Source organism: Lycorma delicatula, chromosome 1 (assembly GCF_047948215.1).
Source record: "Lycorma delicatula isolate Av1 chromosome 1, ASM4794821v1, whole genome shotgun sequence".
NCBI classification, from domain to species: domain Eukaryota; kingdom Metazoa; phylum Arthropoda; class Insecta; order Hemiptera; family Fulgoridae; genus Lycorma; species Lycorma delicatula.
The window spans coordinates 230,408,683-230,530,578 of NC_134455.1; the positions used below are offsets into that span (position 1 = coordinate 230,408,683).

At 31.4% G+C, this 121,896-nt stretch overlaps 1 protein-coding gene across 7 annotated transcripts; it reads right to left on the reverse strand.

Annotated features, from left to right (window-relative positions):
* Positions 1-11,962: 11,962 nt before the first annotated feature.
* ClpX (Caseinolytic protease chaperone subunit) lies at positions 11,963-97,311 on the reverse strand. 7 transcript variants are annotated; one of them, XM_075374035.1, is made up of 15 exons: positions 97,180-97,311; positions 93,726-93,821; positions 84,340-84,444; positions 70,479-70,583; positions 63,482-63,775; positions 56,257-56,402; positions 51,484-51,661; positions 42,795-43,007; positions 33,802-33,966; positions 27,945-28,045; positions 21,679-21,834; positions 19,932-20,102; positions 17,241-17,462; positions 13,165-13,333; positions 11,963-12,484 (listed from the first exon to the last, which is right to left on the reverse strand). In XM_075374035.1, the coding sequence occupies exons 2-14, from the start codon at positions 93,799-93,801 to the stop codon at positions 13,172-13,174; spliced, it is 2,094 nt and encodes a 697-aa protein (XP_075230150.1). In that variant the 5' UTR covers positions 93,802-93,821; positions 97,180-97,311; the 3' UTR covers positions 11,963-12,484; positions 13,165-13,171. The 7 variants fall into 7 exon arrangements, with proteins under 7 accessions (XP_075230150.1, XP_075230159.1, XP_075230177.1 ...); XM_075374044.1 differs by lacking the exon at positions 97,180-97,311 and adding an exon at positions 96,676-96,801; XM_075374062.1 differs by lacking the exon at positions 84,340-84,444.
* Between the last annotated feature and the right edge of the window lie 24,585 nt (positions 97,312-121,896).

Sequence of the window (121,896 nt, forward strand, 5' to 3'; positions counted from 1 at the left end):
AAGTCAGATTAGAAACGAATTCTAAATGAATAGCTTTAGTAGCGAGACATATGAAAAGTGCTCTATAAGATTTACTTAAGCTCTTAAACCTCTGTCTGCTATGACAAATCATAATCGGACCGCCGTCGTCTACTGCGCATTTAGAGAATGGTCAGTAAGGAATAACTCTGAAAGATGGTAACTAACCAAGCTGTTGTACCTGGCTTTTGCATTATATCGAAAGTGTATCATATATTTACGAATGATAAAAGAAATAATTCTCTTACAATTTATAATCCAATATTTCTGACGTAAGGAATGATGTGTTAATTAAACACCTGAATACAAAAGAAGCAAATGCTGAACATTAATAATCAGTTTTGCAATATTTGCATTTGGATGTAAAATAAGAGGATGTTTAACATGGTAATGTAATACAGAGTGTTGTAATCTGCCTCCTATACAAAGTAAGCGTAAATTATCCAGAAATGGATCAAGTGATATAAGTTTGCTATGATTAGAAATAGTTCGATTGTGTTTAAGATTATTTAATTCGAAATGATCAAATTTCGGTTAGGGAGAATATTGTCCGACAACTTCAGAGGAGTAATGAATTAAAAAATAAATTTTTTTTGCAATTTATTAAAGATTGAGTTTATATGCCTCAGTGTATATGTTATTCTTGTGCGAGTCTATTTTTCTGTTAACTTTAATGTAGATAAAATTAAACAGAAATTCCAAAATAATTTAATAAAACTGAACAGAAATTAAACTAGAAAATCCAAAAATAATATTCTAAATTATAATTTTCAATTAATATTACATAATCAGATGTTTCAACAAATCTATTACATATACACACATGCCTGTTAAATTACACATTTATAAATTTTTACAACCTACGGCTAAATGTTTTTGAGTTATGCAAGATACGTACAGACGTCAAGCCGAGACTAGTCAAAATGGATTCAGGAATGGTCAAAATGGATATTACCGATGAAATCTGAAAAACCGAAATTTTTCGCGATCACAATACTTTCTTTACTTCGTACAAGGAAGTACAAAGAATGAAGAGATAGCATGAGGGCAGTTTTGCACCCAATTAAACAATAATGTAAATGAGTGTCGATATTACCTTTATTATTTTATAAAATAGAATAACGATAGGTTTCGTTTTATCTTATAACCATAAAGTAGTTTTTCATATTTGTAATTGTGTTCTTCGGTCTACAGTTTTAATATCTATAATAAGTGGATGGAAATCGTGTCACATTTTAATATTAATCGCAGTCTCTGAGTTAAGAATTATTAATGTGGACTATGAACTCATGATCGAAGCTCGGTGTCGATACGTCTGTGTGGTGGGTCGGTGTAGTGTCATTATTAGCTTACGTTGTTTCAAAAGTTTCCACCGCTTATCGATTCAGATTTTACCATGGAGAAATCAATAATATGACCTTTTTTTCCTTCGGGACCACCGTCAGGTATTGCTTCAGAGGATGAAATAAATGAAAATTTTTGTAGCGTGTGAAAATGCCATGCCTGACCGGGATTCGAACTCGGGACCTCCGGATGAAAGGCCGAGCCCAATAATATGATTTATCTTACAATAAATAGTTCATCTTGTGTTTTCTAACAGAATTGGGCCTGTGCGTGGGCTAGTTAATTCAAACGATTTAATAATTTTAGTTGTTAAATAAATTCAGTATCAAATCAGTGATAAAAACAGAACATAAAACTACGAATATACATAAAATCTAATTTAAATAAAAAATTAATTAAATATAATCACACTATTCAACATGTATGTAGATGATTTTTTTTAATATAGAAATTTAATAGGAGTAAATGCATTTTTCTGTTTGTGTTATTGCAAGGTACAATTTTTAAAAAAATGTACGATTAATTTACATGACCTAAAATTTAGTTCAAAGTTTCAAAGAGCCGAATTTAAACACTGACATTGAAAAAATTCAAACATAAATTATGAAACGTTTTTATACGTATCTAACAAAATAGAAATAATGAAATGACTTAAAACTAAGTAATGCATCTATATAAACAAGCGAGCGTAAAAGAAATAAAGAACATTTCTTGAAGAAATTTTTTAATGAAAATTATCAAGTTAAAAAAAAGACTTAAAAAAGTTATTAAAAATGCGAGTGAAACCGAAAATATGAGTTGATGAAAAATTATCTCTAGATAATATATATTTTTTATCTGTTAAAAAAAGGCTACCTGTCAAAGATATTTTATGAAAAAACGTAAGAAAGAATGTATAATTTACAGCAGTTCATCTTTTTTATTTCTTTTGTTAAAGAGGAAGTTATGTCATTATGGCTTAGTATTTTTATTTTTTCCAATTATATTTTTTATATCCTTGATGACCGTTTAAAAAACGAACATTATTAAGATTACAGTCGTATGTGATTCATTCGTATATTTTTGTTTGAGCTTCCTATACACTCATGTTTCTATAGACATATATAGAAAATTTTAACGAAAAATAAGAAAGGTCAAAGGGAAGTATTGTAACGAGTTGTGTAAGGTAGTTAAGGTTTATTTGGAATCGATTTAATGTAATAGTTATGAATCTGTCTCGGCTGAGACTAGTGCTATATTATATTGTGCTATATTAACTTCCTACATGAATTACTTTTCATCCTTCCATATATTATATATATATATATATATATTACTCGCTGTTAATCGAAATCAAATAGATATTCTCTTTTTTAAAACGTAATAATAAATATTTTGATCAGTGAATTATTAATTTTTTTTTTATCTACTTTATCATTATATTCGTTTAACAACACATGAGTCTGTGTTTAATGCGCTTGAATTTTTAATGAATAAAAAGATTAAAGAAAAATAATGCATTTTTCAAAATGTTATAAATATTGTACGGAGTTGTTTGAATGTACGCAACTGTTATGTAAAAATGTTCCGGTATATGTATTGATTTTTTCCTAATTTTGTGTTTATAACTTACGATTAAATACGTCGTATTAAATACCCGTTTGTAAATAAATGCTATTTGTCGGTAAAGAATATTTGTTTAATGTCACTAATATTAAATTTTAGCTAAAAACTCTGAGAACTACTAAAAGAATCTTTTATATTATTTTAATATTTCGATCAAGTTTTGCAGCAACTGATAAAAACATTTTTTTAAGCGGAGTCTTTTTTTCTTTTGGATGATAATCCTTCGTTAAGGTCGAGTTTATCTCGGTCATAAATAAGTATTCTCAATTTTTTTTTAACTGTAGTCAGTACGAGTATGTAATGTAGTAGTGTTGTATCCAAAGGGGCAATATAGTCGAACGATACCAAAACTATATTTATCTGAATATTTTAAATATTTATGTAATTTAAATTACGATGTAAAGATGTACCTATAATTTTTAGTAAGAGATTACAAGAAATTCGTTGACGTAATTTATTTTTTCTATTATAATTATAATAAGCTTATAGTAATTCCTTCGTATTCGCAGAAGTTAAGTTCCAACGGAATGGAAGGTATCGCAGACAGCGATGGTCCCTAAGCCGGGTAAGTCGTGCACGATTTGTCTTCGGACAAACCCGTAAGCCTGTTACCTATTATGTCTAAGGTATTCGAGAGGCTATTCCTTCGGAGATTGTGACCTACAATTATATGGCAGAAACAACTTATTCCTGACCATCAGTTTGGCTTCCGCGGTGGCTACTCTACCGTTGAACAGAAATGATTATTCGTGTTGTCACCAAATGCTTGGAAGAGAAAAAGTATTGTTTGACTGCCTCTTTACATGCCCTGCAACTATTCGATAAGGCCTGACTGCACGGTATGCTTCATAAACTAAAAACGAGCCTACCTCAACCGTTCTATTTAGAATTGGGTAGCTATTTGGACGGAAGTTTTCTCCAAATTAAATATAAAAAGGAGTTGTCTGAATTCATTGACACTAACTCGACTGTTCCTCAGGGCTCATTGTAAAAATGAAATAAATAAACAAATAAGAAAAAACTAAAAAGTTGAACTACATCAATTGCACTTGTTAAGATTTTGCATTTTTGAAATCAGTGTAAAGTTAAAAATAAAAGATTACTGTCTTCTTTATTCTTAATTTGATAGTGACTTCAAAAAGCTTAATTTGAAAAACAATTGGGAAAAATCTTCATTTTTTGTTTTAACATAAATTTTTTAAGTTATTTTATTTTTAATTTCTTGTTAAATTTTGGTAGGTTAACAAAAACCACTGATAGGATAATAAAAAAATATTCCAGATATTTTAGTTTTTATAAAAGTAAAAAAGGGATGTAGAGAGATTTCCACCAAAGATGAGCTAAGAATTCCTGTAAAATAGAATATAGATTTTTTTACTCTTAAGTTTCCAACAAATTCTTTTAAATTTACACATGAAATTACCTGAATATTACATCAGACTATATTTGTTTATTTTGTAACAATCCATTCAGTAATTAGCAGTGGTAAAACAAAAAATGTTAAATAATCATCTCTGTAGACAGATGAATATAATTTTTGTTTACAATTTCAAGTTACAGGAGGATAATTTCTTTCTCTGCCAAAAAAAAAATGATGGAAATCTGAAATCAGTTTACTTAAAAAAAGAGGGCTTAAATAAACAAAAAAAAGAAAGTATATTTATAGGTTAAAAGAGAACCTCCCCTTCTGTTATTAGTCAGTCTTCTTTTAATTTCGCTGAAAATATTTCCTTACATTAAATGGAAGAAACTTAGACAGGACCACTAGAGTAACTTTACAAATCTAAAAACATCAAATAAGTTCATTTGATGAAGATTAGGACTAAAAAAATAAACATTTAGACAAATTGAAATCTGTTAATTACATTTTGAAACTAACTGATTGTCCCTTTTTCCAATAATATTACTGTTTTTATTCAATTAGTATAGACTGCGATCAGTATAGATTGACTTTTTAAATTAAAGATATTTGTTATCACCATTAGATTATAATATTGTAATTATAAAAGGCCTTAAATCATTCCAATATTAAAAGTATTACTCCAGATCGTTAAAACAGCCTTAGCTCACACTCAGAAGTCATTACTTTCTCACATTATTTTTTCCAAAATGCAAGTTTCTCTCATTTTTGTATAACATAAACCAAACTGGTTTTGTATGCTAATGGCTCATTACTTTTGCAGGTTTATCCATAATTTAAATAGAAATAATAATTTGAATTAACAGATTTAAAATATCTAACAATATTAAACCTATGTTTAAATTTTGATTCTTTGAAGTTGACACAAATTTAAGTATGTTGTAAGCAAGTGTTTGTTTTGAATTTGGACTGAAAATTTAAACGTGGATAGAACAGTATTTTTTTTTAAAGGTATGCAGTTGTTAATCACCGTGATCTACGGCTGATTTCACTTTTGTAGTAGAGAAGTACTTCTTATATTGTAAATCTACTCTCCACAGCTCAAACAGCCCCCTTTATTAAAACATTTGTTTTCTTACATTCTTAATTATTTATTAGTTCAAGGAAAAATCCATATGTAAACACAAAAAAATTTAACAATTTCATCTTTGAAACTATTTAAAAATGGATTTTTTCTTTCACAAATTATTAACACTGCAGGTTTTAAATGCTTTTTGACAGTTGAATAGTCTGATTTGATTGGAGAGGCCTTTCTAAATTGCGTTTGTTAGCGAACATGCTATTTTTAGGATGAGATCGCTAATTTCAGAACACTTGGAGATTCATAATCTCAAAATCTTTTCTTTCTCTTTTGCAGAATTAAAGGTTCAACAAAAATTAACTCAGTAGTTAATTTAAACTTAGTGGTTTAAGTAAGTTTTCATAACACAACAGAACATTTGCTACTCTTTATTAAGGCCTTTTTTCCGTCATTTCATTTTAACCAACCCTATTCTCTCCATCAATATATCCTCTTGGCTTTCACTCAACTTACAGCGTAACTTTATCTTCCAGTTGATCAACTGTGAATTACACACTGAAGGACATAACAATGCCCATATGCTTTAAATTCACATTCAATTTAGTTGTTTCCTCTAAATGACTTTCGTATAACCAGTCGACTGTGGTTCATTCATGTAATTCTACATTATCCCCAGAAATTTACCTCCTTTGCGCTTAAAACCTTCAATTCAGATCTTCCTCAACATTCCACTCTGCTGGGCCATAATGCATGCTCAAAATCAGATGACTGCAATGGTAAAGTAAGTTAAGAACTTGTAAAGCACAATTTTGCAATGTCAAAATTTTCATGTAGATTTTGTCATGCTCGTAATGGTAAGACCCAATTTCTCTAATTAATATACTATATACCCACGACCCTTCCCCTTTAATATAAAGATTTAATTATTTTAAAAAGAACTATATTACATGAATGTTATTGACTTACATTTATCACTTCACTACCATCTTATCCATTTGTTCTAACCTTCATCAAAAATTAAAATAGTAATCTTGCGCATTTTATATTAAGTTTGAAGTTATGTAAAAAAATAAATGAATACTTACAGGATTTCTTGAGGAGTTATGGCATATGAAGGTTGTCTGAAAAGTTTTGAGCCTAACATAAAAAGACATATTTTTCTGTCAAATTTAGTTTTATTTTTCAACAAAGTTTCCTTTCAAGTAGATACACTATTTCCAGAGATGCTCTAACCTCTTTAGCCCTTCCAAATAAATCTTTAATCTTTTCCATTTTCCCTAAAACACTTACAATGATTTATTGAAACGATTATCAAACAACCATTGAGCATCTAAAATGGTTGAAATTTTAGTGAGTACCTTTCAATGCATGTGCAAATGCATTCCCTAACTTTTGTTGATGAGTGCTGCCATCTTCATGTTGAGGCTCAAAACTTTTCAGACAACCCTCATATTAAACGATATTAAACGAAGGAAGAGGCAGATAAAAATTAATTTGTCAATGAAATTGTATGATGTGAATGATCTGGGTGAAAAATGTCACTTCATTAACTTTTCTAACATAATAAGACATTTAAAAGTAAATAAACATCCTAATACATGTTTGTGGAATCACCCTTTAAATCTTCATATGGATGCCCATGCAAGATCAAAACCATTTAATAACTTATTTTTCCTATCCGTCTACAAAGTAATAATAACATAAAGCAGTTAATTTGAATACAATATCATCTTCACTCCATTCAACTGTCATGTCCCAACTGAGCAATGATTTTGGATACATCACATCTAACATTTGATCAGGTTGTTTTATGTAGTTTATTATTGGCTACTATCCTCCTGTTAATAACATTCTAATTTAATATAATAGTAAGTTACCACAACTGTTCATATATGCCTCAATTACAAATCACCCAGCCAGCAATTTCTGCAGCCTTACATATTTTCCATAAAGCTTGTAGTAATTATGATTTTTAAACATTCACTAATTCTTATTAAATTTGAACAAATCCCATTAAAAAGAATGTATTTTTGTTATTAAAGTCTTGACTGTTGAAGCTTTATTATTCTCATTCACATGCTTACTCTCAATGTGTAAAAAACTATTCTCCAGAAGTAGTGCAATCCTGTCAACTGACTGATATTCTAATCTCAGCACAGTTACTGAAAGTGAAAGTAAAGTGTAAATGACTGTGACACTTCTTTTAGTCTTTAAAAAAATAACGGTCGAGGGTTAATTCGTCTATAAGGTTTTTTTAATTTGTCTCTTTCTCTCTCAATATGTGTGCACATGCATTTCTAAAAATGATTCTTAATTAGAATAAACTAATTTACATCATATATATATATATAATATACCATAATAACATTTTAGCACAATTCAGAGGAATTTTTAGGTAGATTTGTTGATGGTTGATGAGACTTGGGTTCATCACTATATGTCCAAGACAAAACAAGTCAAAACAATTTGTTGAAAAAGGTCAACCTACATCAAAAAAAGTGAAAAAGTTACTGTTTTTTTTGGATATACATGGAATAATTTTCATTGATTATCTTAAACAGGTGACAATAATGTTGAATATTATGTGACATATTGCAGCATCTTAACGATGAAATTAAGGAAAAACAACCACATTTGGTAAAAAAAGTGTTTTTCCATGAAGACAATGGAGATTTCATGGCTCACACTTCAGTCACTGCAATGGCAAAAATCAATGAATTACAGTTCAAATTGCTCCAGTATCCTCCATATTCACTTGATCTGACTTCCAATTACTATCACTTGTTTCCTAACTTAAAAAAAATGGCTTGGAGGCATGAGATTTTAGACAAATAATGAAGTTATTTCAAGAGGGGACAGCAGAAGGCACCTCTAGTCCTGTAATTAGACTGCAGGTTTTGGCTTCCTTCCAGGTCAAATTACTGTTGCTTCTCGGCAGTATCAACCTCATCGATCCTGAGTCTCTCAAGCATTGTAGCTGATACCTTCAACAAGACTCAACTGAGTAGTCAGGCAGGCTATCATAGGAAACAGGCCTATTGGTGGACTGCTGAGATCCATAGACTAAGATGATCTTGCATGAATGCAAGTCTTCAACTTGTCTTCAACTTAAGGACTAATAGATACCAAACTTCAAGGACTCCATACCTTACCAAAGAGCTGCTTGCTCTTTGGCAAGAGCAAGCTCAAAAGAACTAGGCAATATCTAAATACAAGACCTCTAGGACCAAACAGCAGAAGTGGAGAGAGCTCTGTGATGCCTTCAACGAGGATATCTGGAGAAAAGACTACAAAATTGTTACCAAAAAATTTGGTAGGCGTCTTCCCTAAGTGACAAGGCTACTCTATAGAGTTGCGCCGAGGCTCTCTATCCTAGAAGTGGCGAGATGAACTGTGAGTAAATAGCTGCCACTGACATCCCACTTGTTACCACAGAAGAGCACTTGGTAGGCAGTTGTACTATTAAGCTTGGTAAAGCCCTGGCTTAGATAGCATACCCTGGGAGACGATCAAGCTTATTGTAAAATTTGCTACATGGTGAGTGGTTGATGTTTCAACTATGCCATCACCCAGGAATGGTTCTCAGACTCCTGGAAGTCCACCTGGCTTTTTCTCTACAAGAAGGAGGGGGGGCAAGGCAGCTAACCAGCATCCTTTAGGCCAATCTGCTTGCTCAATTACCTGAGTAAGCTTTATGAGAGGATGCTGATTACCAGGCTCAACCAAGAGCTGGAGGCAACTGGCATGATCTGAAAACTGGCTTCTTAGTGATCTCCAATTTAATTTGGCTTCCATAAGAGCAGGTCAATTGTAGATGACATATCTAAAGTCATGACCAATGTCTGAAAGGCCACATTGTGGGCTCAAGGCATACGTGTTTGATTTCAGTAGTGATCCTGTTTTAAATCAAAAATGCATTCGTGTTTGATGAATTCATTTTTTACATTTTCATCATGAAGAATTGTTGGTCAAACCTGAAAAATGGCTGGCGCGATTGATCGGATAATGGCCAACATCAGGGTCCTTACACATTGAAGTAGAAGGTCTTGTCTCAGGTGGTGCTCTCGAAAGTGTTGTATGGAGTCCCAATCTAGTCCATCGCACTGCAGAAGAGAGCCCCATGCAATTCTTAGCTGGGTGCACACGGCTGTCTCCCTTTGGATATATTGTTGGTACATGACCATCTCAGGTGATGCCACTAGCATACTGGCTAGGACCAATTAATGAGGAGACCCTGAATCTCCTCATTCAGAAGATGGTACAGGAGAATGGATAACGCAGATGTGGAAGCATTGCTTGTCAGGTGACAAGAGAGATGGGATCAGCTTACAAAAGGCAGATGGACCTACAGACTGATCCTAGACCTCGAGATATCTGTGCAGAAAATACGGGGAACTAGGGTACGAGTTGACTCAGTTTCTTACCAGTCATGGATGTTAACAGACTTACCAAGTTGGTGGAAATTGTCCAGGGGTGAATAACTACATCTTAGTCTCCTTTGGGGCAGATCCCCCAACCCCAAGAGATCAAAGTTAAAAAAAATGCAGGATCCTGACAAGTTTGAGGCATGGAAGGAGACAAGACACACATGGGGTTCTGAGATAAAACCATAAGGTGTGCCCAGCATCCTACGTTGTAGAGGAGGAAGGGTTTTAGTGGGTAGGTTCACAAGGGAGAACCCCACATTACTATGTATGAGGCCATATACATATACGAGGTGTGATCAAAAAATACGGTGAATGAATTTTTATAGTGGCAACTGCCAACACTACATCCATATGCTGTAATTTGTCCAATTGCGTGATCAACTGAGACAGGCAGGGACAAGTTGTAACACGTTCAAGCTTGCCAGTCAGCTGCCAGAGACGCTAGAGTGAGGTTGTGGTTGTGCTTATCGTGTCTGTCGTGCAACATGGATTTTGAACAACACATTAACATTAAGTTTTGTTTTAAGTTGCAAAAGAGTACCAAAGAAGCTCACAAAATGTTAGAATTGGTGTACGGCGATAATGTGGTAACTATCGGAAGACCTTAACATCTCGTACGGATCCGTTCAAAGCATTTTAACTAATGAATTGCAAATGAGATGAGTGAGTGGAAAATTTGTTCCCAGACTTTTGAGTAATGAACAGAAGGAAACTTGTGTCAATTTGCATGGAGTTGAAGGGTCGTCTTCATGCAGATGACCCCGGATGAAGGCCGGACTTCATGGCCAAAATTGTAACTGGAGATGAAAGTTGGGTCTATGGCTATCACCCTGAGATCAAAATGCAGAGTTCCCAATGGAAAACCAGTTCATCTCCTCGCCCTAAAAAGGCACGTCAGTCAAAATCCAATATCAAGGTCATGCTCGTTGTTTTTTCGATAGTGAGGGCATAGTGCGATCAGAGTTCGTTCCAAGGGGAACAACTGTAAACTCTGAATTTTATAAGGGTGTACTGCAACGTTTGCAAAACGACGTACGAAGAAAGCGACCAGAAAAATGGGCCAATGGCTTCCTTCTTCACCACGACAACGAGCTGTGTCACACCTCGCTTCTCATTCACGAGTTTTTGGCCGAAAAAAGTGTTCATGTCTGTCCACATCTGCCATACTCACCGGATTTAGCACCATGCGACTTTTGGCTCTTCCCAAAAATTAAACTGTGCTTAAAGGAAAACGTTTTGACACCATTGCTGACATTGAGAGGGCTACGACCGAGCAGCTGAAAGCCCTTCCGAAAGATGCCTTCCAGAAATGCCTCCAGTCATAGAGTCAACGTTGGGATAAGTGCATTGCTAGCCAAGGACAGCACTTTGAAGGAGATTAAATCGAATTCTATGTAACCTTATTACTTTTTTTAATAAAAAATTATTCACCGTATTTTTTGATCACAGCTCGTGTATATATATATATCCTGAATATGAGCCAAATCGGACCATAAATACAATTTTTTGTAATATATATATTTTTTGTAATATACCCAAGCACCACATAGCAGTTCCACTTTTGCAAAAATATTTCTTTTCAAATAAAAAATATTTTCTGAATATGAGCCAATCAAACCATAAGTACAATTTTTAAAATATCTTAACTCCAGCACCTCAAAACTAATTCTTGGGTCAAAACTAATTCAGAAACCTTCGCAGGCGTGTGCACAATTCATATAAGTTTCATCCCAATAGGATGAATGGAATAGCAATGCATTCAGGACAAACAAACAATCATTTATATATATATATAAGATATAAAAAAAGAAAATTTTGTAACATTAAAAATCTATACTTTTAAAATCAAGCAAAAAAAATTATGTTTATATAACCCAGGAGGCTTTGTAAACATTATTTATTAATTTTTAGATGATATGTTTGAGTAAATACTGTTTCATAACAGACTGCAGCCACTTATAGATTGGTATTACAGTATTGTAGTTAGCATTTTCCATTTTTATCTTAAATAACAATATCAAACAACCATAGTCAAGTTAGATGAAATTTTTTACAATTCCAGTGTCTTAGCTACACTAAAAAAATTGTTCAGCTGTAAAAAAGATCATACGAACTGAAAAAAACTAATTGCAATAATTGTAAAATTTATTCATAACCAAGAAGTTAAACTACTAAAAAAGTAGTAAATTAAAAATAGATAATTAAGAAAAAAATAATGTATAATATATATTAATTATAATACCATTCCAGTAATTCCTTAATAATGAAATACAACTTTAATATACAAAGTTTTACAAATATACTGTTCTAGTTTTCTTTTTAAAACATTTATTAAATTAAACCTTTAATAAACTTCAGTTCATATCATTGTAGTCACGTTTTATCTATTTTTTAAATTACAATGAATAAATTCACTAGGATTTCATTCTAATAAAGATATAACACTTGGTAAGTAATTAATTAACCTATATCACAAATCTTGTTTATTATTTTTAAGTCACAATTAACTTATAAATCTGTCATATCATTTTATTATTAGAATTTTCAGTAGCTGTTACAGATGCTTTCAAAGTCAGATCTTTCTTTTTTCCGTTAACCAATAATTTAAAACAATTAATGGCAGCTGGCAATGATTATCCTCTTATGGCTCTGAAAACAAAATACAAAAAAATATCAAACATTGTTTAAAATAAATGTAAGCTATTAGATATAATGGATAATTACAGGGATAAGAATAAGAAATAATTACAGGAAAGGAAAAATCATAATTTTAAAACTTTATAATCACAATTCTTAGCAGAATTTTGAAGCCATTGTATACTGAATAATGTTATGTTTGTTGTTGTTTATTAGTTATGATAATTCTGTAATAGTATTTTTTATTTAGTTAATTTTAAATGTGTAGCAATCAACCATTAATATCATCACATTGCAAGAGGTTCTAACATTGTGGTATCAGAAATGTATTAGTCTACATTCCAAGAAAGCGGTAGAAATAACAAAATGTAAATTTTATGATTTAAAAAAAAAAATGAATAATGAATAAGGATAGCTACTACCAGGTTGTCCAGTTATGCTGATTGATAAAGATAGAAATCGCCAGAAATCTATTAGACCATTTGTATTTGTCCAATAAGGATGAGACTTAGTGAAAAATATTATTAATAGGTGAGATTATTAATAATAATCTATCTTACGTAAGATCAAAATAAAAATTTTCCTTTATTTTAAAATGTTGCAACTGAGGAGCATTTTCAATAAGTATTTCAGCCTAAGGAATCGAAGGATCAATATAAAAATAAACAAGAATACAGACTGATCTTTTTCACCTTTTCATCATTTTGCTTCAGCTCTCATTTCCAAAGGTTCACCCTCTTCTACTGGCTTACCATGAATATAAACTGGATTCTTTTTACCAGCAACTACTTCATCAGTAATATGTACACTAACAATATCAGAGCCTGGTATTTCAAACATAGGCTCCAGAAGTAAACTCTCCTGTAAAGTGAATTCACAACAAATATAAATATGTAAAACAAAAAAATGTAAAAACAGACTTTTTTAACACAGTGAGATTACAGTTTTAAAAATAACTTAAGAGTGAATTTTAACTTGAACAAGAACTACAATGTATATAAATAAAGAAATTTAAATATTATTTCAGTAAATTCTCATAACATCAATATAAGTAAAAAATACAGAAATTAAAACAAACAGTCTCACTCAACTTAAGTACAGAAATTCTGTAATTTCAAACTCCTTGTGTAGATACACTTGTACAACTGAACCCACACTTATATGTAATATATATATATCTTTGATGAACAGACTTTAAATCATGAATAATCATCCACCTATATGTTATTACAAGAGATCTATGAAAACTTTTAAGTTCATCTTACTGGCACTATTGTAGTAAAAAAAAGCCTACTTCAAGTAAAAAATATCACAAACAGACTGAAGTAAAATTAGTTGTTTCAGTAAGACAAAATGGCATTAAATGCTTGGTTTGAAGGAAGGCGGAATATGACTCCTATTATTTCAAACTTTCATGATAACATTAAGAGGTAGTTTAACAGAAAAAGGTAGTAGCAGATATAATATAGAAGCTAGCTGAAGTATGAGATTATATTATATTAGTTATTTGAGGGAGAAATTGATATTAATCACAAATAAGTTTCTTTGCACTTGCTAAAAAATTTATAAAATAGCAGATGAAAACATCTTTTTAGCTCAAGCAAACATTTAGAGTGACTAAATATTTTCTGTTTAAACAGAAACAACATAGCAAAGCTATTAATACAAATTAAGTGAGACAACTTGTAGGTAACATTCACAACATGTCAAACCATAAATGAAGATGGACATCCACCATATCACACGAAACATATCAGAATGGAGAATAACATTTTTTAGCAAACAGAAAATCCTCAACAGAGAAAAGAAACTGTCCACTTCTGTAAACTTATGATAAAACATCATTATTGTGCTTCAAAAGTTTCACAAATTTTCTTTAAGACATGTTGCTCTAATATCAACTTCCCAAACTCTTTTGAAAGAATAAAACAGTCATCAGTTTGAACAAAATAAAATACTTCAGAAAGAAAAATATTAATTAGATTAAACCTAAAAATACTGTATAAATTATAAGTTGATGAAAAGAAAGCCAAAAAAATATTTAAGAGGTTAAGGTTAATTTTACTCTTGACTTTAGAATACTCTGTAGCATTCAGAAACATAAAGGTTAATATTCATGACAAGTACTGGGCCTAGAATACATAATAAAAGCCTGAAAAACCTTTGTTCAGTAATCATTTAAAGTAATTTTATTTTTTCATATATGAATAAATAAACAAAGAAATGAAATATATTTCATAAATTTCTTGAACATGGTTCCACTGATATATTTTAATAAAATAATTAAAAATAATTACTAATTACTTAACGACTAAATATATTTAGTCCATAACACTATATCACACTGAGACATACTAGCCATTATAACATATGTATTATGTGAATGTATTCCCACATGGGTACACTAATTATGCCATAAGCTTATTCTTGTCTTCACTTTTCACTTAAACTCAGAAAACATTACTGTATAAAAATTATTCCAAACTTCTCTTACTTCCTTCTTAGTGTAACCTGAACTGCATTGGAGTTACACAACTTTTAGTCTTAGGTTTGGAGGTAAATCTTCTAAGAGTTCTGGACCACAACCACAAAAGCCTACAATTTATAGTTATACAAAAAGTATGTAAATGTTTCCTCAAAACAGACATTTTTTATAATGTAAATTGCACGAACAATATGGTTTAAAAGACCACAAAAAAATTAATTAAAAATGAAATTCATTTCATGATTCTATTATTCATTCATTTTTTTTGTATTATTTGTTTTTTATTAATTTGTATTATTAAGTACATATTGTTTTATCAATTTGAAGTATGAGGTATGCACTTTTAAAGCCAGGCTTTAAAATTCTTTTTTGCACACAGTGTAACATATATTTCCTTTTGTATGAAGTCTGCTTAGAAAATAACCAAACATTTTTAATTACACATCAACGGTGATATTTAGTGATGTGCAGTTGGCAGGATTGTGTTTCGCACAACCTCTTTCTGTAACCACATGTTCTTGGATTGTTGATATCTTCTTTAGTTTTCAGGTTACCGTTTTTGAGTGCAATGTTAATATTGATTTTTATAATTGAAGTTTTCAGGAGCAACGATACAATGTAAAATTTTGTGTGAAACTAGGGAAAACTTTCACAGAAAGTTTCAACTTTTAAAGCAAGATTATGGAGATGATGCTTGGTTGTACATAATATTATGAATGGTTTTCAGATTTAAAAGTGGTTGTCAGTCCATTGAAGATGACCCTCGACCAGGAAGTCCTTTGACTTCAACTGATGACATCCATGTTCAGAAAATCAACTAGCTGGTGTGAGCAAATCACTGATCGACTGTCAGAGAACTTGCAGAAGAGGTTAATGTTCACAAAAACATGTGAGTCGAATAGTGTCCATGATCATGCCCACTATTCTAAGAATTAGAATAGAATCTGTAATCCATAGAATAACAAAAAGTTAAATAAAATTAATTTATTCACTTATTCAAATGATTATTTAATGTTTCTTTGTTTACTTTTGCATATTTAGTTATATTTTTATATTCTTTACATTGTTGTGGAGTATTTTATAATAAATGAGTTGAGATGAACATGTTTGTGTCAAGTTATAAATGAGAGTGAACAATACAATAATATTAATAAATGTATATATTAACATCAGCTGTTAGGCTAACTAGATATACAGCTGTCAAAAAGAAGAAATGAGACGGTACAAACATATATCATAAGAAATATATAGTAAATAACATATGGTACTGAACAGCTAGCACCTGAATTGGATCATGGCATGACATTTTAACTAAAAAATTGAACGTCCATCAAGTAGCAGCAAAGTTTGTTCCTCATTTGATAACCAAACAGCAGAAAGAGATCCAGTGGATATTTGTCAGCAACTTCTTGAACAAGCCAATCAGATGAAACATTCATGCAAAGGATCAAAACGGAAGCTGAGTTTACGACTACAACATCAAGACAAAAGTTCAATTTTAACAATGGACTGGCAAAGGAACTTCTTGCTCCAAGAAAACATGTCAGCCTCAATCCAATGTCAAGTGATGCTCTCTAGTTTTTATTTGATTTTAATGGAATTGTGAATTTTAAATTCTTTCCTCAATGTGAAACAATGAACCATGTGTTCTAAAATGGTTACATGAAAAAAATCTGCAAAAAGAAACTAAAGTTATGGCGAGACAACTCATGGTTCCTTCACCATGACAATCCGCCTGCACATGCAGCTTAGTCAATTCATCAGTTTTGTGCCAAAAATCAGATGGCTGTCCTCCCTCAGTCTTCCTACTCACCAGACCTGGCTCCTTGCAAATTTTTCTTATTTCCAAAATTAAAATCTGTGATGAAAGGATGCTGTTTCGAGACTATTGATGACATTAAAGCAAATTCCTCATGAACCTTAAAGGCCATTTCAAATGAAGCTACTCAGGGCACTGCTTCACTTAGTGGAAACACTTTTGGAACAGTCAACAACACTGATTAATGACTAAAGTGTGTGAATAGGAGAGGGATGTACTTTGAAGGGGACAAGGCCAATAATGTATCAAATTAATAATGATTAAAAAAATAATGTTCGGTTATTTTCTGAACAGACCTCATATATTATAGCAACAAATTACTGCTAGTGTGTTAGAATTACACAGATGTATATGCACGCATACAAACAAACTACAAAAATGGAAGAAAAAATCTGCAATTAGAAGCATCATGATAAAAACAGTAAATTAATTTAAGATGACTCAAAAGGTAAAAAAATACTAACCATAATAGCTCTTAAACCACGTGCACCAGTCTTACGTTCCATTGCAAGACCAGCAATTGCTTTCAATGCATCAGGTGTAAATGTTAATTCAACTTTATCCATTCTAAATAATATCTGATACTGTAGTACCATAGCATTTTTTGGTTCAGTCAAAATTCGCACCAGAAGGTCTTTATTTAAAGAGTGGAATGGCACCAATACTGGAAATCTACCAACAAACTCCTGAAAAATTTTTAATACCACAAAGAATGATTGTTCAGTATGTAAACAAAAAGGGTCAGAATTATTAAAAAATGAAACAAATGTCTTTAAAAAAAATAAAATTAATTTCTAAAACAAAATTACAAAAACATTTAACCGATTTTAGATTTAAATTTATTGTAATTGCAACCAAATTAAAAACAAACTAACAACTCTTTACTAAATATAACTTGATGATGTTAACTTAAAAAAAAAAAAAAAAAACAGAAATTTAAAGATAAATTAACTATTATTTTTACAAAAACCTTTAAGTAATTTTTTTATATAGAAGAGGACTAGAATAAAATTTGAAAAATCAATTATTTACAAAAAAATTGTTGATTTCAAAATAATAACCACAGGAATGTATAGTGTTACGGTGAAAATAACAGCTTGCTTGCATGAGACAGACACTGTGCAGAAAATTACTTTATATTATTAATCTTTTCTCATAATGTTAGGCTCAATCATAAAGCGAGTATTCTGCAATACAGCATGTATGTTCATAAATAGCAAAATTTTTTTTTGTAATTAAAATCTATTATCATTTTGTTAAATTTCAGACAATAATTTCTTTAAAAATATTTAGTGTACTTATAATTATTTCTTACTGTACACAGTTCAAAAATTAATAATTTATATTTGTATTAATAAATTATTAAACTCTCTCCATCAAGTGAGTTATAAAATGAATGATCACTTTATATGAATAAAGATTATAAACATATTTCATGAGTTATACACTTGTAATGAATATTAGTATTGTTGATGACGATTATAATAATAAACATCATCACTAAATAATAGGCCTATACTCTACAAATTATAATAATTTATTAACAGCTTAGTCATTTTGTACATATTCATAAAATAGCCAAGTAATATTTTTTTGTTTTTGATTCTTGATTAACATTCAATACTAATGTTTACTTTTCATTTTTAATAAACTGATTTAATTCAATTCTTGACATGTTCCAGTACGAATGGTGTAGTTGTTTCCTTCTGTAATAAGTGGCATGCTAGTTAATGTTTTGTGTCTATTAATGAATTGTGTGTTTTTGGGGTTTTTTATTAGTGAAATTTTTTCGCTCATTGGTTGTGCCATTTACAATGCTCCATACCACAATTCACTTCTAGAAAAGAACAATATTCAGTTTAATAAAGAAATGTTAAAAACAATTGAAATGTTAAAAATTGCAAGACAATTAAATCATATACAAATTTTAAAATAAAATTTCATTTTGATGAACTACTAAAAAAATACAGGTATCAAGTTCTGTGAATTTCACCTTACCATACAGATTTAAATCTGACAGAGATAGTATGATCAGCTCTTAAAAGATGTGGTGATAGTAATAACATAACATTTTTAATGTCAATTATTAAAAAATTAGCTGACGAAAAATGAGTGAAATGAATATGGATGACTGGAAACCATATTAAAAACTAAAAAAAAAGGCTGAAACACAGTATAAGATGAAACTGCTAATCAATGAAATGACACATAAATTTATCATACATCTAGACAGTAGTAGTGAAAGTCCATCTTCTCTGTCCGACGAAGATAGAGAATATGGTGAACTTCCACAGGAAGTAGACATATAATGCAAATTTCAGATATACATCTAATTTAGATGCAATATACATTCAATTTTTTAGTTAAAAATACACCAAAAATTAATTTTTTTGTTTTTGCAGTTCTTATTTATTGAATTATAAGAACACTAATAATAATGAATTATAACTAATAAAACATGAAAACTGTAATAAATTAAATGTGCAAAAATAAATATACAATTATCTCTACCTTCTCCAACACAAGCTTTTATTTTCAATGTTAAATAACTACTGGATAAGAGCTAAAACTCTCTTTAATGCAGAAATATATATATTTTTTTTAACTTTGCTTATTTTTTTTTAGCTTTGTACTAAAATAATTTTGAATATCAAAATGACTTTATACAATTGGGCAACAATAATCCACTATATTATATAATATGACAACAGAAAATATTTTCAAGTTGCCTCCATACCACATTACTTTTTATCTAAATGATCTTGAATGATGTTATAAAAAAGAAAGTAGTGAGAGATCACCTCAGAAAATGTCTACATGGACAATCTTGTTTTTCTTTTCACGGTGCAATAAATTTAATTCTAAAATATTAACACTAAAATACAAAATTTTCCCCTCAACAACATACATCTTTAATAAAAAAATATATTTTCAACTTCATCAATCATGCCACTTACGATTAAGTTTTATTTTTTATTCGAATTCATTTATTATTTTTACATAATTTTAGTTTTCTACATTTTTTATAATCATATTTTACCAAAACAAAAGAGACCATCTAAATCAAATAGAAACTAACTCCAAGGACAGATTTTGATTAAACAAAAACAGAGGTAGACACACATTAACTAATAACATAAACTTAATATACATACTGGAATCATTCCAAAGTCTATGAGATCTCTTGCTTCAACCTGTCTCAAGAAGGCATCCTTCTCTTTATTATCTTCTTCGGCAGAAACTGCAGCACTCTGATTTGCCATATCAGCTAGTGAAGCAGCCCTTCGACCTGCTGATTCAGTCATAGGAGCTCCAAATCCTAGATACTACAAACATACAAGATGGTATGTTGAAGAAATAAACTGAACAAATCAACCAAATATTATCATAGATGTTTTTTTGTATTATATATAAAGATCAAAATAATTTCATTAATTAATTAACTTTTCTTTAAGTGCCATTAACTACTGAGCTTATCAACAATTATTTGTGTGTGTATATATATATATATATATATACGGGCTAGAATTATACATTAATGTAGATCCATGCCTGCAATCAAACCCAAGAATTTTGATGCAGCTTAATTAAATTTTTTAATTTTAGATAATAAAAAAAATAACTAGTTTTACAAAATTAAAGTCTTTAAAAAAATTACAGTAAAATAACAAAAATATGACTATCATTAAAATCTTACATATTGTTGGTGTGAACAAATCTAAAAATATCAAAAGTAAAATTTGTTTCTTTTGAGTTATTTGTAATTACATAAATAGCAGTATTATTCACACATGGAGTATAACGCTCACAAGGTACTTGTGTTATGATTATACGGAGAATTGTCGATCTAATTAATTCTAGACTTATACTGCCAATTTATATGTACCAAGACTTCACTATTCACAATATTTGGGCTGCAGAGTTTGTATTAACACTTCTAAAGCAGACAATTTAAAGAGATTACGTCAGATCTTCTACAACCCAGTTCACTGTTTTGATATTACTTTGCTCCTGCTGTTCATATTTGGTCATTCAACCACCCAAAAATTACAAAATGATTGCATGTATTCAAACATGTTTTTTTAAAAAAAAGATGACATAATTCTATAGTTAATTTTAATTTTTGAAGCTTTATTCATACATAAATATTTTGTTAAGATTTAAAATCTATTTAAGCATTTTTATTTTTATTAAGCATTATTTCATTTTTGAAATAAGCACACTTCTTGCCGAAGTCGATTCAGAAGAAGTCTCTCATAGATCTCCAACCTAACCTGTTTTTTTTTAACCTTCAGGAGCACTGTTAGGTATTACTTCAGAAGATGAGATGAATGAGAAGTAGTGTGTGAAAATGACATGCCTGACCGGGACCTTCGGATGAAAGGCTGAGATGCTACCACTCATGCCACAGAGGCCAGCCTCTAACCTGACCTGTTTTTGATTTTCGGTCAACCTCAGAACCCATCAAGCATTATTTTTTATAAAGCCAAGATGATCAGTGTTAATGGATTGAGCACTTCCATAGCTGATACCCACTTCTGATGTGATTTCTTCAACAGTGAACAAGTGATCATCTTCGATCGCTATCGAATGGTACAGATGTTGTCAGCTATGAGACTTGACCTTCGGTCTCAATCATGATTTTCATTTTCAACACTTTCTTGCCTGCCCTTAAATTGTCTGCCATAGAATAGCAAAATTACCATTTAAATTTCATTCATGCTCATAGCCATTCAAAACAAGAATAAGATACTATTGATTTCTGTTAGATCATTTAATATACATACAATTAATGAGGATAATTTATTTAAAAGAAGCAAAGCAATGTTCCAAATGGTAAACATAATTAAAAAAGACAATTCATAAAAACAGATAACATCATTGAACAGATGAACTACTCACCTTTTCATTTTTCCGTCTACTAATTAGTCTGTCTAAACCATTATAAGCTCCTGATGCGACAAACAGGATATTTGTTGTATCCACCTGGACAGTTTCACCTCTTAATTTTCTGGGTGAATTCCTTTCAGGAACATTTACTATTGTCCCTTCTAACATCTAAAAATGAAAAATGGTTATATTTTATTTCTTTTATACAGCACAATTTACCCAACCACAATTGTTCAATGTGAATAGATCAGAATATTTGGAAATAACTAACAGCATGTACAATAAAATGTTACAAGTTAACCATTAAAAAAAGTTAAGTACAATCAATAAAAATATCCAGCCACTAAATATCCAATTCACTAAAGGTTTAAGTTTTTTTTTTTAGAAGGGGGAAAGTTAATAGCAAAAATTACAACGTGAATACTAATAAATCTAATACTTATAATAAAGATAAAACTTTTAAAATAATCTTTTTTTTCCATAAAACTTTATGAATTATAAAAAATCAAAAGAAAAAATACATAAATATTTTTTGACCAGCTACATTTACTACACTAAAAGATCAATCAAGTAGATTTGATAGTATTAAATACTATCAAGTAATTACATTAAAAGGATTTTCAACAGATTTTCATTGAAGGTGAAATGACAACTATCAAAATGAAAGTGTATAATACAATTCCGAGTCATAACAAGTAAAAGAAAAATGATGTATACTAAATAAACAAAAGAAAATCAAACATACATTTATATTGTTTACTTACATTGTTTTAAACCTTAAACACTGATAAACATAATTTTTATTTCCTAACATGCGATACATGATTTTAATCTGTTTTTTGATGCTGTAAACAAATATGAACTCAGAATCTTTCTATCACCCACCATTTTTGAAAAATGTTCAAATTTTAATTAAAGGATTTTTTTCATTTTTCAGCTTATAGTTAGCATTTTAAGCTCCTATTATTATTTTGTTAGCTCATTTTTTATTGTTTAACATAATTTATAAGCTATTAATAAACAATACTAGACAAAGAATTAAATCATATCATAGTCACATAATATGACATCATATCTAATACTGAAGAGTGAGACTTCATGGATAAGATTAATCATGTTTGTGCAGGTCAAAACATGTAGCTGAAAACACAGCTTTGTTGTTTGTATTAAGAACTGGATTTAGGAATGAATTAATTTTGTTCAGTCTTATTGCTGTCTTAAGTTTGTTTACAGTGCAGTGTCATAATGCCTTGAAATTGTATAAATGATGTGGATGCCTTTTGTTATGTATCTGGTGAGTTTACCGTAATACTAAATAGAAAAAAAATTACGCCTTTAATTAAAAAAGCATATATATAATTTGTACTTTCAGTGTAAAATTGGTGATCAGGTTAAGACATGGACTCCTCATACAGTACGCACTACTTGTTCTGTATATTTTACAGGATGGCTGAAAGGTACACGGATAGCTTTGCCATTTGGTATACCTATGGTGTGACATGAATCAAAAGATCATGTAAACGATTGTTACTTTTGTTTAACAAGTGTGTCTGGAATTTCTAAAAAATCTAAACATACTGTAAAATATCCTTCACTGCAATCTGCAATCAGGTCTATACCTCACAGTGAAATTATTCCAGTTCCTGAGCCACCTGTGAATGTATGTTTTAAAAGCAGCGACGAAGAATCAGGCTGTACCGAAGAAGACAACAATGATTTTGATTTTGAATTATCTTTCCAATAAGCCACATCTTATATCACAAGGTGAATTAAATGACGGTTAGAGATTTAAATTTATCAAAAAATCAAGCTGAACTGTTAGGATCAAGACTACAAGGTTGGAATTTACTTCAAAAAATACAAAAATTTCTGGCTTTTGAAGCCTACAAAAAGAGAACTTTCACAATACTTTATTGATGAAAATAATTTGCTTTATTGCACAAATATTGATGAGCTTATGTTGCACTTAGGACAAGTTCATATATCTGAGGACTGGCGCCTTTTTATAGATTTGTCCAAGTATATTTTAAAAGTGGTTCTACTACACAATGATAACAAATATTATTTGATAGCAATCGTTTATGGTATTAATTTAAGAGACATATGATATGATGAAAGACATTCTTGAAAAAATAAATTATAAAAAACATAGCTGGAACATATGTAGTGATCTGAAAGTTACAGCTATTCTATTAGGCATGCAGTTAGGCTGTACTAAGTACATGTGTTTTCTTTGAGAATGGGAGAGCTGAGGCTAGGGATAAACATTATGTTACCAAAGAGTGGAAGAAACAAGACTACTTAACTCCAAACTGGAAAAATATTATTCATGAGCCTTTAGTTAAACCCAAAAAAATATTTTTACCCGCTCTCCATATCCAGCTAGGAATAATGAAAATCTTGTAAAAATAATGAATAAGGTTAGTCCCGGAAAAATTGAAGAAGGAATATTTGTTGGTCCTCAAATAAGAGAATTGGTCAAAGATGATGAATTTAACTTGATGTTAAATAATGCAGAAAGTGCAGCTTTGGCTTCATTTAAAGACGTTTCCAAAAATTATCTCAGAACACAAAAATCTGAAAATTACCATGATATTGTCAATCAACTTCTTTCTTACTTCATACAGAGCTATGGGATGTAATGTGTCTCTGAAAATACTTTTCCTCCATTAACATCTGGATTTTTTCCTGGACAACCTCGAAGATGTAAGTGACAAACATGGTAAACATTTCCACCAGGACATTTCAGTATGGAAAGCCGCTATAAAGGGATATGGAATATTAATATGCTAGCCGATTACTGTTGAACATTAATTTGAGATGTGCCTGAGGCTATTTATAAAAGAAACGCATTAACAAAATCATTCTAATACAGGTATGGCCATGCAATATTATAAATTTTACAGATTTTAACTGTATTTTCCCATAATTTTTTTTGAAATGTAATTTATTTAAAACTAAGGGTGATAGAAATATTGTATTTACAGATTTGTAATGTACACAAAAAAGCAATTCAAGAAATTGTATCACACTTAGAGAAACATTAAAAGAAGTTTTTTTTTGTTTATGTGTAATTAAACATTTAAAATGTAGTAAACAAAATTTGTAATCAATGACCTTAAAAAATCTAAACGACTTATTTTCAAATAGATTTGAATGGAAAAAAATAACAGTTTTATTTAAAAGATAGTCTAATATTTAACATTCAGATTTAAATATTATGATTTGAATATTTAATATTTTAATGTACCTTTTCACATATATATCACTATAATACAGACTTCTGTTTCAAATCTAATCTGGAAATATTTAAAAATATGGTAAACAAAAATTGTAATCAATGACCATAAAAACCCCAAATGACTTATTTTCAAACAGATTTGAAAGGAAAAAAATATTCGTTTTATTTTAAAAAATAATTATTTAAATAGACTATTTAAAAAAAGTCAATATAACTCTGGAACCAATAAACCTAGAAGTAATAGAATTAAACTGTTCATCGTGTGAATAGAACATAAAATGCATGAAAAATTTCAAAACATTTGCTTAAATAGTTTAGAGGAAATGTGAACAAAGTTGGCACAAGAAAACTATGCCTGATTTCATTAGGCTCCACCCAATTATTATATGGATTACTATTCTAAATATTTTATTTAAAAAGAATTTCTTCTGAATTTTAATTTCTATATTTTGTCTTGAGGCAGTGTCACCCAATAATTTAACTAACTGTATATAGGAAGGAAATGTGATTCATTATTCAAGTTTCCTTGTGGTTTTGCTGAACTGTAACATCACCTGAAACTGGAGGAATTTCAACATTTAACATTTTAAGCAAGGATAAAAGGTGCAATACAAGTTTTTAAAGAACACAGTTTATCTATATATATTTAACTCCTTCTCAGTTGTCTCCCTATTATTGTCTACAATGTTTTCATGATGTGTCCATTATTATTCCATTTCAGTTCATAACACAGCATTCACTTTTTTATGATCTATGAACTCCTAATTATTATAAATAAGCAATTCTGTTACTTCTTTATCCTCAATCTTGGAACGCCAAGGAATTTCTCTTACGAACCCTACAATAGTAGAAATTTCTCAAACATTGACATCTTCATCCAACATTTCATCAAACAACAACTTTTTCCATAATTATTTTTAGAGATGCGGCAGATACTTTTTTCAAGACTGAGAACACCAACGAATAATTGTTCCATACTTATCAATCTAAGTTCTGGGCTTATTTTTAATAATTTATCTGAACTAAAGCACTTGAACTTATAATAATGTAATTTAAAATGGAAAAAATTTTCATCCCTTAGTTATTGCAATAGTTTGTCTACAATGGGCGGGAAGATTTCACAAGAATAAGAGCACTAGCTAAATTGTGTGATTATGTTGGTGCACTAACAATAAATTTTCTTTCTAGGCAATATTTTAGTAACTAAACCTTTCCAACACCAGGTTCAAACTTTTTTGTAGAACCATGTCTTAAGTACAAAGTATGAACCACAAGCTTGTTTGATTTGTACAATATAGTTCATTCTGAATTGCATTCATTGAAGTATTTTTTATTGTTCAAAGATTTTTGAATTGTGGAAATAAAAGTTTTACTGAAGCATTAGTTTATTCTAATGCTATTAATCTGTCCTTGTTTACTTTATGCAACAGATTTTTTTACTGTTTGCCATAAAATATATCATGAGTAGCACTTTAAACTTCAGTATGACATAGCCCTTTTCTTCAGAATTAAAAAGTTGCTCTCTCATGTAATGCTTTTTCATTTCTTTAAATCCAGTTTAAAAATTTAGTTGCATTTTCATCAGCTTCTCTTCACAAATAATTAGCTGATTCATACCTTGTTTTCCTTGAAATAAACCACCCACAACTTGGTATATAGTTTTTATACCATTACTTAAAATTTATGGAACCTACAGCAACACTACACAAAACCTAATAGTTATCAACCATTCTCACAGGCTCCAATTTTGTATAAATTGTTATAATAATAAGTTTAAAATTACATTACAGTGATGATACTATACAGAGGATCATTATATTCAAGAAAGAGAAAATATCACAAACATCAAACAGCAAAGGACATATTACAGTGAAATGAATATAAACACCTACTGGCACAAACTCAACCAGAGTTTAGATGTGAAATGATTTAAATGACCCCAACAAGTGCCAGAAACAGAAGAAAATCTATAGTATATTAAATTATTAGGCGATTTAATGGTGGGGACAGCCAAGTATAATTTGCCAATAAAAAATTACTCAAACCATTATTGGAAAAAGCAATGTAATCAGCCTGTTACATTCCATAGCCTGTCATATAATGAGAGAATAACCTTTGGTTACACTTTAGGTGCATAACTGCAATATGGTTCTTCTTAAATTTAATAACTTGCTCTTGTTATTTCCTATTTATAGTATATATATTTGGTAAATATTGCATCTACTATAATTTTTTTTCACTTTTTGTGAATTATACAGTTTAAAAATGTTTTCTTAATGATGAAAATTTTTATACTTTTTTCATCTCAGATAATCTTGGTTTTGGTTAAGCCGAATTAGGGGAAGTAGGAAACTGAGACAAAGCAGAGAAACAGTAGCCAATTCCCAACATCTACAGAAGCAGCATGATAGGATTTTCACTTTTGTTTTTATAGCTAAAAAAAAAATGCATATTATTCTGTAAGTCAACAACCATTGTAAAATTTCAGGGGAGCAACATGTTCTGTAGATATCAGCTCATTTGCCTGTTCCCACGCAGAAACTGCAAGCCAGACAAACATTCTGTTGCATTTGTAAATGTTCAGAGTTCACGGCATGTCACATAAGGTAAGTTTCACGAATATATGATAAATAAACCACACCAGATATTATTTTCAGGGTTTCGCCCATTCTTTTAACCAAGTTTTAAAGTCCCAGATCAGGTGAATTACGACATTTTGCATAAGGCCTTCACATGAAAGATGACTCATTAAGTTTTCAAATAGCACTGGATAGAAATATTGTCTAATATTTCAACAAGCCTGCTGCATTCTTCCTGAGAACATTTATTTCCAGAATAGGGAACAATTACAATGCCAAGTGATGATAATATATTAAATTTTTAAATTATACAAAGCTCAGGGTAATATCTGTATAAATTTCAAAGATATACAGATTTTAAGGTAGTTATCCATTTAGAATTTACATCTTTTTCCAGTCACTTTCAGCATTACACACACTAAATAATTAAAATAACTATATAGAAAAGATTAGAGTACCTTTAACATTCCCTGCTGCACACCTTCACCTCCCACATCTCTAAGTTGGTGAATACCAGGAACTGCACCAATTTTATCAACCTCATCCAAGAATACAATGCCTGAAAGTATAGATAAGATCCAGAAAATTAGATAATTCTATGTACTTTAAAGAAACAACCTGGAAAAGTGATTCTTAGATCATATCAAATGTTATTATCCTGAAGCAAGTCTCTTGACATAATGTGTCTATTTGTTCTCATCTATTTACTACATTTACAATCCTGATAGCATCCATTTTCTTTTACATAATGTATAATCTTTACTCTTTTCCAGTCTCTCTTTTTTGAACCTTTTACTGATCTTTCTTGAACATTTTATTTCTTCTCCTCTCCTATCTCCCAGCCAGTTAGCTTTTCTATTATGATTAAGATTCTATTATTGCTAACTTTCCTCATTACTCTATCTTAATTTCTCACTTTGTCTGTCCATTTAATCTCTTAACCATTTTCACATTTCAAATATCTCTAGCCTTCCTTTTCATTGGTATACAAGTTTCACATCCATATAGTAAGTAGGAACTCCAAACAGGACCCACATCACAAATTAGAGCTTTAACTCTAATTCCATCTTACTTATATAATATTTTTTCTTTCTGTTAAATGCATCCTTACCCATTATTCTTTATTTTTATTCTGTTTTTATTTTGCTGTCTTCTGTTAGATAGTAGATAAGGCCTGTTTTGCTTCAATTCTGAGATAAACAAAAATAAATTCCTCCTATGCACACATAACAGTAAACTGCACACAAAAACTGAGGAGGTTTTTTAATCCTTCTCTATTTAAATTCAATGTTTCTGAACGTAAAAGTTCATTATTAAAGCACAGTATTAAGCACTACTTAATAATGGCATTTTGTACATAAGTTTAACATTGTATATCTAAAACAGCTTGATATTAAAAATTTTTTTGGTCAATTCTATACTGATCAAAACAAATCAAAAGTTATTTTTTTTTTTGTCTTCAGTCATATGACTGGTTTGATGCAGCTCTCTAAGATTCCCTATCTAGTGCTAGTCGTTTCATTTCAGTATACCCTCTACATCCTACATCCCTAACAATTTGTTTTACATATTCCAAACGTGGCCTGCCTATGCAATTTTTTCCTTCTACCTGTCCTTCCAATATTAAAGCGACTATTCCAGGATGCTTTAGTATGTGGCCTATAAGTCTGTCTCCTCTTTTGACTATATATTTCCAAATGCTTCTTTCTTCATCTATTTGCCGCAATACCTCTTCGTTTGTCACTTTATCCACCCATCTGATTTTTAACATTCTCCTATAGCACCACATTTCAAAAGCTTCTAATCTTTTCTTCTCAGGTACTCCTATCGTCCAAATTTCACCTCCATGTAAAGCTACACTCCAAACATATACTTTTAAAAATCTTTTCCTGACATTTAAATTCATTTTTGATGTAAACAAATTATATTTCTTACTGAAGGCTCGTTTCGCTTGTGCTATTCGGCATTTTATATCGCTCCTGCTTCATCCATCTTTAGTAATTCTACTTCCCAAATAACAAAATTCTTCTACCTCCATAATCTTTTCTCCTCCTATTTTCACATTCAGTGGTCCATCTTTGTTATTTCTACTACATTTCATTACTTTTGTTTTGTTCTTGTTTATTTTCATGCGATAGTTCTTGTGTAGGACTTCATCTATGCCGTTCATTGTTTCTTCTAAATCCTTTTTACTCTCGGCTAGAATTACTATATCATTAGCAAATCGTAGCATCTTTATCTTTTCACCTGGTACTGTTACTCCGAATCTAAATTGTTCTTTAACATCATTAACTGCTAGTTCCATGTAAAGATTAAAAAGTAACGGGGATAGGGAACATACTTGTCAGACTCCCTTTCTTATTACGGTTTCTTTCTTATGTTCTTCAATTATTACTGTTAAATTATTATTACTGTTAAGTTATTATTCAAATTGTATATTAAAAATTGGCAAGTAATCATATGATCATAATATCGAAGCAGAAATTGTTATCCTACTGATGAGAAAAATTATAAAGTTGTTTTCAATGGGTGTTCATGAAATGAGTTAAAACTACCTTTATTAGTTATATCTTAAAAACTGTTTATAATTTATTTATTAACTACTTATCAACCACAATACTCTCAATGTGTGAAGTAAATTTGTTCATTTCATGTTCTATTAAGAATTTTTTATATTATTAATGGGAACTGTAATTTTTAATTGGAGCTGTATTTTAATGGCATAGATGCCCAGTAAGCATTCTGCTTGTAATTAATAATGATCGTTGAATAATGAAAAAAAATTTTCCCCAAACCACTTATGGTTACAATGTTTAGCTAAAAATTAAAACTTTATTATCATACTATTAAATAATAATTGATTTCTTCATTATTTTTAAATAAATCTTTCTAAAATACTAAAAATTAACTTTTTAAGTAGAAAAAAACTCAAAAATTATACTGTGATAAAATGATTGTCATGATAAATAATTAGTTAAATTATTGTAAAAAGACAAACTCCCTCTATGAATCATGAGAACTTGCCAATCGTGAGGGGGCTTGATTGCTCAATGCTGGACCAAAGGTGCAACCATATTGGAGAGGTACCTGTTGACAGCCAGACTAACGAATGATTCCTGAAAGAGGGCAGCAGCTATTTCAGCAGTTGTCAAGGGCGTACATTAATGGCCATATCAACATCACTTAATCTTCTGAGTACTACGCAGCTTAAAGCAATGGAAAACTGCAGTTACTTTTTTCCAAGAAAATGTAACTCTCTGTAGTAACAAAGATGGAGGCGCCTTTCTTAGTAAAATATTCTGGAGGTAAACTAGTCCCTCATTCGGATCTCCAGGTGGGGACTACTAAGGAAGGGGTCACCAGAAAATTAAAAAATAACATTCTACGAGTCGGAGTGTGGAATGTTAGAAGTCTAAAAAAGATTGGTAGGTTAGAAAATTGAAAGAGGAAAATGGATAGATGAAATGTAGATGTAGTAGGAATTAGTGAGGTTCGCTGGAAAACGACTTTTAGTTAGGTGATTTTAGAATAATTAACACAGCTTCAAATAAAGGGCAGGCAGGAATAGGTTTCGTAATGAACAAGAAGATAGGGAAGAGCGTAGAGTACTTCAAAATACATAGCGACAGAATCATTGTAATAAGGATAAAATCAAAATCTAAGCCGACAACAATTGTTAATGTTTATACGCCTTCAAGTGCCCATAATGATAATGCGGTAGAGTGTGTACAAAGAAATTGACAAAGCAATTAAAGACATAAAAGGGGATGAAAATTTAATAAAAGTTGGAGATCCCTGAATGCAAGCAATGGAAAAGGCAAGGAAGAAAATATTGTGGTGAATATGGGCTGGGCAAAAGGAATGAAAGAGGAGACCAACTTATAGAGTTTTGCATGAAGTATAATTTAGTAATTGCCAATACCCAGTTTAAAAATCATAACAGAAGAATATACACATGGAAAAAGTCAGATGATACTGCAAGGTATCAGATAGATTATATCATGGTTAAGCAAAGATTTAGAAATCAAATCATCGACTGCAAATCTTACCCTGGAGCAGACATTGATACAACCATAATTTAGTGATAATGAAATGTAAATTGGGGTTTAAAAACCTGAAGATAAGGTGTCATATGCATCGATGAAATTTAGAGAAGCTTGAGGAAGAGGAGGTAAAGAAGATTTTTGAGGAGTACATCACAAGAGGTCTGAGTAAAAAGGATAAGGTAGAAAATGTAGAAGAATGGGAGAATGTTAAAAAGGAAATTCTTAAATCAGCAGAACAAACTTAGGCAGAACAAAGAGAACTGGTAGAAAACCTTGGATATCAGAGGATATATTGCAGCTGATGGATGAACGTAGAAAATATAAGAATGCTAGTAATGAAGAAAGTAAAAGGAGCTATCGACAATTAAGAAATACTATAAACAGGAAGTGCAAACTAGTGAAAGAATAGTGGATTAAAGAAAGTGTTCAGAACTGGAAAGAGAAATTGATCATTGATTAAATAGACAGAGCATACAGTAAAGTTAAGGAAAATTTTGTGGTACATAAATTAAAATCTAATAATGTGTTAAACAAAGTGGTAGCCCGATTTATAATACAAAAGGAAAGGTTGATAGGTGGGTGGAACATAATGAAGAGTTATACGGAGGAAATGAATTAGAAAGAAGAAGAAGTCGAAGAGGATGAAAGGGGAGAAACAATACTGATATCTAAATTTAAGAGGGCATTAAAAGATTTGAATGGCAGAAAGGCTCCTGGAATAGACAATACCTGCAGAACTACTGTGCAGTGCAGGTGAGAAAGCGATAGATGGATTATACAAACTGGTATATAATATTTATGAAAAAGAGGAAGTTCCATCAGACTTCAAAAAGAGTGTTATAGTCATGATACCAAAGAAAGCAGGAGCAGATAAATGTGAACAATATAGAACAATTAGCTTAACTAGTCATGGACCAAAAATCTTATCTAGAATTCTGTACAGTAGAACTGAGAGGAGAGTGGAAGAAGTGTTAGAAGACCAATTTGGTTTCAGGAAAAGTATAGGGATAAGGGAAGCAATTTTAGCACTCAGATTAATAGTAGAAGGAAGATTAAAGAAAAACAAAAACCAACACAATTGGCATTTATAGACCTAGAAAAGGCATTCAATAACATAAACTGGAATAAAATGTTCAGCATTTTATAAAAAAAAATATAGTTCGAATAAGGAGATAGAAGAACAATTGTTAACATTAACAGGAACCAAACAGCAACAGTAATAATTGAAGAACATAAGAAAGAAGCTGTCATAAAAAAGAAAGTGTAACAAGGATGTTCCCTGTCCCCATTACTTTTTACTCTTTACATAGAACTAACAGTTAATGATGTTAAAGAACAATTTAGATCTTCGAGTAACAGCACAAATTTAAAGATAAAGATGCCACGATTTTCTGATGATATAGTAATTCTAGCTGAACGTAAAAAAGATTTAGAAGAAACAATGAACAGCGTGGATGAAGTCTTACGCAAGAACTGCTGCATGAAAATAAACAAGAACAAAACAGAAGTAATGAAATGCAGTAGAAATAATGTAGATGAACCACTGACTATAAAAATAGGAAGAAAAAAGATTACAGAGGGTAGAAGAATTTTATTTGAGAAGTAGAATTACTAAAGATGGACGAAGCAGGAGTGATATAAAATGCTGAATAGCACAAGTGAAACAAACCTTCATTCAGAAATATAATTTGTTTACATCAAAAATTAATTTAAATGTCAGGAAAACATTTTTAAAAGTATATGTTTGGAGTGTAGCTTTACATGGAGGTGAAATTTGGACGATAGGAGTACCTGAGAAGAAAAGATTAGAAGCTTTTGAAATGTGGTCCTATAGGAGAATGTTAAAAATCAGATGGGTGGATAAAGTGAGAAATGAAGAGATGTTGTGGCAAATTGATGAAGAAAGAAGCATTTGGAAAAATATAGTAAACAGAAGAGATAGACTTATAGGCCACATATTAAGGCATCCTGGAATAGTCGCTTTAATATTGGAGGGACAGGTAGAAGAGAAAATTGTGCAGGCAGGCAACGTTTGGAATATGTAAAACACATTGTCAGGGATATAGGATGTATGAGGTAACCAGATGAAAAAAAAAGACAAAAACATATAACTTTTTATGATTTACTGAAAGAGAATTAATTTGTTGACTAATTACTAATGAAAGAAAACAAGCTCTATGAGAAAACCATTTTTAAAATGTTAAATGAAAACAAGCAGCAAATTCATAAATAATGTTTCAACGTAAAAATATTTTCAATATTTTTTTACCTGTTTGGGCTCGATCCACACTGTAGTTAGCGTCTTGAAGTAATTTAGCAATGACACTTTCAATATCTTCACCAACATATCCAGCTTGTGTAAGAGTAGTGCAATCGCATATTGCAAAAGGTACTTCAAGACATTTGGCTATAGTTTGTGCCAGTAATGTTTTTCCTGCAAGAAAGAAACAATATTACGAACAATCATATATAAAATATACTTATTATATTTATTTATAAAGATAACTTTTAAAAAGCTAGTCATAATAAAAAAACAAACATTTCCTTTCTTTCTTGCTATGAACTGCTAATGAAAAATGGGCACAGAAACCATTAAGTGTCTGTTTTTTATCAGTTGTTATTAGGGGTGTAACACTGAAATTCTCCAAGAACTTGTAAAGGATTTAGCGTAGCCAAATTTAAAGAATTTAGCTTTTAGCTTAACTGAATGAGGAATAAATTAAATGATACATGAAAAATGCCCAGTCTATGGTAGGTTTAAATCAAAAACATATTTTTCAGCCGTATAAATTCATAGTATATATTTAGTATAGTATATTATTCAGCATATAAATTTAGGCACATTAGTCAGAAATTTAATGCATTCTCTTTCAAAAATTGGAGGAAAAAATGAAACCCTACATAACATTCAATATTATAATTATAAAATGTTTATCTAAGATAAATCAACCAAAAATCATTTTAAAAATAAGATAAAACCAATTATATCAGTGTAATTATGGTGGGGGCAATTGATTGTGATTTTCTCCTTTAAGGTATAACAAAACAAAATATTCTGATACTGGTATGTTCCCAGATTGTACTTGCAGCTACTGTACACTACAACTATAATACTGTATGGACACTGGAGGTCATTACTCCCAAGCCTGATATTATTGGTTTGTTAAGTGTTGTGTTGTGTCCACATGCTCAGTCACAATATTATAAGTTTGTATTAATTATTCACCAGAGAATTTGAAAAAAAATACAGTGTAAAATGCTTTAACCCAGCATAAAATTCTGTGTTTAACATTGTAAATCATAAGTGTGATATAATGAAATCTAAAGAGTTTTTTGTATAAATTTTAGTGATTAAAAGGCTGCCAGTTAATAATTATCATATTAATATTTTCTTAAACCAATACTTCTGTTTTATTAAAATAACTAAAATGATTTTTTGTTAAATCTGATACAGTTAGTTCTCATTTAAAGTGCATGAGTTATCTCTATCTCCTGAAAAGGTGCCATTGCCTGATATTTTTTAGTTTAAAACATGTGCCCTCGGGTTGATAATAATTCTGCAAGTTACAATTTAAAAAATCTGTCAAAAAATATGTACGTATGTGTATGTATGTGCTTTTGTGTGTCTACATACACACTCTTACATTCACAAATATGTAAACACACAGACAGATACTTTTATTATTAGATTTATCGATTTTAATGAATTCCTAATTTTTAAAGCATTTCTTTATCATCCTACCTAAATCCTAATACTACTCCTAATGCATACAGCAATATTGTTTTCTCCCTAAGGTGAAATATGGCTTCATTCATTTTTCTAAATTCTTAATAATCATGATGCATTTTTTTTTTGAGGAAAAAGCTTGAGAACTAAAAGCTAAGAGAAACAAATTACACTTGTGCATGGGTGTATAGGATCATATGGGTGCAATCAAATGACAGCAATAGTAATAACATTTATTATTAAGCACTTTCTTCTCATACACTATCCTAGCCAGTTCCTTTTCTTGCCTAAAATGATATTTAACATATTCCTCTCCTTTTCTACTTTTCTCAACACTTCCTTATTTGTTACTCTATCCTGCCAATAGACGTTTACTATTTTACACCACACCCACATCTCAGACACCTCAATTCATTGTTTATCTTCCATTCTTCAAGTCCATGTTTCTGTACCATAAAGCACAACACTAAATAAAACATCTTTTCAATCTCTTCAAATCATAAAAAATTAATTTCCCACATAGCAAACACTTTTCCTATTAAATGCCTCCTTAGCCAATGCTATTCTCTTTTTGATTTCTGTGGTACTGCTAAGATCATCTGTTATGAGGCTACCAAGTACTTAAATTCTACTTGCTCTAGTACCTCAGTCCCAATTCGTACATTAATATTTTCATCCTTTCTACCTCATACCATACACTTTGTTTTCTTTTTATTAATTTTCATCCCTAAATTTTCATTTGCCTCAATTAGGTCGCTAACCATTTAATTTAACTGTACACTCTCTACCCTCATTATATATATTATTGCACAGATCCAACAATAGAATTTCTCTATTCTCTCTAAGAGCTTTAAACAACTCAATCGGCAATTCATTACATCCTGCAGCTTTTCCATTAGCCATTGTTAACTGAAAAGTAAGTTATGCAATAATAATGTATAACATAAAACATGCAGCTTGATGTTTAAGGCACAGGCATTAATAATGCATGCATAACCATTTCATATTTGTGCTCTATGCCTATCATTGCTTAATGTCAATTAATCAAAACAGATGTCAATAATCAGCATCAGTAGGGAATTTTGATAGCATAATGCTTGCCATTTGTAACATTGGTTAATAAGTACATATAACATTGATAATCTATCCATGGCTGGAATAATTTTGTGGCTGATAATCTTACCGGTTAGAACGTCATAAGAGGAAAGCCCAATTGATTAAAACAGAATTACAAAGATCAGTAGAAGATGCAAAAAGAGAAGCTGAAAAAGAGTAAAGATATCTTTATATATATATATATATATATATATATAAAGATATCTTACCTATATATATATTTCTTCTGTGCGTGTGTATGTCACTGAACTTCTCCTAAACGGCTGGACTGATTTTGATGAAATTTTGTGTGTGTGATTAAGTTGATTCGAGAATGATTTAGATTCACAATTTGATTCGATAGAAAATGTTTTTTTAATTAATTTATTTATTTATGTGTTGTTGAGGTTAAGGTGGTTGCGATGGTTAAGGTTCACAATTAAATCCGGTAGGCAGCGCTGCGATCACGTTTTAGAATTTTTTTTTAATTTTTGGCATATCAGTCAGAACCGCTAGTTGGTGGTGCGATCGGATTCTAGGAATTTTTTTTATTTTGTTGCTCTTTTTCGCATATCGGTTACTTGCGCCGTAGCTTAATGTTGTTATTACATTAAAATTCGTATTTTTAACAGTCTACTGTGTTTAGAGAGTAGTTTGAATTAAATCCGAAGGTAGTGCTGTTCTGACAATTGGATTTATTTACATTCTGACTTTTATAAAGTGAAAGGTTAAATTTTATGAAGTTCCGTAATGTTTTGTAAGTTTCTTAATGTTGAGTATTAATTGTAATGATTTTGCAGCCACAACCCTTTTTGTTAAAAAATTATTTTCTACCGAATACTGTGAATTAAATCCGATAGGTAGTGCTGTTGTTTTGCCATTTGGATTTATTTACCTTCTGACTTTTATAAAGTTAAAGGTTAAATTTTGTGAAGTTCCTAATGTTAATTGTTTTTAAGGTTTTATGAAACTTTCAATTGTGTTTATTTAATTTGTATGTATACTCAAATCTAGCAATAGCGAAGCATTGCCGAGCTGCTAGAATTGCGCGCTTATTGAGAATATTATTTATTTAAATAACGTTTTAAAGTGTAATTAAAAAATATACATTGTGCAAATTTGTAAGATGCAGTATTGACTTGAGTATTTTACATGATTTTTCATGAATTTTAATGATGTATACACCTGCATTCAATAACACAATCAACTTAACCTACAAATTTAAATTGTCAGTTCTTATTTGATTCTATGCAACTTATGAAGTATTGAACGAAGTATAAGTATTATACATATGAAGTATTGAAGTATTGGCTCTTTGAAAATAAAAATGTCAGTTTGTAAAATAAATTATAACAATTATAAAATTAAAATATAATTTACGTATAATAATTATAGTTTAAAGTATATTTAAAAAATTGAAGTTATAATTTTTGTAGCTGATTAATTTCATAAAAAATTTTCTAAAATTGTTTTTAATTTACAATTATCTAAAATTTGGTAAAATAGATGATAAAAATTTCTACTAAAATTTTAACAACGTTGATTTTTTTATAGTGCTTTAATTTTTTATTAATTGATTAATTAAGCTATCACATGGTTATGAAACTTCAAAATTATTAAATTAAAAAAATGCAGGAGGTACTTTTTTAAAATGATCTTAAGTGAAAATTAGAAGTAATGTGGATGAAAATTTAGGCACTTACGTATTAACGCCACCGCAGCTACAGCTTTATTTAAAAACAAAGTAGTCAGTCAATCGGATTTCGGTGGAAAATGAACAGTCTCTTTATTAATTTTAATAAATGGTTATTTATATTTATTTATTTTATAAATATAATTTAACCAAACTTAACCTACGCTCGCTAACCTTGACTAATTAATACCGTAATTTTTTGAGTATTTATTTAATAAATTCAGTAATTATTGCAATTATTTATTATTTTAATAATCAAAACACTCCTGTTAATTAGTCAAGGTTAGTGAGCGAAGCGAGCGTAGTTTGGTTAAATTATATTTATAAAATAAATAAATATAAATAACCATTATTAAAATTAATAGAGACTGTTTTGAATCTATGTTAAACTCTATATCGGCCCATTTTCCACCGAAATCCGATTGACTACTTTGTTTTTAAATAAAGCTGTAGCTGCGGTGGCGTTATTACGTAAGTACCAAAATTTATTAATTACACTAATTATTAATTTTACGACGTTTCGATTTTCGTCAGATATCTCAATATTTAGTGAAAATAAATATTAACCATACTACACATAATTAATCAATAAACCCATTACAATAATACAACAATCACAAACTGATAATAGTCATATTAATGAAATTTCGTCCACATTCCTACTAATTTTAACTGAAATAAGTTACTTATATTTAAGTGTTGTGCATTTATTACAGAACAATGCCACGTCAGGACAACGTCTGTCGGGTCCGCTAGTATATATATGATCTAACAGAAAGTAGAAGCTTTCTGTTTACGCCATTCTGGCATAAAGTTTTTCCGTTATTTCTACGAATTCCCAGCTAGGGTAGGTCCCGTTGTTTTGTTACAAGGAATGTTTGAATTCCACTTGGTTTCGTATTGCTGGGTCTGTAAAGTCCACCTGTCTCTATTATTGTTATTGTATTCGAACCTCCCACCGTCATCCTTAGCGACCGCGCCTATTATTCTATCGAGTTATTTCTGACTACCCTTTTCAAACACCCGTTATTTTTTCACACACACACACACACACATTGTTAACACACACACACACACACTATCCTGTCCACTACCTGGTTCTGGTTACCCCCGCTTTTTTTCGCCATCTTTTCGGCAGAGTACCTCCAACATCTCACCACTGCAGTCGCCTCGGGCAATACTCTCCTGCAAACTCTGTGGTAACATCCACGCTCAAGCAGAATTTCAAACTCATCACTACACATTTGAAATTCCACGCCTCATTCTACCACTAAACCACATCACGCCGCTGTATTCCTGATTCACCGTGCGGACTACGCCCAGGACTACATAGGTATTCTTCCGTACTTGCTGTTACGAGGTCATCTCTGGCAAATATTTGTGTGCTACAGGCAAGTTCAGTTTTTCATTACTCATTACGTTAAACCTTTATGTTATCATTCAAATTTGTGGAACATTCAATTCATCCTACCTATGCCGTTCAAGTTTCAATTTCACTTTAGTACAGTCACGACAGGTCACTTACAGAAGGCTGTCATTGTTCAGCTGCAACCCATTTCATGTGCTCAATTAAGTTCAGTGTGATTATATTGTAATTAACTCTTTTGTACTGTAATATTATTGTGTATTTTTCTACGTCAAACCAGAATTACATTTTTACATTATTTAACGTTAAGTTTGTGGTTCATAAATCAGGATAGGCCAATGCCAATCAAGATTTACTTTAATTTATTTTTCTAAGTTTATGACATTTGTTCATTGCTAATTTTTCAATATCACAGCATTTGTCAGTAATGCAATAGTTTTCAGACATACTATGTTTATTAATGTCATATTTTTCTAAAGTTATAATTAAAACTAAGGTGTTTCATGTTATCCTTCAGACTTTGTCAAAAACGTATATTGTAAAAATCTGTATTTAGAAGCGTGTACTCATGTATTTTTTCAGTTAACTATCATTGTTCAGACGCTGATTTCAGCTGATGTATTAAGTAGTTTTTAAGGTTATAATAATTAAATTATATCAAGTTGTTCTCATTAAAGTCCAATTTCTTTTGGCAAATACTAGCTGTGTGTTTTTTTTATTTTTAACTTTACCCAACACTTTCATAATCTTAAAACTTTAGTTGGGAATAGAAGAAAATGGAGAACATGATGCATGGGACCTTCTCAGGAAAGAAAATATGAGAATGATATACCATACTAGTTACAAGTGAAATGAACTGAATCACATAACCAACAAAAATATCAACCTGTTTTCAAGAATATAATATTATCTACATCCCATAAAGTGAGGAGTGAAGCATTTCCTGTTATTGTCTTCACAGAGCCATATAGACTACTATATATCAGCATGCCAAGCTTACCAAATTGCAGATGATTTGGCCATACAAAGGCCTTGTCTCTGAATAGATAAGTTGTATAATGAACAGTCATGAAACTACTCAGGAGAATGCAACCATCACTGATGACCTTGTACAACAGGTGATTTAGAAGCATCACAATCTCAAGAAAGTTTGAAACAGACAGTGTAAAACAAATTAACACATCCCTTTTTACAATTAAAAAACTTGTTAAAATACATATCTTTACCTCTTCAAGAAAAAATTTAGGGAAATCATAATAAGGAAAAATTTTTAAACAAGAGAATTAATTGTAATATTAGTTTACTTCACTGGAATTAATTAACCAATAAAATACTACAACAGTGAAACTTCCCTTAACGGACACTTCCCAATAATGACTGCTTTTAATACCAGAAACTTTAAGATTCCCAACAGTTTTATAGTGGAATTAATAGATAAAATACTTCTCAATAATGGATGCAGCAAATGAGTTTACCAATAAAAACTATTTAATCAATTCTGAAAAAGAGACAGCAGGAATAAAAATCATAATTTCTCTTGTTTTATTTTATACTCAGTGAGACTAATCTGTTTACCTATTTGAATTTCTACACTTCCTGTTTAGACGCTGATGTTATGATTTCAATGACAATTTAGTGTTGAGTGGAAGGAAAAGTTAAATGAAATATGCGTGAGTCCAAAGAAACATTTTCAATTTCGATAAGACTGGGCTTTTTTCTGGGCTTTGTCCAATAAAACAATGTGTGTTTGCTAGAAAAAAAATGTAAAAGGGAGAAGAAATCAAAAGAAAAACTGACTGTTATATTGGCTGTGAATATGTTAGGTGAATTTGAAAAAAAGATTAATAGTTGGCAAAGCTGCAAATACAAGATGTTTTAAGCGCATAAACATAAATTCATTAGAAATTAAATGGTATTCAAATAAAAAAGTTTGGATGACTAGGGATATAATGATTGGATAAGTTTTGATCATAGAATGGGAAGGTAAAATGGGAAAAGTCATACTATTCTTGGACAACACAAAATCCCACCCTAACATAAGTTTAGAAAATTAAAATTTATATTTCCTCTCCCAAATACTAGTGCAGTATGTCAACCGCTTGATCAGGGGATCATTCAGAGTTTTAAAATTCAATACAGAAAGAAGGTGTTATAGCGTTTATTATCAACAATAATGAAGTTTTCGATGCTAATGAGCTTTCTAAAAGCATTAGTGTGTTGGATGCAGTTTTATGAATATGTATGGCAATAAAGCAGGTTACTACTATGACAATGAGAAATTGTTTTGTAAAAGCCAATATTATTAAACCTCCACAAACTAACTTCAATTCTGAAATGGAAAATCGTACTGAACCAAATGAAAGTTTGGTTAAAGAGAATGAATTACAAGATCTTATTAAACCACTTGCAAATTACAAACACCTGAATATTGATGAAGCGCTCAACGCAGAGGATGTATTGACTGACAACAATGACTCACTGCCTCAGATTTTACTACTTCCAAAACAAACAACAAAAACTTGACAATGATGAACCCAGATATACCATCCCAAGTAAGGAAGCAAGAGAAGAAATTAGAAAATTAAAAGAATATTTCTTACAAAAAGAATTACCAGAAGGGGTTATTTTAATATCAGAAGTGCAGTCGCTTATTGAAAAAAATATGTATCACTAATTAGTTCCAACTAAAATAGATAGCTATTTTAAACCACCTACATATAAATAAACTGTATACATCCATATTTGATTTTTTATTTTGATTTTTACATTATTTTTTGTACATCTGTTTTGATTAATATTCTTCTATACTGTAACTTCTTTGATTAATATTTTTGTACCTTACATTGTTTATTATTCCATTTTAGAGTAGTACAGTAATTTTATTTTCTTATTTTGTAGGTCAATCACAGTAGTACAATATTATTTTTTTTTTATTCAAGTAGTATAATTTTTTTTATTCACAGAGGACAGTGTTTTATTATCAGAAAAACAATAAAAAAAACCTGAAATTTTTACAGTTGTTTTAATTAGCAACTGATTTTTTTTTTTTTAATTTACATGAAATAAATAGACAATATTGTTGTTCTACTCAAAGTGTTTTTTTTTTTCTGTACATAACCGAACATAATACTGTATTTGCATTCCGTTATGTAAACGGATAGATTGTTGTTCCCGAACTGTGTCTGATTCAGGGAAGTTTAGCTATATTTATAGGCAAGCAACACTGTATTTTAATGCCCACCATTCCTGGAAAAATATATCTGAATAAATAAGCAATGCTTTGTAGATCAGTGAACAAAAAAAGAATACAAAAAAATGCATAATTTCTTATGGAGCTTAAACAAAGAAATTAATCAAAATAGACCTAACTGTATTACTTACCTGAACCTGTGGGTCCTAGTAATAGAATATTACTTTTCTCAAGATATAACTCATGTGTATTAGAATCTAAGATATCACTACCAGGTGTAGCTCTACCACTACCAGCTCCGGATTCAGTACCAGCACCTCCTCCAGGTGGTACCTGAAAACCTAAACCAAGACCACCTGAAGAGCCCCCTCCTTGATGACCAACACCACTTATGTGTAATAAATCTGAAACAAAGGAACACACGACAGGAACAATGCAAATTGCCATGAGTCTTTAAAACAATTACTTTCACAGTGAAACTATTTTAACAATCTTGACAATGCTAACATTTTCCAGTTTTCAAAAACTTAATCTACTGACTAATATATCACAAAAAAGAGAAAATAGTTATTAATTTGACATCATCCAATAGTTACTAGCTGAATAAATAGGTTATGTATTTTAATTTCTCTTTAATAAAGAAGAATCTTCAAAAACAGAGAAATTTATCAACCTATCCTTACCAAATTACAGCAGTGTTTTTAAGAAGGGAAAATATCTATTGTAAACTGGGAATTAAATCCTGACCAGTCAAATAGAAAATCCATTACCATTTTAATTAGTTCCTAGAAAATCTTATATAAATTTTTAAAACAAATTTTTTCGATTATACTTATTTTACGTATGTTGTAACATACGTAAAAAGTATGTATACTTCAAGAAAAAAATTGAAAGTGAACTATTAGGTGGTGTAGAAGCAAAATTTACTGACATTTTTCTGTTCACATTTCATAAATCGTTAACAGTTTGTCTCTTATTAAGGTTTCAAATAACCTATGTTTTGAAACAATCAGGAGTTCCCAAGGTTCCAAACTTGGCCCCCTTCTATTTGTTTTCTTTATAAGTAATAATTTAAGTGCCATTATAAATTTACATTTGTTGTTATGCACAGATGATCTGAAAATTTATAATCTTGTAAGGATCGAGAATTATTTAACCACCATTCAAGTTAACTTGAGAATAAATTGTCATTGGCATATTGAGCACCATGGTCAACAATTGGCACCATTAAGCAGTTATATCAGAGGCCGTTGGCACCATCTGGTGACATATGTGTAAGTCATATGGAACAGATTTTACCTGTGCTGGTCTTTCAGTTCAGTTGTTTTCCTTTATGTGGTGTGGTGGCTGAATACTTAATGTTATAAAATTGTTTGTGGTCCCTAAGTTTTTCCGATATTATTGTACTGGTTGATGGTGGAATCTTGGGTCCATCTTAGCCAAAGGGACAATGATTTAATATTAAAAAGCAATTATCTGCAGAAGAACTAAAACATATTTTGGAAAATGAGAGTAGTTGTAGTGAATTTACTGCCAAAAGTGGTTCTGAATATGAATATTTAGATGACAGCGATGTTGAGTTAGTGAAAGTGATTTGAGTGAAGACAAAAATCTTACTGACAATATGCTAACTGTACACATAGAAACTGAAACCAACAACCAACAACTATGATATTCAAATAACTGAAAATGACATTGATACAAACATACCTTACTAAATACTACTCGACGTACTACAAATACAAAAGTAGTGAGTACTGTCTTGTGGGTGACCAGTTCACCAGTATCGACGATATATTAAGAATAAAAAACATAAATACAGGATTAAACTCTATCTTCTTACTGAGCCCAAAAGAACTATTTTGAAAACCCTTGTATACAGTGGAGCTACGAATGAACTGCGCGGTAAAGGATTTGCGTCAAATTTTTTTGGTATTTAATGAAAAAAGAAATAAATTCTGAACACTCACTGTTTATGAATAGTTTCTATAACTGATACCATTTATCAAAGAAATTATTAGAATTAAAAAACTTACACTCTTAAGAGACAACTGAAAAGACATACCAATAGTAATAAAATCTAATATGAATGTAGGAGAATCTATTATGCAATCTTTAGAAAGGATAATTGTCGGAAAATGGCAAGATAAAAGAAATTTTTATACATAATTGAATTTGAAAACAAATATGTTGAAACCGCCAACAGAAAATGGCCGAAAAAACTAAAACCAAACGCTGTAGTTCAATAAAACAAGAATATGTCAGGCACAGACCTCAAGATCAGATGCTGGCATGTTATCCCAGTGCCAGAAAAATGATTAGGTGATAGGGATCCATATAATTGTGATGATGATGTTCAACACATAAATTATATGGAAAATCTGCATTTACAAAAATATCATATTTTAATTTCCAACTTTCAGTAGTTGGAAAGTATTGCTTTCAAAAGACAAATCATGAATGAAAAGAATCTCATCATGTACATCAATCTCATCAGTTATTTGAGAGCATCACTCCACGGGGAAAACGTGATGTAGCTGGAAAAAGACGTGCTCTTTGGAAAAAGTGTCGTCAGTGGGCTAAAGAAAAAATAGCAAGGACATAATATATTTTTGCAAGGATTGTCCAAACAATCCTAATTTATGTTTTGACTCATATTGAATGTAATTTTTTTACGTGAAATCTATCTACTTTATTTTTCTAGAATTTTTCCTTTGCTGTGTGCATAATTATTTTCCATATCTTATTTTATGATTGTAATGTAAGAAATATTTTCTTTATGTAATTTTAATATGAATTTGTTATGTCATGTATGCAATGTTTATCTAGTTTGAATAATTAATATTAATATAAATGATGATGTCATGGATAACTAATTGGATCCTATTTTTAAAAATGTATTAGATAGAAGTATTTTAAAAACATTAATAGTTTCCATAATACAGTAATTATAATGCACATAAACTAACACTGATTACTATGACAATCATTAAATCCAGTTGGCACCATATGGTGTGTGTGGGGCCCTACAGAACATGCATTCATTCAGGAGGCCAACGATATCAAGAAGTGTCATACACATATAAGGCTAATAAGTAATATTAATGTAAATGTATTAGTAAAACCCCCTGGGGATTTATCCAAATTATTATTAAAAGTCGGGTTTTCAGAAAAATTTTGTCACATCAAGTGACGCTTATGTATTAAATGCACTAAATATTATCTCATCACATATTCAAGAAAATGTTCAGTATAATTATACTAAAAATCATAAAATTTTTCCATGATTATAAAAAACCTATTATAGTTACAGCTGTGCGGTTTGTGGTAAAAGAAAGAATTAATTTTTTTTTAATATTGGTTTGTTGCAGGTAGAGGCAGATTAGAGGGCACTATGATCAATTTATAAAATATTGTCAATCCAGGAGAAAGCACAATATGTGTTGTGGTATCTCGAGTTGAAATCACCGATTACTGTGCAGCAAAATTTTAGAAGGGAATATGAACGACCAGCACCTGATAGCAAGAGTATCATTGGTGTTGTGCAAAGTTTAAGGAGGCGCATAATGCAATCGACCTTCCACAAACAGGGTAGCCATTTCCTGGTCAACAGTGCACAAAATTTTACATAAGAAACTTATGTTGCATGCATATAAAGTTCAGATACTGCAACATCTACAGATAGATGACAGCCCTCGTTGTGCTGCCTTTGCGACCGAGATTTTGCAACAGATTGATAACGACAATGAGTACCTGCAGCGTGTGTTTTCCAGATGAGGCTACTTTCCACACCTCAGGGAAAATAAATAGGAATAATGTGAGAATATGGGGCCCAGAAAATCCATACTTTACCAAGGAAAAAATTAGAGATTTCCCTAAAGTGAATGTGTGATGCAGTTTGTTGCACAACAAATTCATTGGTCCCTTCTTTTTCATTGAGTGATCAATATCAGCTAACATTAACCTGGATCTGCAGCAACACTTTGCTATACCTCAACTAAATGACTTGCAACCTACGGTGGTTTTCGGATAGCGCACCACCACAATGTGGTGTGCCATCCTGCTGGATTACTAGTTTGAGATTTTCTGAATGAATCATTTCGTGGCAGATGGATTGGGCGCAATGGTACCACCCCCTGACCATCACCATCATCAGACATAACTCCCTTAGACTTTTTCCTCTGGAGTTATGTTAAGAACAGAGTCTTTGCAACACCTGTACCTGATCTACATTGAGATGGGGAATAACTGAAGCTTTAGTGTTACCAAAGAAATGTAGACCTACACATGGCATGTAACTGATTATCGGTTGGACACTCTACAAGCAACAAAAGGTGCACATGATGAAGTTTATTGACACGGTAAAAAAAAACTCAATAATTCTTTCTTTCTTTTGCCACAAACTGCACAGCTGTAACTATAATATTTTTTTTTGAAATCAACTTTAGTAATCATGGAAAAATTTTATGGGCACCCTGTATTATGTATAGTGGATTATCTGAGTCTTGGATTTAGGGGTTGTAATTGATCCTACTCTTTCATTAAAACTCCATATAATTTATTTGCTTGATTGCTAGGGGTCTTGGTCTTGTCATTAGACGTTGCATGCAGTTTGAAAATACAGTTTGCAATAATAGTATTGCTTTTTTCACCGACTGTTTTTAGAGTTTCTAGAGTATACAGCAGGTATCTGGTATCCTTATTATTCATTTTATGTTTATTATTAACTGAAATGATAGAGAAAAGATTTTTCCACTATTTGTTTTATAAATTTTATACATTTCAAATACCATATGAGGATTTACTTTTTTGTTTTATACAAAAACTCTCTTAAACCAAGACAAATAGTCTTGATGTTGCCTTGCTTTATCTGAGGCACATTTTGCTTGGTGACATGAATGATGACAATATTTTAAAAAGTAACTACTTTAATACTGCAATAACTAACTCTATCACAATGTTTATTTTATGATAGAAATCAAAAAAATATGCAATGAATTCTCCTGTATCTTTTATGTTACATTTATGTAATGTAATTAGATTTCATTTCGATGATAACTTTTCCCAGTCAACATGAGATTTAAGGTATCAGTAGCTCTTTAGCTTAACAATTAATGTGCATATGTAGGAAGGATTGTTTCATTTTTTCCTTCTTGGGCCCCTCTCAGAAATGTTGTAATGTTGGGGAGATTTTATTTTTTTAATTAAAAATATTGAGTATTTTTTGTTCTTTATCTGTAAATTGCTTTATACTTTGTTTACACTTTTTAGAACAAACTATAATATAAGTGTGAAGTTAGTTTGCATTTGCAATAAGATTTAATTTTTATTTTTTTTATTTTCTAAGTCTGATGACAGTCATTACAAAATATAAATTATTGTATTTTATATTTTATAATCTTCACTGTCATTTGCAATAAATTGACTCAATTTTGGTCAGCTGTATATGACTAATGAATAAATAAATAAATTTGATAGAAAAATTAAAACACTAGCCAATCTTATTTGGAAATAAGTATCTTAATAATAAAATATGACTACTTAACTAATTAAATAATAATTCACAGATCAATCAACAAACAAACAAATGGTCTTTAAAAGTTCTACAATAAAATCAACTTTTCAGGGAATACAAATGTTAACACATTCTAAACACTTCAGAAAACCTATACACAAGTAACATTACCTTTATTATGGTTTATTTTTTTAGTTTTTAACATTTTCACAGGTGTTGTTTCAACTGAAAACCTACCTGTAATGCCAATGCACTTTTTTCACAATGGAATTTTATATTACATAATTACTTGGGTAATTTTTTGTCTGAAATGACCAGAAATATCATAAAAAATGATGTTATCATAGCATATTTAACAACTGAAAACTATGTTTAGTGGTTTGCTAGCTACATGCTGCTGTTAAATATGCTACAGCAACCTTTTAGTCAATTATTTATGTCTTTAATACACTTTTGTTGGTTAACATTTCAACTGATGATTTATTTAACAAGAAAATATAAGTTTTATTTTTGGAGGTCCTTCAATCCTGAAGGACCACTTGATCCACATCAGGACCATATCTCTTGAAATAGCAATACTTCTTTCTCCTTCAGCCATAACTATAAAAATTATATTTATTATATAATTTTTCTGTACAATTTTCTGATTAATGGACTGCATATCATGGAATATGGAAAAAATAGAGTATTGCATGTATTCTCCAGTAATATCTTTATATCCATATTTATTTATTTTATTATTTTAAGAAAAGATAAAAAGGATAACTTTTTATTGAAAACGAAGTAATGAATATTAAAACAGAATAAAATGAAATATTATGTAAATCTCTTTACCTGTAACAGGTAATTCATTTTTTTTTTAAATATTAGGTATGTTCGGTTAAGTAAAGTTACGTGTCAGAGCTCTGATGGAAATTTTTCATTTTGTAGTTGGCAATCCTGTATGAAAGGGAGGTCCAAGTGAAGAAAACAATACTGAGTGGGGCTTAATAGCTTGATTGGATATGTCAGAATCATGTCTTAACTTGAACTTTGCAATTCCTGATCCCGCCAAGTGTGAAGTGCAAGCCCTCATCTGATATCTCATTACTGCTAAAAATGTGAAGCCCATCAACACCCACTGTTTAATTGTTTCTGTTTATAGCGATGTGATGTCACTGATAAGTAATAAAGGGATTTAGGAAATTTAAAGATGGTAGAAAAAAGGAACAGATGTCGACTGTAACAGCCAATTTTTTAAATTACCCAAACGACTGATTTGTGAAGATCGCACCATTTGATTGTGGATAAACTTCATATAAAATACATCCACAAGTCAGTTGAACTGTACTGTATGAAACAGTAACCAAACATTTCAATTTTCACACTGTGCATGCAATGAGTACTGAAAATCTTAACAGAAGAACACAATGCATATAAAGTTCAATGTGCTTGGGAGTCTCTCAACTGCTAAGAGCTCAAGGATTAATTCCTCAACTCTACTGTGACTGAGGATGAACCCTAATTACACAATGAACATCAAAAAGTCATTTATGCAGTGGTGGAATACTGGTTCCCTGTTAGCAAAAAATTCAAACACACAGTCTGTGAAAAAATCATGGCAACATTTTTCTGGGATCAAAAAGGAATTTTATTTATAGATTTTTTGACTCCAGGTCAATCTATAAATGAAGACAGATAACGCTCAGCCCCATATTACACACCAAATGGTCGATCTCCTCAATGGTTTTGGTTGGGATATTCTGAACCGACCTACCCACAGTCCCAACTTGGCACCAGATGACTTTTTATCTTTCGCTCTTTTGAAAGACCATGTGGGCAGAAAATGCTTTTCAACAAAGAAGTGAAGAATGCCATATTTGAATGGTCAATGAAGATAGTGGCAGGGACATGTGACAGGAATACAAAAGGTGATATCCCAGCTAAGCAAATGCTTGGAACTGAATGGCAGATAAGTAGAAATATAGTAGTATACTTGCATAATATGTCACATAAATTTCATTAATATATGAATTTTTCAATTTTTGCGCAATGCTGCAACCTTACTTTCTGAACGTACTTAGTTTTTAATATTATACAGATAAAAAATACATTTTTTTTTCATAGCATGTAAAATATATTTTTTTCATAGTTTTTTTTTTTTTTTTACTACTTAAGATACATAAAATATTTAAACAATTATTTATATTTCTGTATTATTATAATACAGAAATTAAATTAAGAAATATATATGTAGCACACTTACATCTGTACACTTACGGCTTCAACAAGTGAACAAGAAAAAAATACAAACAAATATCATGTACATAAACCCACTTAATTGTCTGCATAATATTTCTATATCTTTATTTATTTTTTTAAGAGAACTGATAAAGGATCTTTTTATTGGAAAAGAAACCATTCATTTCAATATATTTTTACTCATATTCCCCACTTGGTTTACTTGTAAAATTTTTTATTATATATATATATATATACATATATAGTCAATTAATAATAACTTTTTTGCAATTCTGACTATTGTAAGGTGCTGATGAAATACTTTGCTCTAGAAAAAGGAAATTTGCAGGAAATGATTTGTGAATTGCTGTCCAACACATATACAAAAATGCCACTTTCTTTAACAGGACTGAATATAACTTTCCTCATTATAATGAAAAATTAATGGAAAAAATAATAACTAATAAGCATTATTGTGAAAAGAAAGGCAGTTCAAAGAAAAAAAGAGAACACAAAAAGCACTGTTTTTTCAACATTAATGTAACCACCATTCTTTTCTTCAATTGCCATTTCATGGCAATTAGTCCAAAATGACTAACCTGGACTATGCCATTATGAACAGTTATTTAAAAAAGAAAAATTGACAGTTTTTAATAACATAAGCTTCACATCTTAAAGAAATAATTAATTATTTTATTAGAAAAAGGAAAATAATACCACAACAAAAATCATTCTTATTTGAAAATTTTTCCTTTCTTTCTTTTTCCTGTTTAGCCTCCGGTTATTACCTTTCAGATAATACTTCAGAGGAAGAATGGGGATGATATGTATGAGTGTAAATGAAGTGTAGTCTTGTACAGTCTCAGTTCGATCATTCCTGAGATGTGTGGTTATTAATTGAAACCCAACCATCACAGAATACCGGTATCCACTTTCTAGTATTCAAATCCGTGTAAAAATAACTGACTTTACTAGGACTTGAACGCTGGAACTCTCAACTTCTAAATCAGCTGATTTGGGAAGACACGTTCACCAATAGACCAACCCAGTGGGTTTGATAATTCTTCCTGGATTAATTATACTTAACTCACTTTAATTATTTAGCACCTAATTTGGTGTTGCAAAGAATACTGAAAGGGCATTACCTCTAGGTGTAAAAGCAGAATACTGAGGACCTTGTTCCATTACAGCCACATCTTGTCTAACTGATGACTGTGGCGGTAAATTATTATAAATTCGTTTATAATGATTATAAACAGCAACAGACAAAACCTTCTTTGCATGTTCTTGACCTACTACATGTTTATTTAAATATTCATATATCTGAAACATATACACACTGTTTTTTAATGGTAATAAATATGTTAAAAATACTGAAATACTTTTAATTTATTAATTAGTGTGTTTCCTTATTATAATAAATTATAATTTAAATTCAAAATCTACAAGAAACAATAAGAAAGGAAATGAAACCTAAAGAATGTGATTTCATAGGATCTGTAAATCATGTATATAAAAAATATGATTGGATTATTCAAAGGATGTGCCAAAATGAACAAAATTATCCTATTTTATTTTGAGTAAACAATCATCTGATTATTCTTCACCTCTTTAGTTTTATACATATTTTTTGTTAATCTCAATTAAACAAATAATACATCCCACATACACGATGCAGTCCTACAGACTACTACATAATTCAGAACCATACCATTATTATATAATACTGTTAATAAAAAGTACTATTAAGTAAACTACTTCAGCTCTTTGTGTTTCAACTACTAAATCAATCATTTTCCTTTTTTAAAGATCAATTCCAGTTTTTTCTACGTTTAAGTTTAAGTTAAAATTAAGTTGTAAGTTAAGTTTTTACTTATAAGTTACTTTTATGTTAAGATTATCTAAATAAATACAATCAACACAGTAGATAAGTGACTTCCTTATTAAAATATAACTTTTAAAATAAGACAAAAATATAGCAACATATAGTAAAAATTACTTCTGTATCAATAAACCCACAACAATATTACTTTTGTACCCACACAATATTACTTTTTATATAAAATAATACAAATTTTAGCAGCGCAGTACTGTCATGGACTGTTCATATTATATCAATATTTTCTTTTATCACGTAAATTCAAGCTTATGTATAGAAATATGATGTGTATTATTTGAGGTAAATATGAAAAATGCCACAGAATCTTAGCTGGAGATCTGAACACAGAATCTTCTACATAAAAGAAAAAGAAACTTCCATTCTGCCATAGACAGAACATATCTAACATAGACTTAACTCATTTTTCTATACTATTTACTTATGCAATCAATTTTGCTATATGATAAACAATATCAATTTTAAAAACTATTGTTGCTCTTTTCTCAAAAAATGCTGTCATTTCTGTAAAACAGTTTGTAGCTTTTTGAATATAACATATTAAAAAGTGATTCAGCATCTTAATAATGAAACTATATTTTTATTCTAAACAATAAAAATTTTTACAATATCAGAGAGTATAATTTCTTTTTAACAATAACTAATGGACAGAAAGTTGATTTTAACAAGCCCTTAACACCTAAATCTATAGTTTAAGAAATGTGTTTTTTTACTACAACTTATTTACCCTGATAACTCCTTTTTTATACTAATTTGTAAAGGAATAAATTCTTTACAAGAATTATAGCTCCACTGCTTTATGTCAGTAAAATTTATGTTGGTTAGCTACAGTGATTTATGTCTATGTAATTTGTGATGTTTTTTTTTCACAAAATTTAAAATAAATCAACTTGACATTAATTTTTAAAGTATTTTCTCAAAAAAGGACACTTCTACCAACCTCCGAACCAACAACCGAAGGATAGTCAGTCTGCCTTTCATATAAACATTTTTTTGATAAAATCCAGGTCAGGCTTGACATTTTTCATATGCTACAAAATCCATCTAACATCAAAAAACTGAATTGGGCATCAGCCTGTTGTTTCTGGAGTAAACAAATAAACGTTTTTTTATTTTGAGATTTTTTTATCTAAATGGTCTAAAAACACAGAATATGCCTCACATGTCAGTCACAGGGTGTCTGGGCTAAAGGTATCCAAAAATAATGGCCTATAATTAAAAAAAGATAGACTCAATCGACAGGAAATATCTCCAAGATATGTTCTGAATACTCTTAAGGTCAGCGGAATATGCATGCGCAAGCAAACTGACTCATAATGCAGTAGTAATCAGTCAAGATGTGAACCCTACAACCGATGGTTCAGAGCGAAGTTTCAATCGGTTATATGTGTTCAACGGCATGTGCAAACTGAATTGAATATCAATCCACCAACATCCAAGTCTATTCATCAGTGGAATATGACTAAGAGAGACAGAAAGCTAGATTCAAAAATTGGAAATCATTCAAAAGTTTCAATTCATGATAATGATATTGTGGATCATATATGCCATGCATTCATAGCCAGTCCTGGAAAGTCAATTAAGCGGGCTAATTATGAACTAAAAATTCCTTATTCTACTGTTCACAACAATGTTCATAAGCAGCTCTGTTTGCAAGTGTACAGGTTAAAACTCCATCACGTTAAACCAAATGATCGTTGCCTACGATATCAGTTTGCTGCAGATGTAATAGAACACGTCAAAAATAGTCCTAATTATCTTGATATGTTATTTACTGATGAGGCAATTTTTCATACTTGCCGGAAAGTTAACTAGTTGAACTTGAAATACTAAAAGCCTTCATACAGTAATTAAAAATGAAAGGGACATACTGAAAATCAATGTCTGGTTACAACTGCACAAAAATGGCATTAATGGTCCATTTTTTTTTTCATGAAGCCCACTGTGATAGGAAACACGTACCTAGACATACTTAAGAATTTTGCTGTTTCTCAGATTCCTAAAGGAACATGATGGTGCTCCACCACACTTTCATCAAGATATTATCATAGACGTCCAACTACATGGCCACCTAGATCTCCAGATATCACTCCTTTGGTTTGTTTGGGGGATTTATTAAAAGTTGTTTGTACCAAAGAAATGTTTGAGATTTGCATGATTTAAAACAGAGAACTGTTGAAGCTGTTGTTCAAATAATGTTGCAGATGACCCTAAACACCCTGGTAAGAGTTAGATTACCATCTAAATGTCTGCTGAGCTCAAAAGGTGTACACACATTGAACTTCAGTTGTCTACATTCAAACTTTGTGAGTTGCTATGTTATTAAAAAAAAGATTAAATTAATTAACTGAATCTCTTAATATAAACTGTTTAGCCCTGGAGAGGGTGTTCGGACTAATAAAAATGATATCTACTCTTCTATCCTTGTGATACAAAAGAAACATAAAATTTTTGATATACCATTACTCAAAAAATTAACATTTCTGGACTATTGATTATTTGAACTTTTGTCCCTATTTATGGCAGAAACACTCTGAATCACTATTAAAAACAAAAAAAAATTAAAATCCCAAGGGTAATCAGATCAATTTTAAAATAATCAAATATACAGGGTGATTCGAAGAAACGGGAAATTTTGAAAGTTGTGTTGGTAGCCGTGGGCGATTGGTACCACTTGATAAGTGGCCTCTCTTACCTAACCTGCCATTTAGTTGTCATGGATCCTTGAAGTGGTGCACAACGTGCATTTGCTATCAAAGCGTTTTACAAAAACAATGACAGCGTGGAGGGAGCGCGTGGAGAATTTCGCCGTCATTTTAATCTGGGATGGCACAACCGTGTTCCATCAGCACATGCAATTAAAACATGGATATCTAATTTTGAGGAAACTGGTTCGGCAATGAAAAAGAAACCTCCAGGCTGTGAGGGAACCGTCCGTACACCACAGAATGTTCAAGCTCTACAAGATGCTGTCACACGAAGTCCACATCGGTAAATCCGTCATCTCTCAGCATCTTTAGAAGAATGTTAGTGAAGGACTTGCAATACCATCCATACAAGTTTCAGATCGTCCAGGAACTTAAACCGAACGATGCAGTTGTGTGAGCACAATTCTGTAATGTAATGCTTCAGAAGATAAATGATAACGAAGAGTTTGTTCACGAGCTGTGGATGTCAGACGAAGCGCATTTCCACCTCAGTGGATTTGTTAACAAGCAAAATTTCAGATACTGGGCACAAGAAAATCCTACGCAGCTACACCAGCGTCCGTTGCACAGCCGTGTGGTATGCTATGTCATCTTACGGTGTTATATGCCCTTATTTTTTTGAGGATGACAACGGTCTTGCGATTACAGCGACGTCGGCTCATTACGTAGCCATGCTTGAAACCTTTGTTGTGAAACAATAAAAGAGATTTCCACCAATTCTTAACACAGCCTGGTTTCAACAAGATGGAGCAACGTCACATACTGCATGAATATCGATGGCAGCTGTACGCCGATTGTTTGGACAACGTGTCATTTCACAAAATGGTGACTTAGATGGCCTCCCAGATCGCCTGATTTCTCAGCTTGCGATTACTTTTTGTGAGGTCATCTTAAAAGGAAAGTGTTCCACAGTAGACCTGCTACAACGGAAGAACTAAAGGCAAAGATCTGAGAAGCAATTGCAAAAATTCCAGTTGAGATGTTACGTCAAACCATGAACAATTTAACGAAGAGACTTTGTGAGTGTTTACGTAGAAGAAGAGGTCACCTGCAAGATGACATCTTTAAAAAATAAACTAAAATATATATTTCCTAAAATGGCAACATTTGTACAATTACATGAAATAAAATTCATTTTGTAAATAAAATTTTTCATTAACGTTATTTAATTTTTTAAATTTCCCGTTTTTTTTTCAACCTGTGCATTAAATAAAACGCATTCAAAGTATAACAATCTTATTTGTATTTACACAAATCTAATTGTCTTAACAATGTTTGAAAAGAGTTTCATAAGTAAAAAGATATAAACTTACTTTTTTAGGAGGAGGTGGTGGTTTGCGCAATACACCAGTTTTATAATCCTCTCTAGCATTATCTTTAAGACTACGTTTTGTGTCTAGCTCTGACAATACAACAAAGAAATGAAGACATTTCTCGCATTTTACAAATCGTGATGATGCTGTAAAAAAAATTATTCCTTTTACAAGAAGATTAATAAATAAATTATTATTAATAAATATACACATAAAATTGCACAAACATACACACATGAGTAGTGACTGATGTGAATTCACACAAGAATATAAAATGAGAACAAAATGTGGTACAAAGTGGCAGGTGCTGCCATCTTGTAGTCTTATTCGCTTACTACAAACATTCCAAAACTCATTGACCCACCACCTCTTACTTTCTGTCATTGCTTTTTTTTTTATGAAATTGAGTATGCTTGCTATGTCAACATGTCTAAAACAACATCCTGAGATTGAATTTTTAACTGAGGAAAACATGAAAGTGACATTCATCATTGTCTAAATGCCATTTATGATTATGAAACTGTTGATTGAAGTACTCTTAAGTATATGGGCAATAAAATTCTGTGCATTAGAAGCTACAGTATTGAGGATAATAATATTGGATTTCTTTCCATAATATTGGATTATAATTTAGGTATTTCAACAACTAATTCTAATTTACATACCCAGGAAATGTTCTTGTTAATTTGTATATTATTATTTAGCAAACAGCATTTATTTAACTTAAACAGAAATATACTTACCTTTGGTCAATAAATAAAAATAAAAAAAATTTTTTTTGAGCCCTCGCAAGAGAAAATAAAATAATCAAGGATAGTACAGGCAAGTATGACTGGGAATACAGAAGATGTCAAGAGGATGCATTATATGGTAGTACTGCAAAAGAGACTACAAGATAGGTGAGATGGAAGAGTATAAATAAGTAAGGAGAGAAAACTTAAAGGATTTTGTTTAACAGAAGTGATAGCAAGGATGCATTATATGGTAGTACTGCAAAAGAGACTACAAGATAGGTGAGATGGAAGAGTATAAATAAGTAAGGTGAGAAAACTTGAAGGATTTTGTTTAACAGAAGTGATAGCAAGGTAGGAAGAAGACATGGAAAAAATTTAAGTAGAACCAGCAGTAAATTGGTAGTTGGTTCTGCAAGGAAACTGCACAACATGATGATGAATTACTTAATGAAAGCAAAAAAGCATTTTCATGGAGTAGTATACATTTTAAAATTTCAATTCTTACTCAAGTGAAATCTAGCTAGGACGACCAGCCCCGGTTCAAGATGATTTTGGTCTTTTGTAGAGGTGGTCAGCTCAAAGAACATGACTGTTGGTATAGCCATAATAATTTTTTAAAGGTGTGACCATAATAATTCTCATTAAAGGTTTATAGAAATAAATATTTTTAATCAAAAATGTAACTGGAAATAGTTATCAAATTCCTTTCAGTAAAAATTGCATAAATTTAGTCAAACGACATATATATTACTGTAATTAGATGAAAAATTTGGTTGGTGACAATAATGAGAAAAACACATTAACAAAATTATGAAAGAGGTTCTCATAATAAATGTCATAAAGTGGAAATAGATGTCAAATAGAAAAGTAAATAATGTAAACAAGGATGTGATTAATTTTATATTTTAAACAAATGACGTGCACATTGAAAAATACTGTAAATACCAAATAAGCATTTAACACAAATTTTGTTTATTATCTCTAATAATGCTTACTACTTGAAGTATTCATTCAGTGAAGTCTGCCTACTTGACTTTTTTTGTTTAATCACTTCCTTTTCTAACACAATTTGAACTTGATAAAGAAAGTCCACAATTTTATTATTACCAAAATTATGACCTAATTGTTTTAATTTCTTGACACAATTTAAAGCATCATCTAAAGGATCAGCTGGAATTTCTTCAACTTCTTCCATCGTAGTCTCTTCAACGTCTTTTGAAGTGGAAGCATTAGCATAGCATGCTTATCCAAAATTTCTTTCTCCCAATCATTTTCATCATCAACCTCTTTGTCTTCAATAAAGTAAACATCAATGTCAATGCAATCTGCTGATCTAGTTCTAAAACTTCATTTTCAGTTTGAATTGTACTTTCTTCACTCGTAATTTCTTTCTCAGGTAACTGAAAATCAATCCAGCTTTCTTAAAATACTTTTATACCATGTTTTTGTCTAAACTAATCTATCTATGCTTCCTTTACATATTCCACTATATCCATCAAAGAAATTTTTTAATCAAGTCATCTACATTTTGAACTCAATCGATAACTGCTATGAGGGTAGTCATTTTTCAATGGCAGTAAAAAAGTTTAAACAACTGAATTATTCCAAGATCTAATGGCTATTATTTAATTTAGCAGGTAAAAACAATAAATAAACTTGACTTAATGACAATTTTGGTGACATGAGACATTGTCCAAAATTAGCAGCACTTTTCCGTATTTTTTTTATTTTTTCAATGAAATTTTCAATCCAACAAGTGAAAATTGAACACATCATCCAAGCCTTTCAATACTGTTCTACTTTCAGTTTGAACAAATTGACATTGTTGAAACACCTTTGTCACAGCAAATTGTTTACTATTTATTGAGATTCTTTTTCTCCTATAGAACTGACACACACATCGTTACTGTTATTTTTTGTTTTGCTTCTTAGTATCATATGGTTTAGTAGTTTTGAACATCAATGACAGTTGGTAAGACTCAATAAAAAAGTCCTGTTTCATAACATTGTAAATCTCCTTGAGAATGTAGTGTTTTATTAACGATAGCAACTGTTGTAACCCAATCTGCTACTATGTTTTCACTGACAGATCCACTTTCATCACACAAGTCTTATAAACAATATTGCTTTGGTAACAGAATTTTTCCAACCAACCACTCACTGCTTACAGTAAATTTCTTGATTTGAAGTTGATAACGTGTTGCTTTTTCAAGGTAAAATTTTACTTTGAAAAGGTTTACCGCTGATAGGTAATTTTCGTGCACAGGCACCTTCAAACCAAGCCAAGTTTCCTTTTTTGTATTTTTATTAGAATTTTTAAATCATTTTTATTTTAAACTTTTTTTTTCAAATTTTTTCAATTTTTATTTTACCAGAATTGTATTTTTCCTCAAATTTTCTTTGTGATAGAACTTTGTGTCACTTTTTCTTTGCGTCAAAACTGAAGTTCTGACTTCCAGAATTGAAAATCAAAACTGAAGTTTGCAGACATCTGATTCATCTCGGTTTGCTGCCAAATAGCTAACAACAGAGATAACAATGTTTTTGTTTGCCTATGCAATGTTAGAAGAGTGCATTTTCTAAAGCAGGCTACGATAAACAGCTTGGGCATACATGACTGTAAAAATAAATGAATAAGCAGTGTATTTTTGTACATGACTTAAAATCACATTTACAAATCTTATTTTCTTTTAATTAAATTTATTTTTGTAAATGATTGAAAAGTATTTGTATGAGAATTCATAATTTGTAACCAACATTTAGTATTATACAAAAAAGAATCAACGAATGAGTGGTTGCATTCAATGAATATTTGATGGTCTTGGTTGAATTGAATTAGGGAGTGGTCATCCAACATCATCAGTACTGCAATTTATTTACATTCTAAGAAATACTGGTCTTTGATAGAGGAGGTCGTCTTATATAGGTGGTCTCTTATGAGATTTCACTGAATTTACTTTCACTTCATGTCTTGTTTTAGTTTATAAGCACCAAGACAATTTATTCATTTAATTGTTATATGAGAGTTCTCTAAACCTTATAATTAATAAATTTCCCTCTCTAATTCACAAAACCTTGGGGTCAATCCATTTGAAGTGACCAAAGGGTAGTTGCTTGACCAATTCAAAAAAAAATTGAAACTTACCCACTTGTTTCCTACAAGTCTCAGGACCATAAAACTATTTTTTATGTTTTATTTAAGCAGTTTACCTGTAGCAGCCATTTTTGTTACAGTACACAAACCTATTTTTGTGATTGTAAGGGCTTAAGGAAAAAATCACAACTAAAAAACCTATTGGTACTGAAAGGATGAAACAAAAAGCAATTTATTCATATTTTCCCAGAGTAAAAAATTAGTCCAGTGGCTTATTTACCTATCTCTCTTCTTTTTATGAAAAATTACCAATAAAATTGAACATGAAAAACTGTGAAATTTCTCTTTTGGTAATTTTTTTCAAGAAGAGGGTAGGCATACACAGTTTGAATTATTCTTTTATATGAAGGTGTATGTTAGTAGTTTTACCATAAATAATATTGATGGTTATGTACCTACTCCTAAATTTTAATGAATTTTTAAAAACTAATTTAAAAAAAATAATTCAAATTTTGGCTTCAAATAACTCTGATAGGACTGGTAATAAAAATCTCAAATTTGCAATCAACTTATAGTGTTTTTGTAGATGTTTATGGCAAATAAAAACGTTTCTTGTGTTTTGAACTAATAAAAAAGTAATAACCTTTCAAAAATCATGAAAAACCTGTTAAAAGCAATACCATTTTGGCTCACTAAATAAGTGCTCAAAAGGGGTTTTTCTTGACTTTAAGTATTTTTATACTTATTACTATAGTTGAAATAGACTTGTTTGAACCCGTCAATTGCAGTGCTCATGTTATAATAAGCACTTGAAAGTCATTTCCAGTTGCCAGGAAAATTCATGTTGTAATATGCTTATTTATGATAGCTGCATCATTTAGCTTTGCAGTTACAGACTGGTCAGTCTGACATTGTCAATGACCTGTTCACATCTTTACAGAGTGTCTCAAATTTCATCCATTTTCTGGAAGCGTTTATTAAATAAATATGTTTTACTAAATAATAATACATTTGCAAATTTTAAAATCAGTTAAATTTTTACATTATTTTCAAGTAATTTCACATAAAACAATGGAAGAACAATATTCCATAGGAATTTATTTAAATGAAGAGTGTCATACATAAAACAGTGAATGGTATAGTGCCAAAAGAACTCCTTAAAATTTGTGAATTTAGTGATGAAAACCAACAACTTATTTTTTTACATGTTACTTCAGATGTTACTAGTGTTTGTAAATATTATGAAATAAGTTTTTATCAAAATTCAGTCACCTGTACAGACAGTTCTGTTGTGACCCTTTGAGAACTCATAAAAAACAGTTAAGAAACACTTAAGACAAATAAATAAAATTAGAGCAAGCTGTTAAAGAATACATTTTTCCAAATTTAAATTTAGTTCCTGGAAAGCCTCTTTGTGTTAACTATTTCAATAGTATTTTTTCTCAGCAGAACAAAGAACTATGCCTTCGCATAGTTCTTTGTTATAGAACAAAGAGCAATACATTGCCCCACATCAAGATATTGAACAATTGGATGCTGCTTGCAGCATTTTGGGTGTATCACCTCCATCAAAATTGAAAAAATGAAGCACGGATTCAAAGGCCATCAGCATTAAAATTTAAAGTAAATAAGGTATCTGAAAAATTAAAAATGAATCTTGAATTGTGTTTTGAAAAGTTTCTGAAAATGAAAATCCATCCAGCTCAACTTTTTTCACATGAATATGATGATGTTATTTTAAAACTAAAAGAAAAATGTGTTCTTGCTTCTAAAGAAGATAAGGTTAAAATTATGTTTACTTCCCCAATCATGGACCAGATCTAAAATAATATCATAGTTCAATGTGTCTGAGCATTTGGTTAGACTTACTAGAGAATTAGTTAATGAGCAAGGCATTCTACTGGAGTTAGGTAAAAGACATAAAACAGAAATTAATAACGACACAATAAAAAAGTAGTGTTATTTTATGAAGATGACAATAATAGCAGGATACGTCCTGGTAAAAAAAAAGGGATTGTGTTATGTTAGCATGCGTGTTGATAATGTTGAAGTACATAAGGAAAAGTGACACAATTTCAAGAGAATTATCAGAGATGTCACAGCTGTTGTGGTTAACCACACTACATAATAAACTTTCATTGCTACAAAAACAGGCTATTTCATTGAAGACTAATTAAAATTTTGCTACAATTTATTTTTAAAATGAAATGAAAAATATAAAAAAAATAAAAATAAAAATGAATTCTTGAAAAAAAAATGTATGCTACATGAGATGAGCTACATAAGCTACTAGATGTAAGCTCAAATCTCAGTTTGGGTAAGTTTTACAAGCATTTTTGAATCAAAATTTTATTATGTTACTGGTATTGGTTAAGTTATTAAATTATGACCTATTATTAATAGTTAAAAAAAAAACTATTTTAAAAATATTGAAAACGTCAATTTCAACAACATAGGAGCTAAGTATAAAAAATATAAAAAATGTAAAGTGCAAAAAAACAAGAACCCACTTGAATACTTATTTAGTGAGTCAAAATGGTTATAACTTTTTTATTATTGCAAAACACAAGAAACATTTTTATTTGCCATAAACATCTACAAAAACACTGTAAGTTGATTGCAAATTTGAGATTTTTATCACCAGCCTTATGAGAGTTATTTGAAGCCAAAATTAAATTAAAAAAAAAAAGAGTTTTCAAAAATTCATGAAAACTTAGAAGTAAGTATATCACCATTAATATTATTTATGGCAAAACTACTAACATATACCTACATATAAAAGAATAATTCATACTGTGTATGTCATCCCTGCCTCTTGAAAAAAATGACCAAAAGTGAAATTTCACAGCTTTTTACACGTTCAACTTTATTGGTAATTTTCTCATAGAAATAAGAGAGATAGGTAAATAAACCATTGAACCAATCTTTTACCTTGAGAAAATTAGAATAAATTGCTTTTTGTTTCATCCTTCCAGAACTAATAGGTTTTTAGTTTTCATTTTTTCCGTAAACCCTTACAAACACAAAGATAGGTTTGTGCACCATAACAAAAATGGCTGCTACAGGTTAAATAAAACTGCTTAAATAAAAAATTAAAAAAAATAGTTTTAAAATCCGAGAGATGTAGGAAACAAGTGAGTAAGTCTCACTTATTTTTTTTTTAATTGGTCAAGCAATCAGCTTATGTTTTTTTTTGGGACACTTAAATGGATTGACCCCTTGGTTTATGTAAATAAACCAAGGACCCCTTGGTTATGGTAAATCTTTTGTAAAAAAAAAGAATACCTTTTAAGATTATATTTTATTTTTTGTAATCTTTTGTCATTCATGATATTTTTAAAACAGTAAAATTTAATAATTTATCAAGAAATTATTTGGGAAAATGTAACTAACTTACTGACAAATGTTTCAACATGTGTACATGGTTCACCACATTTAGGACATATAAGACTGTTGCCATCTTTTCCTTTCCCATCACCTGACCCAGCAGATTTTTTACCACTGCTAGTTGTGTTAGAACTACTGCCAGAAGAAGGTGGTGGAGGTGGTGGTGTAGTGCCACCTTTGCCACCAGAAGGGGAATCTGATTCATTCACAATGATTCTCATTGATGAAAGCATTCCCGTAGTAGCAGTTAGTGCACGACAAGTCATCAATGATGTCTCCCGCAATAAAAAGAAACAAGATGTACCTAAAAAGATGAAAGCATAAAATTTAAAACCATTATTAAATTTAAAAAAAATGAAATAGGTTTAAACTAGGAAGAAAAATTATTGCTTGCAATATTTATATTTAAGAGCAATTTTCACAGTACATATTTAACATCCAATAATATACTGAGAACAATGAAAAATTAGTTATCTCATAAGGTATTCACATACTACTACAAAATGTGAACATTACTCTTTTAAGGTGTCTCATAAACAAGACACTACAGACACAAGTTTTCCATTCCTAATTCAACACTATACAATAGCATAAGATTATGTATGGTTTCTGTAACTATTAAATACGATGGTTTCTGCAACTATTAAATCTGTAACAGACTTATAAAACCATTTTCCTGTAATATCAGTCTTTGAAAACACAGCACATGAAATTTAATATAAAAAGGTGATCCTTAAAAGTAAATAATTTTACAAACTTTGTTCATACCAACAAATGTTTCAACATCAATGTTCAGTTTCAGTGGTTTTAAAAATATGTTAGTTTTTAATGTAAAACAATAGTTCAGACTCTGTCATCTTTACAATAAAAATGTTTTCTTAAAAACTTTTACGACATTTAATAATAAAGATTTTGTACATTCAACGGTATGCTATTGAGAAAATCATTCTTTTAAAATAATAAAGAAAATATTCTTAATTATTTTGTATGAAGAAATGTGCAGAGAACCTCCCAGTAGACTGATGTGTAATGTTTAATAAAAGTTAGTTTACATTCCAGTAAAACTATTGCACTCACCTGAAGGCTATCATCCAGCATCATCGAAGAAATTTTTTTGCATCACATAGTCAAACAGATGTGCTCATCAACAAACATTCTATTGAAATAACATACTGGCATAGATAGGTAGATGCTACCATGTCGTTATACCAAGGCAGCACAATACAATATAAACAATATATTAATTCATATAAATGAAATAAATCAAAAATGTATTTTTACAACACAAACGAATGTGAACAAATTAAACAAATAAATTTTCTTGAACTCACTATTACAAAAGCAACTGTCAAAAATTAAACTTTCAAATTAACCTGGAAACAAACAAAGATGAACACTCCACCAAACACAATCTCAAACCACCTAACCTCAAATAACCTATCTGTTTTAAAAATATGATCCTTAGACCATATTACATATGCAAATAAACTGAAAATATCATGAAACAACTTGATACCTAGCCCACACAAATACATATAACAGCTCTCATTACCACTTGTATACATAAATAAAATAAAATAAAAAAGCATACATGTTTGTCCTATGTGATGCAAAAAAATTTCTCCCAAGGATGCTGGAAATAGGAGAGTTCACATAATAGCCATCAGGTGAAATATAATAGTTTTTCTGGAATGTAAAGTAATGTTAATACAAAATTATTTACCGAACAATGATTTTATGTTTTACAAAAAAACTGTAATATTTTATGACGAATTAGCTCAAATTTTACACACAAAACCGATTCCTGAATTGAACTGCAAGAATAAATTCAATGATTGAAGACAAAGCAAAAATCAACTTACAAAGGTTTTTACAAAATAAAGAAGAAAAACAACATAATTTTAAATAAAATTTTTTTACATGATCTTTGAAAAGTAGTAAAACAACAAATTTTTATTGTTTACAAATTTATAAACAATAAAAAAACATGTTTAATAACAGCAACAACACATATGAGTTAATAAAACTGTTTTTTAGTGAATAAAATCACTTTACAAAATTGTTATTTAAAAAAAAATGAATAAAATGTTAAATAGTATCACTTACCCAAAAAAATAAATCGGTAACATTACAAACAGGATAGTGCATGCACATAATGCCAACTCAATAATGTAGCCATATTCCTTTTTTTTTTAACTTTTTACTTCTTTTAATAATTACTATTTTTAAAATATTTAACAAAATAAAAAGTATATAACTTTTTAGTTTAAAAATTTTCAAAAATGGTATCACGTGCTTTATTGATATACACATGGTAGTAATTACAAATTTATTAAAATAATGATTAGGCAATCATTTTTACATGATCTACATTATATCTAAAATACTAATGAATAACTAACCAGAATGCATTTTTTCCAGACATTATAAGAATTTTTTCACAATAAAATATTTTTAAAATGTGATTCAGATAGCAGTAAGTTTATAGTTAACAATGATAAAAAAAAGATAATATTGATTAAATTTTAAAGGTAACATTTCATAAACACTAATTTGAAACATGTATACTTTAGTTCTAAACAAAGAGATTTTAAAGGAACCCAAAAAGTCACAAAATAAACTAGAAAATATTAAAAATAAATAGTAATACAAATTTTCATAAAACTAAAATTGCTTCAGGAATATATATAATTCTCACTATAATTAAGGATAACCAACTGCAACACAAAATAAATTTCACTTTATAGTTCAACACATTTTAAGGATTTAAATAACTGGTCAATTTCAGCTATATCATTAACTAAGACACAGAGATTTTGTGTGCTTCTTGGAATTTTCATCATAATCCAAAACAAAGAATGTGATGACAAAACTATTACATAACATTTATCTAAGAAACAAATTGGTGATCATATTGGTCATAATCAGAGATTATAAGAAATCTATAAATAATCTGGTATGTTTAAAACAAAAATGATAAAAAATTCATTATAGCAACTGTCTCACAGCAAGTATTTCCACAGTGACAGTGTCACAGCTTATTGTCATCAACATCAGCCAACCACTCATTCTGCTAAGGCTTCAGCTATAAATACACTGGTTTCAAGAGGTAGATCATATATGTAATCTCTACTGATTTAGCAAGATGAAACCCCTTCTGAACACCCTGTTTAGAATCATTAGATGTATCAAAAATTTGTACACCTGTTGCAAAGATTGAATATTCACCGTGGAATATCAGGTAATTAGTATTTGTTCTCTTAAAGGAAGTTAGCTCAAATGAAAATGAACTTCAAATGTGCTCAAATGAAACCTAGCTAATAGTTTCCTAGGAAAAATATCTATCTAAGTCAGATGAGTGAACCTAGTAGAGTGGGAATGTTTGGTACAATGGTAAAAAACCCAATCCTTAGAACTAGATATCAGAGGATCAGAAGCTCTGTTTGTCACATTTATATGCAATGTATAGTCATATGTTTACTTATAAATAGTTTACATAGGCAATGTGAATTATTTTAAGTAAACAGAGCCCTAAAAAATCTCAAGTCTCATTTTCACAAAAGAAGGCTTGGAGGACATATTAAAAAGCAATACAGTTTTGTTTTATTCCACTACCTGTTTTGTTTTCTAACCAACAACAATAGCACTTTCTTACTAGACCAAATGCATAAGCAGCATAGACTGCATAAGCAACTATAAGGTTAAAAGTTAACCTTAAGAAAAGCAATACAATGAAAAATTAAAATCAGAGTAACAAAATAGTTTCTTAAAATCACCTAAAAAAACAGGGAAAATTTTATTCTTAGTGTTTAATAAACTTATGTGGTTGATCCATCATGAATACTTGTTTAAATATTAAGGATAATCTATACTACTGATACAAGAGTCATTCAAAAATAAACCAGAATTTTGCCACGCAGGCTGAAGATCAGTGAATTTGGTGGGGTGCTGGGGGTAGTTTGCTGGATGTGTGTGGAGGGGAGCAACTGACATGCCAAGTCTGTAGATCACATTCCTACATTAGTAGCAGAATGCCTGAGTAGGAAGTATTATCATCTGCTGTACAACTTATTATAAATAGAACTCTCACCAACAAAGGTGTCACCAACTCCAGGCACAGTTTGGAGATGCTACCCTGTCAAAAATTCTAGTGTTTGATTAGGCTAAAAAATTTTGAAATGGTCATGATACAGTGGAGAACAAAAATCATGAATGTCCAAGGACCAGCATCAATGATAACAACATTCAGGCCATTCAACACCTTATAGGAAAGTGACTGCCACATAACCGTCACTGAAATTGCATCAGAGGTGGGCATAAGGGTTGGGAGTGTGCACACAATATAGTCAGACACTTTTTTCCCCTGGGCACATAATGAAGTGTCGTTATCAGCATCCGGACATGATATTTATATACTGAGTATATATGTATCAAAAATTAACTTAAAACCTAAAACCCACTAACATAAGAACACAGAATAAATTCTATAAATGGCATAAATACCTAAAACACATACTACAGAAAACTCAAATATTTGAATATAAATGGATGGTTCTAAGAAACTGTAAAACATTTGATAACATTGTCTCATTCTTTCCTAAGATATTTCAGAAGTTAGTCTCTCTAGTTTAAACTTTTAACGCAATGTTCCATAACAGACACAATCCACAAGGATGCAGTGTAAGTTAGTTGGCAGTCACAGCAAAAACAAACAGGTTCATCAATTCCAGTCAAGATACCCATGAGTGAGCCTGGTATGCTCTCTTCAAGCTTTCTCATAGAGCCACAGAACAATGTCTGGAAAGACACCTATCAGCAGTGTCTGAAATCACTTTGAGGAAGGAGAGGGATTTTTGGACTGTATTCTGACCTGCAACGAAACATGGGTACATCACTACACCCCAGAAAGCAAAATAAGTATGGCATGGTGAATAAATGGGGAGGGGGATCAATTAAGGCCAAGAAATGCTTATCAGCTGGAAAAATTCTGGCAACTGTTTTTTGGACCCAAAAGGTGTACTGCTAATTGATTTCTTGCATAAACAAAGGATAGTATTACTGCCAGTTGTTGGATGACGTCGGACTGCTTATTGCACCAAACAATGCCAGTAACTAATTCCCAACATCATCCTTCTCCACAACAGAGGGCTGCACACAACAGCTCAGCCTTAATAAAATTCACTGGACACCTCTTCAACTATCACCACACAGTCCAGATTTGTCAACGTGTGATTTCCACATGTTTGGTTTCCTGAAAGAAGCTTTAGGAAAGTAAAGATTTAAAAATGGTACTGCAGTCAAGCACTGTGTCCACAATTGGTTGTTGGGGCAACCATCTTCTTTTTTTTTTTTGATGAGGGGGCAGGAAGCTATCTATCCGGTGGAGAAAATGTATTTCTGTTGAAGGAAATTATATAGGAAAATAAGAATTTATAAACAAATTCTGATTTATATTTGAATGATCCATAAGTGTAACACAGGCTAATAAATAACACCAACTGCTCTACTGGTTGTGAAAAAAGACTTTATTTATTTACCTCTGAACACGAAAAATGAAAATAACCAACCACTTCCTTAACAGAGACCCATTTTAATCTGAGCTTTTGGTCTGCCACTCTGTTTCAGTCATTTAAAATTTTCCTGGTTTTAAAAACTTCCGTCATGAAATTTTCATTAAAAATTTAGCTCAAGCAAAATAAATTTCTAACAATTTTGAAATAATCATTAATAGAAACAATTAACATTAATGCAATGTTCCATAACAGACACAATCCACAAGGATGCAGTGTACAGTTAGTTGGCAGTCACAGCAAAAACAAACAGGTGGATCAATCCAAGTCAAGATACCCATGAGTGAATCTGGTGTGCTCTCTTCATGCTTATGAACACTATATGCCCAATTCAATTATTAAAAGCCTTACTTATTTGAGAGTTTTGACAAACATTAACAATTATCAGAAAATATACAATGAATTTTTGGAAAATTACTCATTTAAATCTGCATTAAACATACCATTGTTATTCTTGCAACTGATGCTGCTAATCATGGATGAGAATAAAAAATCATTAATAAATCGACAAATATTGCATCTATCCTTATCTATGTAATGTCAACTGCCACATTTTTCCAACTGTTTAGTGCAATATTAATGAGGGTTAAAAGTCTGTAAATCTTTTAGTAATATTAAAGAGATTAAGTTTGAAAACTGTTCATAGAAACTGAGACCTTATGATTAATTCACCACACTAAGCTAATAACTTATGTGTGGGAATATGATAGGTAATTCTGTAGCACATGAAAAATTGCATGTCTAACAAGGATTCAAAACCCAAAATCTTACAAATGAAAAGCTTTTGGATATTAAAGATAAATTAAGATTAATTCCAATAAAATCCAAATAATTGGGTCTCTATTATGTGTATTTATTCCCAAAAGACAAAGGTAGTTTACATAATGTACTGTTCTATGAGAAGGTATATATCATTTGTTTGCTTTACAATACCAGCAACAGTTTAAAACAAACAATAGATAGTTTTAAAGCTATATTGGGAACATATTAAATGTTTAAATAACATTTGTATCAGCATAATTTCTTTTGTAGAATAAAGTTCTTACTTTATGATCTCAATAAAACTAATAAACTCAATTTCTTAAACTAGATACCACACATATTAGTCTTTCAAATGATACAAATAATGCACTAATAATTAGATGTTAAGGAACAAATAAAATAGACTACGGAATCAAATGTACATTGGACCAGTAATGCATAATTATTTTATGGCCGGCTAAAATGCTGATTAAGTATACAGCTTATTTTTGGGAGTAAAAATGTATAACACACACACACATATATATATATATATATTGTGTGTGTGTATATATATGTGTGTGTGTGTGTGTGTGTGTTTGTTTACTTTCTCAATAATAATATCCAAGAATTATAAAAGTTTTATGTAGAGATAACTTATAATTATCTAATTTAGGTTACCAGTGAAAATTTAACCTCGATAATCATTATTTCCTTCTTCATAATTTAATTTGAAAACTACGTCATCTTTCTGATCCCATTTTTTAGTATTAGGTATAAAACTCTTGAATTCTTTCAACCCTGTAAAGTCAATCAAAATATTACACATGGGCTTTTTAACAATGACTAATTCCAGCTACATAAAAATAATTTCTATCAGCCCACTTCTATGACATTACTTCCAAAAATGATTCCTCCTTTTCTTAAATCATCATAATTATGATACATTGAAAATAATAACATTCTGAGACATGTTTATATTTATGATTCAAAGTATAAAAATTCCACCCAAACAACAAATGACAGAGTTAAGCTGAATTACTTGTTACAATATTATACCTCTAGAAGACATCCGAGGATTATTTTGTATATGTTTTTTATTTATTTTCAGATATTAAAGTTACTTAATAATACAGTTATTTCAAGGAGTTAGAGCTGCCATAGATTGACATAATATACAGGTGGATTCAGGAGGAAAGGGAATTAATTTGTGAACTGATTCTACAGCTTGAAATAAGAAAAATAGTTACAGCCATATATATCTCAAAACACTGTTATCTAGATATAGTTAGCATAAACGTTTACCTGGATTTCAGTTCCTCCAGTGAAATGAGATCATAATGAAATTTTTAAGGCATTGGTGATTGATTTCTTATATTTTTAGCCAGAAAAATCAAATAAAAGAGGTCTCAGCACAGTATCTCCCATAGTACTCATTATATCCAATGCAACATTTGGTGATGAAAAATAATTTTTTTTTTTTTTAAGTACAATAATTTTATTACAAGGATGGTTGCAAAGTTCACAGCCGGATACAGAGATACCGCTAGTAGATAGAAATGGCGATTTGTAATTAATGTAATATATCCATTAGATGGCATACTAAAGAGTTTCCAACACGTCTTCTCAGTTATTTAATTGTGGTGGTTAAGAGGTAGCAGATGGGTGTTATTGTTTTGAGCAAAATGGACAAAATCGAACTTCGAACAGTAATAAAATATCTTGTTGTGAAAGTTTTGAACCTGACAGATATAAAAAAGGAATTATATTCAACATTAAATGAATCTTCTTCATCATTTTCGACAGTAAAAAAGTGGGTAGCTGCATTCAAATGTGGTTGAACCTCCATCTTTGATGATGAGCATTAAGGACATCCTGCAACCAACATGACTGATGAAAACATCGCAAAAATCCACAATGTGGTATTAAAAAATCAACTATTGAAGACAAGCGAGCTAGCAGAGACTGCAAAAATATCAGTAGACCATACTCACAATATCTTACATTAGCACTGATGAGAAAGCTATCAGTGCGATGAGTGCTGCATTGTTAACAGTTGACCAGAAACGCACCCATGAACATTTCTCAGCAGTGTTTGGACATGTTCAACCACAATTCAACTGAATTTTTGCGATATTTCATTACCGCTGATGATTTGATAATTTGGATTAATTGTTACAACCCTGAAATGAAGCAACAGTCCAAACAGTGGGTCAAAGCCAATGAAAGTGCTCCAAAGAAGGCAAAAGGTGTTTGATCAGCGGGAGTCATGGCCATTGTTTTTCGGGATGTTCGTAGTGTGGTGCTTCCACATGCACCATATTCACCAGATTTAGCTCTGAGTGATTATTTCCTGTTCCCAAATTGGAAGAAATGGCTTGGTATGTGAAGATTTGGCTCAAATGACGAAGTCATAGCCAAGACAGAACCTATTTTGCAGAGCTTCAGAAATCGCATTTTACTGAAGAAGTAAATAAGCTGGAAAAGCAATGGACTAAGTGTATTACTTTAAAAAGCAACTATGTTGAAAAATATAAAAAAATTTGGTAAGAAATTTTGTGCTTTCTTTCTTAGGCCACAAACTTTCTGAACCGTTCTTGTAAATAACTAAAAAATGCGTAAATTTTATTATCAAAACTTGTAGAAAATTAATTCTGAAAAAAAATGTATAAGTCTACAAAAAAAAAAAAAATCAACTTTTATTAAAACCAAAATGAAACTTAACAGAAAAATGATATGAATTTGTAAAAGTTAAGTACAACTGTTTTTAGTTCAGCAAATTTAGACCTTTGAAAACTTACGTTGGCAATATTAATATATGCTTTGAAATTAATTTGAATACTACTCATTGTTTTTATAAAATTGTTTTGTTAATAATAAAAATTAGGTGGTTTAATTGTTTTTGACATAATTTTGATTGTTTTAATTATTTTTGAGAATCAAGTTATTAAGTGTTTTTGTGTTTACTGTACCAAATTTTTTCCAATTCAATCTGAATTTAAATAAGTGAAATTCATATCTGAATTCTTTGTTTTGAAAAATGCCACATCTTTTCACTAACTCATGCGGAATATGCTGATATGATTATTGTGTATGGCTTTTATAATGGAAGAGCTCCAGCTGCAGTGCATGAATACCAAGGTAGGTATCGTTCTTTCTTTTTTCCTGTTTAGTCTCTAGTAATTACTGTTCAGATAATACTTTAGAGGATGAATGAGGATGTTATATATAAGTGTAAATGAGGTGGTCTTATACAATCTCAGTTCAACCAATCCTGAGATGTGTGGTTAATTGATACTCGACCACCAAAGAACACTGACTGGTATCCACAATCTAGTATTCAAATTCGTGTAAAAATAACTGATTTTACTAGGACTTGAACGCTGGAACTCTCAACCTCCAAATCAGCTGATTTGGGAAGATGTATTCACCACTAGACCAACCCGGTGGGTCAAGGTAGGTATCCTGGATGAGTAGTTCCAAATTGTAACGTATTTTATAGAATTTTTAATAATCTTCATCAGAATAGTACACTTCCCTGTGCTCATGTTTTATCTGGACATCAACCAGTACATGGTGATGAAAGGGAAAACATCCTTCAGGTGGTACAGTTCAGTTCTACAACAAGCACTTGAAGCATTTCTGCACAACTCAACAATTCCACAAAGTACAATACAGAGGATGACATTACATGCTCACAGACTGCATCTTACCATGTTCAGAAAGTTCAACACCTCCAGCTTGGTGACAACTGCAGTTTTGTCATGAATTAACAATAATTACCTCTTAACTTCATTCATACTATTTTCAGATGAAGCTACTTTTAATGTAATGCATAAACAACACATGAAATTCTCATCTGTGGTCTGGAGAAACCCCACATGCTGTAGTTAAATCAAATCTCCAGAAATTTTTTCGGTGAATGTTTAGTGTGACATTATCGACAAACAATCAATATTCATAGACTTTTAAATTGCATGTCATGAGGAGAAATTATCTGTAATTTTTAAACAATGAATTTCTTACAATGCATGAAAATTTCTCACTGGTGAAACAAACAGAGCTTTACTACCAATCTGATGATGTACAAACACATTTCACAAATAAAGTAAGACAATTTTTAGATGAAAAATTTACTAATAAAAGAAATGGATGTAGAGGGCTGGTCGGTAAAGTGCCCAACTTAGATCACCGGACTTACTCTCTTAGATTACTGTTCATGCAGATGGATGAAATGCAAGGAATACAAGCAAAAAGTAGATGTAGTGAACTGATTGCTCGCATTCCCAATGCTGTTGCACTAATCAAGGAACACAAATATATATAATTAGGTTGGCAACAGAAAGTATAAGGAAACAAGTTGAAAAGTGCGTCAATGACAATGGTCAAATTTTCGAAAATTTATTGTATATTAATAAAATAAGTAATAAACAATAGTAAGAATTTTATTTTACAGAAAATTAAAAGTATTTTAATTTTTCAAAGGTCTAAATATATTGTACTAAAAACAGCTGTTTTTAATTGTTAAAAATTTAGTAATATATTTCTGTTATGTTTTTTTAGTTAGGTTTTTAATAATAAAAATTGATTTTTCTTTTCGTACAGATACAGAATACATTGATGTATTTTATTACATCAATTTTTTCAGAATTAAATTCTTTACAATTTTCGATAATAAAATTTACGCATTTATTAATCATTTAACAAACTTAATGTACTTCAAACCTAAAAAAAGTGTTTTTTTGTCTTCAGATTTTTCTGTTTTATATTGGATATTATGAAAACTATAGGACATACAGTGTTGCGACCTGTTTTATTTGATTTTTCTTGCCAAAAAAACACAAGCAATCATCAAGTTTTCACTTATAAAATGCCTTAAAAATTTCACTATGACCTTATTATGACCTAACCGACCTGAAACCCAGCGAAATGTTTGTTAGCTGTAACTCGATAACAAAGCGTTTTCAGACGTATGTCTGTATGAACTATTTCCCTTATTTCAAGCTCTACAATCAGTTCCCAAATTATTCCACTTTCCTACTAAATTAATAAACCACTCGGTACATATCAGTGCACTTTTTTTATCAAGTTTTTTTAATGATATATAGAACCTGTACAACATAACTTAGCAAAGAAGTAGCTAAGAGTATAATGATTCAAATTTAGAAAACAGTTTACAAAGAAATTAATAAAAAAGGGTAAGAAAGAAGAAAAACTCCTCTGGAACATACTAAACAATAAAATAAATAAGAGCAATGAGAAAAAAAAAGATAACATACAAAAAGAATAAAGTAGTATGTATTTTTTCACAGCATTTCTGTGACTGTTGAAGTATACCAGAAGTGATAATGTCTTATAATCTGATATACCAAGTACATTGAAAAAACGTTATTCTTACAGGAACAATAAACATATGGTAATAAAAGAAGATAGTGAATTAATCAGTGACAAAATTAAATATTCTGGAGAACCAATCAATGAAAAAAAATGTCTGAAATTGAACTAAAAAATTTAAGTAACTGAAGTAAATTTTGCTGATTCAACAATTATAATTACACAAAAATATTTTTAAAGCCTAAGTTAAGCAAAGAAAAGATTTTATACAGTAGAAGTCCGATAATCCGGCACATTCGGGAGCGGCTCGGTGCCGGACTACTGAAAATTCCGGTCTATCGGGTGGTAATTATAAGAACAATTAGGTTAATAATTAAACTACAAATACAGTATGCAAATACATACAACAAAGTTTATTTTACATTCCATATAATGAATGTACACGTACTGTAAAACATATTTCACTTAGATTTAAAAAAGTCACGAATGTCTTTTTGTTTTCTTGACTTTTAGCGTTTAGTATAAAATTTATTTTTAATGTTATGGAAATCAATAATTTCTGAAGCACTGTAGCTAGTACTAGCCTCAGCAAAAGAGATAAAATTATTTAGTGATTCTGCAGCTTCTGCCCAGCTGATTTTTTCCTTTTCTTCCGTTTCGGCATCTGAGTCACTTTCTTCAAGATTTTGAGTAGGCTGAGGGTTTACTACAATGTTGATAATGTACTCATCGGTTAGTTCTTGTTCAACAGGCTCATTCTCGTCGATTAGAAGCCACCCCTCTACCTCATCTTCAGGCAGGTTTTTCAAGGGATTGTCAGCACTTCTAACGACATCCAAAACTTTGGTCAGAGCGTCTTGATGGTTTTCTTCCTCATCAGTCTGTAGAGTTAGGTCAGATGCAGGGTTTGCAGCTGGCCAAAGTTTTCTCCAGCATTTTTGGAGTGTTGTATTTTTTACCTGGTTCCAAGACAGTGCAATAGCATAGACGGCATCTTTTACTGTAAACTTGTTTTGTAAATCAGTCACGTCACAGTCGGCATTTAACAGGCCTTGAATAAAAGACCTTCTATAAAAGCATTTAAAATTTTGAATAACCCCTTGGTCCATGGGTTGAATCAAAGATGTTACGTTAGGTGGGAGCAGAGTAGCAACAATATTTCCAGAAACTAACTCATCTACTGGCGGGTGGGTTTTGCAATTGTCCAAAAGAAGGATGGCTTTAGTATCTTCTGGTAGACCAAGGCTTTTGAAGGATTCCTTGACCTCAGGCACAAAGTGGTGAAAAAACCAGTCTTTAAAGAGGGCGGCAGTCATCCACGCATTTGATTGAGCATCCTATTGGACAGGCAAGTGTGTAACATTCTTAAAAGCCCTGGGTTTTGCAGATTTACCTAACACAAAAGGGGTCATTCGGTGCTTTCCAGACGCATTAGCACATAGCAAAACTGTTAATCTGTCTTTGTTCTTTTTAAAACCCTTGGCTGCTTTTTCTCCTCCCCCAGGTAGTGTAAAAGTTGGTAAACATCACCACAATAGCCCTGTTTCATCAGCATTGTAAATCTGTTCAGGTGTTAAATCATTATCAGCCACGATTTTCTCAAACTCGTCTTTGTATTTTTCTGCAGAGTTTTGGTTTGCTGAAAATGTTTCCCCAGTTACATCAAGTCTTCGAATTCATGCAGAAACTTAAAGTTTCTGAACCAACCATCAGAATAATTACATTCACTTTCAGCAACTCCTAAATCTTGGCCGAATTTCTTTGCCTTTTCAACAATCATTGGCCCTGTTACCGGCTTTCCTTCAGAATGTACTGCACTAAACTATTTGAACAATACACTATCTAGCTGTTCCAGTTTTGGTTTTTTTAATGTTTGTCTAGAAGCCAATTTTTGAGTTGTTACAGATTGAGAAGCAAACTTCATTAGTTCATCTTTTTGTTTTTTAATGTCATAAATAGTTGATGAGCCAATATTAAACACATTCATTAAAACATTTCTATTCTCGCCTTTTTCTAGCCGTTTGATGATTTCTAGTTTCTGATTGAGAGTCAGTGTTATGTGTTTTCGTTTCTCTCCTTTTGAACTCGAAGGCTTAGGTTTTGAAAACATGGTCACTGTACAGTTAGAACGAAAATCACTTTTTTTATAAACAGTTTCAAAAGTTACGTTTACTGCGATGTGAAAGGACACAAAACAACAACGCACAAAAAAATGGTGAAGACGCTACGTGATTGATTAATGGAGCTGCACTGCAACTGAATTTGTTGTGACAGCTGAGACTAGCCGGCCGCTAATTGTTTCCGAACAATACCGAGCGCTTCCGGACGATCCCGAACTACCCCGAAAACTGCCGAACAGCTCTCGAGCATTTTTATTTGCTTTAAAGGCACACTTTTGGAGAAAACCAAAATTTTTACAATTTTCCGGAGCGATGCTGGACTATCGGGCATTCCGGACTGTTGGATGACTAATGGACTTCTACTGTAGTTAGAAAACGCTTTGGTGTCAACTTCCTTTAAGGTGAACATAAGAAATGAACTGGTAAGTAAATATATTGGATTTTAATAATAATAACAACAATAATAATAATATTATTTTCATATGAAAATCTTAAATTTGCATACAGTGCCTCAGTACGAAAATATGGAGAAAGAGAACAAGATTTTATGAAATTAAAAAATCAATTGGATAATAAGAGCATGCATTACATGAACATGAAGGTGCATATAACAGTGACCACCTCATAATGAGAGGAGACAAAGAAAATCACTTTCATACCTTGAATGGAAGGTAGTTAGTTAAGAGTAATCCACAATAAGTTTTTCAGGGAACAGGCACTGTCCTAATGTGATAACTATGCTACATTGATTTAGATAGGTAAGCAGAAATATTGTCTGACTCAATACTTGTTAAGTAACTTGACACAGTTATTTACAGTACAATCTGAAGTATTTACGCTTTTGTAAAACAGGAAAGCTTTACTAAAAATTCAATTATTTTCAATTGTAAGAAATTTGAGATAATCTTTTCTTTGACAACAGTGTACAATTTGGTAACTGAGCAAACATTATTTTCTACAGTAAAAATTGAGAAGGATATTTGTAACAAAACCAAATTAAAAAGAAAAATGGAATTATTTTTAAGATTTAATACAAAACTAAATGTAATGAGAATTAGTAATTTAATTACATAACAGGACATTTCTATCTATTAAAAAAATATTATTTGTTTCAATTTACTAACTTATAATTAACTTCATATCCAAGATTAATGAATAAAAATAATTTAATTTGAATGTTATTTTTACTTAATCTGTTAATGACTATTAGCAGTTGTTATTATTAGTGTTGATAATAATCAACACTGCCTTAAGAAACAATATAATTTTATACATAAAACTTTATAAAAGCTTTATGTGTTCTGTAACTTCTGCAATCTCAATCAAATTAAAATAAAGATCAAAGGGTATTAAGAATGCAATTACAAAGAAATGGTTGGAAAACACACTCATAAAAGTAATGCCAGTTTAAGTCAGATATAAACTGCATTATTTTATTAACATGGAATTATGTTTAAAATGAAATCATCAACTGCAAAAAAAATTATGAACTGCAAAAACCATGAAGTCTTTTAGCTTCAAAATGGCTGAAATACTGTAAAGAAAAAACAAATTAAACTGAACCCAAAAACTGGAATTAATTCATTATACACTATTTTCTTGTCTTTGTGGTTGATGATGCAACTGTTCCTTGTAAATCAAGCACATAAACATTTTTTGCTAAATTATAAGATAAGCAAGAAAAAACTTTTGAACTAATGAAAGAGAAGATTATAGATGTAAAGAAAATAACAAACTACCATGCTTGACATTAAAAGTTAAAGAATGAAATAACCTCCAATCAGTGGAAATGGTAAATAGTCTATAACGAACACTGAATAAAAGAAAGGTAATGTCCTTTAAGAAAGTGATATATATAAAATGTCTGATGAATTTCCAAGTTTTATTTTTTTACACCAAATAACCAGTAGACTTAAAAGAAACATGATAACAGAATGCTAAACTGTTCTTAATCCCTAAAACCTTCCATAAAATCTCAACAAAAAGGATTATATATGTAGATTACAATAAAATTTCTTGCATAAGCAAATTTCTAATTGCTCCAGTAATCAGATTACAGTTCTTAGTGATATTTTAGATTATAAATGCATGATTGATTTGTTTTTTTTACAAATAGATTTTTATGTCTTATTAACCCAGGTTCACTTGCGTGTCTGAAAATCACGTGGTTACTCACACGTTAGATTTCATCTAACATTGGTGTATACCTGAATACGACTAGAGTTTTTCTCAAAACACAATATATAATGGCAACAAATATTTTATTGTTTTAAAAAATGATAAATTGGCTACATCTTACAGTACTTATATTTATAAACATAAATTAAATAGTATATTAAAAGATTTTCTAAATTTGAAACTTCAAAGAACATTTCAAAATAATGTAATTGTGTTTTTATAATCTTGAAAACAAAATGATTACTACTAACATTTTATGGCATCTAAAAATTATAATTATAATAAAATACATAATTATTGTATATTTAAATATTTAGTTTATTAACTGAATCAATATTGCAACATATTATGAATTTAGCACTTTGTCAATAGTGGCATATTCACTTATTGAATAACCACATTTTTGAACAAACTGTTCAAAAAGCTGCCTAATTGAGGGCTAAGTTATCAATACATTTTCTAGCAGCACTGGTACTTTTTCACCAAACTGTATAGTTTGAACCAATGTTTGAAATTGTCTCTTTAACAGTACAACTGAAAAATTTCTGGTCATGTTCCATCGTTGCTCCATAACTCTCAACATTTAGATGACTAGCTTTTTTAACACCAGCTAAAGAAAGAATGCCCAAGAAAGCCTTCAATTCAGTTATATCAGTTTATGGTACATCCCTGATACCAGGGATGAGTTAAACTGAGCCACTAATGTGTACATGAGTGGCTCATTAGCAACAACTGCTGGTTCATACAGCGAACAATAACTTCAATTATATCATCTGGAAAATAAAAACTTCAGCAATCCATAGTTGTATCTTCCTTTAGCTACATTTTGTACACCTGGCACTCTAGTAATTTCTCAAGCGGTTCAGCTAGGTCGTGACAATGCTGGATTGTGCACATAACGATTACTTCTGCCATCCTTACCATGGTAGATAAGACCGAAGGCACCACTATCCGCTCTTGATTTGAGCATGCACCTGCTGTTTGTTGATGTGATAAGATGTTGCCAAGCTGCAGATCATTTTCTTCATCAGACTGTTCTGAATCGGTGTTTTCTTCCTGATGTTCAGGCTCAGCATCCGTGTCAGAAAAACTTCTGCCTGTAACTCAACAGCAACTTCTGCCTCGTCATCAGTCTCAACTTATGCGGACTCATCCTCTTCCATCCATGCCAGAATACGAAAGCCATTATCCTGTTCAATTATTCTTACAAGAAAACCGAACCATCAGATTCCAAAATACTCAACAAAATAAAATGAATAAAAAATAAATATAAATTAAAAATTAATATAAATAAATAATAAATATTCAATACAACTATGTCACAAATTATGAAAGTCTCGGAAAACTTTTATGTAATCACTCGTGCGTTAGATATGTTCTAACAACTAGACTGACGTGATCACTTGCGCATTAGATTCCAACTAACAGACCATGCACATCACACTCCTGACCTTCGGGACCCCACCCAAAGGTCCCACACCTCAATGTCCAACATCAACACGTGAAAATGTTCTGCTGAGGCAATGACAAAGTTTCAGGTTCATACTTAATGTAATAAAAGTTTTTATTAAAGAAAGTTTCTAAAATGTTAATTTAAAAAAAAAAAATTTTCTGCTAAATTATAAGATAAGCAAGAAAAAACTTTTGAACTAATGAAAGAGAAGATTACAGAAGTAAAGAAAATAACAAACTATCATGCTTGACATTAAAAGTTAAAGAGTGAAATAACCTTCAATCAGTGGAAATGGTAAATAGCCTATAACAAACAGTGAATAAAAGAATGGGAATGCCCTTTAAGAAAGTAATATATATAAAATATCTGATAAATTTCAAAGTATTATTTTTTTACACCGAATAACCAGAAGACTTAAAAGACGATAACAGAATGCTAAACTGTTCTTAATCCCAAAAACTTTCCACAAAATCTCAACAAAAAGGATTATATATTTAGATTACAATAAAATTTCTTGCATAAGCAAATTTCTAATTGCTCTAGTAATCAGATTACAGTTCTTAGTGATATTTTGGAATAACAATCCATAATTGATTTGTTTTTTTTTACAAATAGAATTTTATGGTTTATTAACCCAGGATCACTTCCATGTCTGAAAAATCACGCACCTGCCAACAATTAACTATAAATTTTTGTCTATGTGTGGCATCACAAAAAACTGGAGATGTAAAAGAGGATTTACATAATTACATGTATAGTGTAAAATGATTGCAAACATCCCTTTAAGATAATACACTTGGGCGAGACCAGGAAATATGAGGTGTCAAAGATAGATAATATAATGGTTTGGCAGACATTTCTAGACAAAATTCTGCACTGCAAAATAAATGTAGTCAGACATTGATGCTCACAAGATTTATTTATAATGAATGGATGTTTAAGTTGAAGGAACTAATAAAAAAATGACAAAAGATGTGATACCGACAAACTAATAGAAAATAATGTGAAGTTAAATTCTGAACCAATATAGGTACAAGCCAAGGAATAATTGCAAAAGTAAATTCAGTTAAAAATGGATTTAAAGAGAAAATTTTAGTTAGAAAATAACAGATGATATAAAACCATGGTTGGCAAAATATACATCAGAAGAGATGGATGAACTTTTACTGTACAAAAATCGTAAAGATTGATGAAAACAGGAAACTGTACAGTCTTTAAAAATAAAATAAATAGGTGCAAAACAGCAAGAGAAAAATACTTACAGAGAAATGTAATAAAGTAAAGAAAAATCTAATTATTAGGAGGGTAGAACAGCATTTAGAAGAAAGAGAAAACTTTAGAGGAATGAATTCAAACTGTACTAGTATCAGAAGTGTGGATGGACCACCATTGTTTTGGAGATACAAAATAGCTAACAAGGTGGCAAGAATATGCAGGGGGGAAAATTATCAAATGAGGTATCGAGAAAGAAAAACGAAATTAAAGAAATATTAGAAGAGAATCAATTTTAATAGCAAGGATTGATCACAGCATTAAAACTAAAAGAAATTTGGTAGTAGGGAACTAAATTTTTTTAAAATTAAAAATAGAAGGTAAATCAGTATGAAAAATCTATCAGACTGAAAGGAAATGTACAAATACAAGTATATTAAAAGCAATTTAATTATGCCAAAGAGCGCTGGAGAAGCTGTAAGTGTGATAATTATCCCACTAACAGATTGATATGCACTGAAAATAATAATCTGGATAATTTACTGGTAAATATGTAGAATGTATAATGAATATGTATTAAATGCAGACCAGTTAGTTCATTCTCAGGAGTATGGATACAACACAGGTGATTTTAGCTCTAATCTTAGAAGGTATGTTTAAGAAGAATAAATTCAATTACATGACACTGTAGATTTGGAAAGGCATTTGACATTGTAGAACAGAACAAATGATTAACATTTTAATAAAAATTCAACTAAAATACCAGTTACAAATACTTATACATACATACAATCTACACAAGAATCAGATTAACAGTGATAACAGTAGAAAATTAAAAAAAGGCAAGTTTAGATTCAGAAAAGAGTAACTACATGTAGGCTTCTCCATTGCTTTTCATCTTGAATATAGATTCAATACAGGAATGAAAGAAATTTTTAAAGATTAACTATCGAAGAAGATGAAACAGGAATGTTAAGATTCACTGATTAAACATCATTATTCTGTTGACAGATCTTAAAATGAGTAAGAATTCTGAATGGCATGGGTTATTGACAGGAGAAGAATTCAGTTTGAAAATAAACAAAAAAAAAAAAAGGTAACTAAATGTGGAAGAAATATGGATAATGAAAAAGTAATGAAAGTAGAGTACAGAAGTAAAGGGAGATTGGTACAAGAAAGGAGAGCTTTCCAGTAGAAAAGAAGTAAGTTAGTAGAAAACAGTTGTAAATATTAGAAAAAACAATAAAAATGATGTAAAGAAACAGAACAGAGAGATTTTTTAAATATATCAAGAGGATGTAAAAGGTTAAGTAGGCTGATAAAAAATGAAATGGAGAGGGTCTAACAAACAGGAAAGGAGAGCAAGTTAGTGCCATAACTTGTCTTCTTACAAAATGTAAATTAGGCTGGTATGTCATAAATTAAAAAATGAATTCAGAGAGAGGATGTTAATTTGGAAGAGGTAGTAACAGTAGGGGAAGACAGAGGCTAAAATCTAAAAACATATAATTGTGGACACGATGTAGTGACTGTGGTGAGTTTAAAAACTAGCACATAACATTAATGAAGAATACCGATCAACAGAAAAGACTTAAAAAGTCACTGAATGACTCAAAAAAGAGAAAAAGTTAGCTGATGGTGTAAGTTGTAATAAATATGTTGAGGTTAAAAAATTAAGAGAGGAATGGGAAATGGAAAAGCGCTTAAAAAAATTTCAATATGAAAAAAAGATTGTTAAAATTATAACTGAAAATAAAACTTTGATATAACACATTCATTTATATGATTTATGTACCAATAATTTTCCAACCAAGGTTTATAAATTTACACGCAGTGGTAAAAAAAAAAAAAACAAAAAAAAAAACTCAAAATATCACAAGAGTCCATAAGTTTTATAAAAATTATAAAACTCACGGCACATTTTAACACCAATGAGGGATGGCTGTAAAACAATATCAAATATCTTAAACTAGAAACTATACTCATTAATTTTTCAAATGATTGATGACAGAAATACTAGATATTAAGGAAAATCCTTTTGGGATCAGATATATAAATGAAAGGGTTAAAGCAACTTTATCATGAATCTCCCTGTTCCTTTTCACAGAAGATCTTATTTAAATTTTGTAAAACAATAAATGTAAAACAAAAATTATAAAAATAACTACCAAATATTAACCTAAGTGTGCCAGAATTACAACGATCTGAATGTAGCACATAACTTAAATTATTTAATTTAGATAACCAGAGAAAATTTAACCTTGAAAATCATTATTTCCCTCTTCACAATTTAACTGAAAAACCTTGCAATGGTTTTGGTGCCATTTATCAGTAACTGGTATATACTTCTTGAATTCTCTAAATCCTGCAAAGTAATTTTCTATCATTATTTACAATTTAGTGAATTATATTATACATAGTATTAAACCAATATACCAACAGGAAATTTATAGGGGACAAGATACTTTTTGTACTGTCATCAACATACAAGAATGCAAAATCATACTTTCATAAAGGTAGCTTTAAATTAAAATCTTCGAAGTAAACAAACATAAAACAAACATTTTTACACGTGCAATGTATCCAAAAATAATAAATTAGCATATTCTGTTTATAACAAAAAAAGAGTACAGTACAATACACACACTCCTACAAAGAAATAATATTTCTGCAGGAAAAGCAAAGTAGGCACAATACACTTTCACATAACCACACAAGAGTGTACAATTATTTTACAAATAAGTTTTTATTTTTACACCAGAGGATCTTATAACATTGACAAACATAACAATTTTTTTTATCACAAAACAAAACTAATTATCATTGGACATGATCAAATTCTTTAGAGGAATGATTTTAATATTATTCTAAAATTTCAATTAATATTGTCAATCTTGATTATAACTCTAGAGAAAACAATTTGGGTATCATAGTTAATATGAAGCTGAAAAATCATGTAGCATTACCCTGTTACATGTTTTGCTACATGTAACAAACCTTTTGGGGGTATACACATATTAAAGAAAACTTCCGCTGAAAATTATAGTGGTGTTAGTTAAATGTTTTACATTTCCCTATTTTAAATACAGTACTCTCTTTGAGTGATAATTCAGTTTTCAGAGAGTTATGGTTTGAAGAGCTCAAAATTGCTATTTAATGTATGTTACATATTTTCTTAAGATCAGACAATTACATTAGTCAGTACTTCTATAAATGGATAAAATTCAACATACACATGTAACTATCCTTGATTCAGGTAAGGTAGATTGTCTAATCTGTGATCTTGTGTTGGAGACTGATGTAAACCATACAAGTCCTCAGTTAAGTAAGGTAATATTTTTCCTAATCACTGAAAAGTTACATATAACAGATCATTTGCTCTAACCATTTGTGGATTTTCAAAGAAGGTAACCATTTGTGCATTTGCTAATAACTTAAGAACACATATGACAGGATGCAGTTTAGTAGATCAGTTTTTTGGAGAGACAGTCCTGGTGGGTAATGACATCATACAGATGTCTTTGATAATAACTCCTGTTTTATTGTTAAGCAAGTATGAGCGAGTGATTAAATGTACATATGAGGGTCATTCAAATATAAACCAGATTTTTGTCATACAACTGAGGAAGAGTAGTGAATGTGATGGGGTGCTGCAGGTAATTAGTTCAACATGTGTAGAGGAGAGCAACTGACCAGCCACACCAGTAGGTCACATTCCCACATCAGTAGAAGAATGTCTGTGCAGGAGGTATTATCATTTGTTGTGCAACTTATTATAAAAAAATTTGTTGCCAAAAATGGTGTCAAATTCTCTGAAATTTTGACAACTCCAGGCACAGTTCGAAGACACTGCCCTGTCAAAAATTCAAGTTTTGATTGGGCCAAAAACTTTTAAGTGACCGTGATGCAGTGGAAACAAAAATCATGAATGTCACCATGGACAAGCATCAATGATAACAACATTCAGGCTGCTCATGACCTTGTAGAAAAGTGACTGCCGCCTAACTGAGCTGAAACCGCATCAGAGGTAGGCAAAAGGGCTGGGGGTATGCATACAAATGTAGTCAGACACTCTCGCAGAAGAGTGCTAGTAAGGTGGTTCTTCTCACTGAGGCAACAGAGAAATGTCCAGAATCTGTCAGTGGCTTCTAAAATCACTTTGAGGAAATGGAGAGGTATTTTTGGACCATTTTTGTGACCTGCAACAAAACATGGTACAGCACTACACCCTGGAAGGCAAGATAACAAGTATGGTGTGGTGGAAAAAAGTGAGGAGGCACCAATTAAGGCCAAAAACTCATGTCACCTGGAAAAGTTCTGGCAATTGTGTTTTGGTACTCAAAAGTGTACTACTATTTTATTTCCTGCACAAAAGACTGTAGACATGGCATACTACTGGCAGTTGTTGGATGATGTCAGGGCTGCTTATTGCAATAAACAATGCTGGTAACAGATTTGGAACATCCTCTTTCTCCCCAATCTATGGCTCCATACAGCAGCTCAGACTCTCAATCAACTTGCTAAAATTCATTGGACACCTCTTGAACACCCACTGTATATTCCAGACTTGTCATCATGTGATTTCCAATGTTTTCCTGAAAAAAGCTTTAGGAGGGGTAAGATTTGAAAACGATACTACAGTTGAGCATTATGTGCACAATTGATTGTTATGGCAGCCATCTTTTTTTTGATGAGGGGATCAAGAAGGGAATGTATTTATTTGTTGAAATTTCTCCAGGATCACTGTAAGATATTGCTTCAGAGGATGAGATGAATGATTTGTAGCGTGTGCCAAAATGCCATGCCTGACTGGGATTCGAACCCGGGACCTCCGGGTATGTGGTGTAATTGAGAACATGTCGGATTCATAAATATGTAGAAGGGAACTTCTAACTTTATGTTAGATAAAATTACAAATAAGTTATTTTATTTCTCTACAACATCAATAATTATCTTTTCTAATATCTTATCCTTCTAATAATTACTAAATCCTTCTAATAATATGATTTCTCTGTTTATCTGGATAAGGTATTTTAAAATGTTTTAGTTTTGTTACAAAAAAAATTTTAAGAGATACAGTAAATGTTAAGTTGCAGCCCTACTGCCTTAGTAAATGTAACTTTTTTTTACATAAATATAGGCTGTAATCAATTCAATCCTGGCTTGCCTTGCTAGGAGGTGTAAATTAAAATCCAAAAACAGAATAGTTGCAGGCAAACATTATGTAGAAGCTGATAGTATAAACATATAAATGGAATGATCAGGCCAAAAACTGTCAAACTGCTGGAAGTGAAGGAAAGCACACTAACCTTATGTGTCACCCCAACACACAACCAACAGATTCTGATAGCAATAATGAAACCTTGTTAATTAAAGTAACAAATGAGTTTTTATTCATTGGAACTCTGAAGAGCAAACAATAACATCCTTGTGAGCTTTTAATTACAAAATAAACAAATTTGATTACACTGCCTTGTAATATGTTCCAACAAACTGTAGTAGAAGTATCAACTTGCCACTTCTTGGAGCAACTGAAGATGGTTAATTCAAATAAAATAATGAATTCAAATAAGATTAAGATATATAGATTTATTACAATTGTAAAAAGTGTTGTCAATGTAATTGACAGAATATGTAATACTGTCAATGTAACAAGAAATGTAAAGCATTTCTACACTGAATTTGTACTAATTTTCTATATTAAATAAAGCTAGTAAGGTTATCAACAAAATATGAAAATTCCATACTTCATATTAAACTGAAAAAAATTAGTTTTATACATTATATAACTAAAAATTTACAATAAATATGTCTGCTTAAATGAAATTGCTAGGTGCTGCCAAAAACAATCAAAACATTCACTCATGCAATCTGAATAAGGACCTACTGATAAACAATAAAATGAACATCTGATAATATGTAATAAACAACTTCTTAGCAAGGAAAGGAAACTTGCCCACCGAACTTAATCAGCTGATTTCGAAGTTGAGAGGTAAGGTTCAAATCCTAGTAAAGGCTACTTTTATATGGATTTGAATACAAGATCGTGGATACCGGTCTTCTTTGGTGGTTGGATTTCAATTAACCACACATCTAAGGAATGGTCAACCTTAAGACTGCACAAGACTATACTTCATTTACATTCATGTATATCATCCTCAAGCATCCTTCAAAGTAATACCTTATGGAGGTTCTGGAGGCTAAACAGAAAAAAGAGAGGAAGGCAAGGAAACTTAAAAAAGTAACTATGTTGGTGTTCGATATGTTGGTATGTTTGATTTTTTTTTTTCATTTATTTGTAGTTTTAGATTTTTTTTAAATTTCTCTTTCTGTTTGTGATTTAATATGTATGTAACAATTTAATTTTTTCTAAAGGTGTCATACTCGTTAAAATATGTACGAGATAAGCAACATGAAAAATACATTTATTTACTATAACAACAGCATCGTCATATTCTTTCTCCAATACTGTCCCAGTATACCTTATGTTTCAAAATGAATATCGGGGTTTTAAAGCTATGTAATATTTCTAAAGTTTCATGTTCACTGATTAGTTATACATGAAATGAAAGAACAACTCAAACAGTTTTAACTGTGCACAAGCTCATAAACTCTTTCCTGTACCTCTGCTTGAAAGCACTAGTAACAAAGACAGCAACCCTACCCCAACATAGTGTTTGTGTTTTGCAGTTTGCAAAGAATTAATCTGTAATTACCCTTCAACGTGCATTCTGTTTGAAGTTCCATTGAGATATCCCTGAGTGACAATAATATTCGTAGGAACAACAATTTAAAACCATTGGCTGATTTGTAAAGCGAAGAGTACAGGATGATCAAGTGTGTCTGAAAACAATGCTGAACATGTAAGAGGCTTTTGTGCATAGTCCTAGGAAATCTGATCGAAAGGCTAGTCGTAAATTAGCAATTCCAGTGATATTGGTGCAGAAAGTTTTAAGGAACCACTTACAGCTGTATCCATATCATTTACAGCTACAAGCATCGGCTGATAAAATTTCCAGATATATGCATAGCATGGGAATAAAAAGAGATATTGAATGAATTAAAAAATGAATAAAAGTACAATATCTTAGCTACAAAATGTAGTATTTATTTTTCAATATAATCACAGTTTACGCTGATATACTTTTCCCAAAGTGTGGTGATAAGTTTTTGCATTCCATCACTGAAAAATTCTGGTGGTTTTTTTCAGATCCAAGTGGCCAAAGCTTCCTTCACCTTAACGTTCGTGGTGTAATGATTACCTTTGAGATCCCTCTTGAGATAAGGAGGGAGGAAGTGGAAGTTGCACACAGCCAAATCCGGTGAGTGTGGTGGATGCAGAATAGGCTCAAACTTCAGCTTGCAGGGAGCCATCAGAGAGTTTGCACGGTACCCATCGTGCACAAATTTTACAGTAACCCAATTGTTCGATAATACACCCTATTCATTCTTTAGATATGCCTAACTGAATAGCAATGCGTTTCTGGATGATTCGCTGGTCACTTTGAAGCAAATTGTCTACCTCCTTTCGATGTTTCTCATCAGTCACAGAAACTGGTCATCTGCTGCGAGGTACATCCTCAATTACTGCTTTACCAGCTTCACATTCGCAAAATTTCAATGTTCACTTATTCACAGTACTCCAGTCAACAGTTTCACTACTGTAAACCACTTTTAAATGATGAAAAATATTCGTAGGATTCACATTTTCTGCTGTTAAAAATTTTATCACTGCACTGTTTTAACAATTTGACATATTGGTCGTACTTGACTCCATTTTAACTGCTACTTAAAACAAACCAGTGAATGGATTTCAACGCAGTATCGTAGGTTTGTAGAGGGGGATTTTAGCTACCATATGCTGCCATGCCCAACTCGATAGTACCTTTTCTCAATGTAGCAAACTAGTGTGCAAAATATATCAGCCGAGGCTCACATTACAACCTGTGAAGCCTACAGATTATGGTTTGCATGCCAGCTTCACAAATGAAGTGATGCACAATGACGATGAAGACATTCTTTATCTTGTCGTATTCAATGACAAATCAACGTTTCATCTTAATGAAAAGTAAACTTTCATAATGTGCATATCTGGGGATCTGAAAATCCTCACGAAATATTGCAGTGTAAACGATACTCCCCAAAACTGAATGTTTTTTGTTCCATATCTCAACAGCAAGTTTATGAGCCATTCTTTTTCACGGAAGCAAATGTATCGGAAATGAACTAACTATCTTAATATGCTACAACTATGGCTCTTTCCTCAACTCCAAAACAAACCGCAGAACTTTATTTGGCAGCAAGACTATGTGCCTTCTCACTGGCATAACTGCTGTATGTGACTGATTGAATGAAATTCTCCCCGACCACTGGATTGTTCGCCAGGGACCAGATGACAAGGCTTGTTTGCCATGACTCCCACGTTCGCCTGATCTGACTCCGTGCGATTTTTTCTTTGGGAATTTAATAAGGATCAAGTGTATGTGCCACCATTACCAGCAGGACTTACCTGACCTGAGACATAGAATTGAAGCAGCTGTCGCATCAATAATTCCAAACTTGCTGATTAAAGTATGCAATGAACTCTCTTATCAGCTGGATGTGTGCCATGTGACGAATGGTGCTCATATTGAACATTTATAGGAAAAACTGTTTGAGTTGCTCTTTCATTTCATAATAATTTATCAATCTAAGTAAAACTTAACAAATATTGCATAACTTTAAAACTCAGATATTCATTCTGAAACACATGGTATGTCTACTGTTCAGTATCTTGGAACAAAAAGTTCTGTTTCTTGCCCAATTATGCATTACCACATCATATAAATAAACATTTTTGTCATTAGTAATGATGAATTTCTTCTTTTCTTCTAATCTTCATTAATCTTTTACTTAGCTGTTACCCCAACCCTTTTTACTATGAATAGTTCTTTTCATTGCTTGCAATCTGGCTATCTTAATTTTGTTTTCTAAAAAGAATTTCTCAAAGTTTTCTTTTTACCCAGTTTATCTTTATTTTGAACTTTGTCAACCATCTAATTTTCAATAATGTCTGTAACATTGCATTTAAAATCTTTCAGTGCAGTATTACAGACATTTGTTTGGTGTTAATGTTATAGTGTTCTAAATATTTCTTCTGGCTATTTTATAATCTGTTATTCTGCAAAAGTCCTACACTGTTTAATATATTTTAAAATGTTCAATTCCTAAATCTCAAATTTACACAAGCAAATTTCTCTTTTACCCAAAAGTTCTCTCTCCTACATTGTCAAACTTTCTTATTTACTGCCTAAACAACAAAATTCAAAAGTTTACATGACAAAAAATATAAAATATTAATTAGCCAATATTAAGAAATTGAGAGTAATAAATGAAAATTAAAAAATTGAAGAAAAATCAGAAAGTAAACAGTACAGAAATCATGATGTCATGAAAGGAGTAAAGATTAATACATTAATGGTTTCAATGAATAGTTTAAAAAATGCTGGAAAACATAAAATTGATGTAGCATAAATCAAAATTTAAAAATTTGTGACTTAAGAGAAAAATAAAATACAGATACTATTAAATAATTATTGAAAATAACACAGCACAATAAAATTTGGTTTGTTACAACAAATTAAATGCTGAACTAATAACATTAAAAATCAGCCTTGTAATTTAAAAAAGTGCATGAACAACAATAGATCAGCTCCTACATTTTCTGGCCTATTAATAAATACAGATAAAACATTACATTTTTATGCTCTTAAATACCTTAAAACAATCAGTATACATGCTAAAATCTACTTAAATAAGAACAACCCTTTATTATTTTTATTATATTAAAGACGTACACAAAAATTCTTATAAACATGTATAAAAATTGTTAAACAGAATTGGTCTTCATAAGTCTTATAAATCAATAAATGTTGTGCTAAAACCTGAGAATAAATTATATTTTTTTCTTTAAATTTAATATTATTTACAAAAAAAAAACAAAGTATAATAGTGGGTTCTCCACTAAATAGCACTGTAAACTAAAACTTCAGTATCAGTTTTTGTAGCAATATTATTGTAATTTACAACTAACAGAACATATAATAATATGTAAAAAAAAGCAACTCAATAGCTTCCACAAAAATAAAGTAAACAAATTTGAGATTTTAAATAAATTTTTCAACATCAGCATCACAAAAATAAAATATTAAACTAGAAATTAACAGAAAATCAATCGGTTCAGTTATCAAAAATAGGTACACCCTTACAAAAAAATTACACCAAAAAATATACTTACATAATGATAAACAAAGTTTTGTCGTTAATGTAGTAGGCAATCTACCCACTGTAGTTAGTTAATTCTTAGATGGTGCCACTTCAAACGCTTTATTGAAATATGAAAATAAATAAATAAAATTAAAAATATAATATAACCAAACTTAACCTAACCTCACTTTTGCTTGCTAACCTTCACTCATTAGTCAAGGTTAGCGAGCAAAGCGAGCATAGGTTAAGTTTGTTGGATTATATTTATACTCATATTTATCTTCTTATTTCAATACAGTGGTATTTCAGTGGCACCATTTAAAAACTAACTAATTACAGCAGTAGGTCACATACTACATTAATACCGAAGTTTTTTTACATATATAAATAATAATGAATTAACTAAAAAACATGAATTAAAATGATATAGGGGATCCAGTACAAGACTGATTCTAAAACCTTTTTGCAAGCATTCCAACTTTGGAGAAGCTGACAGCACTGTACTGCTGAAAAATACAACTAATTTAAAGAAGAGTATAAGAAAATTTAAATAAGTACTTTTATTTAAAGGCCAAGTTTCAGATTTTTTTACTGCACTGCATTTTGAAAGTCTCAATTTCATTCTGCATTATCAGCTGGAGAAAATCCTCTAGCACAAATATAAAAATGTGGTTCAACTTTCACTATTGATTTTCCTCTGAAATAAGATAAATAGTTGCTACCAATAAACTTACAAAATATTTGTCATTCAGCAGTATCAGATAGGCCAAGTACTGCACTGAAGAGGGGGCAATTTGAACACCTAATCCATTATTATTTTTCATTAATGTATTTTGTTAATTTGTGTTATTAATTATAATATTTTTGTTAATTTATTGTATACAATAATTAATTCAGCATATCTGAAGTAATATAACTAAAGTGTTTTAAAACATGGAATTACTTTTACTTAGTAGTTGTAAAATAAGAACTGTTTATAAGTTTCAAATTATTGGAAATTTGACCAAAAATCATTAGTTCTGATTATATCTGGAAATCAAGTTATTATTTTGTTCAAATTAAATACCTTAAGTTAAATGATAAGAAAACATAGCAAACATTAAACAATCAACTTATCAAAATGCTTTCCCTTAAAATGAAGTTTTCAAGTAAATAAGAAGAGGAATGTTAAAAATAATTTATGTTAAAAGTAATTTGTAATATTTGTCAAAAATTTATTTTTTTGAACAGCTGATTCACTTTAACTGAAAAATAATGTATTTTAGACAACCAACATAGATAGATGTGCACATTTGAAAAAATCAGCTCTTAATGAAATTGTTTGTTGTATACTTAAAAAATAAAAAAACAAGACATATGCTCACATTAATGATTAATAAATAATACTGATAGAGAGCTTACCATTGTGAACTTTGGCATTTGCACTGCGAGGAAGCAGCATTTTCCCTGCAGCCAGAGTGCATCGCACACTGCACATTTTACTACAATTTCATAAACCTAAAAATGAGATTTCATTTAAACACATAAAAGGGTATGTTTTCATTTTATGTCACCCAAAAATTCTTGCCCAAATCAACTCTCAAAAAAGCTAAAATAACGGTTTTTTCAATTTTTGAAGTTTTTTTGTCAAAAAATTTTTTTTCTATTTCTTTTGTAGAAAACCAAGGGAATGTAATTATTCTTTGTATACTCCTTTGACCAGCAATAAATAAACGTAATAGTATCAAATGATAATTATGTATCTTGTAATCATGTATTACTGTGCAAATCAATTTCCGATCGACAAGTTCATTTCTTGCATAGCCACCTATCACATCCATTTTAATTCTATCTCATTGGAAGTACTCATTCAATATAATCATTTACATTTATTTATTTTAAAAATATAATTTATCCAAAGTTAACCTATGCTCGCTAACCTTGACCAATTAACACAATAATGTTTTGAGTTTTTAAATAATAAATTCAGTAATTTTGCAATTATATTATTTAAATAATCAAAACATTACTGTTAAATAGACGAGGTTAGTGAGCAAAGTGAGCGTAGGTTAAGTTCTGTTAATTTACATCTATAATTATAAGCAATAATGCTTAAAAAATTTTGGGTGATTTTAAGTTGACTTGGGCAAGAATTTTTGGGTGGCATAAAACAAAAAAGAACCAAAAGAAGTATTGATATAATTAAAAATTGTATAAAAAAAATAATGGTATTAAAAATAGTATAAAAATTTAGGTTATTCTGAACAAATAATGGGTAAAATCATTTAGCTGAGGATAAACCAAACAAACAATTAAGTAAATTTAATGCAACTACTCATATTCACTAATCAGTTTGCTTGGGAAGACTGCACATAGATACTTCTAGAAAACTTTTAATTGCGTATAACATTATTTTGCATGCTATAATACACTGCTGCGCTTAAATGTCTCATTACACAAGAAGACCACAATATTATTTCAGACTAAATAATTTATGAATTTCACCTATCTGGTACACATACACATGCTCCATATAAACAGTTTCAAAAATAACCATAATATTTATAGCATATATTGTATAAGATTTAAGGTTACACACACCACTGATAAACAGCAGATTTACAGATTCATTATATGTGTGAATTTTGTATCCCCCAAAAAAATGGATCCTACATTTCATAAGTGTATAAATGTAGAGTTTCAAATGGCCATTAAGAAACAGATAGACAAAAGAAAAAAACATATATTTTTTTTAAACTGTTGTGGTTAGAAGAATAAACTCAATACTTTTCTGAAAAAATTTCACATCAAGTAACATTAAACAAGAGCAACATAAATAGTAAAAACCTATCCTATTTTATAATTTATGTACTGGTAAAAATAAAATGTATACTTGTGACTGAATCCAATGGTGGTCAAAATTACACTAGTTGCTATCAGTAGATTTAAAGGTTAGTGTCATTACCATGGTCATATTCCTTGATTGTGACTACTAACAGCAGTATATGAGAAGATAAACACAGCAATCATTCTACATCTCTGGAGTATGCTATGACTAATGTTCTCTGCTTTCTTTACTATTCATAACAGAATACTTTATCATAGGACAAAAACTGCTCTGTAATTTTAGTCTGGAATAAATTACAATCATAATACACGTTTATATTCATAAATATCTGATATTTTCATATTGGTGAATTTCCATTAACTGTGATTCTAACATTTTATTATTTTCATATATGGATTATATAATCCTATCCAAAGCTTTCTTTTTTAATCCCAGACACTGCTAAAAATAGTGCATTTAATTTCTTAATTTATAAAACTAATCTGTTTATATTACAGAATGAATCATATACATACAATGTCTGATTGATTTATTATAAGCATCATACCACAAAAACTTAAAATATAGTTATTGAAAATCTGTGCCTTAGAAATCTCGACCGTTAAAACTACTGATTCCAAAGTAGTTACCAAAAAGGTTGTTAAAGAACACTGCTAACCATTTATCTTTTAACAGTACTTATTGCAAATATAATTACAAAGCACTTAAAATTTTCAGTTGTTAGAGATTATTTTAGAGTTTAGCAATACTTAAGTCACAAAATAAATAGGAGATGCAATTTCTGAAGGAATAAATGTGTCAAACTAACAATATATAAAGAAATCTATTACAGAAATCAATGAAAATTTAAAACAAGGTGCTTTGAAATTAGAAAGAGCCAAAGAAATTTCAAGGTTTGTGCTTGATTGTATGTCTGCATAAGGGTACACTAAAATTAATAATATTTAACAGATTATGAAAGTTCAGGTATTAAAATTAAAAATTTCGATTTCAAAGAGTTCTTCCAGCAAATTTTCAAGTTTTCTTCAAAAATAATGCTTACAAGGAAGCAAACATAATGAATTTGTAGACAGTAAACAAAAATAAATATATATAATTACTTTTAACAAACTACTAATTAAACAGTGCCAAACCATTTATTCTACGTAAAACATTAAATAAGGCTTACACATATTTTACAGCAAAAAACAAATTTTCACAGGTGTATTAAACCAGAATAATTATAAAGTTAAATGCACCTTGTTCTCTTGACGTACAAAGTATATGAATATTTAACAACTAAGTAAAAATAATAAACCCACGGAAAATATTTAATGAAAAATAAAATTTGAAAATGTAACAGAATGAACTTCCCAAATAAAACTTTCATTTAATATTAGTAACAGTAAATGACTACATACAAAACTACTTTAAATGCTAGTTACAAATAAAAAGTCACAATTAAAACTAAAATCACTTCCACAGTTTCATTTTTTTTCTCTATGAAAGTATAAGAAATCAACTTTGTAAAATGAGAAAACTAACAAGCTTGACTGTGATTTGAACTCTTGAAGTCAGTGGAATGCTGAAAAAAATATAACCCTAAGAACGTTTTATTTTTTTAACGTTGATATGATCAAACCAATACAGGCACAAAGGAATTAATATTTTTACAAAACCCAATAAAAAAATTAAATTGACATACTCCTCTGCTATAAAAAATAATTATAAATAAATAAAGGACTAGTTTCATTATCAGTGAAAAAAATGCTTATCTGTGCAAAACGCTATTTACATGGCCAAGGCCGTTCAAAGGTTATTAAATTTGGTATATCACAAGCAGAAAAAACTACTGCATACTTATTTATTTATTTTACAAATAATATTCAATGGGTAAATAAATTTAAAATAAAATATGAAAGATAAACTGCATTAAGTTACAGAAAAGCCTAAGTGGCTGAGCTTAGGAGACATAACCCTCACAACTGTTCCACATTTTAAAACCATTGAGTAACTTTTATGATATAATAAAAATTTCCTAATACAAACCTAGTAAACAAACTCTATTATACAGATAAACAAGTAATACGCACTTCACTGTAAAAATTATTTATAAATAACACACGACACTCATCACAGTAAGAACAGCTGGTAATGTTTACAGTCTCGCCAATAGAACAATAATGCATTTCAACTTACAACCCGTAAACTTGTTTAACAACTTTAGTTTTTAAATTAAAGGTAAAGTCAATGTTATGTAAAAATATTTGCGAATTTACACGCGCGTGCGCACGTGGGTGCGTACAATTTTACACACTTTTACGTTCATGTAAAAAATTATCTGTATTAGCCTTCTTAAATAAATGTTTTTTTTTTAATTTTTAAAAGGAAATGAAAATTAACCGCCAGTTTTGAATTTACTTCAAAAACTTACAAAATAAAAAATTATTTTGACTCTCTTTTTAATATTGAACCTGGAAGTATTCCTCCAAAAGATATTTTCATTATTAAAATGCAGATCTTATATTCCTCAATGGCATTGCTAGATTTTTTGCTATACCACTGAGCAATGTAATAGTACTTCTGGAAATACATTTCCAGTATTAAGAAAGTGAATTGTAATTAATGATCTATTTTTTAAAACTTGTTTTCATCATGCAGACTTCCTCATCTTATATGGCATTCAATTAACAACTAAATGTACTTCTTATTATAGTTACTCTTAATTATAGTTACAGTTATAATATATTTATGTAAATTTTCATAAGCTCCAGATTTGTAGTCAGCTTTTTCATCGGTTATGTCACCAAAATTCAATAGGTAATGTGCTAGATGTCAGTGTTAATTTTGTAATAATTGAGATCTGTTACTTCAACCAGCTGCTTGGCAATATATAAGAACTATAGACTGTCTCTAGTCATAATCAAATTTGGCTTCAAGTGAAGCTTCAAGGCTTAAATAGTAAGAGCCCTTGGGCTCTTATTATTTAACTGAATTTGTGATAATCTCAAATTTCCCAAAAATCAAAATTTATATACATTCATATCATAATTTATATAGAATTGATGCAAATTACTACATGTGAGCTGTAATTAGCATTTAAAATTTGGTCTGCCAGTAATGCCATTGTTATTAGTGAAGAGGTACTAATCAAAATAATTTGCCAAAACTAATCTAATTGTAGTTACATTTAAAATAGCAACTATTTGTATCAACTTAACCTAACAAACAGTAATATACTGAGACTGGATAATCTAACATGGCATTACTGATGTTTGTTCTAATAACAAAATTTGTGAAATTAATTGTGAATAATAAAATATAAAATAATATTTATTTAAATTCCAGTTTAGAAAAAATGAGTTTGAAAAGACAAAAGAAGTTAGTATTAGCCATGAAAGAGTTAATACTTTCACAATATAAATGTCAGTAGTTTTCAGTTTCTTTGGTGAAATATAATTACTTTTAAACAGTTACTTAACCCAAGAATTCTGCATTAGGTAACAGAAAAATTAAGATATGAAACACAAATCACTACTGAAAATGACAGTTAATCTCAACAACCATCCCATGCCAGGCACCAGGATAAGTAGTGAGTGAAAATAAAATCACCATGCCATGCCCACAAAAACACTTCTGGACTATCAACCCTGCAAGGGTTCTATATTTTCATTCTGTTCATCAGACAGCCTGAATATGTCCAAAAGCAACTTACTGCTTACTTTTCTATCTCAGTTACATTATATGTCCACATCCATAATAAAGATTGAGATAGATTTTTAACGCAAATAACTGCACATCATTCAAATGCTTATACACAGTTTCAAATGGAAATGCATAGAAACCCAAACTTGCTGATATCTAGGCAACAATAAGAAAACTCAAAGGGAGAGTAAGGTTTAATATACAATGTTTCAGAGGGAGGATGAATGTTGTACTTAATGTACTGTTCTTTTTTTTATAAATGATACAAACAGGGCATTTCATATCAGTGTAAATGTCTGGCAAAAGAGATAGCATACTTGATCAATGTAACTTCTACCAAACAGAAAGCTGGAATTTCACTTTTTATTACACTCATATAAATTATAGGTCCTTACTCCCAAGATACAGAATACAGGTCCAGCTGTGTCCTTTTCTCTTCTATTTATTCATGATTTTTCTCAAAATTGTAAAATTAATCATTGTTACCCTCTTCATAAATAATACCACTGTAACTACATCCAGAGGTAATTATTTAAATGTGCTAGAAAATTTTACATTACCAGTTCAGAAATTCATTGAATGGTTGGATTATACTATTTAGTATTAAATATGGAAAAAATTGTTGCATTGTGCTTCTCGGGATGAAGTACATTACTAACTATATGTACAGACTACCACTAATGATAATGGTAAATTTCTATTGTTCATATTGTGAAGTCTCTGTTGCTCACATTGTCTTACTAGAAGATACATTGTTGTGGGGCAGTCAAATTGATTTTGTCTACATCAAATCAAACCAAAGTGTTTTGTTTTTAAGCATTTTAATGTAACACTAAGCTTGTGATCATTACTAAATATTTATATCTGCTGGATACTTTCAACTGAAATATAATGTATTATAATATTGTCTTGTACTTTGGGAATTCTTTCAAAGGTAGAACAGGTATCAGTGTAATACAAGGCAGTTAAACTGTTGTTTGGCACCTATAAATACAGATCATATATAATAATATTTAGTAAATTAAAAGCAGTTCATTTTCTATTCATTTATAGATGTGCATTCAGAATTTTATTCATAAAGAGACAACAATATACATGTTTATCAAACCATAGAGTATAATCTTCATGAATCTAAACTCAGTACTTTGGCTTATGTGAATTGGACTTATGTTTTTGTTGCTATTTTTTAATAGTTATCTAACGACTTCAAAGATCTTTTGTCCAATTTAATTAAATTGAAAATATTTCGTACAATATTTTTTATGAATTTTTTGATTAAAGTAAATCTTTTGATGTCTTTTCTATTGCCTTTGTTAAATGTGAACAAATGATTGCACTCGAATATTTTTCATTATACCCTATAAATTGTTATATCTTTTTTAATACTTATTTTTTGTTTATTTGATTTTTTCATACATCTGTTTTATTATATTACTTATATTTATTATGTTTTTATTAATATGAATTTTAAGCACTTTAAATTACATTTTTTCTAAAATTAATTTTGTGTTTTGTGATAATGCTTTGGTAAATTTCAGCCACAATATTCTTGGATCCATTCAGGCAAATATTGTGGCAATACGGTAGTTCTTTTTATTTGCACTTATTCTTGACAGTATCTGTGTAATGTTCAATTCAAATAAAACATTTATTTATATATTAAACGGTTTACAAAGTAATTCAAAAAGGAGTAATTTCAAATTTTTATTTACACTTTAAAACTAAGGGCTGTTTCAAAATGACGCAACCCTAAGATTAAGAAGGTAGAAGAAGTCACGTTTAGGTAAATTTTATTTTTCCCTACATGTCAGTTGGCAACTCTGTACTCTAGGCAAGCAGCTTGTAACGATTAAAATGTCCTTATGCACAAGTACTACACCTGTATAAATTCCTCTCTATTGTGTAAACTATATCGTTTTCCAAGGGCGAACGTGTGTTTATTATTGATTTATTCCACGTATAAGTTAAATCTTACGAACGAGTGAGATCAGTTTCGGAAAAAAATTCGCAATTCTTCAGTTCCTAACAGGTAGGCAATATTGCGTCTGATAAATAAATTTCTGTGACTGGGAATGTATATTATCGAAAAAGCACAGGTCGACCATCATCACTGTTAACAGTAGAAGTTTTAGAGGATGTGAAATAACGTTTGACTCGCTCACGCAGAAAATCGCTCAGAAAGTTATCTTCACATGCCAGGCTTTCACTCTCTACAGCATTTAGGGCTAGTAAAAAAATTACAATCGCATGCTTATCGCATCGGTGTCGTTCAAGAACTGAAAGAAGTAGACCGTGGAAAACGTTTACAGTATTATCGTCGGCTACGTTCTCTTGACGACAACGTATTGAAATTTTGGATCGTGTTTATTTTAGCCAAGAGGCATGGTTTCACTCAGATGGCTACATTAACAACCAGAACTGCCGAGTATGGAGCGCTGAAATCCTTACACGTTTCATGAACAGTCATTACACGCACGTAAAATTAGTGTTTGGTGGACCAAACACCTCTTACAGCGTCGTGTAAGAGGACCTTTATTTTTTGACAAATCTGTAGGTAGTGTGGTTTTTTCTTCCTACTCCCATGGGCTGGTCCGACTGTTTGGTATTACACCACCTAGAGAAGTGCCTGTTTACTCTAACGAGCCTTCCTACCTACCGGCTGGAAATCCGGCATGGCAGGTCGGCTCGCCGGTCAGCTCTTTTGAGTTATTTTTTGCTGTTCTTTTGACACCACGCCCAAACATTTCTGTCGAGAAGCGATGTCGGGTCTTTTTTCATTTTTCTTTTCCCTAGCATCCCCTGGAGTCCCCAGTGGATCAGATACTGTGGTTTATCGCAACTTAATCGAACGGTTTATTGTCATGTTAGATTTACATGAACGAGAATGTTGGTTCCAGCAGGATAACGCAATGTGCCATATTACTAATGAAACGCTGAATATGTTATGGGAATTTTTTGTCCATCGTTTGATATCAAAAGAATTGTAGCTTCCAAGATTCCTAGATCCTACACCATAAAACATTTTCCTTTTGGGGTATTTAAAAAGTGTATTTTTAAAAACAATCCTCATGCACTTGACGTATTGTAGGCTTACATTAAAAGTGAGATTTCAAACATTATTGAGCCAACATTACGAAAAGTGACTGCAAACGTTATGAAATGTGTACGAACCTGGATTGGGATCACAGGAAATCATTTTAAGCATTTATTTTTATTAGAGGTGATTTGAATACTGTTGTACAAGTATTTTATTAACATTAATATTTTTATAATAAATTCATGTTATCAAACAAAGGAGTTGCATCCTTTCCGAAATACCTGTTATAAAGCACTGAAACACATACTACATACCACTGGTTAGAGGAAAGTTCAGGTTTTAAAAGCCGTTTATTAGTTTCATTCAATGGAACACAACACTATTCTTTGTTTGCAGGAAACTGGCGATGTCATAGGAAAAGTTGTTTGATGTGCTGCAGTTTGCAAAGATTGAATTCAATGTTTTAGAGCAATTTAAATTCCACCGTCAATTCAACAAACAACGGCTTTGTCAATAATTAATTCACGAATACCATTAACGATGTTTACATATGCAAATAGGAAAGAGCACTGGTTGTCTTTTACGTCAAATGAAAATGTTGAGCATATCCAACCTGCATTTGAACAGAGCCCGAGGAAATTTACATCATAAGTAAGCATTGATCTTGGAATTACTCAAACAGAGTGATGGGTTCTGAAGGAGTATCTGCATATGAAGCATATAATTTGCAATTACCCGAGGCATTGGATTCCGGCAACCAAACAGAAATTTCAAACTTAGCAGTGTGATTCCAGAGAATATGAACGAGGATAATGTTTTCAAACTATTTTTTTTTCTGATGAAACAATGTTTCACCTATCTCATAATGTTAATCTCTATAATATTAGAAAGGGGAGAGTAAAAATCCTTGCGTAGTCATCAAACATGAAAGAGATCATTGAATCTCAGTGTGTTTTGCACCATCTCTGTTAGCAAACTTTATGGACCTTTCTTTTTTCCAAGCAAAATGTGGCTGAAGTTTTGTATCTGAACGTACTACAAAATTGTTCGTCTTCAGAACTTCAAAGATGATTTGAGTGACTCATTTCATGTTTGAATTTTGTTGAGTGAGATAATTTTCGCGCAAGATGATGCCCCACTTCATTTCCACTTCCAAGTCCGCTATCATCTGAACAACACCATTCATGGACAATTGATTGGAAGTGGTGATCTTCTTGGAATCTTGATCTGCGACCTCATAGGTCACCAAACCTTACTCCTTGCAATTTTTATCTAGGGGTGTACATAAAAAAAAGATATTTCTACTACCTACCCCTGTTCAGACTCAGTGCATGTTATTAAAATTTTTTAAAAGAACTTTAAGATTTAAAGGTCTTTCTATTAGTTCACACTCGACTCTTGTCCTGCACTCGGCTCCGTACAGTTCACACAGCTCCTTCCGGATGCATACTCAGCACCTGATGATTTAGCGGCTCTGAACACATTACATAAGCCGGCTCCGCACTACATTCAGGCAGTCTTCTTCCAGCCTTCTTCTATCAATTTTCATGGACTCAAGGTAAAATATAATATTCTTTAACAATGTATCATTTATGGAATCATTAAAGGCATTTACATACACTTATACATAATCTTGTATTATTCATTCAAATATTAAAGGATCATATCTAATTATGAGGTGGTAAATGTCTATATTTATTTATTATTTGAACCACTGGTAAATACATAGAATAATTACCCTAACAAAGGTAGTACATACAAGGCAGATTTATCTCAACAATCCCTACTACTATTTTACATCTGTGATATTGCATGATTGAAACTGTGAATTCAATAACTAGCAGTCAATCAATTCAGTATGGTAAGAAATGGGTTGTTGTTTTGATATTTATCTCCTAACACATAGTACTCATATAGATTGCACCCTAAATCAAAAGGCCATTAACTTTGAACCTTCCTCTATCCAGTACTATAAGGTATGTGTTTTTGTCTTTTACGGTTTGTTAGAAATAAAAATTTGAAATCTTATCTATTCCTTCTTTTGTAAATAATCCAGTAGCTCACAAGAAAAAGCTGATGGAACGAATGTTGATAATATAATAATTGCATAGTTAAATAAAGGAATATATTTAACTGCAAAGAAACATAAAATACCATTATACAAAATGGTGTAATTGTTGCATATAATAATAATATTAACAGAATTTTTAATCTCAGAATGGCAGTTGCTGTTTTCCTTAAGACAGAGGACCACCACCACTTCATCATCATGAAGTGGATAGTGATGCACTGGAGGAGAAGTTTCTATTGCCAAGTCACCAAAACTTAGTTTCATATCCACTTCTAAAGAAACATTCCAACGTCATCCACCATTACCCTTCAGCAGTTATACTTATGATACATTACTCCATTTTTAAGTTTAAATTGCCTTGGAGATTGTTTTTCTTAGTGTATAGAATCGCCCACTCATAGTTAGTACACTTAAATATTTCATTTTGTTACAATTCTGAAAATTATATATTATTTATCCCTCAGACATTTTTTTTACAAAAGATGCTTGAAAAACATAAAAATATATATATATATCCTATGTCCTATGTATATATATATGTCCTTGTGTGTGTGTGTGTGTATATATATATATATATATATATACACAAGGACTTAGTGAGGATGTTTATATACATTCTCTCAACATCAAACACTCGTGTTGGTGACCCTAGAAACAGTATTTATGATAATCATAATGTAATAAGTTTATTTTTGAACTGGCTAAACGTTTCACAGACAATTAAGATGAAATTCCATTTTGCACTTTATTTTTACTTTTTCTTTTTTGTTGAGTGGTTTAGTTTGTTTCTCACTACAAAATGAGCAATGTCTACGGTTCAGAGAATATTACTACAGTATTGAAAGTTACTGCTTTTCATATTCATTATGGTGATGTTGTAGATAAGATTGTAAGATCATTTTTAATAACAAAACTGAAGCTAAATTCAGTACCAATTAATATTAGAAATTTTAAGTTGGAATTAAAATAGTAATCTGTGCAAAGATTATAAATATGTGTGCTCAAATTCTTATCTCAAAGAAAGTTCTCTAATCTAATTATTCCTACAGTAATCTTCTTGTAGCAGTTGACATAAATTTAGAGACTGAAAATTGTAGTAATTCAATATTAATAATTATATTAACATCTACTTTGAACTTGTATTTCTGTTAAATACACATTTATTTCAATGTAAATATATTACATACATGGGTGATGTAAGTGTACAATATTGTAGTTAAAGTAATTAAACATTGTAAATCTTATAGAAATAGGTTGTATATTGCTGATTTGTGTATTACTAAGGTTCGGTTACAATAAATGCATAGAATTATATTCTGATTACCGAGAGGAATAAAATGCTGGTGTTAAAATTTTTCAACTCTCTGATAACACTATTTCAGCTAATTCAGGTGAAATAGTAAATAAGTTTAATAATGCAGCAAATCAATATCAGAGAACTAATGAATCTAATTCTTATATAAAAACTTACCATCTAATGTATACTTAAAATAACAAAAAAATTTAATTAAACATTAAATGGTAAGTTTTATTCTTAAAACAAATATTGAATGCTTAAGATTCAGTTTCCACATCATCATAGAAAATTTGTATGCTGAACTAAAAAAAAAAAATTTATATGCATTCATTCAATAAGGTGTGTCAAAGTATTTTTTTTTGTGCTGATCTCTAATCTGGAAACCCAAATTGTGTGAAGGTCAGGGTTTCTTTAGTAACATAGATTTTAAGGAAACCTGATTTTTTTTTAAAGGAATTATGTAACCACTTATATAGAGAGTTATATAGAAATTACATTTCTGATTTTTATAGCAATTATACTGTGCATTATTTTACTTAATATCTATCTTTCTTTAGTTTTTTCCTGTATTCAGCCTCTAGAATGTACCTTCTCAGTCTCCAGCAGCAATCAACAAGCATATTCAGGTAACATTTTCTTTTTTGCATATTTCCATCATTGATAATTCTGGTGAAAGATTTTGCTGTGCTCATTCCATACATCATCAAGATTAGGAGGAAAAAAGCCTAAATGTGAATGCAACATATGCATTTTTAGACATATTGTATCCCAATTTTCTTATAGTTATTAAGAAGTTCACTCACCAATTCTACATAGTTCCTGCCTTCTTTTTGCCCAGAAATGATTTAACAACATTTTGAAAGATATACATGCTGCTTTTTCAGACTCAGTCAAATTCCTCTCAAAGATCAAATCCTTTATTAGTTTACATATCTGTGGTCCAACAAATCTTTAATTTTTGCTTCACTGAACCTGGGAAACTTGCTTTTTAAGGTATAAGTAACTCTAGCCATTATGGTTCATTCCTTCAACAAAATTTTTCATCAACTCAAGTTTTACATGTAATGGTGATTCTTTGATTCACAAGAGCCTGAAAAATAATATTTTTCTGTCCAGCTATGAGTGCTTCTCTCTTCTTCTTTGGTTTTTCCTGTTTCTACTGTCCCACTCAGATAAGGCAACAGTACTTATTATAACCAAGCTGCAATCCTAATAAAATGGCAATCACCTGTAGGTCTTCACATATGTGCCAAGAATACTTTGAATACTTTTCATACTGTATCCTTATTAGTAAAAGTTCATACACCTCCTTCATTTTTGCTGTATAAACGAAAGATTCTTGCCTTTGGCCACAGGAACAGCAAAAGACCTATGTTGCCACTTTACACTTAGACAGCAGGTTAATAAGTTAAACACTAAGTATACAGCTGATATGAGGGACCCAAGATTTGACCTGATCTCCTACTTTAACCCAAAATGTAATTCATATTTTTTTTTTAATTAAAGGAATAATATTTCTTCTTTGAAATTTAAAAGCTAATTCACCACACCTAAAGTGAAAATTGATAGAATGATTTGTACCACTATGTGTTATTTTTACATTAACTATTAACAATACACAAAAAACAATTTAAGAAAATGTGGGAATAAAACAAATACCAAACTAGCGATGGTATTTGCATGAAAGCCAGAATGTAAGTGATTATCTGATCTGAATTATTGCACAATAAAAATAGTAACTGAAATGACTATATCAATTTTGATGTCATTAATAGGGGCTGTTAAACCATTTCTGTGAATAAACTTATTTTTGCTAAAAAGAATGGGCCGTAGAAAGCAGTTAAAATCAATGTTATTCTATGATCTATTAATCAGTCACATGGTAATTCCAAATTATTTCACTCTTAATGATTTATAAATTTCTTAGAGGTTCATATTTCATTATCAAATATAAACAATGACTCACAGCAAATCTTTACAAGTGTTTTTAACAGAGAAAATAAATCGTTTAAACAATTTTCATTATTTATGAGTGATAATTACAAAAAAAGAACACTTACGGCAAATTTTGAGATCATATTTGGATTCACCATCAAAAACTATACCAGAATAAGCCAAAATTAGCTGTTAATGAAATTCTTGTGTATGAATCATCTGCTGAAGTTTAAGGTATAACTTCTTGTATCTAATGAAATCTCTTTAAATGTATTTAGGAAATTTTTGAATCTTTAAAATTTTTTTTAGCTCCTGGCAAATTTCCAAAGCATAAAAAGGCTGTTCTATTCTTCTGTTTGAAGAAGATACAGATCAGAAGGAAAACTATTGAACAAAATCTATTTTTTATTTATTATCTAAAGTATAATGTTTGAAAAATGTATTAAATCTTAACTCTCTTTCAAAATAAGAAAATATTTTTAGTGAAAATCAGTTTAGTTTTCAGGGGTTGAGCATTGAACTTGCCCTTTTAAAACTCAATGATGCCAAGAATTCTGTTGAGAAGGGTTATTTGATGACATTTCTTAACTAAAGCTTTTAGTTTTGTGAATTATGGCAAGCTTCTCACACTGTAATTTAATATGAGCTTCTGCCTCGGAAGCTCATATAGTGAGTTTTTACAAGGCTCATAGTGAGGTTTTGTTATGGTGAAAACAGAGCGGGTGCTTGTTTCGACTGCAGAGGAGAAGGGCATTGGGCGACTGACTGCACACTGAAGCCTAAGTGCTTGACATGTAATACAGAGGGGCACAGAACTGGCAGAACATCATGCCCTAAAGGGACAAAGAAAGAAACTAACAAATCCCTCGTTAAGGAGAATGACAGACTGAGCTGCGGGAGGACCAGATATGCTGACTGTTTACATATCGGGTGCAGGTGCGGACATAGCACTCATCTCAGAGCCATATGTTCTTTGTCTGGACCTGGACTGGATTGTTTCGGAGGATAGTGGGGTGGCCCTCTGGTAGTGCGCGTCTCCACCAATGCACCAATATTCATAGAAGCAATGGTTTTGTGAGGGCGAGGGTAGGTGGAGTGTATTACTATTCATGCTACCTCTCACCCAATATTCAGATAGAGAGCTACAAGAAAATCCTGATGAACATCTCTAGGGACTTCCTTACATATCGGCTGTAAGGTGGCTGTAAAGATTACGGACTGGCAAGTCTCCGAGGAGTACATGGGCATTGATCACCAACCAATTCTGATGACAATCTTGGATAACAGCCAGGACAGAGGTGTTTCTCTCGCGTTCATGGGTTGGAGCGTTAAGGATTTTGACTCGATTATTTTAACTGGTCCTCGACTTTTGTGATATACATGATGCAAACATGGCAGAGGAAAAGGCTCATTGTCTTGAAGGTTGTTTGGATGAGGCCTGCATGGATTTACCACAGAAATATAGCTGACTGGGACACCCCCCTCCATGACATATTAGTGGACTCCAGACATTGCCAGAAAAGTTATGGAATGCCATAAGGGCAGGAGGCGTATGACTCGGGCATACCTGCACTCTCTTAGATCTATATATGCGACACACTAAGGGAGTGCAGGAAGGAGCTTACTGGACTCATTTGTGAGTCTAAATAAAGGGCATGGAAGCAACTCATTTCAGAGGTGGAAGGTTATCCATGCGGGAGGTCATATATGATCATAGTTCAGAAGAGCTTAAGACATAGTGTACCTGTAACCCAAGATCCAGATGAAGTGTGGCGTACCATAGGGGTGCTTTTCCCCTACGGAGAAGAGTTAGGGATGGACGACAGGGAAGAGACGGATCTCCGCCTTCCTTCATCAATGAGAAGTTCATGGCGACGATATCAAGAATTCCAGTGGATAAGGTGCCAGTACTAAAGTGGCTCCAAATCTTGTGATAAAGGTGGCGGCTTGGACTAGGCAGGATGTCTGCCTGGAAATGTACAATTCTTGTCTCATTGAAGAAGTTTTTCCACACAGGTGGAAGAAACAGCGGCTGGTGCTGGTGACTAAGTTGGGGAGGGATCTGGGACTTCCCTCCTCATACCAGCCGCTGATTGACTTGCTTGCCAAGATATTGGAGCGAATGATACAGCACATATCGTGAGTTGTGGAGGAGGCAGGAGGCGGGCGGACTCTGCAAGGCAATTTGGCTTTCGTTGGGCTAGATCGGCCTCGGCTGCTGTGGCGGGTGTGTGCGAGGTGCCAAGAAGGTCTATGAGAGGCGGTGGAGGCCGAATGGATGACCTGGTTACACTTGATGTGAGAAATGCATTCAATTGAATTTCTCAAACCGCAATAATGCATTCCTTGGTGGCTTTGAATGTTCCAGAGTATTTGATAAGAATGGTACGGTCGTATCTCACTGGGCGTAAGCTGTTATGTCAGGTGCTGTGCGGACTAGTTGAACGATGTCTAGGTAGAGGAGGGCTACAGGTCGGTCCTTGAATCGACCATCTGGAATGTCGCTTACGATGGGGTGTTTTGGGTTACACTTCCTCATGAAGTAGCCTTATTTGGATATGCAGACGATCTTTCTATAGTAATTGACGCTAATAATAGGCAAGAGACTGTCAGTAAAATTAATGACTCCTTCTCAGCGATCAGTACCTGGATGGCTGGTGTTGGGCTGAAGCTTGCACCAGAAAAAACTGAGGCAGTGGTTATTACCTTTGCAAAAATAAGGTCCGTGCTGACTTTTGAGTTGAAAGGTAGGAAGAAAGGTAGGTACGAGGCCAGCAATTAAGTATCTTGGGATATGGATCGACTCCAAACTTAGGTTTAGAGTCTATGCTACTGAGGCAAGTGAGAAGGCAGAAAGGGTGCTGCGGTTGGTTGCCAGCCTCCTTCCGAACAGGGGTGGCCCACTTCAGCAACGTAGGAGGTTGCTAGTTGGAGTGGCATGCTCTGCTCTATTGTATTGAGCCGATCTGTGGGCAGGAGTGGCTGAGTATGGCAAGTATAGAGGGAAATTGGAGTCCTTTCACAGAAGATGCCATCTTCATCTCTGCTTATCGAATAGTTTCCTTAGAGGCAGCAGAAGTATGCCCATCAATTTGGTGTTGACACAAAGTAAGTGGTTAAGAGAGCAGAATGATTTATCACCTGATGGGAGGAAGCGTGTAATTGAGCTTAGATATGAAGAGTTGATACCAAGGTGGCAGGAGAGATAGAACCACGGCATTAAGGGCCGATGGACTCACCAAATAATAGGAAATTTGAGGAGTGTGGAAAATCAATTGGCTTGCTGGGATATAGCCTTACTCAATACCTGGCAGGCCATAGCAGCTTCAGATCTTAACTTTATGGGTTTAGACTGGACTCTTCAGACCTGTGTCCTGAGTACGAGGTGGCGGAGATTCCACAGCACGTTTGTTTTTGCTGCCCGTGCTTTGAGGAAGAATGGAGGGAAATGCTAGACAAACTGAAACTGGGTTGCCAGTGCATGTTTAAACTGGATGAAATTCAGCAGATCCTGACGAAGGGTGAGAAATGCTGGAAAGCTATTGAAGACTTTGCTAGAAAAGTTATGGGAAAGTTACATGCAGCTGAGGAGTCCCGTGCAAGAAGGAGATACCAGAGGGTGCCAGGCTGGACAGGCCTGCGGCTGAGTGCCAAGGAGGTCTCCCGAACACATGGAGGTTACCTTGGCACCATGAAGCTGTGGGTACTTCGTTTTGGTACCTGATGGCTTGCTCATTGCTTTGGAGAATGTCAGAACCGAATTGGTAGGTGCTATTTTGTGTCCTTTTTGTTGGGTCTGCTTGTCTGTAACTTGTGTGGTGGTGTGTGTGTGTGTGTGTGTGTGTGTGTGTGTGTGTGTGTGTGTGTGTGTGTGTGTGTGTGCTGATTGGCTGTGTCTGCTGTGGGTGTTTATTGTGACTGGTGGGTTGCTGTGTTGTGTTCTTCTTGATGAGCTGTATTGTATGGTACATGTGTGTTGATGGCTGTTGTGTGGATTTGGGGTATGTTGGAACTGGTGTGCGTTGTTTTGTTGTGCCTATTTGTGGGCATAGTGCCTGCAGTTGTTTTGTGTGTTGTGTGTGCACGTGTGGGTGTGTGCGCACGTGCATTTACCCCCCTCATGAAATAATGCCACTTCATGCGATTTCCAGGAGGGTGGGTAGTGTGCAGGTACACTTATGCACTTAATAACATCTTGCAGGACCTACTAGCAAGCCTGACCTCCACCTCATTAACAAAAAAAGAGATCACAATATTTTACATAGGTGTAAGGAAATAGAAAAGGTCTGCTTTATGAAATGTCTTGCTTTGATACTGGCTCTCTCATGATGTAGTAGGCAAAATAACTAATTATATTAAAACACTCATGTCAAAAAACTTGTAAAATTTTATTTAATTAGGAATGATTATGTTGAAAATATTTTTAGTTTTTGCACAGAAATGACAATACCATTTAAAATAATAAATATTAAAAATCCTCAAGCCAAAATATACCTTACAATAATTCCTCTTAGACTGATTATAACGCCTAAGATTTATTTAAATTTCAAGCTCGCATCTTTCTGTAATTGTAAAATATATAAAAAATACTTTAATTTAAACGATTTTTTTTTAAGTTGAAGTAATAATAAAAGTACACACAGTGCATTTACCTCCCTCTTTTTTAAATAAATATAGTTTTAAGATACATGTATACAAGCAGTTTTTTATAATACATGTCACTGATCTTTTTATTGTCCTCCTCACTTACACCTCTAGGTTGTGTGTTAGTAATATTGAAAATGGCGATAAAGCCAATCTGGTTTTTATTAAGTTAAATAATTGTTATCACCGGTTTTAACAAATTTTATAAAAAAACACTAATTTTTACATTGTTTGTACTTTGTAAATTTGTTTCCTTGAGATTCAATTTTATTTCATTTTTTTTTATGTGCACAATATGACTTTTTGTTTTTTTTATTTATTTTTTATTGCAATTTTGAGAATTTGCTTAATGAGAGATAATAGCAATGGGATGAGTATACAGCAAAATATGATTATATCTAAAACTATAAATTTTATTTTATTTTCAGTTTTGTATTATTTATAATAATTTCTTTAGAATGAAATCTGTATCTTCTTTTTTTTGTTAATAAATACAAAGAAATATTTTTTATTTTTATTCATATTATAACAAATAAATTTGTTAATCTCTTATTAATTCTATTTTGTTTTATGAAATGCCAGATAAAAACTAGACAATTTTATTAAAAAAGATTTTTATTGGTTTGTTTCAAAATGGTTGTAAGGAAGTTCTTGTTAAAAGATTACTGAAATTAGAAACATGGTGTCATAAATCCTTTTAACAGTACTCTTTTGTAGCCACAAGTACTATATTTAATATAGTTTTAACATTAAAATTTGAACTTATATATTCTGATAAATCCAAAAGGGTGGTGAAAGAGATATTTAAAATGTAGAGCAACGGTATAACAATTGAAGCATCATTTGGTGAAGGTGTTACATACATATATCAGTTAAAATTTAAACTCATGGAAAACTCTTAACAGTTTCTTCCATGGAAGTCGCAAAAATTTTGGGGTGGGAGTATTTTTTGAAAATATTACTATAATTTGAATAAAAAAAAAAAATAATTATTTTATTTTATTTGAATAAAAAATAATTATAATTATTTTAAGTAAAGGATCCAATACAAAGCAATTGAAAGTTTCTATTTGACTTAAATGTTTGAAAGAGTTGTTTCTTTTCATAAATCTAGTGCAATACAATTTAAACAGTAAAGAAATTTAAGAAGTTTTACTAATAATGGAATGCAGGATCAATTTTCCTTCATTTTTTTAAAGCTTCCATTTATATGCACAAAAAGGGATTAGTAAAATGTTTTTTTTTAAAATTATTTATTGTTCTTTTCCAAAAAAATCATATAATGTATAATCTCATAAGTTATCTTAAATGACATATTTCTCTGTATATTTTGACTTGTTACAATCAAAGAATGAGTAAAAAATGTTATCACTTTGAAGATGTTTACCAAAAATTTATTAACCGTGATTGCATAGAACATTAATAAAGATATTTATGTAATAGATAAGACTTTCCAACACATCTGGGTAGCATCAATATCATGGGTTGGCTACTTAGTTGTTATTAGAGTAAAAGTGATAAAAAAAACAACACAAATATGGATTTTTGCGAGCATTTATATTTTTTTATGTGAGTTTGAGACACCTGTGCAACACAAAACTGGTTTGACATTAATAAAATTTATCTTCCAGACTGACTTTCACAAGGAAATTTATTTTTTTGTCATTCACTATGCAACTATTACTCAAATATCTACATACCTTATTTACTAATAGATATATTTAATAATTTAAAAATACATTAAATGATATTTAAAGTTAAGTAATGGTAGAATGACAAATCTAGTCTTCAGTAAAGAAAATAATTTTAACGGAAGTGACTTGCTTAACAAAGTTTGAATTTTCTGTTAATATTTCAAAACCCAGTTTAAGAATATTGCTTTGTTCCACAACAGGAATTTTACAATAAAGGCAAAACATTGTTAATTAAACAGAAAAAAACAAAGTTAAATGAATAGAAACAGAAAAAAGAAAAAATTACAAGCTATCAAAGAATAAACTAAACAGTCTATACGAAAAACTCCAAAACAATTTAAAACACTTTGAGAGTGAAATATGTTTAAGTATTATCAAAATTATTTTTATTACAAGTAAAGAGCTTCAAATAGTGATATAATAAATACCTACTAACTTAATGTAAAGGGAAGAGTATATTATAGTCTAATGATGTACATACACACTTATCAAACATAAACAGACCTATTTCTTAACTATTTGTTTTTACGATTTAATACACTGATTAAAAATAATTTAAAACTCTAAGACTGATATTATAAACTCATTTCACACAAAAAATAACTATTAAAACAGTATTTTATAGTTACTTTTAAAACAACTGTCATTAAGCACTTTTAAGGAGTCTTTTTCTTGAAATTACTATTGTATAAAAATGTAATTAATTTGTACATTAATTAAATCTCCTTTCACAAAAACCAGGAATTATTTTAACAAACCCTGATACATAATGAAAATACAATACATAAAACTAACATAACCTATATCACTTCATCTAAAAACAATACAGATTTACAATTTATTAAAATAAGATTCAGCTTGAATTCAATAACAGTTAATTAAATATTCATCAGTTAAAATAAACAATAACTTACAAATTTACAGGTGTTGTATTCAGGGCTAAGCCCTCCAAAAAATTTCTATGTAGCAAACATAATTTCTTGTTTATATTTACAACAATGTAATTAACATCACATGACTACAAAAATTTACTTATACTCAACATCAAGATATAACATGAATGTTTATTTTAAAGAGGTTAATTTTACATTTTAGCTGTGCAATGTTAATGAAATTACAAATTTAGAATATAAGCATAACATTAATGTTCATTTTATAAATTTAGAAATTTCTAAAGTACCTATCACACTGCTTTAATAAAATAAAATAATTTATTGTATTATCAAACATGAAATTCCATTACTTAAATAAAACTTTTACACGTAATCAACAATAATCTTTCTAAAAAAATTATTGATGATTATGTAAAAGAATTTGTATCCAAATTGTGAAATATTGTAACTAAAATCTATAGGTATTAAAAGAATTTACTACTGCAAAAGAATCACTGGTATCAAAAATGAGCTGGTAAGGAGTGCAAGACATACTTAGTAGTAGTATTTAGATACCTAGATTACTTTGAAATACAAAAAAAATTCATTTGTTAGACAGTAGTCCACTTAAGTTGCTGATTTATTAACCTGATAAGGCAATAAGTATGATTTATTAAGGCAATAAGTATGACAAGTGCAACATACTGAAATATTATAAAGAATGAAAATTTATATTATGATTGCTGTACAGTTTACTGGAACAAAATTACCTACCCTGTAGATAACAATAAATAGATGTAAAATTTTTGGGGACAGAATTGTAATTCACAAAGAAATACACGGTTGATGCATTATTGTATAAAGTGGTGCTGAATAAACTATTGTTGAACATTTATTTCATTTGTTTAAATTCAAGAAAAAACTCTACTTGAAATTTTTTTAAAGAAAATTGAAAAAAATTTAATTTAATCTGCAGCTGCAGATTTACATACTTTTTCATGTCTTACTGATAATAGCAACACCAGAAGGAATAGTAGCAGTATTAGTCATACATAGATAGACTACATAAAGATTTAATTATTATAAAGTATCATTAGCTTAATTAGAATAGCATTTTCATTTTCAAAAGAAACATTTTCTAAATATTATTACTAGAACTGTTTTACATAAATTTTATATAAATAAACAGAATTTAAAATAAATTACCAATTAAATAACCACTGTCTTATTATAAATTGCAATAGGAGACTTGGCCATCTGGAACGTTAGTGGCATGTAGGGATAGCAGTTGTTCAATAGAGGTGAAGGGATAGCAGTAGTTGAGTTGTCTGGGTTCCTTTTGAAAGGGGCATATGTTAGTCCCAATTGTGATTTCCTGGAGTTTGAGGCTTATATGGGAAGACTTCATGACATTGTTGCCAGATTGCCCAAGAAGGCTATCTTGGTGGGTGACCTAAATAGTAAGGCCTTAGTAATGGGCAGTTCATATACTAAGAGATGCGGTGAAGTCCTTGTGGAGTTTATGATGATAGCAGGTCTTTTCAGTTTAAACAACGACACGCTGATGTAGGAGGCCAGATGACAGCTTGTTGCTCAATCTAATAATCATGGACAACAGGTGGGATCACTCCAGGTGCAGCTGGAGCGTCCTACAGGAGGAGACCGCCAGTGATCACCTGGCGTCTCTGCTTGAGGTAGATGATTCATCCTCGCCCAGGATGTCCGGCCATATAAAATCGCCGCGACTGACTCAAAAACAGGTGTCAACAGTTGTTTCAAAAGTGGCCAGAAAGATTACCGATGGAAGGCAGATGTCGCCGGGAGACCTACAAGACCTTATAATCCAGAAGATAGCCATTATTGCCAAGATCTGCTGCTGCTGCTGGTAGGTTTCATCCGGTTTACTGGTAATCGGATGCAATTGTACAGATGAGGCAGAACCTCTAGAGTCTGAGATGCCGGAAACAACGACTGAGAAGAGCTGGTGGTACCGAGTGTGACGAAGCTGCAAGTAGATATATGGCTTTTTTTTTTATTTATTTATTTTTATTTATATTTTTTTTCTCCCCTGGGCCAGACCTAGTTGATGGTATTACGCCACCCAGGGGAGTGTCCGTTACTCTAATAGGCCCTCCCCGCCTACCGGCTATATACCGGCATGGCAGGTCAGGCCTACCGGTGGCTCTTTTGAGATTTTTTATTCTCTATTATGTCCTCTATGGAACCACATCATACCTACAAGTCGTGATGTGACCCCCGGATCTTTCATAATACTCTCTTGTCCCTACAGCACACCCCAAGGAGTCCTCAGCGGATCATTGAAACCAGCACACCTAAGCATGCTGGCTCTCACCGCTGAGGCTGTCCACCCAACCTAACATACTAGAAACCATACTTCTTTCATCTTCATTCTTCTCTTTTAGTACTGTCTTTATATAATCAGCGACCTTCCTCCAGTTCTCCTTACTGCTGAGCATGAAATCCATGGTTTCCTTCGGCGTTTTTCCATGAATACCCGCGTCATGTCTTAGTCTTATCCATTTATTACATACTAAAAACGTATGCTCAGAATCATCGTCCTGTTCGCAGTACATGCACGTGGGTTCATTCCTTCTTCCCACCTTATGGAGATAACTATTGAAACATTCATGTCCCGTCAGGAACTGGGTGATCCAATAGTCAGTTTCTCCATGCCGCCTGTTTATCCATCCTGTTAATTCTGGAATTAAGGTTCTTGTCCATCCAGCCTCCGCCCATCTCTCCTGCCAGATTCTATGTATGTTTTCCCTGACTTCATTTTCTGCTCTCCCTGAAAACCTGTCAGTTCTATATCTGGCGATAAGGTCAATCGGTAACATTCCCGAGAGCACACAGAGGGCCTCGTAAGAAACAGTTCTATAGGCAGATAATACTCCCAGTAGTATCCCCCTGTGTGCTCTCTTCAACCTGTCTCTATTTCTGCTAATAGTGAGAGCACAACTCCATGCCGGCACGGCATACATCATTGTTGACACTACGGTTGTCGCTAAAACTCTTCTTTTTGATGCCCGAGGAGCGCTCTGCTTTGACAAAATTATATTTAGGCATTTAGTCAGTTTCTCTGCACTCTGACAGACACTTAGTACCTGCTCAGTAAATCTGCAGTTTTTCTGTAAGATGACTCCAAGATATTTTAATACTGTTACTTCCTCAATATTATAGTCTCCAATTCGTATATCTACTGGCTGCAATACACGTTTTCCAGTGAATTTAATGTATTTACATTTTTCAATCGAAAGCTGCAATCCCCTATCAATGAGCCATCTACCAACTGTCTCTAATGCAGCTTTTGCCTTGTTTTTAACTTCATCGATCGTTCTGGCCTGCACAAGGATTGCAAGATCATCTGCGTATGCTATAATTTGTACACCCTCAGGAAATGTTAGCCGAAGCACACCATCAAAGGCAATGACCCATAAAAGTGCTCCAAGGACTGAGCCCTGCGGTACTCCGGCGCTCATACTAAAGGATATCTCTTGCTCTTGCGCCTTGACTTTACAGCTGCGACTGTTGAGGTATTCCTCTACTTGCCTTCTCAAGTACGGGCTAATTCCCTTTTCAACCATGGCCGCATTAATATGTTTCCATGGAATCGACCCAAAAGCATTCTTCACGTCTAAAGAGACAAGCAAAGGAATGTTTCTTGTCCGCCAAGTACCTCTTCTAGTTTCATTAGCCCAACTAATCACCTTACTAATTGCCTGAACTGTTGACCTGCCTTTCCAAAAACCAAACTGATTAGCACTTATTTTCGCACCATCTTCCACCTCCTGCACTATGCGGCCAGCCAACATTTTTTCAACCACTTTTCCCATCGTGTTGAGGAGGCTCAATGGTCTATATGTCAATTGTCCTGTATCATTTGTGCCTTTAGGCAAAAACACAACTTTTGCCTCCTTCCAACACTCCGGGAAAGTCTTGTGAATCAGGCCGTAGCTGGCACCTCGAGTATCTCCCAAGGTGCTTTCTTGATGAGATTCTTAATTAATGCAGCTGGTATTTGGTCCGGTCCGGGGCTATTCTTAGTCGCAAGCATGCTGCCAGCACATTGCAACTAGCATAAGGCAAATCTTCTGCTATCGCATTCAGTGGGGTTGCGCTCCTCAATAGTTATATGCGGGAAAAGACTAGATACTTGTGTTTCAGCCCAATCCTTGGAGAGTATCGGAAGCCTTCTGCCAAACCTCTTTGTAACAATTTTAAAAGCCATGCCCCATGGGTCACTGTCTAGTTCAGCACACAACCTCGACCAGTGTATTCTCTTCTCTTTCTTTATAGCTTTATTGAGAGCTCTTCTAGCCTCTTTATAGTTGCTAACTGCCTCCTGATATCTCGAGTCACCCGCGGGTCTGAGCCTTTGCATTACACGTCTCCTAGTTTGTAGCGTCTGTCTAAGGAGCGCTATTTTACCTGTCCACCAATAGACCGTGTGTTTCCTGAGGCCATTGCACGATTCTCTATCCATCTCTTTCATAACAATATTGGTCAAAGTATCTGGCGTAAGATGTTCAGCCGCCTCTAGTCTTGTAGCCACTCTATTGGTAATTACTTCTATTTGGTACGCCGAAAATCTAATCAACGAGGGTTGTTCATTCGTCTTAAAACTGACATCGTTCAATGATATCATCGTGGCATAATGGTCGCTAGCTATATCATGTGGTATCACCTCCCAATACCACTGCTGACTCCTCCATCTATTGTCAAGTATGGTGAGGTCCATGTAGAGTCAGAACTTTAATAGCTTCTTCTCTTTCCCTATAGAGGTACGACAATATCTTTTTAGTATAATTTCCTATACTATTGTTCGGCAGTATATATGCTAATTCATTAGTATTTCCTTTAATTCTTCTCAGAGCTTTCAGTATAGTAAGCATAGTGTTCTTCTCTTCCACGCTAGAGTCGTCGAAAATTTTATACTTCCTCCGCTTCACTTCTGTCTCCTCTCCGAAGACAGTTTGCTCATCCCTCATAATATCTCCCGCCTTATATTTGGGGCTCCTTGTGTCGTCATCTTCACTCACGCGGATTCTGCAAACATCTCTCAGGCTACAAGTATCTCCTACTCCAGCGGGCAATTCAGAAACCATACTCAATTTAGCCCTAAGTACGTTCGGCCATCTCTTATGTAGTAACTCAATAAGTTCTTCATCCTCTAGCTCTTTTGTGAGTATTTGTTCTATATCATCTTCTCTATAGGTGGACATCGTCTGTGTGGCCTGCGTGATTAAAGTCACAGGCGCCGACGGCTCGGTCAAAGCATTTAAGCCTTCATAAATCTTCTTGAGTTCCATTTCATGGGTGCCTATATACTTAGGCAAACCGGGTCCTATATGTTGCTTAAGTGCCGCCATCGTGAGTCCTAGTTGGTGAACCCGACTACCCAATGTCTCTGGCAAAGGATCCTCCTCATCTGTGGACCCTTGCCGCGCCCTCTTTTTTCCCTTAACGTCAGTTTTCTTGACGTGAGGTAACTTTTGTGCACTAGTGCTTTGCGTGGCTGTAGCTTCCAGCGGGAGCGATCCCCGTCTTCTCATGATGTGTCACTGAGTGATTAATAAAAGTAAAATTAAATAAATAAAAATAAATATATTAAAAAAAAAAAAAAAAATTAAAATTTAAAAATATTAACAGTTACTATAGTAATTAATAAAATTAATTTCAAACAGCGCTTGTCAGTCTAAGCTATGATAGTTCCCTATCCACTATTGCAATTGATAACAGCTGTAACAATACTATCTACTAAAGATAATTCCCCGAGCAGTAAACAAATTAATCTACTGACAACCTACAACCCCCACTAACTTGCTACTGCAACCAGCAGACTATAGACCTTATTACCAAAGGCAATAAGGTTGATTAACTAAAAAACACTAAATAAAATGGTCAGTCCGTATCCAAAAATCATAAACTTTAAAAGACGCTTCCAGTAAATTTCCACCGACAATTGCCAATCCTCCAAATCAGAAACAAACACCGTTGAACCGATAAAACCAGAATACTAGCAGAGCGTACAAAAATACGTCCGAACGTGACAGAATCTCTAACTCGACTTAAGTAGATATATGGCTGCTCGACGAAAGCTCAACTATAGATAAAGCAGGCCAAGATCAATAAATGGTGATCCATGGGGCAGGCCTATCAAATAGTCACGAAAAGGCTTGGCAGGCGCTTGCCCGTCCTTCCGATGGAAAATGCACAACAGGTATTAAGACTCTAAAGGAAAACAACGGTTTGTTTGAAATAATTGATTGTGAGCGTAAACGTTTCACATAAGACGGAGGTTACGGCAGCCATTTTAAATCTTAGAGATAAGAAGAGCACCGGATCCGAAGGCATACCGTCAGCGGTGTTAAAAGGTCTTGTTTAGCTAGTTCTGTGGGAAATGACTGACATCAGTAATTATAGGCTAGAGCATAAATGTTTTCAAAGATGTTGGAAAGATTCGAGATTTGTCTTTTTACTGAAACATACAGACGACGAAGCCGACACTGATTACACGGGTAGACAAAAAAAATGTTTAATGTTTCTCTAAATGTGATACCATTTCTTGAATTGCTTTTTTGCGTACATTACAGATCTGTAAATCCATTTTTTTCTATCAGCCATAGTTTTAAATAAATTACGCTTCAAAAAAAATTAAGGAAAAATATAGTTAAAATCTGTAAAATTTATAATTTTTCATGGCCATACCTGTATTAGAATGATTTCGCTGATGCTTTTCTTTTATAAATAGCCTCAGACAAATCCCGAATTAATGTTCAATAGTAATCGTGTAGCATGTTAGTATTCCATTTCCCTTTGTAGTGACTTTCCATCACCGAAATGTTTTGGTGGAAACGTTCACCGTGTACGTCACTCACGTCTCCGAGGTTGTCCGACAAAAAATCCAGATGTGAGTGGAGGAAATGTATTTTCAAAGACAGATTATATCTCATAGCTCTGTATGAGGTAAGAAGTTGATTAACAATATCGTGGTAATTGTCGGATTTTTGTTTGCCGAGAAAACTCTTGCAAACGTCTTTAAATAAAGCCCAAGCTACACTTTGTACATTATTTAACACTGAATTAAATGCATCTTCGACCAACTCTCTTATTTGAGGACCAATAAATATTCCTTCTTAATTTTTCCTTCACTTACATTCGGAAATTTCTGCCTGATGTACAAAAATCCGGGACTATTCTTCTTCATTGTTTTTACAAAATTTTTCATTAGTCCTAGCTTGATATGGTAAGGGGATAAAAATTTTTTTTTTTGGATTCAACTATGGGCTCATGAATAATATTTTTCCCATTTGGAGTTAAGTTGTCTCGTTTCTTCCACTCTTTGATAACATAATGTTTATTCCTAGCTTGGCTGTCCTATTCGCAAAGAAAACACATGTACTTAGTATAGCCTAACTGCATGCGTAACAAAATGGCTATATGTTTCAAATCACCACATATGTTCCAGCTATGTTATTTACAATTTATTT

Bases quoted from the DNA above. Each gene is read 5' to 3' on its own strand.
- ClpX (XM_075374035.1), bottom strand. From the start codon at position 93,801: ATGTGCAGTGTGCGATGCACTCTGGCTGCAGGGAAAATGCTGCTTCCT. The intron at 63,776-70,478 runs GTTAAATTTTCA...TCATCTTTTTAG, and splicing joins AGGAAATAATGATTATCGAG to GTACATCTTGTTTCTTTTTA. The intron at 13,334-17,240 runs GTTAGTATTTTT...TTCACTTTACAG, and splicing joins GTGGTTTAAGAGCTATTATG to GAGAGTTTACTTCTGGAGCC.